At 47.0% G+C, this 136,481-nt stretch overlaps 4 protein-coding genes and 1 long non-coding RNA gene across 8 annotated transcripts; 4 read left to right on the forward strand and 1 right to left on the reverse strand.

The window, feature by feature from the left end:
* The first annotated feature begins 7,679 nt into the window (after positions 1-7,679).
* On the forward strand, positions 7,680-67,668 carry Cand1 (Cullin-associated and neddylation-dissociated 1). Of its 3 annotated transcripts, none has more exons than XM_077662254.1 (29): positions 7,680-7,840; positions 8,587-8,688; positions 8,973-9,040; positions 9,167-9,279; positions 9,872-10,141; positions 10,518-10,644; positions 11,741-11,903; positions 15,133-15,233; positions 22,038-22,192; positions 24,879-25,075; positions 26,526-26,735; positions 29,267-29,360; positions 33,683-33,800; positions 34,723-34,854; positions 35,037-35,170; positions 36,471-36,556; positions 36,923-37,037; positions 37,232-37,317; positions 37,515-37,673; positions 40,060-40,127; positions 40,238-40,332; positions 42,279-42,382; positions 42,855-42,922; positions 46,277-46,506; positions 47,227-47,423; positions 50,047-50,118; positions 50,205-50,376; positions 56,905-57,051; positions 67,059-67,668. In XM_077662254.1, the coding sequence occupies exons 1-29, from the start codon at positions 7,799-7,801 to the stop codon at positions 67,190-67,192; spliced, it is 3,759 nt and encodes a 1,252-aa protein (XP_077518380.1). In that variant the 5' UTR covers positions 7,680-7,798; the 3' UTR covers positions 67,193-67,668. The 3 variants fall into 3 exon arrangements, with proteins under 3 accessions (XP_077518380.1, XP_077518381.1, XP_077518379.1); XM_077662255.1 differs by having other exon boundaries at positions 47,230-47,423; XM_077662253.1 differs by having other exon boundaries at positions 7,681-7,840; positions 47,209-47,423.
* An 11,110-nt stretch (positions 67,669-78,778) lies between these two features.
* Positions 78,779-93,882, forward strand: LOC144130444 (acid-sensing ion channel 4-B-like). Its single transcript, XM_077664362.1, has 11 exons — positions 78,779-79,064; positions 82,896-83,050; positions 83,430-83,539; positions 84,136-84,296; positions 84,590-84,694; positions 86,822-86,948; positions 90,223-90,301; positions 92,591-92,642; positions 92,747-92,778; positions 92,898-92,970; positions 93,425-93,882. The coding sequence occupies exons 1-11, from the start codon at positions 78,831-78,833 to the stop codon at positions 93,572-93,574; spliced, it is 1,278 nt and encodes a 425-aa protein (XP_077520488.1). The 5' UTR covers positions 78,779-78,830; the 3' UTR covers positions 93,575-93,882.
* A 5,010-nt stretch (positions 93,883-98,892) lies between these two features.
* On the forward strand, positions 98,893-110,282 carry LOC144130445 (acid-sensing ion channel 4-B-like). Its single transcript, XM_077664363.1, has 12 exons — positions 98,893-98,964; positions 101,739-101,885; positions 103,176-103,330; positions 104,080-104,186; positions 105,349-105,509; positions 105,589-105,693; positions 105,962-106,085; positions 106,718-106,790; positions 106,994-107,045; positions 107,761-107,810; positions 108,749-108,821; positions 109,521-110,282. The coding sequence occupies exons 1-12, from the start codon at positions 98,893-98,895 to the stop codon at positions 109,776-109,778; spliced, it is 1,377 nt and encodes a 458-aa protein (XP_077520489.1). The 3' UTR covers positions 109,779-110,282.
* A 124-nt stretch (positions 110,283-110,406) lies between these two features.
* On the reverse strand, positions 110,407-119,300 carry LOC144130446 (putative glutamate receptor). Of its 2 annotated transcripts, XM_077664365.1 has the most exons (7): positions 119,210-119,300; positions 118,381-118,539; positions 117,173-117,217; positions 117,070-117,115; positions 115,985-116,202; positions 113,528-113,814; positions 110,407-111,243 (listed from the first exon to the last, which is right to left on the reverse strand). In XM_077664365.1, the coding sequence occupies exons 1-7, from the start codon at positions 119,267-119,269 to the stop codon at positions 110,904-110,906; spliced, it is 1,155 nt and encodes a 384-aa protein (XP_077520491.1). In that variant the 5' UTR covers positions 119,270-119,300; the 3' UTR covers positions 110,407-110,903. The 2 variants fall into 2 exon arrangements, with proteins under 2 accessions (XP_077520491.1, XP_077520490.1); XM_077664364.1 differs by having other exon boundaries at positions 117,070-117,217.
* Positions 119,301-128,606: 9,306 nt separating this feature from the next.
* On the forward strand, positions 128,607-131,350 carry LOC144130448 (uncharacterized). The gene is made up of 3 exons (XR_013314103.1): positions 128,607-128,677; positions 130,223-130,273; positions 131,309-131,350. It is a non-coding gene; the product is annotated as an uncharacterized LOC144130448 (long non-coding RNA).
* The last annotated feature ends 5,131 nt before the right edge of the window (positions 131,351-136,481 follow it).

The following is a 136,481-nucleotide window of genomic DNA, read 5'->3' on the forward strand; positions in this document are numbered from 1 at the left end:
TCTGCTATACCCAGCAGGAACGAAATCTTCTAGAATAATATTGCACAGCAAGCCATTGCTCTTGCAGTTTGAAGAGATGTGCAAGGATTTCAGCCTAGACACATTATTATCAGGCACTGTGCAAAGGTAAGATCCATTACCTTCATGAAAAATTTGTTTTGCAATATGCGATTTCACTCTTACACAGTTCCGCGAAAAACAAACTCCACGACAACATATCATGCTAGAATTTCTTGTACTCCAAGAAAAATAAGGTTGCTTCGGAGATTTTTATAGTGATGGTTCAAAAATGGATGTTTAGTTATGTTGAAAGCATAGCGGTACGTGGGAATTGGGAAGAAATGGTACGACTTCCACAGTGTGCATCCACCTTCAGTGTTGAATGTTACGTCATCTGTGAAGCCGTGGAAAAAAGAGTAAATGAGAATCTCTAGAACAGTATTATTTACACAGACTCGCTAACTGCCCTTACAGCCCTTCAGTCTAGAAATGCCATCACTCTGCTGCATGGTAACGTACACAACATAACAAAGCCACAGCTCAAGGACAAAACTTAAACCCAGCTGCGTTCCGAGTCATGTTCAAATAAAAGGCAACGAGAGAGCAGACTTGAGTGCTGCTAAGCTTGTTGCATGACGGTAAAGAAAAGGAAATATGCCTTTTAAGGACTCCATGACCTTAGTACACCGTAAATTAAGAAAAAATTGGCAGTCCGCTTGGAACGATAAGTAAATAACAAAAAACACTTGCTAAAGACACAACAAAAACATGTCAAGGAAGTGATTTTCTGCTGATTTTATACTGGACACACACACAATTACTAAAAAATTTATACTGACTAAACAAGGCTAATCGCTATATGAATCATGTGGCGATGAGCTAATAGTAAAACGTTTTACATTTTGTTGCAGGAAGGAACACTAAGCAAAAAACACTTTGCAATGTTTAACAATGAACTCACACCATGCCACCCAGCATTGGTCTTAGGTGAAGGCAGTCTTGTTGATTTGTCCTGTATTTTTAGGTTCTTAAAGGAAGCAAATGCTTCAAACAAAATATACATTGGAAAAATTTTTGTTCAATTATATAAACAAACAGACTTCTAGCCTCGTGTTTGGCACATAATAGCCACCGTCACTTATGTGTGGTAAAACCAAACACAACACACAAAGGGCTGTTGGCTAAATATGCATGCACGGCTACTTGAGAACATGAAGCATGTCTTTATGACATGTTTACGACAGGTTGCAGATTCCATTAGGAATGTGGCAAGATGGTCTGATGGGGGCACAATATCTCCCTCAATCAAGCTTTCTATGGCCTGTAGACTTGCGAGGTCACAACTAATAATACGGAAATAAGAAACAGCAAAGAATGCAAAATCAAGCCAGAGTACAAGTTTGTGCCTTGCAAGTTGGAGCGATATATCTTATGCCCTTGAAATGTGGCGAACGTAATGTTCGTCATACATGGCATATTGCTTTAATGTGAAAGTAAGAGAAAATCATAGATCACTGTCAGGTTTCAAGCCATCACTTATGTCAATGTATTGTCAAAATGTGAATTTTCAACTAATTATCTTTGCGGCAAGCATTTCATCCAGACAATCATTAGTGCACCATTGAAATCAAAGCATTCAATTTAGCATGAAAATTTTAGCTCTCAGTCAGCCGTTGATTAAATGGTGCAATTTTAGCTCTCAGTCAGCCGTTGATTAAATGGTGCAACAAACAGCTTGACTACCTTGCATCTACTGCATGTTCAAGGATTTTTTCTCATTTTTTTATAATCTTAACATCTGCAATCTTAATTTTATAAGTGTATTATGTTTTTATTAGCTTCCTTGTATTTCTTGCTTCTTATTGCCTTGCTGCTTTCTTGGGATGTGCAAAACTGTATTTTTCAATAACATAATACATTTGTGAAAAAGCACTTACTTTATCATATTATTTTCATGCTTGTTCCATTACATACTTCCTAAGGATTAACCACAGTCTCGTGAATTCACTTCCCACAAAACAAGGGTCCCATGCAGTACTAAACTACTCTAGCATTTCTAATGGATCAAGAGGTATTTGATTTCAAAGGAAGAGAAGCAAATAATAATTTAATGTGACGAGGCTATTGTTGACATTTCCACAAGCATAATCTCATAGTTCTTTCTACGATAGAGAATAGCTAGGAGTTGTGTTTTGTTTATAGACTATTTAATACAGGTGCACCAATTCTGCAATTTAAACGCAAGGCTAATCTTAACAAAACCACCACTACTGGCACATCTACATGTCGCTGACAAGAAGTGAAATGATCACTTATGTTACTTTCTTAAAAAAGTGGTAGAAATTTTTTTTCCTTCAAAAGAATACATTACTTCAGTTATCAATCACCCTAACAAATAAAATTGTAAGGCTTTTTAGTAATTTCCAGGCAGTGGCCTAGAAATTTGAACATGTGTCTTGCATGCGGACGGTACTGGGTTCAATACCCAGTGCTGCTGGGTAGGCACCAGCTTTCCACAGGCCTTGTTTCAAGCTTTTATGGCACCAAACACTTTGGAAAAGAGTCTTTGACCAGAAATTATCTTCAACAGGCCGGTGATTCATTCCGCTATGCAAAAACTTAAGTCGGCTTTTTGCGATTGTGGCCCTTTTTTTCAATGTTTTCCGACAAGAAAACTACTGTTCTGTTGCCTTGGGAAGCGCTATTCAAGCTGACCTACCCAAAATCAAATGTACATGCTGCAGTAGAAAGCTGTACGTTACATAGCTCATGTTGGTTTACTTTGCACATAGCAGAGCCATCAAATATAAAAAAAACAAATTTTTTCACCGTGACCACATATCTTTCAACTGCTGTCCCTCAAGCCAACCTCAGCATCATAAATAAATTTTGAAAACAAGTATACTGCTACCTTCGCTTCAGCCTTACAGAACTTGGCTGACAAATGATACATTATGCAGCCCCATGATTAACAAAGAAACTGACTTCAACAGGTTTTTCAATACAAAAGTCTAGTCTGTGAACACTATAAGAATATTTTCTGTGTCTTTCTATTTGCCCACTGTTAACATGTGATATTGCATTCTGGTTTCCATGTGTCCTTTGGTAGGGAAACGTGCTATGTGTTTTAGTGAACATCCATGAATGTTAACCATTAGTGGTTGCATCTGACACTTTCGTCTCTCTCTTCTCCTTCGGGCTCTATACGTAATTTTTTTTCCTTTACTACTTGCACTTGCTGTATGGCCTCCCCATATCATTGCGATGTAACTAAATATAACTCGGCTTAACTGTCCTACCATAACGCAACATACCTGATACAGAAGGCTCAGTAGTCTTATAAGCTAATACAGCACATGCTGCCGATACTGGCTTGCATCAGACCCATACAGAGCTCTGGTATGATTCATATGAAATTATAAAGCATTCTGACATGCAGACCAAACGACATAAACTATTCAGAATTGTTTATAAGCATTGCATTCACATTGTGTTTAGAGCACACTCGGAATTGTGCTTGATATATATGTAGTCTTAAAGGGCGACTGCACCACATTTTGAGACTTCCACGCTATTCAAGGATTCAAATCTGTTTTGGCTGTAGGTAATTAGCATGCCAAGAGTTTTGGTGCTAGCATTTAAAATAGTGATATAATCGACGATTAAATTTGACTTCACCTCACTACACCAATGTCAAATTTGGCTAGTTTATGAAACATGTTGTATTTGTGCCATTAAAATGCTGATGGTTGCAATCAACTGCTTCCCAGAGTCTCCCTTGCTAAAGAGCAAAGCTAGCTCAAAGGAGCATGTTTTTTCTAGGCATAGGACTTTCATCCTTGGAAGCATCTGAAGTCATATCATTAGCCGAACTCCATCCATTGCAAGATGACGGCCTCTCCAATAACCCTCCCGTTAACCATGTCCTCTTGCTCTCATTGTGGCCACCCTGCAATCTTCCTGATCTTATCCACCCACCCGACTCTTTATGGATCATCAGTTGTCGGTTTTCTCCACATTACATGGTGACTGTCAAGTGCCTGTGGATGCTGAGGAAAATTAAACATTTTCTCTCAATTTCAGTGTCTTTCTTTTCCCACACCAAACAGGAACGATAACCTAGATGGTCTTCGTTGCAATTCACACGTTAGAAGGTGGAAGTGATCTGGGCTGAACGGTGCTGCTGACGCCCAGAACTGCCAAAATTGCTTCTGTTGACACAACGGGGGCCACAAGGGCGGGTCTATACAGATGTGGGAAGGCAACTTTCTCAAGCAAGAAATTTTACATAGGAAAACCATGCTGAACCGTATTTTTTAGATAAAAAGATCCCAAAAATACGCAGTCCAAATGAGATTCCCACTAAAACCGCCCTTCCAAGGGTGACCCATAAGTCTACCCCTGCTCGCCACATGTCCATGTCTGTAACAACTTGTACCAATGACATGCATAGCTCTTTTCGTGCCATATGTGATTTTTGTTTCAGGAAGAAGCATGGAACAAAATTTAGAAATCACAATTTTATTTTTGTCACACATAACATGATTGTTTGCACAGCAATTACAGAAGGGTATTCGGAACTAACATTTTCTTTTTATAGACATCAACACTTTTTCAGCATAAAGATCTTCTCTGCGTTCAAAGACAAGTGGGATGCAGATGATTCACTGAAGGTATTTAGTTTTTGGAGATTTGGGCCGAGCCTGACAAAAAAAGATTGCTTGTGCAGCTGAATTGTTCCTGCTTTAAATTTGGTGCTGCAGGCATACTTAACTGACTAAAAGAACTGCAAAGTTAGTCGTATGACCAACTGTATTTTAGGGCTCTGGGATACAGCAGAAGTGACTTAGAGCTCAGATGTGCAAGGCATTTCCTTTGGTGTGCTCGATCCTTTAAAAGGATAATAAGGAGGAATTTAATGTGCCCGTGCAATTTTGTGCTCTACCTATGGCACCAGTCGCCTATCATACATAGCAATTAAACGTTTGTAAATGTTTCCCTATTCACCTACGGGAAGAATGAAGGTAAACTTCTTCGCACAAGACTAATTTCAGGTCCCTAGAAATTGTGAAAACATTTTAATTGTAAATTGTGTGGTCTAATTTCCTTAGCGGCACATGAGCTTTGATGAATGTCATAGTGGAGGACACTGGATTAATACTGACTGTCTTGGATTCTTTAGCGTGCACGAGCAACGCACAGAAAATGGGCATTTCTTAATTAATCCCCCACGGAATTCCTGCCGGCATGGTCAGGAGCAGAACGGCAAGGCTGCTAGCGCAACGTGGTGGTTCAAATTAGAAAAGTGGATAGAACAGCAACAGAAAAATAAAATGTTGAGAAAAGGATTCGAAGAAGAGGAAAACTTCCGAAGACACAGATAAGAAAACGTGGTACATAGCCTTTTCTCGTTAATATCCTTGAAAACGTGCTTGAGCATTTCGAAAAGCAGAACCGAAAGCTACATTCACCCTGTCCAAGCATTTCACATCAGTGCATACATTCTTCTATGTGCAACCAAGACATGCATTTGGTGCATTTGGCTCAACGCACCATTTCCAACTGTGGTTGTCACTTTATCAGATAAGAAACAATGATCTAATTGTTGCACAAGTAAACAAATGCAGCTCATAATCGAGAATGTGCAAAGGATTAGTGGGAGGCTGCCTTTGTTTGAGAAATAAGTCGGAGATAGACGAGAGCCTGTGGCTTTTATTGCAGGCCGCACTGCTGGAGAAGTTATTTTCAAAAACATGCGCAGATATGCACGTTGCTTTATGCGACGGTAACCAATGTAAGCCACATAAACGGCCCCGGTTCAGAACAGTTGAGGTCTTTCATATATGTAGGCATCACATAATCTTCATAACCTCTAAGAAAAACGATACGAGAGGCTCGCGCAAGGAACTTTTCATTCTTTTGCAAGCTTGTAGTGTCATAGTGCCATCGAGCACGTGTGCCACCGAAGCCCTGTGTACCGTAAAAAAATCACATTCCATGAAATTGCTAGGTGCGTCCAAATCTTCCGAGATCCTGTGAAAAGAAATTTTTTTCCTGCGTGGTACACTGGAGAGCTGACCCAGCTGAGATAGTCCGCTAGTTCCACTAGCCATGCGCGGCAAAAAAAAATGATGATGATGACTATGGTGTTGCCCTTTGAAAGAGGTGGGTGTTGTCGGTACGGTGCCCAACCACAGTACGCAACATGTACACAACACACACAACTATAATCACTGCGTACACAGAATGCATACACACACATGAAAACATGCACACCAATATGTACAACTGGAACAGAAATGACCGCAGCACATCAAGAGTTCAGTGGCCACTCCAGTGGCTGCTGCCTTCACACCGCCAGCCAGTGTTTTTAGGTGCTCCTAGAATCATCCGCGCATAGCACCCCGCCGCTCAGCAAGGCGATTCTTGATGGCCTCCACTGGGCTGGGATATCATGTTTGCTACTGTGACTGCGATCCAATTTTCCTGGCTGGGTGGGCAATGAAGAAGACTCATGTGACTCTAGAATGTGACATTCATGGTGGACTAGAATTGCCTTGGCAGCAGAGCGCCAAGCGTTCCGTGGTTTCGTCTTTTCCCCCCAGACTTTGAGCATATCGTACTTTACATCCACTGTCTGATGAAATCAGTGCCAGTCCTGTAGGTTCTGCAGAGCCATCCACTCTTGCCTCGAACAGCAGGCTGCTGCAACACTTATCGTAGAGCACTGTAAGCTGGGATGCCTATTTCTGGAGGCTGATCTAGCCTCGTGAATGCTGTACATGGATTTTCAGCAAATATCTCCACTCCCAGCTACCAAAAGTGCACGACGACCGTGTTTTCCTTACACAGGCGTCCAATATTGGACAGCAGTAGATCCGGAAACCTCAGGTACGACGGGTGGTCAAAATTATTCCGGAGCCCTCCACTACGGCACCCCTTTCTTCCTTTCTTCTTTCACTCCCTCCTTCATCCCTTCCCTTACGGCGCGGTTCAGGCGTCCAAAGATATAGGAGACAGATACTGCGCCATTTCCTTTCCCCCAAAACCAATTATTGTTATTATTATTTAACTATCCTCAAACCAATAACCTTCCGTCAGTGCCTTCCATGCCTACGCGTTTCATAAAAAAACCGACTAAATAAAAAATAAAACAGTTTGTTCTATTTTTTACGCAAACTTTGAAGTTATAATTCAATATTTTAAACGTTTAAGTTGATTTTAAGCGTTTAAAGTTATCACTTGGGTGGGACGTATTTTTGTGCGTGTCAGCAGAAACTAGCCCCTTCCCCCGCTCCCCTCCCTTCAACTACCTCGCTGCTTCGCTGTTGACACGCGCGTGTCACCAGGCGGGGAATTAATAATTACTAAGTTGGTACAAAATTGGTAACCTTTGGGTAGAGATGAACGCACAGGTTAGCGTAGCTATTTAGTAAAACGGTAATGGCGTGTGGCTTCGCTTTTTTATATAAAAAAAAAACTTTTATGATTGTGTAGAGTAGTTTTTTTTCTTTTAATTCTCTAAATTCAGCAAGGCGACATCAAGCACTAGCGTTGGTGGATGAATAATAATTATAATAATAATGATTAGTATTCATCCGCCAACGCTAGCGCTTGATGTCGCCCTTTACCACTCTCTTCACACCCCTGTGTTGGCCATCGGTCTTTCTAGTGTCATCTGTGATCTCGCGAACGTTCGAGCCGAGGCAGCGGAGCGCTTTGGCCTCTGCGTCGGATTCCTTACTGCCGGTGACGCCGGTCCATTTAATTTTATTTGGACCCAAGGAATCCAGCGAATATGGCGGGCGTTTCTTATCACATTGCTAATCTGCTGGAAAAGGTAAGTTTGTGTCGCTCACGACGTGATTCAGTCGGCTCATGTTTCACGCTGTCTCTGGTTTCAAGAATGACACCGCTCTTTAAGCCTAATCGGCTTTCTTGTGGTTAAAGTGCGGTGCATTTGATCGTGTTAAACCAAATTACAACACTAATTTCCTATCGTAATGCGTGAGAGGTACTCCGCTGGCAGGTCACAGCGCTAGGAACTGCTTGTCTTGTGATCAGAATTTGACTCGCCGTGCTCTGCGTTCGGTGCCGGCAGGAACGTGTTTGTAAACACCTAGTTGTCTTTGTCACGCCCTCCCTGTTTTATTCACTTGACAACCTGCGATCGTTTATGGTGTATTATTCAGATACATTTGAAGTGCTGCACGGACGGAGTGCAGCGCGAAAGAGAGTTTGTGTTTAATATATCGGTTTCGATTCACAACCACGAGCGTCATCTGGGTAATATGTGCGCATTTGCTTGTTTCTAGCCATTGGGAGAAAAAAACAACAAAGGACGCAGACACAGAGAGGGACACAGGACGACGTTGGTCCAGCGTCGTCCTGTATCCCTCTCTGCGTCTACGACCTTCCGCTGGTTTCTTTCGTTAGAACAATGTACCACCTGGCCCAGTTCTCTACCCTACTGAATCAATGAGTACTGCATGGGAGTACGTGGAATTTTTTACGTGGAAAGAAAGCAGCTTGGAGTCGCCGGACTTGGGCGCTAGCCAATCACTTTATATTTTTGTTTGGTAACAGATGACATCCAGCGACAAGGACTATCGCTTCATGGCCACAAACGATTTGATGCAAGAACTGCAGAAGGACTCGATCAAATTAGATGACGACAGTGAAAGAAAAGTAAGCGTCTGCACTTTGCCATCCACCTGTAACCTAACCGGCAGGAAGAGCAGCTGACTGCTTTCTGGACATGCCATTTCACCTGCCTGCAGTGCACATGAAAACAGTACCTTATTAGTGGCATTTTGCTTTCAACCCTGGGTTTGCTCATCCAGGAGGCCATTTGTTTGCTTTTATGTCATCTTGCATATGTAGCCACTTGCCAATGACGGCTTCTTTTGTAGAAATGCTGACGCGTACAAAGCACATAGTTCTTGTTCCACCAGTATGCAAATGTTTTTCAGGTAGTGAAGATGCTCTTGAAGCTCCTAGAAGACAAGAATGGAGAAGTACAAAACCTTGCTGTCAAATGGTAAGATATTTAAAGTTGATGGTTTATTGATCATACCCTAAAATGTCAAAAACATTGTGAGTTGTGAAAATACTTTCTACTGTGCCCATTAAGTCATATTGCAGCTAATGCTGCATGGCCTTCCAGCCTAGGTCCACTGGTCAACAAAGTGAAGGAGTACCAAGTTGAGACCATTGTAGACAGCCTTTGCAACAATATGGTATCGGACAAGGAGCAGCTACGGGACATCTCCAGCATTGGTAAGCTCTGTCGCTAGTACCCCAGGGGTATCATCTGCACAGGGCACTTTTCAGATATTTACAGTTCGCTGTGTAATGAACTTGTAGTATTATGGTTGGATGGATGTCTGTGGTGCTGTGCAAATGCGTGTTTATGGGGACTTATACTTTTTATTTAACTTTCGTGACTATGCTAATAGAGGGTGGGGCCACATTTTGATTCCTGGTCAGTCTGTCATGTACTCCAGCACTGCTTCCAGAACTAGTCTGTCCATTTACCTTGGCTCTGTTGTTCATACCATCAGAGCAGTCAGGAGGAACTGTGCTGAACCAGACCAAGAAACCAAGCATTAGTTGTGGTGCCATTGTCCATGCGCCGCTGCATGTGGATGTATTTTAATTTTGTTTCATATTGTAATATACTTTTATTGCACTTATTTTCACCCTGAACCAAGGTATTCTGGGTGTAGTAGATATATGAGATGCAACAAAGCGATCCTTTGATATGTATTAAAGTGGAGCGAGATAATGGGAATGTTGTATTGAGGAATTCAAATGTTCCTGCTCAGGCAACCTGCAAGATGGAATGCATGCTTGACGTCTTCCTGCGCAGGCCTGAAGACTGTCATTGCTGAGCTACCAGCACACAGTGGGGGTGGCCTGGTGGCCTCTGTGTGCAAGAAAATGACGGGGCGGCTTGGCCGTGCCATTGGCCGTCAGGAGGATGTGGGCGTTCAGCTTGAGGCCTTGGATATCCTGGGAGACCTGCTGAGCCGCTTTGGAGCCCTCCTCCTTCCTTGTCAGCCAGCCATTCAAGAAGCCTTGCTGCCTCAGTTGGCCTCGCCTCGTCTTGCCGTGCGGAAACGTTCCATCACTGCCATTGGTACGTCTGCTGCGTCACTGTAGTGCCCCTATGTAACACATGCTGCACTTGTACCATTAACTGATATGCAGAAGTAAGATTGTGTGAAGGGTCTTCAAAGGTTCACTCTGAAATTAGGGCTTTTCACTTTGGAATTTGAAACTGTCATAAGAGCCAAGTAGGTATTAAGGCAAGTGCTTGCTGTGTTGTTGCTTCAGAAGTTGTATTACTTCGAGTTCCCTAAGGTTGTGCTTTTCCTCTGACAACAGCCCGGTAAAAAAAAAAATGTGCTTTGCATTTCCTGCTGTGTAACGTTGCTCCATATTGATTTGTCATGGTCCACTGTGTGTACAGAACAGCATTCTGCATTAAATCTACACTTGTGCTCCTTTCTTAGGCTACCTTGTGATGAGCTGTAGTCAAGGCTTGTTTAATAAACTGATGGATACGTTACTGGAGGAACTAGCAAAGAACTCTTCCACATCCACCACAAGAACCTACATCCAGTGCATTGGAACCATAAGGTATGTGCACGTGCTTTGTCATTAAGTTTTTGGTCTTGAGTAAAAAAACAGCATTTAATGGTGACGTTTTTTGCTTTGAGGGAATAAATGCTTCACTTGTGAGTTAACTAACTCTGCCTGGTTTCTCATGCTATAAGCTTGCCACAAATTATTCAGTGCTGGGAAAATAAGAAATTGGAAAATCTTTGAAATTTCCAGATGTTTTTTTTTTTTTTAGGAACATGGCATAATTGTGTAGTAGAAATTCCGTCCCTCCTGGATGATGGGAGTATATTGCCACATATAAGTTGAGCTTTTTTTTTTTTTTCAAAAACAGCCATCTGAAATTGTCGGCTCCCGGCAAGATGCAAGGAGCCGCATGTGTCGAAAAAAAAAAAAGGTTAATTCACATGCAAAGAGGCTTTGCTACAAATATTTGAATTGCGTGCCATTTACCCGGCTCGCTCACGCTGGCAGTTGCTTTCCCTGATGATCGATGAACAGCAGGAAAGAAAACTTCCGGTAACCGCCGGAGCATTTGTCGTACTGGAAAATGTAACTACTCTATTGTTATCAGTTCAGTTTGATGCTAGTCATTCAGCCATATACAAGTATCGAAGGCAGGCTAACGCATCGTTTCATTGCCTTTGATCTCCATTCGCCTCAGACTCGTGTTTTTTTCCAAGCTGTGCATGCCGTGATATCATTCTGTGTGGTGCATGGTGGGTATGTGTATGCTTATATTCGGAGTAAACCTTTTTCTGTTCAGCAAAGGCTGCGAGTTAGGGCATTGACTTATATTCGAAGTTGATTTAATCATGACAGGATACTGTAATAATGCAATCGCTGTAAGTGCCTCGTATAACGTTACAAGAACCTGAGGTACAAGAAATACTAGGAAGTATTTGTAACAGTTGTTGTTACAATATTGGACTGTGTTGCAATGTTGGGACTGCAACATGTGGTTATGCAGAAAAAACAAAACTTTGCTGGATTTGTAAGAATGTGCGAAGAAAATAGTCGTAGCAAATGGTTTTGCAGTAGGGTTGCCCATTGTTGTGCCCTTTTAGCTGCAGCTTTTCATGTGGTGTATGTCTCGATCTGTTCACAAAACCAGCCGCCAGGCTGGCCACCGCATGGGGGACCACCTGGAGCGCCTCATGCCCCTCATGGTGGAGTACTGCCGTGTGGAGGACGATGAGCTGCGAGAGCACTGCCTTCAGGGATTTGAGAGCTTGTTGCGTCGCTGCCCCAAGGAGCTGGCCCCGCATGTGCCCATGGTGAGCACCCAAACTCAATGTAGTTACGCGGCCATATTGTGCACAGTGCGGACCTCCATAACACAGTTGGTTAGGACTCCTCTTGTTATCCTTGCGATGTGTCCTTGCAGTATTCTGCATGGGTCGAGTTTCTTGTGTGCCTAAGTATGGGGCTGTACTATTTGGATGCATACATTATGGGTAGGGTTTGGGCATTTTTATTTTTTGAAACTTTGATAGGTTTTTGTTTGTTTAGATTGCTATTTTAGGGTTGTTTTTTTCTGGGGGAAAACATTCCACATTCCGCACAGAATTGCCCATCTTTTTGGTAATATGTGTGGTATCCCTCTGTGCTCAAAAGTCAATTTAAGGAAGGAGGCTACTGTTGAACATCAACTTTTTTGTTTCTTGAGATATCTGAATGAAATTTTCAGGGTAGGCTCACAGCACAATCATTTTAAAAACATCCAAGTTTCATGGAGCTGTGGGCACTGGTTCTCAAGTTATAGGAGTATATCAAAGTGGTTCACTTAGGTCACTTATTCCAGGCTTGGAGAATTTGAAAATAATGTTGGCACTGTGAAATTCATTATGGTCATTCCTGGATAGGTACCCCAGGACAAGACAGAGCCCTTTTTCTAAATTGCCTTGCTGGAAAAGTTAAGCACAGCACTGAATTTAGTGTCACTAATTAGACCATTATTAGGCAAATTTTAATTGCTTATGACAAATTTCGGAAACAATAACATGAAAAAGCGGGCTTGTCTTGCCCTCAGAAATTTATTCAGATACGGAATAATAAAACAAAAAACCCATGGAAATCCTATAAGTGGTTCCCGAGCAGCAGCCAGAATGAGCGGCCGTGTCAGGCAAAAAATACATTCTGAGGAAACGGCCCTCAAAGGTTGCGAGAACACCAGCTTTCTTGTTTCTTGAGATATCTAAATGAAATTTTCAGGGTAGGCTCAAAACACAAACATTTGAAGAAATGCTAAGTTTCTTGAAGCTGTGCACAATGGTTCTATAGTTACAGGAGCATATCAAAATGGTTCACATAGGTCCCTTACTCCAAGCCTGGAGAATTTGAAAACAGCGCTGTCACTGGGAAATTCCTTATGGCTATTCCTAGATAGGTACCGCAGGGCAAGACCCTTTTGCTGAATTTCCTTGCTGAAAAATTTTAGCACAGCACTGAATTTAGTGTCATTGATTAGACCTCATTAGCCAATAATAATTGCTTATGACAAATTCCAGACACAATAATCTGAATAAACGAGCTTGACTTGCCCTCAGAAATTTATTCAGGTACGGAATAAAAAAAAAAAAATCCCATGAAAATCCGATAAGTGGCTGCCGAGATGCAGCCAGAATCGTGAACTTCTCGCCCTTCAGAAAATGCGTTTCCAAGTGAATGGCGGGCGACACGTTGTCACGCTTCTGAATAGATGCGAGACAGGAGCTGGAGGCCGCAATCGCCGAGGTTGATGCATTCAGTACACAAGGCATGCCCGAAGCAACGCATTCTTGCACCGAAGAAGCTGCTGGTACGTCGCTGGAAGCGGCGACGCAATCGCTGTCTAGTAGTGATGTAGTAGAAGTTACGCGGCTGGAAGCATTGACGGTCCTTTTAGGCAGCACGTTTTGCCGAACGAACAAACTTCATAGCACACTTCCTTGCACCGAACGCGTGTAGCGTCTTTAGCTTTGTTGGATGCATGGTGACAGACCGCGCAACAGTCAACAATATGCAGGAAACTGTTCGGGCGGCACGGCGCGAGTTCGTAATGACGGTGACAATGGCAATCACAACAAGAAAAGGAAAGGGCCAGGACGACGCGCCGGCTTTTGCCGGAGGGGACCACCACGTCAGCGCACACAGCAGCAAATAGCGGCTGCACGATCCCCCCGTGTTCTCGAGGAGCGCGCCCTTCGCCCAATCGCAGCCTCGCATTTCAAACGCGGGAATTTCGAAATGTGCTTTGAGAGCCCCAGTCACAAGTGAGCCACGCTCCCACCATGCCGCCGCCACCGCTGCCGTCGAAGGCGGCAAAAAAAAAAAGAGCAAGCATTCATGAACAGAACAAGACCAAGATGGCGGCCTTGGTTCGCTGGCTGAAGAACAGCGTCCGCGTGAAGTCGGGGTACTTTCGGTGCTTTTTCGCAGCTTAGCGGCCACTGCGGCTTGTTAGATACTTAGTTTGAAGTACTTGCACGACGAATTAGTCGTTCATATTTACAGAAAAGGTAGTTTATGACACATACTGCTGGAATATGCACTTTTCCAAAAATCGACTTTTTCGCGATTTTTCAGTTCTCAAGGGTCGCGTCCCACCTTAAAGTGAGCAGCCGATGTATCAGTAGTTAAAACAAAGGTTCTACTTTTGTTTAGTTGTTTTTCTTAATGCAAGTATATTTTGCTACTTAATTATTTTCTGTAGTTCCTGGTTTTGTGCTTAACGGGCCTATTCTTACCATGATTACGTATGTTTCAGTGTTTCCCAGATATTCATTGTTTACATGGGCAGTTGCTATGCTACTGTTAGTTGAGCAAGAGTACGTGGGAGCCTCTCACATAGTTGTCCCAGTAGGCTTTTGAGAATCTGTGTTTCTTTTTTTTTTTTTTCAAAGGCACACAGTGCACTGCAACTGTAGATATGGCAGACCTCCACGTTGAAGTTTGAATATCTCGAAGTGGAAGGGGGAATGAAGGCTGCTGTCGGTACATCTGAAATCCACAGGAATATCTGATCGTAGTACCAGCCAGCATGAAGAAACAAAAGAAAATAAAAGTGGGCATAGGCAGCTAATATTGTTTAAAAGCATTTTGTGTAGCTTGAAGGCTTTTGTGGTCTCTTTTTTGTCGCATGTTTATTTTTGGCCTTAGTTTGAAGACTCTGTGTGAAAGTTTAGCGGTGGTAACAGGGGCTCTTGGCCGGTACGAACAAGATCAAGTACTGTGGCAGTTGTTCAGAAAGAGTTGTGCTGTATAGGAGCTCCACTCAATGACCTGCTGCAGCCTTGAAAATAGTGAGCAGCAGTGAAGTTTGCCCGTTACACAATTATGCTAAACTGTGAATAGTCGTGTCAATGCTTCTTTCGCTGGCAGATATGTCAGTGGCATTTGGTAAAAGGGTAGGAGGGTCTTTGTTGTCAGGTGCACTGAGGCATTGGTCATAGTTTTTGGCTGGTTGCTTTTTTTTTTTTGCAGGCTTTAGTTTTCATCTCACTGCTAAATTAAATTATTTTACAGATCATGAAAATTTGCCTGGAATACATCTGCTATGATCCCAACTACAACTATGATGATGAGGACGATGAGAACTCTATGGACATGGACAGAGACTCTGGCGGGTGAGCTGGGATTTGAGGCTGCATTCTGGGGCAGTAGCAGTACATCCCTGCACCTGCTGTGCACCTGGAGCGAGAAGCATTTTTTTTCTAACAGTTCGTGCTTCTATCTCTGGGCAAATAACCGCTTGCACTCACCCAAAACAAACAAAATCTGTATGTGGAAGCACTGGAAATGCATTCACGATGGTCTTTTCGCATGCAGCTGACTGGATTTAGGTATTTATGGCCGGGCAGCACCGCTCATTTGTCACGGTGCGTGCCATGTAACCAGCGATCGCAGCGTTGGCGATGTCCGTGCCACACACTGTTGCTTGTTGCTCGCGGTTTGCATGACTGGCGACCACGGCGTTAGAGATATGAAGGCAGTGCTTAGGGCTTTAGGGTGTAGTTGCGCATTGTGTGGTGTAGTTGCGCATTGTGTATTTGCATCATCCGTAATGGCGCAGGAAAGTGTTCGGATCATCTGAAATTCTGTACGTTGTAGACAATGCACTATTGCCAGGCAATTTTACAAATTCATTTCATCCCGAAATTTGTATCAGCCGTGTTTGTATCATCAAGATTCTTCTGTAGCTCTCTTAAGGGGGACACGGCTCTTTGAGACAAAAAAATTGCGAAAAAAAAATCGATTTTTTTTTAAATTTACTTTTTTGAAATCTACCTTAAATCCTTATTGAAATTCTTAAATTCACCAGGTTTCCAGTCCCGTGGTTCAGTATTATTAGCGCACGATAAATTTATAGCATCCCTGTGAGCTGAATCCTACGCAAAAACAACTCTTTTTGTCGCGGCGCATAGCTCATTTTTCATGCGTGCGATCGCAGCCATCTTGGTCCTGTTGGAAAGAGTGGCTTTTCTTCTTCAATTTCCCGCCACAAATGGCTCCGACCGTTCGCTGGTGATGTTGAAATCTGTGCACAAAGTCCCAACGCGCGGCCCTATTTGTCGAGCTAGCGCATGTGACCAAAAAGCGCGCAGTTATTGGCTGCGCGAGGCTCCCATCGTCTGCTCCACTCCACAGGCAATGCGACGACGCGCCTCTTCGTTCTTTGTGACAAGTGTGCAACGATGTCCGATCCAACGGGAAAGTTCGCCATGAGGCACAAGTTTGACAGAAGAAAAAAGCGATCTCTTTATAACTTCCAGAAGCGTGCCATTCCTTCGGAGGACGTCGAGAACAGCCCGCCTCCACCGGCAAGTGATGCCGAAGTCGCGGACAGTGCTGAAGTAGTCCAATTGTTGCGGACAGTGGCCGCATTTGGCATAGCACTGCAGTGTTGCAGTGTGCGGATTTGGTGCAGAGAGAGGTTGAAACGCAAGAAAAACTTGTTCTTGCTTCAACGCTGTCAACGACACGAAAGCTGGATTTTCTCACTCGCCCTGACGACGATGCCGTCGCGCCAGTCAACATCGAGCCGGGCTTTGTTATCATCAACTTGAACTCTGTGAAGTGAACGCGATGATATTGTGCGTAAAGTGCAAAGTGTGCGGTGGTAGCGTCACTAGGCAGAGGCGAACGAGAATATGGCCTCGCCATAAAGATTGTTATCAGGTGTGCTTGCTGCGGTGATGATACGTCGGCGTGGAGTTCGCCCCGGGTGAACGGCAACCAGAAGGCCAACCCTTTCGTTGTGAACATTTTTGCTGTGTGCGCGATGCAAGCCACTGGGAATCGGCAAACGGCGCTAAACGACGTTTTTGCCGCAATGAACATTTCCCACCGCGTCCTTTACACCAAAACATGGCAGAGGTGTGTGAAGGCGAAGTTGGCGTCCGCGGCGGCTCTTGCTGCCGAGAAGCAGACGACTCACTGTGCGCAGGCAGTTCAGGAGCTGTATGACGACTTGAAGCTTGGGAATCCCAGAAACATTGCCGTGTCATACGATGGCTCCTGGATGACGCGCGGCCACTCGTCGCACATTGTCGTCGGCATGGTCATCGAGCTCTTCACGGGACTAGTTCTTGATTTTGTTGTGCTCAGTAACTTCTGTGCTGGCTGTGAGTGTGGGCCAAAGGAACATGATCTGACGTACAAGGCTTGGAAGGAGAGCCACGCCTGCCAGAAAAACACTACTAAAAAGGCCGGTGAAATGGAAGTTGAAGCCGCCCTCATCCTTTTCAGAGGTCACTACGACATAACCTGAGGTACACCACCCTTCTGTCAGATAGTGACAGCCGTGCTTTCCTTGCGCTGCAGGAAGCCAAAGTGTATGGGTACATTTTGGTGGAAAAAGAAGACTGTACCAACTACGTACAGAAAGGGATGGGCACAAGCTTGCGAAACCTCATCACAAAACATAAAGGACCTGGATTAGAGAGCCTTGGCGGTAAAGGCAAACTGACCGCTTACTTAGTTGCAGAGCTAACGCGGTACTATGGCTGGGCCTTGAAGACTCGCAAGGGTGATGTGCAGGGAATGAAGAAAGCAGTGATGGCCACTTATCACGCAACGTCAAATGACCTGGTGTCAGACCACATCCATTGCCCACTAGGGCCGAGCTCATGCTGCCGCCAGAATGCAGCAAGCGCTAAGGGCGAGACATCTCCTAAGCACCACTAAAATCTGCCTCCATACGTCTGTGAGGCCCTGTTGCCCATTTATGAGCGCCTTTCCGATGAGAAACTTTTGAGCGGTGCCAAAGGGGCGGTACTCAGAACAGCAATGAGTCCCTTTACTCCTTGATATGGGCATTGGCTCCGAAGGAAAAGCGTGGCTCACTGTTCACTGTACAAGTTGCGACCACTGCAGAGCAGTGGCATCTGCAAAGAAGCGCAAGACCACTTTGGACATGCAGCATGCTTTCAAAAAGCGCCATTTGGGTGGCCGTGGTCAGACTGACTATATTCCTGGTGGCTTTATGGCACTATTTTTTCTGCATTCTTGATTAAAAGTGAATTTATTACTTTATAATTTTCTCAAAACGCCCATTTTTGACTTCTCTCTAATTTGTGGACACGATATCTCGGCCTTCAAGGCAGGTAGAACCATAATTTTTGTTGTGGAATGTAGCTACGAGTGCAGAGCACACAATGTTAGGAGCAGATTTTGGAATTTTTGTTTTAAAATTTAGCAGTTTTCCTCTATGTCTGACGACAATAGGGTACCCACGTTTTGAACAGTGAACTTTGGATTGCTCTATTGTTGCTAATATTTGTTACATCAAAAAACTACTCCTAACATTGTATTCCCTATGCTTTCTAGTACCTAGCCATATGTTAATATCAATTTCTGTAGTGCAATTATTTTTTCATTGTTTCTGCAAATTATGAACCATTAATTTCATATATCTTCGTAACCTAACCTATTGAAAAACAAGTTTTGAAATCTATTTGAAATCAATGCAAAAAACTGAATAAGATTGGCAAATTTAATCATATTTTGCCAGAAAATAAAAAACAGCTTTAAGAGTTATGTCCATCGCAGTTGTGCAGAAGTCGTTAATGCGAAAGCACTGGATGGCTATCTCCAGAGTTTTTTGTCAGCAAAACTTTATCCGCACGGTTACGTCATTCTGTGAAGATAAATGTGTAAAAGTTTGGTTGTGTTAGTGCGTGATGAGATCTTGCTGTGGGAAAAATTTGGTCGATGTGGTGCAATTAATTAAATGCAAAAATTACACGTCAACGTCGTAATAGCTACGGACGTCGACATAGCTTCTACGCACGATTGTGGCGTTCTGTAAAGATATATGTGCAAAAGTTTGATTTTATTAGGTAGTGCATGATGAGATCTTGCTGTGGGAAAAAATTAGTTGTTGAATTGTAATTAGAGAATTGATTAAACGCGAAAATTACACCTTGACATCACAATAGCCCCGTGTTTCGTGTCCGCAAAACTTTCTCCGTGCGATTACGTCGTTCTCTGAAGATAAATGTGTAGAAGTTTGTGTTAGATAGTGCGTATGAGATATTGGTGTGGGAAACATTTGGTTATTGAATTTTAATTAATCACACTTCGACGACACAATAGCCAGGGACGTTGACACAGCACCTGGACGTGAAAAGTAAAATAACTAAACATAAGAAAACAACAAGTTTGAAATAGTTGAAAATAATAAAAAATTAGAGTGAATGAAGAAGAAATAAATAAAAATAAAAATCGAATAGATCGTGTACGGGCATCGTAAAAAAAACCCACATTCTAGAGAGTTCCATGCTTTCGCATTCCTTCACGTAAGCAGACTTAGCGCCCTAAATAGTATTGTGCTAACTGTCCTGAATCAAGCTATTGGGTAAAAAGGTCTGGCCTGATCCATTTCCCACTTCAGCCATCACAATATATGTGCCACTTGTTGGTCACCAAGCAGTGCACTACCTTCTTCCCCTGGGGAGTTCAAAGTTATTTTGGTTGCATGTTGCAGGGCAGCATGTGCACTTAACTCTGCTTCTGAGCTTGTGGGCTGCTGTTGTGGGCTGCTGATCTTGAGGGCTGCTGTTCCACCGCTTTGAACGAAAAGTGCCTTGTCCTTGCGTGTGCTTGACGAGTGGTGTGGTGCACACCCGGGTTGTGGACAATGTGGCTCCGCTGGTTGCGCCGGGTCCATCATAGAAGCGCGGGAAGTATTCAACTGAACACAGTGACCTTGCTGTCTAGCGTGTACAGTGAAACCACAACTTTGGTGCAAATACAGGCTCAAATAGTCACCAGCAAGAGAAATTTGCCACAGGGTAAAATCAGAGAGTTTTTTAAGGCGATTTCATCTCAATAAAGCGATTTTTTTGTACTTCACGTATTTTTTTTGGACTGTTCTATTATTTGGACCATTTTTCAGGTCCCTTGAGTTTGAAAAATCATGACAAAACCACATTATCTGGGCAAATTAGCCGATGATCGAGTTAAAAATTCCAGGAAAACAATAGAGGTCCTATTCCCTTCTTTCTCCGTCGTTTATCATGCGGACCGATCGCATTCCAATGCCGCTAGGCTTGACCTTGTGCCAAATTCCGCAAGTTGGCTTTCCTACACATCACACGGGCTGCGAACAAGATGGCCGACGGCCTGCTTCGAACAATCACAAGGCGGAATCTCGCTTTTTTTTAAACCTTCCATAATGCGTTAAGTATTTAATGCTCACATCCGAAGAATGTGTCCTGTTGCCTTCATAACTCAGAGTGTGACCTCCTCCATCCCGTTTTGTAAACTAGCTATGCGGGAAAGCCTACTTGCGGAATTTCGTGGGAGCCTCGTGAAGGGGTGCATAGAGTTGTCACAATAGGGCAAGCGATCCTGTAAAAATCCCGCCTGTTGCATGGTACATTGTAACCCGCACACCTCTTTAGTGGGCGTAACGGCAGGCGTGACAACAATCAGAAGGCCCCTGTCGCTAGGTCAAAAAATAGCCTGGCCACTCGGTTTCTGAGCTTCGCCGCTGCCCCACGGGCGACTGCAACTGTCGGCCCATGCATTCGCCGGTAGACCAATCATAGCTCCACACGGCTTTCGGACGCCGAGTGGCGCGTTGCAGGTGATTTCTTTTTTCTTTTTAGAAACAGTCTCGCCGTTCCAATGCCAGTCTGTGTTCTCCGGCCCCTTGCTTGCATTTGTGTTGTTCTTCCAGCACTCCAAAACGGCTGGCTCGTCACGGGCTTACAGGTGTTAGTGCGATGGAGGCACCTCATAAGGCCTTACTGCATCTTCACATTTTCGGCACGTTTTCTTTTTTTCGGGAAAGGGGGGGGGGGGGGTTGCGAAGAATTTTATAAATTGAGGCCTTCAGATGAACTGGGAATTTCTTCTGGTCCCTTGAACTCTGAATGAATGAGGCTTTACTAGTCATCATGTTATTTTTTGCTGCCAGTCTTGTCATTTTATGGATTTCGTTTTGCATGACCTCATTACAGCTCGGATATTGTTATGCTGTCAAATCAAGTAGTATACATTTCTGTGCACATCATGTTTTTTTTATACGGTACTGAGGCAGTCTAGTATTGTTTATTTTAGTTGCAAAGACGAAACACTATTGTGAAAAAAATAAGGACAACATGGGCTTGTTTATCATTTTCTGAAAAAATTTTTTTGTACTGAACAGATATTTGATTCGATATTCGAAGCCATTTTTTTTTCATATTCGTCTTCAATTCTTGTTCGGAAATCTCAATATTCGCACACCCCTAATTATAAATCAAATTGCTTGTGCCTGCTGCCTCATTTTTAGGTGCTAAAAGGGCCCCAGAAAGTGTGTGCAGTGAGGGTAAGAAAAGTGATACACTGATAGATATTTGAATCACCCGTCATCCTCCGAACAAATTTTTGATCTAGTTTTTATGTAGCACCAGCATTATTCCACCAGCTGTCCACATCTTCCCTCTCAACTTGCGCATTGGGGCAAGGTAGAAAAAAATTTTAAAAATTACAGGCTGGGACCACATTCCACCCACGAATGTGTCACCCCCGAGAGGAGAGTGAAAGTGAGCCATGGGGGGCTGCCTTCTCCAGCTGTCCTTGCTCCCTGCCTCCTATGCTTTATTAGTCTATGAATGCCGTCGCAATTTTTGGCAAGCCAGTGGGTGCCTCTCAAGATGTCACGATGCACCGGCACTGGACCACAAGTCGCGCAAATGGAAATTTCTAAAAATTGCTCATAAATTATCGGTTAATTTTTGAGGACTTGTACATGACATGAACGCTTAATGACCTTTGGTCCACGTAATGCATGTATTTTATAGTCGCTTTCAAAACCATTCCATGGGCCCTTCAAGTGTTCCGAGGCAGTGTTTGGAGGGTTTAGAGGGCGGTTGGGAACTGAAGCAACTCTTCCTGCGGAATCAGCTGGTTCTAGCTAAAGGCCTATTTCTCTTATGCAGGGAAAGTGAAGACGAATACAGTGATGACGACGACATGAGCTGGAAAGTGCGCCGAGCAGCGGCAAAGTGTCTGGAGGCAGTCATTGCCACGAGGCATGAAATGCTCACAGAATTCTACCGGGTGGTCTCGCCTGCGCTCATTGCACGTTTCAAAGGTCTGTGTTTCTTCTTTCTCGTCACTACAGAGCGCAAATTTGTGTTGTAGTAGTTCATCCAGATGGGCACTCCGACTGAAATTTGCTTTCACCAAATCTTTTGAGAGAGGTTTCACATTATATCCAGCTTAATATCCTTCTTCAGATCTAGCATTGAGCCCACTGTTAGATCCTATGCAAAACTAAATTTTTGACGCAGTGCGGGGACCAGTGAGAATAATTTTTGTGACAGCTTTTGAGGGTACTTCCCGCGAGATCCATGGCAGCCATAATGCATGTGGCATCATAGAATAACCCGAGAAATAAAGCGGTAACCTTATGAGGTGACATACAATGGTGACGGCTGTTTTGCCTACTGCTGGTACATGGGCACAAAACAGCGAGTCTTGGTGATAGATCAGTATGCTTTCATTCTGGCTTGGTTGCTGCCACTTCAACCTTGTCACTTTGCGCTATCAGGGAAGTATAACCGCACTAATGACCCGTTCTTAAAAAGAGCATAAAGCATGATAAAAGCAGGGATGAAAATTCCTTTAGGTAATGCATTGAGTTTCTAAAACGTGCAGTGCAGCGGCGCCAAACTACATTTAATGAGCTGAGACATGTAAGCAGTGAGACATATGTTACAAACTCTTTTATGTTCCACTTCTACTAAACTGTTTCGATACATGACTTATGAACCTCATGAAAAATCGTGTAAGCAGCTTCTTCACTGCCATTGACTGGAAATGGGCTTTCGATGGGAAAAAGTCACTTTATTCTTGAGTTGTATCAGACTATAGCTAGAGAGGAAGTTACATACCCACCGAGCTTTCTGTCATTGGCTAATCTCACAAGCTGCCAGGGGATTCACACCCCTGCCTGGCAATTGTTGAACACCCCTATCCAAAATTTACTGCGCAGGCTAGAGCTCCGGTGGGTGCCGGCTCACTCTGGGAACCCTGGAGACGAGGCTGCCGATAAATTGGCCCGAGGTTTGATTTGCCGGGCTCAGGACAGTCTCGATCCAGGATTCTCGAGCGAGCGGGCGCACACCGTTGTGGAGCTCGCGCAAATACCCTGTTTGGACCGTCGGACGTACCCCCCTCCCGACTTTTCTCTTACGCACTCCCAACAGGTCCTCCTCAGACGCCTCCAGACCCGCTCTGTCATCCCTTCAGCTGTTATCCCACTGTTGTGGCACATCCCCTGCATGCTCCCTATGCAGCGACCCTCACGCCACTCTCTCCCACATCTTTTTCGGCTGCCCTGCTGACCCTCTCCTGCAGTGGCAGCATGTCATCTTGAGCTGGGAGGACTGGGAGGTCCTGCTCTGCTCACGTCTGCAGACCCGACATTGCAGCTTGCTGCGGTGACTCGGGCTGCCGATGTCATGTCCCGACATGACCTGCATTATGCAGTGTGAGACCGTGCAGTGTCCCAGGGAGCCAGCAGGGTCTAAAACTCACTTGCCAAATTAAGTTTTTCTGTCTGTCTGTCCAAGCAGTGAGTGAAATTTGCTGCAATCCCAGAACCTGGGCGATGTGATGAGCGACAGTTGAGCAGCTAACAGCCCATTGCGCAAAGCCATCGTGCGAAGTGTCGCCACAAATTATCTCGTGGTTATCGTTTAAACAGACACTGGGAGGATGACTGCATGCAATTATTGCCCTCCATAGAAATTGATTCTCAGGCTCTTTCTGGCTATGTTGACGTTTGTCTGGCAGTGAAAGATGCTTTTATTTCACACGGTCCCCTGAAAGTCATATAATTGAGGTTCTGCTGTACATGATTGTTGATGGCTGGTCGGTAACTACTAACAGTAACTACTACTAACAGTACTCTTAGTTTGTTTCTTCTTGAATTTTGTTAATGCCTGTCTTGTACGTTTATTATGCCAGGACCCATGTACTTGGTGCAGCAACTTCAAAAGCTTTTCATATTCTAGTTTGCTAGCGCTTAAATTTCACACGAAGATTGTATCGCCAGCAACCTGGCTCAAGCATCTATCAGTTTCATGGGGTTGACTGCATGACTGTTCTTTTTGCTGCCACTCTTCATTCTCTCTTTATCAGTCATCAGTTGGGTTGGTAAAACTGTAAAAACATGGTAATATGCGAGTTCATCACATATCCTTTTTTGTCATTGCTGAAAAGCCAGGAAGTTCTTGCTACTGAAGGTAAGGTCCAATACTTCATTTTTATTTTTTTCAAGCCTAGAAGATCTCTGAGACAGAGCCATGCTACTATTGGTTGCTTAGTCACAAGGTAGTTCTTGTTCCCTTTTGCCTAGAGCTTCTTGTTAAGAGGCAGCCCAACTCCAGTGGCAATAGCATTGGGTCCTTGCGCTGCAAAGATTACAAATTGGAGGTGAATGTTGTTACGAGCGCATTTTAAGCTTGTGAAAGCACCAAGCACTGTACGTAAGTGATTGCTTTTGCTTTTTTTTTTTTTGGCAGTAGCCGATTTCCGGGTTTCATGAAATAAAGATGTTACACATTCTGAATCTCAAGTGAACAGTCTTTTTGAGCTGGATGTGTAGTCTGACTTAGTGATTTACAATACGAAATTGACGTATATTCGCACTTCTTCATGCACAGCATGCATTGTGGCCTGTAAATATTTTGACAGGAACAGTAAATGCAGATTGCCTTGTACGGTTTGTATAAATGCCAGGACTCGCTCAGCATACCCATGTTCTGTTTCAGAGCGGGAGGAGAATGTGAAGGTGGACATTCTGCAAGCATATGTGGCACTGCTGCGGCAGACGCGGCCACTCATTGCCCCCGTCGGTGGGGGCCCCATTGGCGTAGACGACCCCCGGGCACTAGTTGCTGCCCAGGTGGGGCCGCTTGTCCGAGCCCTCCAGCGGCCCCTGAGGGAGCGAGCCCTAAAAACTCGCCAGGTGAGTCGACTGCAGTGGTCACAGTTTCTTGTTTGCTACTTGAATAAACAGCATGACCTGAGAAGCCAGTGCGTTTTGGCCCTGAGGTCTGGTTCCTTTCACCACTTCTTCCATTGTTAATGTGGAGTATTCACAAGATGTGATCTGCTTTTGTCTTTATGATATGCATGATGTATTTCCTCTGCTTTGCAGTCTTTGTAACGCCAAATGAAGGCTTCAGTGGCCACGTCAAGCTACCCAGAGTAGATTTAGTTCTGAAAACCTGCAGCGTGTTCTGGAAAATAAACACTGAATTGAATTTACGAGTCCTGAACTTGTGGTTTCCCTTGAAACAAAACTAAAGCAGACTGGTGATGGCTCATTCTTGTAGGAATTGTTTTTCAGGTGCTCAGCAAGCAAAAAATGTAAAAGGTTAATTCGCTTGCCATGTTAGCAGTGCATTTTTGAAGTTGCCTGATCCATGCAGTGCTTTTACCTTATGAGAGCCTTTACTTCTGTGATAAAGAAATGGGGCTTCCACGGTAAACGATACATTATATACAATTATAATGTGCAATTAAACCTGGGTGTAACGAAACCGAGAAAAGTTTGAAATTTTTCATTAGATGCAGGTTTTTGTTACTACCACGTTTTGCATGAAAACTTGATGACTAATGCAGAGTGGAAGCCAAAATGAAAAATAGATGAAATCGCCTAGGAAACGCATTCACAGTAAACTGCTGTTACTCGGAAGTCATAAACATTAAGGGACATTTCGCAATTGCATTGACAGTGCGAGTGCGGTAGTAGCTCATTGTCCCAGTTAGTAGATTCAGACTCGGGACGTCCTTACCAAAAAGGACTGGTTGCCACCGTTTTGAAGTAAATGGCTGTGTAGCATGACCTCTATCTGGGCTTCGTGCTTCCCCCAAGTTTTTTCTTTTATGCACGCGTTTTACTCACGAAATCAGCTGCTGATGGCGGCACCTGTATTTCACTGGTTGCTCATTTCTAGCTTATAAAAGTTCTGTTTTCAGTGAGAGTTGCGATTTGAATGAAGTGCACTATCGATACAGCTCAATTTAAATTTATCCTCAGTCTGCCCTCAGGGCTAAGGGCATTCTCTGCACCTGGCTTCCACATGTGGTGCTCCTGTCTTCAATACCATGCTTGCTGAACGCCATCTAGAACATGGAGAAGGCATAAGCATGTCCTGCTCTCCCTGGCACCTATGTCACGGGTGTGAAATGGTTGTCATAGTAGTGCTGAATATGAGAAAGATCTAGCTGGTGTCAGCCTCATCCTGAAAGGCAGGCACGCGGAGGCCATCTCTTTTGTGCCTCTTCTTGCAGTTGTGTGTGATGCAGACATCGCCGTGACCGGGACCTCGCAGTTTGAGTCCCCAGTAGCTGTTGCAGTACATAGTAGAGAGGGAAGAGAGAGTGAAGCAAACACGTGCTTGTGCATGCAGGGATGCTTGGCGCTCTTGACAGAGCTGCTGCAGCTGCTGCCGGGGGCTTTGGCTGATTATCTGCCGGCATTGCTACCTGGCCTGCACTTCTCACTGAGTGATCGTGCGTCAAGTTCCAACATGAAGATTGATACCCTGGCCTTTCTCGGGTGCCTGTTGACACATCACAACCCTCAAGTGTTCCACGCGCATGTAGACACCTTGCTGCCGGTGAGTTGAGATGCTGCATAGCATTGCTTTGTAGGTGAGCCATGATGAATATTTGCGTTTTGCTTGCTTGCTTGATTGTCATAAAAACTCTTCTGTGCTACCAGTGAGATCTAAGAGCACTGCATGCGTTGATGGAGTGTTTCTGTTTTGTGTATACAGTCCAACACGATTAAATCGAACTCGGTTTGTTCGAATTATCCTTTATATAGAATAATTTTTAAGTGCTGTAGAGCTACAATGTGAATGTATAGGCAAATATAGGCTACATCGTACAAAAAATAGCCGTTACATCCGATATATCAAACTTCGGACAACTTAAGAAGCTGGCTTTCCCTCAGCGCGTCTCCAAAGGTTAGCTTTCCTGCATGGACCTGCTGGTGCTATTAGCGCCATGGCGCTATGTAGCACGCGTAGACCAATGATGACATGGATTTTCGATGATGTACCCAGCTAAACAGAATATGCATTTTAGTGCGTTGCACTGGTTGTGCCCACATTGTCATGCAGTTTGCACATACAGTATGTAATGCTGCCATTGGCAATTTGCATGGTTGTTGTCTGTGTGCTTGTAACAGCAGCCACAAAACAGCATAACCTCCCCTTTTCCATGAAACTGGAAATTATCAAGCAAGTTGAACGAGGCAAGAAGAAATCCATACAGTATTTTGAGAAGCACACTGAGCACTGTTTTGAAGAACAAGGCTGACATTCGGGCTGAAGCAGAGAAGAGATCTAGCAGAAAAATGCAGGTTTCTGCGATGCTACTGAAGCGACAGAGATCAACGATTGCAAGCAACAGCCGGGTACAAATCTCAGAGGTCATGCAGCTAGTTGCCGTCATCACTCCACTGCAGAGGGAGTCCTCCCCTCTCGGTTGTTGAACATCGTGATGTGCTGCTTCTGGCTCTGCTAGTATCAAATGCTTTTTTTCGATGCTCCAAATTTGTGGCGCCAGGTTGCCATGCGCTTCCGCATATTCTATAAAAACTGGTGAATTGTAGGCTTTCGTGCATTTTGAGAGGAAAGGGGGAAAGCAGCACAGAACTAAAGCAGCTTTGCAACATCAACAAAAACTCAAAAGGTCGTAGGTATGTCACGCTGCTGATGATGGCGATGGTGTTTAGGCTGTTGACTTAGACCGCCTATTGTTGCAACACTTCTGTGGTCTTTCTGCCAGTTATTGGTACTATATAAGATGAGGGTCAAGTTTTTGCCCTGTTTTTTTTTTAAGGTTGACCTCTATTTCATGTTTTACTGTACATTTCATTAAATGCTGTGATGTAAATTGCTACTGCATTGCTCACTTTTGCATTTCTGTGAGTTCATTACGGGCAATTGATAAACATTTGTAATTCCTTCATTAGCAAACTGTTATCATGACTCATGCGAATGGCCAAAAAATACCAGCATGTAAGCATATTGCATGAAGTAATTAACAAGTTTGCTGTTATTGGAAAAGATTTTCAAAGTGAGAGGAGTTGAAAATGGATTCTTTTGGGATGTTTGACCTTGACCCTGGTTTGCGAAAGTTATTTTGAATATCCTAGTTAGTGGTTACAAGCACATGGTACCGACAGTCGTCAAGCTGGACAATTTCATAACGAAGTGCATTTTGATACTGCTTTCTTGCTGCTTGTGCTTGCTGAACAATAATGAGCTTCATTTATAGTTGCTTTCTTATTGGTTCAGTTTCTTGGAACAATGCTTATTCTGTCCTCACCCAAAAAATTATGGGGACACCTAAGCAATTCTTATGTGTAAATGCACAAGGATTACTTGTCACTGGGTTATTATCAAGGGGCTGCGGGGGGGACATTGTTTCACTGGGCAGCAATTCAACTCCTGATTATTTGAGCACAGTCTGCTTTGTTTTCCAGCTGAGGTGGTATGTATAGCCACTGCAGGGAGGAGAAGGGGCACTTACATACCTGTTTCCACTCACTACCAAAGTCCACTTGCCTTTTTTCATCTACCCCTGCCTGTGTTTTCATTCATGTAAATCAGAGGTAGCTGAAGGCTAACTGAGGTTGGCTGTGGGGACTTTTCCTTTTGTGCAACCTCTAACTGCAGGCTCCTCCTTGCTCCTTCCCTCTCCATGACAGCAAGTTTAAACTTATTGCTCTCCTTTCCCCTAACACCAGCACCTTCCGTTGTGTTTCATTGAGGTGGAGGGGGAGAGTACCATTCCTCAGTGAGAGGAGGAGCACTTCCCCCTCTTGCCTGGGCTGCAGCATTGACAATTGTGATGGCCTATTGCTCCAGGAGAGGTGATGATGCCATTCGCGTGCCATGTTTCTGCCACGTGTGCCTGCCACGGCTTTCTGATGGTGGTGGGGTTTTCGCACAACATGCCAAGTAATGTTCTCGCATTATAACTGCTTGCAGGCCAGAGTGTGGCGACTTTCTGCATTCTTCTAAGCTCATGTGGCATTTGTCTGAGTATGTTGCCCTTTGATTGTGTGATGGCCTTGTATAAGAAATTTTTGAATTCAGCAATGTGTTGCTTGATCCTGTGCACCTTGTGCTTGCAGCCCATAATCACAGCTGTTGGCGACAGCTTCTACAAGATCACATCAGAGGCCTTGCTTGTGCTTCAGCAACTGGTGAAGGTTATCCGGCCATTAGGTGAGCACTTGCTTTTGCATGTGTAGAATGCTGATCGGAAAAAAGAAAATAAAGTTACAGCCTGTCTAGTCAGCTAGAATAATCTGAAACATGGACCTTCTGTGGACCTTGTTGTGGTCAGCACAACAGTATGACTAATGTTATCACCACCACCACCTAAGGGAAGACTGTAGTTTGTCCGTACCGCTACAGCTTTTGTTTGACACTGGTGAGCTCTCTAGCACTGAATAATAGAGGTGCTAGCTGGCATGCTTAGTTACATGCAAACATATTTTAGAAATGTCTCAGAAGCACTCCTAGACAAGCTCATTTAGTTACTCCGGACCAAGCAGGAATTGGCCATTTTGCAAGTTGGGGTGCTTAGAGGAGTCATCTTGTGTGCTAAATCAAAGCCGGTGTGACATAAGCAGATAGACCTTGAGGAAAGTTTTCTCTGATTTCAAAGGAGAAAGCCAGCACTCAAACCTAGAGAGATCTTTGCTTAAGTTCTAGGTTTTACGGGTCGGCAAAAAGCGGTTTTTTGGCTCTTAAGTGAATACCTATAAACACGTGTAAGGGCCACACCCGTCTATGGTCTGCACCCTGTTTTCCAGAAGGAAATATTAGAAAAAGAAGGCCGCCACCATCTGGAAGACTAAGTATCGAGCGTTAGCTGTGTTGTTTACTAGACGAAGAAAGCGAAGAAGAACGCGCCGCTCGTCTCTGGAAACGGAATGTAATACCCTCTGAAACGGGGTGGATTGCCACCATGCTCAGCTACGCGTGCATGCACACCGCCTATCGGAGCGATCGCCACCTAGCGCCATGTATCAGAGAAATTACGATGCACGTCTACCCATTGTCAAGTTACACCTCCTCAAGATATGTCCCAAACGGAATTTGCTTCGTTTGGGGGGTCAAGGTGGGCCTAGAATTCGGCTTGTGTGATATGGTAACGTTTCAATTAGTAATTTTATGTATACAATGTTTACCTATTAATTAATTGGGATTTTATTTCTATACCACAACCCGTACGGTTTTATTTGCCCCCCAAATTCGGTACACAACTGTCCCCGGATGGGTGTTATTGTTGTCTGAGAATATATAGAGGAACGAATGGATACGTACATAGCGGTCCCGGGGCCGTTTTCCTATGGTCATAGGATATTTTTGGGGGGAGGGGGAAAGGGATAGGAGGGCACAACCAATTTTAATGCCGCCATCTTGGATTTGAGAAACCGAAACTATGCCGCCGTTTTGTCCCTTGATGTCATACTCACATCGTTCCACCTCTATCCACCATATTGGACCGTGACACAAACATTGCACACAGCAGGTGGTTGTTTCTACAGTGCTATTGTAGATGGTGCTACACGTCTCAGTGCGAGATCTGCTGTTTTCTAGTTGCTGCCACAGATGGTGCTGTGATGTCAGGGTTGTAGCAGACCCCACGAAAGCTCGAAACGGGATGAGTAAGAGCTAACGCTCTTAAAAAGTTTACACACAACCCACACGGGAATAGCCTTCGAAATGCAAGCTCCGGCTGCGAGCAACGGCTCGCTTGATAGCAGAGGTGACTCTTCCAGGTGCTGCCCACGGATGGCGCCAGAGGCCGCGGCTCATAATCATCATTGTCAACTTTTTCCTCCGCCGCTAGCTCCCGCTATCCATATCGGCATCTGTATCACCAGCTCCAGCTTTCTCTGGCTGTCAAAGGCAAGGGAGTTGGGGTTCACCGTATTTATGGCTTTCGCGTGTTGGCACCGAGCGTTTTAGTTTAGCAGTTTTAGCACGATGGGCAAGCACCTTAATAGCTATACGGCTGGGAGTTTTCTGTCGAGCACGGCAAGCATGTGTGGCCGAGAAGTGCGTCCATGGTCAGACGATGGTGCAACCAAAAGCAGCTTATGTTCCATTGAGGAGCATAAGCTGCAAAAAGTGCGCTTTCCGAGGCAAGCCGTGCAAGTTTCCGGAACTGGAAGAAGAGCTGCTCTCCTAAGTGATGGAAGCACGGAACAACGGTTACGCGTTGACAGCGCAACTGTGCTCCGCGACTTCTTGTGGGATGAGCATGCACCGGAGCACAGCACCAGCTCTGAGTCTGAATACACTGCGAGTGGCGATTGAACGCAGAATAAATGCTGCTGATTGCCTGGTTGGTGTGTTTTTACTTAAAAAAAAGTTTTTTTTTTCGCAAATCGCGTGTATGGGCCACACCCTGAGAATTGGCCCTCATATCTGGAAAAAAAAGTGCGGCCCTTAGATGCGTTTATACGGTAGTAATTTTCTTCAAATAATTTTGATGGGAATATGTCAAATCATCCTGGCACACACAAAAAAAGGTTGAGCGGCACAATAAGTATTTTAAAAATTGTGTATTTTTCTAACACGTACCGTAAAAACTGGAATATAGGTTGAACTTTTTTTCAAAAAACCATGGCGAAAAGTCGACCCCTGTTTTATGTACCGGTCATTGGCAGAAAAACTATGGAAGTCTTGCAACAAATGGCGGCTGAATTCAACAGCCTCCATCACCATCGCCATCAGCAGCAGTGCGGCGTGGCGACGTTGTTGCACCGCCATTCTGCGTTTCCGTCGTTGCAAAGCTATTTTGTTAAAAGGCTGCTTTTTCATGTTTTGTTTCAAAATGAGCGGAAGCTGACTGCAATTCACCGTCGCCTTCAAGAAAAACGCAATTGAGTACGCGGAAGCTTACAGCAACCTGGCACAATTTGGAGTATCCGAAAAGAGCATTCAGTACTGGCGGAGGCAGAAGCTGCGTATTACAACTTGCAGTGACCAGAAGAAAACATTTCGTGGGCAGACCGCAGCATATCCAGAATTGGAAGGAAAGGTTGTGCCTGGCGTGCAAGATCACTGCCTGTGACTGCCGAATGCATCTGCGTGAATGCGGTAGAGATCATGCGTGCCTCTAGACTCACGAGGGCGCAATTCAAGGGCTCGCCATTCTGGGTGCGGCGATTCATGAAGAGGCACGGCTTTACTCTACGGCGCCTTACTTCTATGTGCCAGAAACAAACACGTGGGTTGATGGGCGCACAATACTGTTAACAAATTAGCCGGGTGTACATACAAGCAGCATTTAAATGAAAAGAAATACTGTCACCATTGTGCAACCTGTTGAATCACATTTGTTTCAAGGTAAGGGTGTCTTTCTGTACTTTTTCCATTGAAAAAGATTTTTTTCATTTTTAGAATTGGTCAGTTAGGGGGTCGACCTATATTCCGGTCCGACCTATAGTCCGGTTTTTACGGTAAGTCCATTACATGAAAAAACAAAAAATGCATTGAAGCTTGATCAAAATCACTAAAGCTGTGTCAACTTTCTGCAAAAATGGCCATCACAAATTGGTGGAGTTTACCTACATGCAGAGCCGAAGTATCTCTGGGGTGTGACACCTATCTATAGGATCTCCAATTGCTGCTGTCAGCTGCGACTGCATTGTTGTGCAGCTGTTGGACACCTGCTAGGCGTACATACCATGTGCCCAGCACCCAGCAGCACCCTGCGTCAAGCAATGGAAATGGGCACCCAGTTCCATGTGTCTTGCTAGCTGCTCTTCGTGCTTGCACTATTTCACTTGATTAGTGAATTTCGTAGGGAGAAAAATTGCAGCAGCTGCAGTCAGCCCAGACTCGTCTCACGGAAGTCAAGGGAGCCGCACGTCCTCCGGTTGATGCGCGCCGACGTGCTGGTTCTGGCATGTGCACACCGGGGGTAGTGCGGGCACAGTCACCTGACAAGTACAGATCTGGGTGCTGCACTTGCGCCTGCTTGCATGTGCTGCTGTGCGCATGCGCAAACCAGCTCCAGCATATGTGTGGGCCTGCAGGCACATGCCGGGTGGGCCTAGGAAGTGTCCATGGAGTCTGGGCTTTGGCTTCATGTGTGCTGCTGTGCCTTCCCAGAGAAGGTATGCTGAACAGAAACCACCCGAAACCAGATTTCCAAAGACGTTATCCACTCAACGAATACTCTCACACCCCTATTAAATTTGTATGTAGCGCATTGGAAGTGGGTGATGAATCTCCTTAAAGTGGGGGTGACCATGCTTCACATTGTGTAAACATTGCATGGTAACAGTGATGCCTCCCTTGACTACTGGCTGCCTCTTCGAATGCAGTGTGGCAGAGAGTGCGCCGCTGATTTGTGACGTCATGCACATTCCCACTTCGCCCTGCGTGCTGTGAATCATTAGAGCCTAGTGAAACCGTGCGAAAGATCTTGTGGAAAAATCTCGCCTGGCCTTGTGAACCTTATGCAGTGGCTTTATTTATTCTTATCTGGGCTATCTTTGTGGCTCTTTTGCTGACACCTCTAGACCAGGAGTGCTCATTCAGGTTCGAGCCCTACGTCAAGGACATCTTTGAGTGCACATTGACAAAGCTGAAGGCTTCTGACATTGACCAAGAAGTGAAAGAGAGAGCCATCACTTGCATGTGAGTTTAGCCCCATTTTGCTGCATGCAGACATGTGACTTGCTGTATGCCAATTCCGCACGCATTGTTTTGGGTTTTGAGAAGGCCTGTAATTGAATTGTTTTAAGATGAGTATATATTGTGTATAGGTGTGCACTTGCAAGGGAATGTAATACAGTAGAACCTCAATATTACGAATTTATGATACGAATCCCATGGGGTCATAAAAAAATTCGTGTCGTCCGAAGTTTCATATCATCGAGAAGGAGCAAAATCAATATGAAACAGCATGGGAAATGTACTTACACAGATCTGTTTACGACTGACAGTATTTAAGGCCGCGTTGCACAGCTCACTGCTCCTTGTGTGCATATCGCGACTGGCAATCGTGGAGTCAGAGATGTGCTCGCACGTTCGTCTCTTACGTAGGGACTTGAGAAAGTGTACCAGACATGCGAAACTCTGCACATTGTACGCAGTTTACGCTGTCCAAGGTATTTTAAGGATTCGTATAATCTCGCAATCTGTGTCAACAGAGTTAGTATCATAAAGATCACACAGTAATGCATGCCATGTTCACCTCTCTCCCTCTGATGTAGATACATACATCATAAGGCGGCATTCAACTGTAGCTTTTTGCGTGGCCAAATCTGTTTATCATTTGCCGCAGATTCAGTTCTGGATACTGCCAGCATGTGCGGAAAAAATTTTCTTGAAGTATAACTGAGACAGACGCAGCTTCTCTCTATTATTGGATTGGCTGCATTTCTATTCCTTAACTGATGTAATTTAGATTGACATGAGATTGCCTTCATCATTCATCCTGAATGTTTTCGACTGTCAGTGCATACAGTTTAAAAGTTGTTGAACACTGTTCTCTCTGAGAACTTATACAAGAGGCACATGGGAGATGTTGACATGTCAAGTGCTTTTCTCACTGTAGGGGCTATATCCTGTGCCACTTGGGGGACAGCCTTCAAGCGGAATTGGCAGTGTGCCTGCCCATCTTCCTCGACAGGCTGCGCAATGAGATCACGCGGCTGACCACAGTCAAGGCCCTCACAAAGGTGGCTGGGTAAGACACTTTTTAACATTTTTGGTTTTTCCTTTAAATAAGTTGTACGCTTGAAAAGAAAGTATTGTTAGTTCGAAACTTGTTCGGACTTAAGTTCCATAGCGTGCACCCTTCACCTCATGCATTTCACAACCATGTAGCCAACAGTATGGGACCACTCCTTGGTGTTTTTTCCTGAGCAGGTCGCCACTGCACATAGACCTCAGTCCTGTGCTGTGCGAGTGCGTTCTCGCCCTGGCCACTTTTCTGCGTAAGAACCAGCGAGCACTGAAGCTAGCATCTTTGACCCTGCTGGACACACTTGTTCGAAACTACAGTGAGTGTTCAGCGCTGTTGGCCTTCAATCCCATTTTCATTGTGCACTTTGCTGCCATAAATTATATTAAGGGAGTATGTCTTAATGAGGCTTAACTGTATTTGTTTTAGGAATTGTATGTTAGGAAATTTTCGAAAAATTATCATGGTTTGGTTACTGCCGACTTTCATAAATCTGACCATGGCAAAACCACAATATCTAGGCAGATTATCCGAAGATTTAGTTTGAAATGTCAGAAAAACAGTATAAAATTATCCAGTTCACTTTTTTTTTTGTCATTTGTGATGTGACCGTTATGTGGCGAAGGTCACATTTCGCAGCTTGTGTCTTCGGACGCTGCTGAGCTTGGATCTCTTTCGATAACTCAACCTTTGGATAGTTGGACATTCTTTGTGATCTCTTAAAGTTTGAATTAATGATGTTTTACTTGGCAGTATGGCCGCCCATCATGTTAGTAATTTGTTTTGTTCTAGTTGCCATATGTAGTCGTATCACTTCATTACTTTCATTTTGTTACTCATCCTGTGTGACCACATTACAAGTTCTGCAATGTTACGTTGTCTAGTCGAGCAGTGCACATTATACTGTGTGCTTCATTTTTGTCCATGGTGCTAAATCTAGTTTTGTTTTGTTTAATTTTGATGCAAAGACCATATGCAGTATATGCTAGTTTGAAAGAAAAGAAGACAGCTTTGTCTGTTTTTCTCTTTTGAAATGGTTTTTATACCGAACGGATATATTTTTCGATATTTGAAGCCACCTTTTCTTCCTCTTCAATTCATATATGAAAATTTCAGTATTTGCATTTCCTTAAGTGGGCACAACCACTGCCAGCTCTTTGTTTTACTCTTTTTAATTGATGTCAAGTGTACACATCTCCGCACTGCGATTTTTGATTTGCTTAGTTTTCATCAGCATAGTTATGAGTCATGCTGGCTGTTAATGGGTGATACCTTGGTTTCTGCACCTTCTAGCCTTTCGTGCTCTTCGTGTTGTAAATCCAAAAATGATTTCAAGCTTTAATTGCACTGTGTGGTGGGGCTTAACCCTTAGCTAAAATTTGGTCACTGAATTTTGAGTTACAGCTATGTTTATTGATAAGGAGTGGAGAGCATTTTTCAGGCATTCTTTTCACTAGTGGCTTTGGCTGCAGCATTCAGGAAATAAGGGATGAGCACACGGGCAGTTGAGAAGCATAGCAGTTGCCGTTGTCCGATGTTCCAGTGCACATGTAAGTGTTGTGCTGGTTTGTTAGTTGACAGTTGCTGTGGATGTGACCAACTGTGTTTCCTTTGTGTAGGTGCATGCCTGTCCCAGGACATGGTAGCTACTGTTATGCAGGAGTTGCCGGCACTCATCAACGAAACAGACCTGCACATTTCTCAGGTGAGTTGAGACTGCCATCAGCATTTTGTTTGGGTTGTAGGAGAGATGTTATGCATTCAAGCTATTGCTGCCTATTAGTTCTTTAGCTGAGCTCAACCAGTTCCCAAAACTTGGGTGGACTGCCAGCGACACACACATGCCATGTGTGAGCATTCCATGCAGGTTAGCTGCGTTACTGCCAGTTTGGTTGTAAGGATGCTCAACTGCAGTGCGCTTCACAAATTTGTCCTCAAGCTTTGCTGCTGAGGCTTCATTTCGTCGAATTCCGTTTTATTCCTGCAAAGAACTGTACAAAGCCATTAGGCTAGTTGGGTGCTTGCAGCTACAAAGCCTTTGACATTTTCGTGGATATCCATGCATTTGCAGCTGACTCTCAACCTGCTGACGTCCATCTCCAAGGTGCACCAGCAATCACTCTCGCTGGTGCCCCGTGCCATCCTGCCTGAGATTCTAGTCTTGGTGCGGTCACCCCTCCTTCAAGGTGATGCACTCTTCCTCCTCTTCACCTCTTATTCAGTCTGTGAGGACAGCACATTCACATTGTTTAGTAACATGACTCTGTGGTCATGCTCACTTGTAAAGTGTGGTCTTTCAGCTTACAGAAGAGGAGTTCAAAACATTGTATGACTGCTGAACGTGCTAGTGCCTAGTAATACTGTTGGCTTTATATTCCAGGTGGTGCTCTGAATGCGATGCTGGAATTCCTTCAGGCACTTGTGTCCCTGAACCTGCCCGGTCTTGGCTTCAAAGAGCTGCTCCATGTGAGTAGAGGCGCTTGCACTGATGTGTCACTGGACTCATGAAAGGAGCTGTAGAAAAGGTTACAATTCTCTGAAGGTTTCTTCTGAGAGTGGTCAGTGCATGAGACCAGCCTCTTTGCTGCAGTTGTGACTTCTGAAGAAAGGGAAGGAAGGACTGGGAAGAAGCTGGATGAAAATGCTTCTTATGTTGCTGGCAGGAGGTGAGCGGCCCGGTGTACCAGGCAGGAGGTGCAGGTGCTGCCACCACCATCCACCGGCAGGCCTACCATTCCATGGCCAAGGCAGTGGCCGCGCTTACTCTGCAGTGTCCCCAGGAGGCACTGCCTGTGGTGCAGAGATTTCTGCACGACATCCAGGTGAGGGTTCTTGAGCATTCCTTGCTCCCTGCCGTTAATGGGCATTTTGCAAATTGCAAAGGTTCAAGATACATGTGATGCCATGCTGCTAATGAAAAAAAAGTAAAATCTAATTGATTCGACCCCCGTTAGCTTGTAAATCTAGATAATTCGGACTGCATGCATGGTCCAGGCCAAAGCCCATGCAAGTCTGTGGTGTTGGATGCTCATTAATTCGGACGCAGCTTGGTTCGCACCATTTAATTTGGGTGCTGCGTCGTGATATGACAGGCACAGCAAGTGATCGACCGAATATCCCTCTTCCAAGAACTGCATAGTGCACAATGTTGTCCACACCGCCTTGACATGCATGCAACACCAGGTGTGACGATTCTTCGAGGGTCCTGTTGCCTAAAAATAGTACCGCTGCATAATTTTGGTTTGTTTCGCTCCACACCCGAGGTGATGGCGACCTGGGTGTGCATCAGCCAACCAGTTGTGTACAGTTTTGCACGGTTTTGCAGTTTGGGCAGTTCTGGTCTTTTCATTTGCTCACCAGAAGTGGCTTCTTTGTTCTTTCGCTGATGCGTTTTTTCCTCACTTTTGACCCTCTGGCTGTGTTCACTGGTCACGTGCTGTTCGTAGGCTTTGTGGTGGCGCCTCTTCACAAGTGACAACGCCTCTTGTGAGGAGGCTTCACTTCTTCCGTGTTGCACCATAAAGGAGGCCTTGGCAGCTTTTACCATCTTGGAGCTGTTCTGCTTTGACATTTCAAAACTCCCTGCAAAAATTCTTTTACCATGGCGACGTGGACTGTCCTATGAGGAGAAGTTGGGTGCAGCACTGAAGACTTCTATTCTGTGCCTTATACTGTGCACGCACTGATGAGCAGTGCTTTGACACAGCTGCTGTTCACCGTTCCTTTGTGACTGCAGTGGGGAGGGTAAATAAATTGTACCTGCAAAGCAATGGCTTGGGAGCTTAATCCCTTTACCGCGACTGCAACAAAGGTAGAAGCATGCAGGAAAGGGGTGCGGCATTAATCTGACAATAGATTTCTCCAGCGCTGCATCCTATTTCTGCCCCCAAAACTGGTTTGGCCGCCATGGTGAAGTGGTTTGCGCTATGCATAGAACCTGATTTCCAGAGTTTTGCAAAGGGTCAATAATCACACCGTCTTAATGCTTACATGACAAAGCTTAATAAATGCTGTTGTGGAGCGTTGTGTGGTGTCCAGAGTTGGCTGTCAATTATTGGAAGGGCAAGGTGCAGGGCAATCCTGGCAGAAAGCAACAAGACGGCTCGTGATACGGACACAAGAGCAGCAACCTGAATTGGAAATGTGAACAGGTCCATGCTTTCCACGCTCCTTCGCTACGTCTCAAGACAGAGTGCTGGTTGTGGATTGCCGCCCCAAATGCAGCATTCATGACAACACGTAGCTCGCTTTGCCTTCGCTGGCATATTGGTTTCACCAGACTGCAAGCCCCATAATGGGCCTAAATGTTATCACGAACTGTGTATGTGAACTGGCTTTGAGGCTGATGTTTCTGTCGTATGCCTTTTTCTTGTCCTCTGCAGTCTGGATAGTTTGTAGATTCTGAATAAAATTCAGAACGATGAAAGTGATTGTCGCAAAACACCCACAGCAGTACACGCAGGCTGCAGATTCGCCCGTTCCACTATCCTCCACTGGCCGGCTGCTTGCATGCACACAGCATATATTATCATAGTGATTCAAAATGAGAGGATCACTACCTGTCAGATTCACAGTCAGTTGTCGACTGCATTGTGACGCTATGCAATCGTGTGCTGTATGGTGCAGCACTTCGTTTTCCAATCCATGAGCGTGCAGCGGTGGCTCTTGATGGCCGTCAGTGCATTGATTTTATCCAAGGCCTAGCCTTACTGCACGCGATCTTTTGCCGCATGCTGGCAGCCGATTCTGTGACTAAAGAGCAAGTTGGCTCCTGTAGCAAAAGACACTGGCATTGGGAAATCTCGCGGTGATTCACCATGAGTCGAGATGGACAGGAAATTCGTAATTTCTAATTGTTGTGGAGGGTTGAATAGTTCGGATAGTGAAAGTGCAGTGTGAATTAAACAGAATAGTAATTACCTTTTGAAAACTATTCGAACTATTCGAAGTTTCATTCTTTCGCACACCACTGGTGTCTTTAACTTTTCTGTTTGTTGCAGCTAATGTTATGGCCATGCAATGACATCTTGAGCCTGCGGATATGAACAGCTGAAATGGGTGGTGATAGTATGCCATTATGCTTTTTTGTAATTTCTTCCTGTGTGAGTTTTTTTTTCGAATGCATATGAGAAGTAATACTCTCCAAGTATTGCGTAGCTGGTATGATGAAACAAGGTTCTTAGCATGCCGTGCTGTTTTCTTGTGCAGGCAAATCGCAGTGTGGATTCAATTCAACTCTTTGCACTGCTTGCTATCGGAGAAATTGGCAGGCATATGTGAGTGTTTGCTAATTTCTTTCTTTCTTTTTGGTGGGGATCCTTTAGAGAAATCTGCGTTCATTGTTTATGCATGTACTATGCATTGAACTCTGTCTCTCTGTTTGCAGAGACTTGAGTGGAGTTCCGGACCTCAACTCTGTGGTTTTAGAAGCATTCTCATCACAGAGTGAAGAAGTGAAGACTGCAGCATCATTTGCATTAGGTTCGTTGAAAAGTTAACATGTTGCCTTCCTTGAGAATGTGAACACATGGTTTGAATGCAAATATTTTTAGGCTAGAAAGTGACCTTAATAAAGCATGTGCATTGCATACAACATTTAAACCATGCAGCCAACATCACGGTTTTCTGCAGCAACACGAAGTAGGAGACGTTCACTTCCGTAGTTATGTTTATGAATAGCTTAGAGAACGTTTTTTTTGCATGCTATAAGCTTGGTTAAACCTGTCATCATCTGTGGAGGTTCAGATATACTCCTAAATAATAAATGATTCTGAATTATCTGGGAAATGGAGTACAGTCGAACCCACTTATAACGATACAGGTTTTAACAATATATCGGTTAAAACAATGAAAAGCCGCTGCACTGTCCAATTTTGCATGTTTTCAATGGTAAAATAGCCCACTTACTACAATGCCCCCATGCCGCATTATCGGTTACAACAATGGGGTCTGGCTCCTGAGTGCTCGTGCCAAAAGGTAGTGGAATGCAAAATCCTTGAAAAGAAAAAAAAAAGAAATGAAATTCCAGCCGCTGCACCCTCCCTGCTGCGCTGGCTCTTTAGTGCTCGTGCCAAAAGGTAGTGGAATGCGAAATCCTTGAAAAGAAAAAAAAAAAGAAATGAAATTTCAGCCGCTGCACCCTCCCCGCGGCGCGCTCATACAATAGAACCTGTTTTCTGGCCTTCTGTTTTCTGGCCTCACACCCACTGCCTTTCCACTCCTCCGAACACAAATGTGCTGCGCCCATAGCTCTACGCCGCGCCACCCTCCGAAACACCGAATGGGCCTCGCCAACACGCCGACAGCGCTGATCTGCTCGCTCGCCCCTCATTATGCGCAGTTCTGCCAACAGATTTGGTTGTTTGTGTTAATTGATTGCGTCGAAGTCGTTCCTGGCCACGTGGCTTCTCCGTCTCGCTTGAATCGCCGCCGAAACGGAAGTTGGCTGATCCGCCTGCTGATTATCGGACAACGTTGCCGGTGAAGAGAAAGCGCACGGCTATCGATTTGGAGACTAAGTGCAGTATCATGAAGGACTACAAAGACAGTAAGAAAGTGTGGGTCTTGATTAAGAAGTACGCACTATCGCAATCGACGGTGTCGACGATCATCCGCTCTGCTGAGAAGTTCGACAAAGAAAAGTGCTCGCTTGACAGTGGGCGCAAACGCGTTCGACAAGGTGCCTATAAGCAGGTGGAGGAGGCCCTCTACAAGCGAGTGGTTTCTTGGTGCCCATGCCCAGAACTTGCCTATCACTGGGCCGATTCTGGCTACAAAGGCGAAGCAGTTTGCCCTGTTGATTAACAGTGTGGACTTCCAGCCAAGTGGCGGCTGGATACAGCGCTTCAAAGAGAGGCCATGGAGAAGGGTGTCGGCATGCTTCGCGTGAGGCAAGCAAGGCTTGCAGACATGGGGTTTTCTTGTGCAAGCCAGTGAGAAGTACGTTGCGAGATGCTTGTGGAGATTTCACCCCAGCATTTCTTCGGGATTTCTCAAGCTGAGAGGCAGCCACGGCAACCTTGTATTTTTTTACAAGGCCCCTTTCGGGGCCACCAAAATGGTGCCTCGGCGGAGCTCGCATGTCACTTGCCGTCCGTGACCCCTCTTCGCAGTTGTTACGCTTTTTTTCGTGCAACCCGTTTATAACAATTATCAGTTATAACAATTGAATTTTCGTGGCACTTGAGTATTGTTATAAGAGGACTCGACTGTACCAACAAAGAATCGTATCAAAAGCATTTCGAATGGTGCTTACAGCTATTGCATTAGTGGCACTTTTTCTCTTCCCATTTACAGAAGAAAAGGCGTGCATTTAAATTAAGGGCACGTGGAGACTATCGGGAGACTATTGGGAGGGGCCAGAGCATCCGTGATGACTTGATTAATTTTGTAAAGCTCCTCCTCACAGTGGAATCTGATCTCTGCAGGTAGTGTGAGCGTGGGCAATTTGACCGAGTACCTGCCTTTTGTGCTGAAGGAAATTGGCGAGCAGCCCAGGCGACAGTACCTTCTCCTGCACTCACTCAAGGAGGTAAGTGTGCTTTCATATGCTGCTTTGCCACTTTGTGTGATAGCCAGCTGTTGTGGAATTTGCTGGATAGCTTCATTTCACATCTTTAGTAGGAATTGTTGCAACAATACTATCAGCCATACCCTCTGGAATGTAAGTTCAACTTTTTGTGTGTATGTTTCTTTTAGTGCGGTAGCACTACTAGGCACATTTTCCAATTTCGAGCATACGTATGTGCCTGAAGCCTGCTTTGTGGCTTGTGACCCACTTTTCCACCGGGTTGAGGGCAGCCTGTCAGGTGTTTAAACCTGGCAGGCTTGGGTGAAGGATACACCTAAGTGAAGGCCTTCCAGGTAAATATCTTCTGGGTAAAGGCCTGTAGGTCAAATGCCTTGCACAAAAGGACCTGGAGTGCCCAGTGTAACTAGTGCTACTGCACGATATTCCGTGTTTAGCCATGCTAAACAGATTTTTTTTCCTCGTTTTGTTGCAGATCATCAGCTGTCAGTCATCAAGCCCGGAGAGCATTCAGGCGCTTGACCCTTTCATTGAGTCAATCTGGTTAGTATGCTGTGGAAGAGTGAATTGCAGTGTTTTCTATGTGTAAAGAATACGTGTGTGCCTTGCGTACACCAGTCTCAGCTGAGTAGAAATGGTCTCTTGCCTTTTTTAAGGGTCTTTGAACAAAATTTGTATTAATGAAGTCACAATTATGCAATCTTCAGAGAACATGTATTTTTGTGTGCTGATTTCAAATATTTTAACTTCATGTAAAACTAGTTCCTTGTGCACCTATGCAATATGTTATGCAAGTATTTGTAAAGAAATTTTACCTAAAGGAACTCTCTTAAATGCATGGCATAACTTGTTTGTGATATCAGGGAACGCAATAAAGGTAAAATTATCATTATTCCTGTCATAGAACTTGAGTCATAGGGTTTTTAAAAAGTTGCCATTCTAAAAGCAGGGATACAAACTTTTCTTACTTCTGAACTGGCGACTTCAGAACCCCATAACTTAATCTTTCTTGGTACCTTTCTGGTTTTGTACTTATTTAGGTGCAGGTGTGCACCTAAGTACGAGTACAAAATGAGGGATTTCCTGCATAAATTCCGATCTTTAGTGATGTCCTGAGATCTCGGCCTGAAAAGCAAACTACCGCCGTATTTACACGATTGTAAGTCGACTCAAATGTAGGTGACCCCCCCCCCCCCTTCCCCCGCATCACATTTCTGAAAAAAAAAAAAAAAAACGAAACTTGGAGGTCGTTTATTCTTGGCCTTTAATAATAGAACGCGATAGCACTATTCTGCGGCCTCCACTTATCACCAGCCGCAATTGGCTGCCGCGCATAGGCGCGCCTGTGGGCACATTCCAAAACGAGAATGTACACAATTGCGCCATCGTCCTCACTAGCGCTGCTGTCGTGATCACTGCTGCGGTCCCACAGCTCGTCGTTCTACAGTAAAAGCTCGTTAATTCGACACTGACGGGACCGTGAAAAATTGTCGAATTATCCGAATGTCGAAATATCGAATGAACAACAGAAAACATGACATTTGCCCCAGCATGACATACCTTTATTTGGCAAAGAAGTTTGTTATTGTCGTCTGCTTTTTGGGTGAATTTGAGCGGCTACAATAGCTCTGACAGCTGCCAGATGCTCTGCGGCACACGAACCATCAGGAATTTGTTCTCGGACCGCAGCGGTGGCTGAGTGGTTGAGCATCCGCCTCGCATGCGGGAGGTGCGGGGTTCGATCCCCAGTGCTGCTGGGTACCCACCGGTGATACAATAGTTACAAGCTTTCCCCTGGTATGGTGCTCGGATTATTTAGGGTGAAATGCTTGGAAAATGGGTCTTTGACCCCACCTTGAGAAATCGAAAATACTTTGTGCCATGACGCTCTTTGGCCTCAGATGCTCTTGCGCCATAAAAATTCATCATCATCAGGAATTTGATCACAGAAGTCCTCCAGCTGGACAAGGCTTCTGCGGCTTCTTTCACCATGCGCTTCGGCGTTTGGGGCAGGTGCTCACAATCGTCATCTTCCGACGAATCGTCGTCGGCGCCTGTCACTTCTTGAATGATTTCGTCTTCGGTCAGCTGACCGGCAATGGCGACACCATCATCGATGGACACGTAATCGGCAAGCCGCACGGCAGAAGGCTTTTGGCACTGTAGGCTTCTAACGCCTCCATAATGCTGTTTTCATTCTTTTGTATTGCCAAGGTTTTTCTTTTGTAAGGCCAAGGTTTTTCTTTTAACATCATACTTGTCCATCACGTCAGAGTGTGCAACACCGTCCTTCAGCGCCTTCAATATTTCCACTTTCGTGGCTAGGTCCTTTGCCGGGTAGTACTTTGGCTGCTTTGCCGGTGTCGCCATCGGAGCAGGACGCGATGCCGAGGCGCGCAGGCACAGCGCGTTACGCACTCAAAAGCAGCACAGTAAACACCCTGGCAAAGCACGCAATAACCAGGAAAAATGCCTTAGGGTTAAACAACCGCGATCGATCGTAGCAGCAAGAAATACATGGCAACAACGACACGCCAAAACAAGACTTGCTGAAGATAGAGTCAACACAGCAAAGCACAAAGAGACACCGGGTGCTTCTGCCACTACTAACCTTGCTTCCCTCACCCTCTCTCGCACTGCTGATGACGATGACCTTACGGATGGCCTACGCTGCATACTTTTTTTTTTTTCAGCTTTACAGTAGTGCCGCTCTTGGCGGGCCTTGGAGCTAGGTCGAATTAACCGATGCGCGGTAAAATTTGGCCGTATCAACGAGAGTTTTGCCCCATAGACTCCTGTATATATAATTGTATTGACCACGCGTGCATGTCGAATTAACGATTTTTCAAATTAATGGGGGTCAAATTAATTAGCTTTTGCTGTAACATAGTTGTGCAGCGAAATCCTGCACTTCGGAAACAGCCACATCACGACATCGCGTGGAACAGCTGAAAATTTTGCCTCGTTGCAGCTGCCACACCTGTATCACCCGTTGCAAACGTCGAAGTTGCGGCCTGGCGCACAGTTGTTTGTTTCTTCGGCGTAAAGAATGACAGCCATCTTGAATGTAAACGTGAACGAGCGCCGCTTGCTTACTGGACTCGGAACACAAATGGCGAATGACGAAGCACTATATTAAATACTTGTGAAACGCGGCCGGTTGTAGTCAAATGCGTCAGAGCCAAAGAGAAACTACGCGTGAGCGGTGTCGGCTCTTCCGTTTGCTACCGACACTTTCCGGCATCGCTGCGGTTCTGAGTGGCGGCGCCGCCACGATTGGAACAGCAGCCCTCCCATAAACTATTGACACCCCCTTGAGTGCCGAGTGTGCGGTTGAAAGTAAAAAAAACAAAAAAACTTAGACGCCTATTGAGAATGGAAGGCGAAAGCGTTATCGGGCCACCTCTGCTTATCAGCAGCCGCTATGCCGCGGCCAAGTGGGGGGAGTGGGCTGGTGCCGGCGGTTTGCTGCTTATTGACACTGACCATCAGCTGCTGTGCACGAAGTGGGGATGCTGGTTCTGCACGTTGACATAGCAGCTGCTCAAGGCCAGCACCAAGAGCTATGCGACGGAGCTGCACAGCAAAAATGCAACCACACTGCAGCATGCCTGATATCTCGTTTTTCTCGCCTTTATTTATGGTGCAATGCTCTGATTCAAATTATAAGTCGACCCCCCCCCCCCCCCTTTGGATTTTCAAATTTTGAAAATATAGGTCGACCTACAATCATGTAAATGCAGTATGTGGCCTAATGGCTTTTGCCCAAAGCTTTACATGGGCCTAGTTAGGTCTGCTCTTGGGCAATGGCCTCTCCAAGTGCTGTATAACTACCCCACTCTGCTCTGCACCAAACTGCATTTGCTCTGTGCCTGGGTGCCACCTGGCTATGTGCAGGTCACTCCTTGTGCAGCATTGGGAGTGTCCTGAGGAGGGGGCACGCAATGTGGTTGCAGAGTGCCTGGGCAGGCTGGCGCTTGTGCGCCCTGCACTGCTTGTACCCCGCCTGGAGGAGTGTCTGGACAACCCGTCACCACTGGCCCGTGCCACCGTGGTGGCTGCCGCCAAGTGGGCTTTGGCTGAACGTTCACCCAGCACCACGCACACGGGCTCTGCTGCATCTTCAGGTGGGTGCTTTCCTTTCCTTGCTCTCTCCCCTTTTCCTTTTCTGGCTTTTTTTTTCTAGTTAAGGCATTAGAAGGTGTCCATTAGTGCACTGGTGAAAAAGGTGAGGAAGGCACAGTATTCACTGGGTGATGCTCGTTTCATTTTGCTATGCTAGCTATGCCCACAGGTGCAGAATGGAAGCTCGTAAGGTGCAGTGGTGGTTCCAGCAGAGGGTACCTCGGAACTTAAGTCCGCATGAGAGCAGGATACTGCAAATAGATGCGCATTCTTGCTCTCGTTGACACCACGTTCAGCTCATTTTGTTGGGCGTGGCAGCACCTTCTTAACAGGGACAGTGCCACCCAAACTGGTGGGAAGCAGTGGAGAGAGGTGCTTGAGCCTAGGGTAGAATTTTTTTTTTTTTTTTGTGGAGAACTTAACGAAACGCATAACCGGACAGTTGCAGAGCATGCTGTGAAAGAGGAAACAGCTCGGCTCCTTGTGTCCTCGGAGGTGTAAAGGCAGGAAATAAGGGAGAGCATACAGCGCTCTCCTGATGAACTGAAGTGAAAAAGAGCCAGCACGTTGAGCTCTGACACCCCAGCCTCTGTACAGTGGGCAGGAGAATGCGCAAGTGTAGTGTTTGGGTACTGCGGTTTTGTTCAAGGCTTGAGCCGCTTGGTGTCTGCCTCTTTCTCCTTCTCCTGCGTGGACCCATGCAGTATATGGTGTCATCACAGCAGGGACTCCCTCGGAAGCATCAGCTGTGCTGCGGCCACGGCTGGCCAAATTCCTGGGCGCTCTGGGAGACCCAGATCTTGGAGTGCGCCGGGTGGCACTGCTGGCACTCAATTCTGCTGCTCACAACCGTCCCCAGATGGTGCGCGACCTGCTTGATTCGTTGCTTCCACAATTATACCAGGAGACCAAAGTGCGGGTGAGTGTTACATGACGTCCTGAATCCTGAGGCAGAGACATGTGACAGTGGAAGTTCGCATGTCTGGTGCGGTGTGATAGTGTCACAGATTTTGTGGTGATTAGGGTTGTGCGAATATCTGAACATTTTGGATATCGAAGTAAATAATGCGATATTTGATTCGGGCTTCGAAATGAATAGCATTATTTGGAAACTTCGAGTATTTTCGAAGTATTCGAAGTTCAAGAATTCAAGAAAACAAGCTGTTGTATGAGACAGTTGTTATACTCTAGGATACCTGCGGGCAGTCGCATTGTTCTGATCGTGTGCACATGCCGCACATACGACGCGGCAGCCGCGTCTGAGCTCTGCCTTTGATGGCTGCATGATTCGGCAAGTCGCTGACTAGTGCACGTGGTAGGACAAAGCCCAGACAGCTCAGATGCAAAAGTGAACGGGACGCAGTGGGTACTGCGCCGCGCCTGCTGCACGGGAGGCTTGAAATACTAAGGGGCCAAAAAAATATGAATGCAGAAATATCAATATGACCGAGGCGAGTGCTCTGTTGACATTGGCTTTTGTCTTAGCAGTGTTGCTTGAAATGAACTTAGAAACAGGCGATACCTTCCTGTTTATTCCCTTTGACAGTTGAAATTAGATGAGAAGTGAAACATCAAAGTATTTTAGGTACCATGAAAGTGTTTTATCAGTCTTCGCTTGATCAGTCATCACTAATTTCTTGCATGGTCACGATTCTGGTGTAAGGGTGCACGTGTCCCGTGTTTCTCTGCCACCTTTTCATGTTGTTTAATTGAGAGTACTTGCGTGACAAAGAGTTTCATTTAAACCTTCTCGCCAATGATACCAATGATAGGTGTACCCTGTGCCTTCACACAGCGGTGCACCTTGTGGTGCAAGAGGGCGTGCTCGCATCTCCTCGTGCCTCGTGCTGGCCCACGCAGATGATGCGCCTCCATCCTGAACAGCACAATGTGCAGCATTGATTTACAGAAGGACTCATCACGGAAATCGCGGTTGCTGCATCCCCCGATTGTTATACGGTGGCATGCCACATGTCGTTCCTGGCACATGCGTAGTGCCTTCGCTGACATCTTTTTACATTCGTGTGACGGACACGGCTCTGGCCATAGCCTCCTCTGGCACTGGCATAAGCGCGTGATCTTGTGTGCGTGGTGTGGTCATGTGACAGTATGCCGTGCGAACGAGATAGGAGAAATTGTGGCATTGGATGCAGCGTATCTGAAATTTCAGCATCTGAAGAATCTGTTAGCGACTTATGTGTTTAAAATGAACATCATGTAAAGATTGCACGTTAAGACCCTGAGACTATTTGTGTTTAGTGCACTTTGTCTTGCTGCTGTTTGAACATTGCCTGACACAAGTTTAAAAGCATTTTTTTTTTGTCTTAGTGAATGAATTCTGCTAACCACGTCTTTTTGCATGTGCTATTGAGGTCTAATGGATTTCCTCTTTTTTTTTTACTACTAACTTTCAAGTCTCAAACTATTTGCTGCGCTTCAAAGCTATTTGAACAAAATAACTATTCCATTCAAACTGAAAATTCACTATTCATGCATGCCTAGTGAAGATACTAAGATGTCATCTAGTGGCCAAAATATGCATCAGTCGTGCCACTTTTGTTGGCGGCTAGAAAGCTTCAGTTACATGCCATCAGTGTCTTCCCAACACAATGTGTGCTTCCTGGTGCTTATTTTTTTTTTCTCCTGGTGCCTTTTTTTTTGTCGCATTACTTCATATAAAATTGTGTTCACGCAATCAAAAAGTCGTCTCTGCCACACTGCCAGGTACGTAGTGTATACCCCCTACACCTATCCTTTCTTAATATCGCTCCCTCTTTTTTTCCCTCTCCCTGTCCCTTCATTCCCGCTAGTTGCAGCTCAGGTGCTTCAGGTTTCGATGGCAGATGCCACGGCTAGCAACATCTTTTTCTTCCATTGTTATTTCATTACTAAATAGCCACTAACAACACACTGCCATATTACCCATGACAAGAGCACTGTGACAGTTGTGGTTGGGCATGCTGTGTGCTGCTGTGTTTCTTTGCACTGACATGTTTACATGAGTAAGCTTTTGATGGCTGTCACGAGACACAATGACAAAACCTCGTCTTGAACCCCCTGGTGGAGGATGCCATTCAATACTCCTCCTAGTGGTTGGAGCTTTTGTGCCACTAGAAACCCAGGCAAGCTGCTGGCACACTGTGTGAGGATTTCTTTGGCCAGAGGTGTTGCAGGGCGACTTTTTTAATATCTGTGTAGCAGACCTTGCTTATCTTGCACTGCTGTAATGAAATTTATTCCGTCCATGTGCTTGAGCAAGCGTTATCAGAGAGTGATTGTTTTAGCCCACCAGAACTGCATGTGAGGTCCCAGAGACTGTGGGCCAGAACAGGAATTCCTGTGTTTATGGCTCTGTGTGGTAGGCGGTGTCATGCTTAGTGTGCAATGTCTTCCTGACGTGGGCTCATGGATAGGTGTGGCTTATCTGCTTGCAGCCTCTCAGCAATGAATTGTGTTAAGTATAGACTGCAGCTTTTTATGTGGGGACCACGAGAGTGCTTTATTTTTATTTTTGCATTGATACTTCACCGTTTTCCTTCCAGAACGAACTGATTCGTGAGGTTGAGATGGGACCATTCAAACACACTGTCGACGATGGGCTGGACATTCGCAAGGTGATGTACACAAGTTGAGCTCTGCTGTAGTCTGGGTTGCAACTCACAGCTGGTACGTAACCCTGTCGTGTCTTGTATTTTTGCAGGCAGCATTTGAGTGCATGTACACGCTGCTGGACACTTGCCTGGAACAGTTAGATGTCTTTGAGTTCCTGAACCACGTGGAGGAAGGCCTCAAGGACCACTATGACATCAAGATGCTCACCTATTTGATGCTGGTCCGTCTGGCAACCCTGTGCCCAGCTGCCATTCTGCAGAGTTAGTGTTACATTCTTTTCTCTTGTTTATCAACTCTATTGTTTTTGTATTGACTGATTGATTTCATTTCACTGAATCAGTAGTAGTGGTTTAATTGAGAGTGAATTTGAGGGACATTAGAGCCTATGCTCCCACAGCACAATTCAGTGCAGGCATCGCTTTCTAGGCTGCTGTGTACAGTGGACACATTGCCTATAGCTGTCTCCTACAGAAAAAGCCACTGAGCATGATAGCCAGTATAGGCGTGCACTTACAAGGGGGGGGGGGGGGGGGGGGGTAGGGGTGCCATGTCTGCTCAGCACCTTTGCTGTGTCAGACTTGTCCTGTCATTGTTTATGGATAGGTGTTATGGCATGCAGGTTTTTTGACAGTACTGGTAGCTGGATACCCGTTCCAAGAACTGCTTACTTGCTGGGTCACTTTGAGGCAGTCTTTTCAGGCTCTTTTTTGCAGTTAATAAAAGACAAATGATTCGTATATTTTCTGTGGTTTAGAGAAAATGGAAATTCATTTGGAAGCGTGCTGTTACATTTATGCCTCAGTGGCGCAGGGACTGCCTTCCACTGCTGATGTTACACATGAAAGTAAAAACTACTGCTCAATAATATTTCCTATATTTTTGGAATTCCATCACATTGAGTAAATATTGTCACCAACAAACGTAGGGCGAGACAAAAGTGGCTTTTAATCGGATGGCCAAGAAGACCAGCAGCGCGTCCGAGCGGGAACGTCGTCTTCCTCGCTCCCACATGCCGCTCGGCCGCATGGCGGCGCTCGCAGATAGTGAGCAGTGTGGCATTGCCCCCTCCTTTCAAGAGGCATCGCCTCGATGCCTCCAGCAAGGGGGAAAAACAGTATGGAGGCGCCGAAAGTGCGAAGGCGCTTGTGGCGTTGGCACTGAATCTGAACCCCGACAGCGGCCAACGGGCGTAATACGGTTTCATGCAAGTCAAGTGGACGACTTCAGACTTGGGCGGTCGAGAAGAGCGGACAGCTCCTTGCAGGAACACTTCATAGTTCACATTGCTGAGTTGACGTAGCACCTTGTAGGGGCTGAAGTAGCGGCGCAGAAGCTTTTCAGAGCGCCCGCGCAAACGTATAGGGCTCCATACTCAGACGTGCTCGTCGGGTTTGTAAATCGCCTCCCTGTGGCGGAGGTTGTAACGCCGGGCGTCAGTTGTCTGCTGGTGGTGAATCCGTTGTCTAGCAAGGTGGCGAGCAGCTTCTGCGTCATGAACGAATTGGTCAGGGCTTGTGACAGACGAGGGGGCACAATCCAGGAGCAGCATGGCGTTCAGCATCGTCGGGGCGTCTTGGCCATACACCAAATGGAAGGGAGTGAAGCGCGTCGTTTCTTGGAAGGCGGTGTTATACGCAAACGTGGTGTAAGGGAGTATTTTGTCCCAATTGCGATGGTCAGCGTCGACATAAATAGACATCATATTTGCAATGGTCTTGTTCAGCCTCTCAGTCAGCCCATTCGTTTGAGGATGGTAAGCAGTCGTTTTTCTATGACTGGAGACACTGAGACGCAGGACCTCATGTGTAAGGGCCTACATAAACGCGGTTCCCCGGTCAGATAATACAACCACGGGGGCGCCGTGGCGAAGCACAATGTGGTGAACAAAGAACTGTGCTATTTCAGCCGTGGTGCCACGGGGAAGAGCCTTGGTTTCACAGTGGCGGCTGAGGTAGTCCGTGGCAACAACAATATAACAGTTACCCTTGGAGGACACTGGGAATGGGCCCAGTAAGTTCATTCCGACTTGCTGAAATGGGATTCGCGGTGGATCAATTGTCTTCAAAAGGCCGGCCGGTTTTGTTGGCTGTATCTTCCGTCGTTGACACTCACGACAGGTTCTAACGTAGCAATGGACGACCGCAGCAAGCCGAGGCCAGTATTACTTGTGGCGGAGGCGTCCCAATGTTCTGGAAAAACCGAGGTGGCCAGAAGAAAGGTAGTCGTGACATGCCGCAAGGACGAAGCGCGGTTGGGATAACGAGGAGATACGCAATTTCACTCAGGCCGTAGTTTTCCTTGTAGAGGACTCCATCTATTAAGCAAAACGACGAAAGTTTGTGCAAGAAGAGTCTGGGCGGAGATGGAGCGCTTAGTTCGAGGTACTCGATTAGTGGCAGCAGTTCGCAGTCGGCCCTCTGGTGGTGGGCAAGGTCGGACGTGGTGACAGCGCCAAGGAAAGCAGAATCGTCGTCGGCCTCACCTGGTGGGCACGGAAAAGGAGCTCAGGAGAGACAGTCTGCATCGCTATGTTGCTGACCCGACTTATACACGATGGTGACGTCGAACTCTTGCAATCGAAGGCTCCACTGTGCAAGTCGCCCCGATGGATCTTTCAGGTTCGCAAGCCAACACAAGGAGTGATGATCGCTGACGACTCGAAACGGGCGGCCGTACAGGTACGGACGGAATTTCGTGATTGCCCACACAACAGCGAGACACTCCTTTTCCGTGATGGAATAATTGACTTCGCAACGGGACAAAGTGTGACTTGTGTATGTGATCACGCGTTCCACACCATCTTGCCACTACACAATCACCGCACCGAGACCAACATTGCTGGCATCTGTGTGCAGTTCCGTGTCGGCTTCCTTGTCGAAGTGGCCAAGGATAGGCGTAGATTGGAGGCGGGCCTTAAGTTCTGTGAAAGCTTTTTCCTGATCTTGGCTCCAGAAGGGTTCGGAGTCTTTTGTCAGGCGAGTCAGCGGCTCTGCGAGCCTGGAGAAGTTTTGAACGAACTTCCGATAATAGGCGGAAAGCCCCAGAAAACTCCGCAAGCTTCGTTTATCTGTTGGCTGTGGAAATGCAGCAACGGCAGCCGTCTGTTCTGGGTCGGGGCGAACGCCTTGAGCGCTCACAATATGGCCAAGAAACTTGGAGCTCCCTAAATGCGAAGTGGTACTTTTCAGGCTTGAGAGACAGACCCGCGGAATGAATTGCCTCAAGAACAGCACGCAAATGTTTCAGGTGCTCCTCGAACATGTCGGAGAAAATCACGTTGTCGAGATACATCAGGCAGGACTGCCACTTCAGGTCAGTTAGTACGGTGTCCATCATGCGTTGGAAGTTGTGCAGGAACTGAACACAAGCCGAAAGGAAGCATCTTAAATTCGTACACTCCGTCGGGAATAACAAAGGTGGTCTTTTCTCGGTCACGTTCGTCGACCTCGATTTGCCTACAACCGCTACGCAGGTCGACTGACGAAAAGTAGGTAGCATGGTGGAGGCGGCCTAATGAGTCATCAATGCACGGCAGTGGATATACATCCTTTTTGTTAACGTTGTTGAGACGTCTATAATTTATGCAGAACCGTAGGCTGCCGTCTTTCTTTGCGACGAGAACAACAGGTGACGCCCAGGGGCTCGTCCATGGTTGTATGACGTCGTTGCGAAGCGTTTCGGCAACTTGGTAGCGGATGGCATCTCGTTGCTTCGATGAAACACGATAAGGACACTTACATAGCGGTGTCTGGTCACTATCGACGATAATGCGGTGCTTAGTTATTGCCGTCTGACGTACCTTGGAGGTTGACGCAAAACAGTCGCGGAAAGAGTCAATAAGGCTTTCCACGCGGCGTTTCTGATTGGTCAGAACGTCAGGGTTCACGTCGGTCTTGATGGCGGTTGCCGTGTCCTGTTCCGCTGTTCCTGGGTCCGTTCTGGATAAGGCACGTTGGCCGGCATGCTCGCCAAGTTCTTCAAAATGGGCAATCACTGCGTTTTTGTCAAACGTTGGGGTTCGCAACTAAAGTTAGTCACTAAGAGCTCTGTACGCGCGCCAACAAGGTCCACAAGGGCGCGAGCAACGCAAACTTGCCGAGACAGTAGCAGCGTCATGTTCGCTTCGGCAATGCCCCGAGTAACGAAGCTGGTATCACACTGGACTGTGACAAACTTGCTTGCTCTCGGCGGTATCGTTGTGTGGTCGTCAGAGATGCGTAGTGCTGCCTTGTGCGGCTCGGGGTTGGTATCAACGGCCCGCTGTGTCGAAAACGATACGAATTGCTCATGCTGGTTGATGACTGCCCCATACTCTTTAAGGAAGTCCATGCCGAGAATTGGTTCTTTGGAGCACTCTCGTAGCACGGCGAAGGAGCCAATGAAAGTTGCACCGAAGATCTTTATAAGGCAGGTGCAGATGCCAACCGGCGTTACCACATGGCAACCAGCTATGCGTATCTGCGGCCCATGCCAAGGTGTTAGAACCTTTCTGAGGGTCGCGGCTAAGTGGCTACTCATGACAGAAAAGTCTGCTCTGTATCCACAGGTGCTGACACGTCATAGCCATCGGCGGCAACAAGAATTTCGGCGGCGGAAACAATTCTTTGACAACTCGTCGATGAGGTCTTTGGTGCCGTCGTCGATGGGGCCGTCTCTGAGGTCATCAGTGAGGTCGCCGGTGTGGTCGTCGACGCGGTCGTCGGTGGGGTTGCCAGTGGGAACGTCTTTGAGGTTGGCGGGTGGGGTTGTTGGCGTTCGGGTCGTCGCATAAAGTCGTTGGATGGAGGCTGTTCACTCTTTGTGGCAGCGGCGGTCCTATCCCCGGAGGACGCCATCTTCAGTTTTCCCGGTGGGGGGACGTGCCTCTGAATTGGCCAAAGGATGATGCGTGACTGGGTGAAGGAACCCGTCTTGGAGACGGCGACCTAGACTGACGTCGTGGAGGCGTTGAGGGCAGCACATGATCGGCCAGGTACTGTTCAATGTCTTGCAATCTCTCACCATAGCGCGGTCAAGGTGCGCTCGGTGGAAATCCTCTTAATCCTATCCGCCAGTACGGGCAGTTGCGGAGGACATTACCAATGACCAGACTCCCTGCAGTGGTAGCTAGTGGCCGGTTGTTGGGTGTGCGCCACACGTCCGCTTTCCGAACAGGGCGCGGGTCACGCAGCTCGTCGGAGGGGGGAAGGTACCCCTGTGTTGGTTTGGCAGCAGGGCAGAATGCATGTGGCACCGGCGCAGGTCTCCGCAGGGCTTCACTGTAGCTCATGATGTACGGCTCTGGCTGCGGTTTCAGTAGGGCTTCGCTGTAGCTCACGATGGACGGCTCCGGCTGTGGTGCCGGTGGTGGCTGGACCGCTCGCTGAATTCCGTCACGGACGGCATCGGTTACAGCTGCAACACTGGCAGGTGGAGCATCTAAGCGGAGGTTGCGCAGTTCTTCGCGAACCACACTCCGTACAAGCTCCCGAAGCGCCTCGTCTCCGGCGGCTGGCAGGGCCGCACAATAGTTGGTGGCCGCAACACTTTTCTGACGACTGTACTGCGCACCGAGTTCCTGCAAGGAACGTTCCATGCCCGTGGCTTCTTTGGCAAAGTCAGCGACGGTTCTTGGAGGGTCCCGTATGAGGCCAGCGAAGAGCTGCTCTTTCACTCCACGCATGAGGTGGCGCACCTTCGTAGCCTCGGGCATTGCAGGGTCAGCCCCGTTGAAGAGGCAGGTCATGTCCTCTATAGACATGGCGACGCTCTTGTTGGACTGCTGTGACCTGGAGCGAAGGGCAATTTCGGCATTTTCTTTTCGCTTGCTCGAACTGAATGTTGCGAGCAACTCATGGCAAAAAGCTGCCCAGTTGGAGAACGACGCCTCGTGGTTCTCGAACCACATTTTTGCTGAGTCCTGCAGTGCGAAATATACAGTCATCAGCTTCCGTACATCTTCCTATTGATTGAATGCGGCTACACGGTCAAAACTGGCCAACCAATCTTCTACATCCTCGAACCGGTCGCCGTAGAAGGATGGTGGCGACCGAGGTGCGAGAAGGATGACCGGCGGGGCACTGCCAGAGCATTGGCCTGTCTGGCTGCCAGTAGTGGAGGTTATAGCTTGCACAGGCCTTGTTAGTGGCTCAGACTCGGGCTGCAGGCCTCGCAGGCGACGGCTCGCTTTGTGGACAGCTGTGGCATCCGCACGTCGGTAAGAAGCGTGAAGGATATCGTCGGGGTCAGCGTACATGGGAAGATACCCAGCACGGCTCTACCAAAATGTCACGGACAAACGTAGGGCGACACAAAAGGGGCTTTTAATCGGATGGCTAAGAAGACCAGCAGCGCGCGTCCGAGCGGGAGCGTCATCTTCCTCACTCCCACACGAGCCCAAACATGCCGCTCGGCTGCATGGCGGTGCTCGCATGCAGAATGTGAGCAGTGTGGCAATATTATATAAGCATTCGTCACCTTTGGTCTTCATTTTGACTGTAGGGGCCTCGGTGGGTGGAGGGCGGGCCGGGAGGGGTGGGGGGTGGAGTTGCGCTTACACTTGTGGATTTTGCTCCACAATATTCAAATTTGATGGCGGCAGTGAAATAAACTTTAGCTTGGCCTGTGGTAGTCAGTGCATTGGTTTCAGGACCCAAGCGTTTAGTATTTTCATGCAATAGAAGTGACATTATTTTGCCAAAATGTTAGTGTATGGATTGCGCTATTTTAAGTGAGCACTGGTGGAATGGTGATGTAGTGCTGCGTAGGTTTGTGTAACTGAAAGAGTGCTTCCCACCTTTGTACACCAGGGCTGGAGCGCCTCGTGGAGCCGCTGAAGGCCACCTGTGCGAGCAAGATCAAAGCCAACTCGGTGAAGCAGGAGTTTGAGAAACAGGATGAGCTGAAGCGCTCCGCGATGCGGGCATTCACTGCACTTTTGGCCATCCCAGATGCAGGTGAGCTGGTCTGCATTATTACTGTTGTATTGCTCTTTCAATATATTGCGCACAGTAAAACCTTGTTAATTCGGTCCCCACAAATTTGGATAATTCGGGCCACCGCTGGAGCCCTGCCAAATGCTCATGAAAGTTTATGGCGTTTCTTCGGGTGCTTTGCTGGAATCTTTGGTAAACTCAGACAGGCTCCCAAAGTGGCAGCATGTCGAAGTATAACTGCTGGACAAGTGAGCACCCAGATATTCGTTCTTGGGCCTGAGCTGCATATTCCATTATTTTTCACACCCCTCTTATGTGTGTTAACGGCAAATCTGTTGAAGATCGGCAGGTCCCTGTTGATAACCGAGAGGGAGTCTGTCACGTATAATAGGGAGTCTGAAATAAAAGCATGAATGAAAAAGGTTTGAAGAAGACGACGAGGATGGCGATAAGGATGACGTGGATTAACCAAAGAATAAAGAAGATGAAGAAGTACTCAGTGAGGTGGGAAGAGATGATTGGTGGAGAAGAGAAGAAGAGGACGTTGACAAGGATTACGTGGACTAACGCCAAGGCTATAAAAGCGTGAGGGAGAGCGAGGCACGGGGGGAAGAACAGAGAAGCGGAGGTTCAGGCGGGCCAGGGACGCTTCGGCTGGAAGAGAGCAATGCTGGCTACTGCTCCGGTGAGCTCGAGTCCTACGGCTTCGCACCGTGGACTTCAGTCGTTCCTGAGCCCGTTCCGGGGGTCAACGGAGGACGCTACCACCTGCTACGGCCAAGGTTGTCTCCAGCGCTGTTGCCACCCATCCGGGTGGTGCCTCGAACGCCAACGTCACCGGCATCACCTCCACGGGCGCTTGGACCGGGAGCTTGTACGACGCAGCCAACAATGCCGCCAGTGATGCCAGTCCGAGCATGTCGAACGCCACCTCGAACGCCGTCTACTGGACGCATGCAACGCCGCATCCGCACCGAACCAACCGTGAACACGAACGCCGACTGCTAACAGTAGGACGCTAGTAGTAGACGCTAATAACAGTGTTCCCGGGTCGTGTGTATTTCTAGTCTTTATGTTTTGTGTTAGTTTCGTTAGTTTTGTGTGCCAATGTTTGTGTCACGTAGGGTGTATTAAATGTGCGTCTGTGGGTACACCTGTCGCCTAATCCATTCTTTCGGTCCGAGTGTTCTCCGGGGAGATCCATGACAAAGATAAGTGGCGAGCCTGTGCCAGGATTCATTTCCTTTTTGTTTTCTCTGATTTTTGCGATTTCTCAACGGCAGAAAGTATGGATTTGGCAAAAACGTTAGAACTGGCTCTCAAGCTAGGGTTAAGCAAGGAAGAGGCGATGCGTCTCTGTGACGAGGAGAAAGAAAAGGCAAAAAGGCAGAGAGAGGAAAAGGGTGCAAGCATGCACAGACGCTCGCGAGATAGAGCTCGCGAAGCAGAAGAGCGGGAAGATAAAAGAGCTCGCGAAGCAGATGAAAGAGCTCGCAAGGCAGAAGAGCGGGAGGCTAGAAGGGCTCGCGAGGGAGAAGAACAGGAGAAAAGAAGGATAGAAAGGGAGAAGGAGTTCCTTTTGTAGCAACAGGCACACGTGCGGGAGGATATGAGATCACTAACAGTGATCAGCGTTCCTTAGCGGGTGTTGAATCTCCTAGACCGGCCAGAGTTTCCCCAAGAAAGCTGATGGCTCCTTTTGATGACAGAAGAGATGATTTGGACGCTTATCTGCAACGATTCGAGTGGATAGCTTTGGGGCAAGGCTGGGAGCGCGGTGAATGGGCCACGGCATTGAGCATGTGTTTAGTCGGGGAGGTGCTGAATGTGTTTAAGAGAATGCCTGCTGCAGATTCCATGGACTACGAGAAAGTCAAGAAAGCATTCCTCCAATCCTTCAAAGATTCAGGCTTACGGCAGAGGGTTTTCATGAGAGATTTCGCACCGCGAATTGTGAGGATTCTGAAATGGCTAAGCAGTTCTCCTGCAGGCTGACCAACTATTTTGACAGGTGGCTTGATACAGTGAAAGCTCGTTAATTCACAACTCGTTAATTCAAAATTTTGGATAATTTGAAATAGTCATCGTGGTCCGGTCCGTAGTGCATAGAAGTCTATGCGCGTAACAGCTCGTTAATTCACTCAGAAATTGGCGCCGCCACCCATAATTCGAACTGCGCGCTGCCAAGCGCCGCTGTTGAAAACCATCGTTGGAAGCTTTCACGGCAGAACGATAGATGGCACAACCATCGGGGCGCCGCTAGGGTGCTGGAACAAGTACTAACCAGTCTTTCCTGCCGCGACTGCTTCGAGGAACGACGTTTTAGTGTTTTAGCCCTCGTTTTGCACGCCGCTTGCTGTGAGCTTGTCCACGAGATGTGTTCGCGTGGGAAATACTGCACCAAGACGGTGAAGGAGAAAGTGGTGATTTTACGCGAGGTGGACGAACGGAAGGCCAGCAAAGTGGAAATCGCGAAAAAGCACGGAAAACCAGAAGACCAGCACCATCACATTGCTCACAGCAATGCACATGTTGGTGCGTGCATGGGAGCAGGTCACGCCGTCCACAATTGCAAACTGCTTCCACCACTGTGGCTTTGCTGCCGGAAGTATGGAAGAAAGTGGCGACGATGGGAGTCCAGAGCCTGCGGCTGTGCGTGCTGTGCTGCAGGACGCTAGTTTTGATGATTACGTTGAAGTAGACAGCGATGCAGCAGTGTGCTGTGCCCGAAGTGATGAGGACATAGTCGCTGAAATTAATGGGGAGCAATCTGTCCCAGAAGAGGCAGAAGACGAGGACGACGACGAGGAGCAAGAGCCCGTGCGTTCGTCCGCGGCAGAAGTTATGGGAGCGCTGAATGTCGCGCGCCTTTTCTTCAGCTTTGAAGAGGGGGAAGAAGACTCCCTGCTTCGCATTCGCGCGCTAGAAGACCGAGTGACTACTGTAGCCCTCAGAGAGAAGAAGCAGAAGATGATAACATATTGTTTTGCTAAATAAATGTTTTTCGTGCCCTCCGGGCATCAAACGCGTCCATTTTTTCTCACTTTCATTAGTTCGAATTTTGGGTAATTCGAACTGGCCTGGCGGCCCCGTTGAATTCGAATTAACGAGCTTTTACTGTATGTCAGATAAGAAAAAAGAAATAAGAAAAAACGGGTGCGTGACAAGCTGGTGACAAAGCAGTTTTTAGCATGTTGCAGTCCAAAGCTAGCGCTATTCCTGAAAGAAAGGAGGTTGTGTTCGCTGGGAGAGTTGGCCGACACTGCAGACCAATTCTTCGAGGCTTAAGGGCTGAGAAATATGAGTAAGGCAAAGGAGGAAACCCAAAAGGTCCTAGAGACAGATGCGACAATATCAAGATCCTATGGCGGTGCATCTAAGGTGCCAGTGAGGTGTTTCCTCTGCGGCAAGGTGGGACACCGTGCAGTTGACTGTCGGACCAGTACCGTTGCCCAAAAGACACAGGTTGTGTGTCAGGGTTGTAAGAGGAGAGGACACACTGTGGATGAGTGCCGATATAGAGCACAGGACAGAGCTGCATGCGTTGTCGACTCTCGAGCAGAACTTGTCACACCATCTGAAGTTTCACAGTTGAAAGGAGAAAAAACTCCGCTGGAAAATGAGGCGGTGAGTGGAACACCCAAGTCGAAAACAGCAATGCCGGTGGTGGTTGGGTAAATAGGGGACCGACCTACCTATATTCGGGTTTAGAGAAAGCGAAGCCAACACAGTTTTGGTTCGGAGAAACCTGGTGAGGGACGAGGATCTTACAGGAGAAGCGTCAGCCGTCAGTCTTGTAGATAGCACAGTAAGGTACCTTCCTGAAGCCAGGATTCTAGTGTCCACGCCATATTATACTGGACAGGTAGTGGCAAAATGCGTAGAGCAACCCATCTGCGATCTCATCTTGGGAAACATTACGGGTGCAAGAAGTGTCGAGGACTCCGATCCCGAGTGGAGGGTGCTCGACGTTGGAAGAGCATCCAAAGGGGGAAAGGCCCACGACGGCTCAGATGGGATGGTGCAGTCAGTTTCTCGTCGGCAGTGGAGACAAGAGCTCAAGTGAGAGCCCGAGCAACGCAGCATCCACTCTCTACTCCTGTTACGATGTGTCTGAGCGCAACACCGGGCGAAATTGCAATTAGTCATAGAGAAGACCCGAGCTTGAAAGCCCACATCGAAAGAGTTGGGGAAAAGGTGATAAGAAAGAGGAGTCGTACGTCATTCGAATATCAATTTGCAAACGGTCTTCTACACAGGGAATGCATACTTAGCTCAGGAAGGCGGGTCCAACAGCTGGTGTTACCGAAAGATATGAGAGAGACAGTGTTGCACTTAGGACATGACGCCATTATGGACGGACACCAGGGTGTTCAAAAAACGGTGTCTGGGATCACCGAGGAGTTCTTCTGGCCAGGCGTCCAGGGTGACATTAAACGCTTTGTTCACTCATGTGACGTGTGCCAACGCACAGTTGCGAAGGGAAGAGTTGGTCCCGTACCTGTGGGCAAGATGCCAGCCATCGACCTACTGTTTCAAAGAGTAGCTATTGACATTGCGGGACCAATCTTTCCAGTTTCTGCCAGAGGCGATAGATATGTGCTTACTCTGGTTGACGTGGCCACTCGTTATCCTGACGCAATTCCATTGAAAACTATTGACGGTATCGAAGTGGCGGACGGCCTTGTGGAGATGTTCTCGCGTTATGGGTTCCCGAGGGAAATTTTGAGTGACTGGGGCTTGAACTTCACGTCGGAATTAATGAAGGAGGTTAACCGCCTTTTGTCACTAAGGCAGTTACTAACAACGCCATACCATCCCATGTGTAATGGGCTTGTAGAGCGTTTCAACGGCACCCTCAGAAATATGATCAGGAAAATGTGCCAGGAGAGACCTACGGATTGGGATAGATATCTCCCAGCTCTTTTGTTTGCTTACCGCGAAATACCGCAAATGAGTCATGGTTTCTCGCCCTTCGAGATGTTGTGTGGGAGAACCGTTAGAGGTCCACTTACAATACCCAAGGAGCTGTGGGCCAATGAAGAGATCGTGTGAGATCTCAAGACAACATACACATACATTCTTGAGTTGCGGGACAAGTTGGAGGGAACATGCAGGCTTGCACATCAGGGCCTGGAAAGGGCGTGCGAACGCTACAAGGGCTACTCTGACATGAAAGCCAGTCACAGAAATCGTAATCCGGGCGACAGGGTTCTCATCCTGCTACCCAAGGATCATAATAAGTTACTGATGCAATGGAAAGGCCCATACCTTGTGACATGGAAGAAAAATGACATGGATTATGTATTACTGACAAACAACACTAAATTTTTTCCATGTAAATATGTTGAAAAAATACGAACAGGTCCCATACGGTACGCCCCCAAGGTAGCATGCTCGGCAGTGGCCGAGGAGACAGATGATGTTGCCGAGGTACCCACGTGCAGTGGGAAGGAAAATGCAGGATGGGGTGAGGTGTACTAATAAACCCCAATTTGAATGAAGACAGCAGAGGGTCACAGCTCTACTCCAAATTAAGGGGGAGGTGTTTTCAGATGTGTTAGGCAAAACGAAGGTCATATTTTGCAAATTAGACCTCTCTACAGATAGAGCCAACTAAACAACTTTAGCTATCTTTGGGATGTATCTTTTTGCTGCTGTTGTTGTTTGCTTATACAATGGAGTGTGTTGTGGACATTAACATGTTTATTAAGGACACCTTACGGATAACTGCAGGTGGTATGTTAGTGTTCCGAAAACGCAATTTGATGTGCTGTGTTAGTGGTGTGCTTTCGGTGTGTGCTGGACATCTGCGGTGTGTTGTGTGCTCGGTCCAGAATCTCCACAGAAGAGAGTCGGTTGGCTGGAAGGCTTGAAGATGAGGATGATGTAAGCAGTTTTTCATGGAAAAACTCTTGAGAGAGGGGGCCCTTGTGACGTATAATAGGGAATCTGAAATAAAAGTATGAACGAAACAGGTTTGAAGAAGACGATGAGGATGGTGATAAGGATGACGTGGATAAGCCGAAGAATAAAGAAGATGAAGTATTCAGTGAGATGGGAAGAGATGATTGGAGGAGAAGAGAAGAGGACGACGACAAGGATTACGTGGACTAACGCCGAGCGCGAGGGAGAGCGAGGCACGAGGGGAAGAACAGCGAACCGGAGGTTCCGGCGGTTCAGGGACACTTCGGCTGGAAGAGAGCAATGCCGGCTACTGCTCCGGTGAGCTTGAGTTCTACGGCTTCGCACCGTGAACTTCCTGTCGTTCCTGAGCCCGTTTCAGGGAGTCAACGGACGACGCTACCACCTGCTACGACCAGGGTTGTCTCCAGTGTTGTTGCCACCCATCCGGGTGGTGTCCCCAACACCGACGTCACCGGCATCACCTTCACTGGCACTTGGACCGGGAGCTTGTACGACGCAGCCAATTACGCCGCCAGCGACGCCAGTCCGAGCATGTCGAACGCCATCTCGACGCCGTCTACTGGACGCATGCAACGCCGCATCCGCACCGAACCAACCGGGAGCACGAACGCCTACCGCTAACAGCAGAACGATAGTAGTAGACTCTAATAGCAGTGTTCCCGGGTCGTGTGTATTTATAGTCTGTGTTTTTTTGTGTTTTGTTTAGTTTTGTGTGCTAATGTTTGTGTCACGTAGGGTGTATTAAATGTGCGTCTGTGTAGGTACACCTGTTGCCTAGTCCATTCTTTCAGTCCGAGTGTTCTCCGGGGAGATCCGTGACAGAGTCCTGCCGTCTAGTTTCATTTTAGGTGCTTCACCGCCAGCCAGCACAATCATTGTTCTAAATGGACGAGTTACGTGCACAGAGGGTTTGCTTTGCCTGCAAGCTTTTCAGAAGCGCATGTATATTTTGGCGCGATGTAGGCAAAATATTTTGGGCCACAGGACTGACGGTAACTGAGTTTTCAAAATCCTAAATACTGGTATGGATAATACATTGGGCTACACGGTTCTCAATACAGTAAAATCTCGGTTTATCCGGGTCTGATTAATTCGGAAATTCGTTTAACTCGGACTCGCTGCGCGATCCCGGCAAGACTGTGTATAGTTCAATGGCACCAAATGTTCATTATCTCGGGAGACATTTACCTGCACATCGGTTAACTCAGAGAACTCCGATGAGGGCTACTGGCCTTCCAGTGTTACCATGCAATACAGCACGGTTGTGCATCCAAAGCGGGCGGACAACGGGAACCTACGCGGGGCGAGTTGGTCTGTGCGCTGCTTGGCAAAAACGAAAAACAGCGACAGTTTTTAGACTGAACAGCGACTGTTCGACTGTGTTTGGAGCCTGTTGCCGTTGCCGTTGCGCTCCACATTGATGGCGACCGCCGCTCCAGTGAAGCAACCACAGCAGCCAGCAAAAGATCTAGAAGCAAAGGTGAAAATACTAAAGGAGCTGAATGAAGGTGTTTCTTGACAGGAAATCATGAAAAAGTATGGCATCAAGAGGAGTACGTTAGAGAATCGAGCACGAATCTTCGACACGTTTGACAGTGGCAAATTCACCAGAAGAAGAGCGCCTGAGGACGGCAGTGAACCTGAAGCTGGAAGAGGCTCTGTTACGGTGGATAGCAGATATGCGCACCTTTGAGCAGGCTGCTTATCTGTTAGCAAGCGGAAAGACATGCAGAAAAAATGCAGATCGACTCGTTCAGTGCATCTGAAGGATGGTTCGCTGGCTTCAAGGAAAGGCACGGATTGGTTTTTTCGGAGCATGTGCAGCGAGAAAGCAGCGGTGGACAAAGTCTCATTGCTGACTGGAAGGAAACCGAGCTTCCCCAGTACCTGGCTTTTTATGAACCTGCTGATGTGTTCAATGCGGACGAGACTGCACTTTTTTTTCAAAGCTTTGGCGGACAAAATCATTACATTTAAGGGTGACCCGTGCATTGGAGGCAAGCAAGGAGCGTGTGACCGTGCTTCTCGCATCAAACATGTTGGGTAGGAGTGCCTGCCGCTCCTTGTCATCGGGAAGGCAAGCAACCCAAGATGTTTTAAGAACATTCACCGGTTGCCTGTGGCATACAGAGCTAATGGAAGGCCTGGATGACCTTCGACATGTTCCAAACTTGGCTGTGGCAGCTTGACCGCGGTTTTTTCACTAAAAAGCGGAAGGTTTTGCTTGTAGTTGACAACTGCAGCGCGGACACTTGCATGACGGGCTTGGAGTGCATTGAGCTAGTGTTTCTTCCTCCAATCACGCCGGTGGCTCTGCAATCGCTGGATCAAGGAATAATCCAGCACATTAAAAGATGCCGAAAGCATGTGCTGGAGCGGATGCTGCTGTGCAAGGAGGCAGGTCGAGATTATGACCTAAACCTCCTCGGTGCTATTCATTTTTAGCACACGTCTGGAGTGACACGCTGGCAGATGTGATGGCGAATTCTTTCAGGCACAGTAGATTCGTCTGCCCCAACGACTGTGGTCAACCGACGAAGCCGTTCCTGAAGACACCACAGAGCCCAATGAAATGATGGATGATGAAGAGGTTAGACGGTTGGAGTTTCTCCTCCCTACTGGCGTGCATTTTCTTGACTACATCGCAATAGACGACTATGTTGCCGTCACTGGCATGCTGACCGATAACGACATCATATCGGAAATTGTTCCAACGGTGAAAGTCATGAGCAGCCGCTGCCACGATGTCACACTGTGCAAGAGTCCGCCGAGGCTCTCGCTGTACTGGAGAAATTTTGCGTTGGATCACGCGACAGTGAACGTGCACACCGTCACTTGATGGGACTGAAAAAAATTGTTGCGCAAATTCCGACGAAGAAGCAAACAAAAATATCGAAGTTTTTATGAAATATTGGTACGTGCATGCCCAGTACGTTTTTTTTTTTCTTGGTAAATTCGATAATCAGGAATTTGGTTGACTCGGACATTTTTGCCGGTTTCTTGCAGTCCAGAATAACGAGGTTTTACTGTAAATAGACTAACGATAATGGTTAAACACCCAGTACTATGGCCCTCTTGCGTAGTTTATTGAACATTTCATTATTTTATACCATAGCATTTCTTACCACTGCTAAATTTATAGACTTCTGATTTGTATTTCAACTGTTTTTATTTCTATATTACTTAACAGCCTTTTGTACTAACTAAACAATTATGTCCATTACCTGATAGTACGTCCTTGACACTTTAGGACATTCTTCTGTAATGGCCGCGCCGCAGTGGCCGAGTGGTCATGGCGCTCGGCTGCTGTCCCGAAAAACATGGGTTCGATCCCGGCCGCAGCGGTCGAATTGGGGCCCATGTACTCTGTAATATCAGTGCACGTTAAGGAACCCCAGGTGGTTGAAATTTTCTTAGCCCTTCACTACGGTGTCCCTCATAGACCGAGTCACTTTGGGGCGTGAAACCCCCGTAAACCATTCTTCTGTAACACTCATGGTTTTGTGTATTGCATTTAATTCATTAAGTAACGAAGCAACTTCTAGCCATCCTCCTGTCAACATCCTGAAAGCTTTATTTTGGATTGAAATTACACACAGGAATGCTGGTGTTGCTGCCGCATTGTTGCTCTTGAGTGTATGTGGTTTTTGACATTGCTTTGTAAGCTTTGAGGGACAAACTGAACCACTGGCCTCCTCTTTTTACTTGTGCTCTTGCTATGCTAACCTGACATGAACTTGCTTGAGGTTGGCAGTAGTAAAATTTCGATGCTTCCAACTTGCCATTGCTAGAATCTTTTTATACCTACCCAGCATAGGCATGGATCAACCTTCTTAGGAGACAGGAACTGAAAATTTGGAATCGGTTGGTTTCATGTTCTTGTTTCATCATTTAGCAGCTGTAGTTAAGCGTAATTTCTTCTATTATTCATATTGTACATCGCTATTGTGTGGCCAACTTTTGTCTCATGCCAGTCAGCGCAATCCAGGAAAAAGGGGCTCTGTTCATGCAATTTCAAGACATTTATTATTCGTGCTGTTTTTGTGTTTTTTTGCATAAAAAAAAAACTAGTGCGGAACTGATTTCTACTTCCATTTCAGACAAAAACCCATTGATGAACGAGTTCCTGTCTCACATAAAGTCTACACCAGACCTGCAGGCGCTGTACGAAGGCATCCAGAAAGACACCAGTGCCAACGTAGCAGACTCTGCAAATGTGATGGACATCAGCTGAAAACTGGATTCTACCTGGAAAGGCCCAGCATTGTGCTGCAGGACTGTCGGCACAATGCTGTTGATTGTGTGTGTTCTCATTGGCCACTTGAGAGTTGCAGCAGACTGGGAGTGCGTTGTCCTAGTGCGGTGCATGGCAAGAGTGTAGTACAACAGCGGAGGCGGTTGCGCGCACTCTTGTGGCACTGTGTTCATGCTGTGCATTGTACAAGGACCATGCTGTCAGTCTGCTATTACTCTCAGCTTAAAAAGGGGGTGAGGCTGTCGGAGTAAACGGGGCAGCTACTTTTGCCAGAAGGCTTGACTGTTCTATGCTGCCAAAAAGAACACTCGGGAAGATAGGTCATCGCCTTGTTGGTTGTTGAGACTGCTGTGTGCCCCTCCTGCCAGATTACTGACCCTGGACAGTGCTGTTTAATTTTTTTTAAATATATATCTGTAATAGGGCTTCTGGTGTGAATCATGCCATTTGTCTGATCCTGGATGTGTTTGTGGTTCTTCTGGGGAGCTGCCTGATTTTGGCCAAAGAGCAAACATATGGAGGCGAAACCCTAAGGACTGTGCTGTGTGATGTCAGTGCCGGTTAAAGATGACTACCTGGTTAAAGATCCCCAGGTGGTTGAAATTATTTCGGAGCCCTCCACTTTTGGCACCTCTTTCTTCCTCTTCTCTCAGTCCCTCCTTTATCCCTTCCCTTGTGGGCAGTTCAGGTGTGGGTGGATATGACAGATACTGGGCCATTTCCTTTCCCCAAAAAACCAATTTTCAGCAAATGTGCCTTTCTTTTGGCAGCCACTTCACTGCCAGATAAAATGTGTTGCTTGCAAAGAAGAAGCTGCGTCAGCAGCAGGATTGAAAACTTCAAAGGCACATCTGTAATGTTGTGACCCAGAAAGCAAAATCCATGTATGTAACATTCTGAATATGAGTAATTTGTTTGCATATGCCCTTTAAGATCAGGGATGTTTGTCGTTATGCAGCTAGCAGACTGTTGATAAGCGGTCATGCTAGGGAGTTCCCATGCAAACTTCCTTCATGACAGTGTCACATTTTCAGTTACATAAAAACACTTCTTGACAAGGCAAAGTCATGCATTTAACACAAGAGCATTCATCATTTAGCTCATAGGGAGGGCATGGCTTTCGGCACAAATTATTTTATTTCCATATTTAAATGAAATCTTTTGAGCCTATTAGAAATTTTATGACTACTGTCACAAAATTTCACTGTTGTACATTAGAAACACAATTTTCTGATTGGTAGATTTTTTTCTTTGAATGTTTTGAAAATTCTGCAGAGTTAAGAAAATGTGGCAAAAGGCTGGTTGAACATTCATTGCACTCTTACTGGCATGATACAGGTCAAGAAATTCTTGGAATTTTTTTTGCAAAGCACAAATTTTGGTTATTAAATTTTTGCCATGACATATACAGATTAAGAAGGAAATTTCAGAAAACTTTTAAAATTTTAAAAACAAATGTCTTGGCCTGTACTAGGCATGCAACAGAACAAGCAAAGTCAAAATAGAGAAAACTGCAGTGAAGAAATCTGCTCCGGAAGGTAAGTACCTAAGCAGAGTACTGTCACTGAGAAAAACTCCTATTGTTTGAGTGTTTTCCCCGAATGCATGGCCACCACGTTTCACGAAACAATTTTTTTCAGCACTTCCTGGTCGTTCTAAGCAACGAAAGTTCGGGGCACCTTAAGAAATCAAGCGAGAAGCGGACACAACAATTATCAAAAAATCATTTGTTTCGGACATTTTGGGATTTCAAAGTCGCATTTTCTCTTAAAGCAATAATCAGTCCTACCACCCATTTGCTTTGCTGTTTTCGAATTCTGCTTCGTTTCGCATGTACATTTTTCGTGCTCAGTTTCTGTGCTCAAGTGATAGCATGTGTCCAAGCCCTTGGATGCTGTTCTCTAAAGGCAAACTTTTAACAAATACAGTACCACAAATCTGTTTGCACCAGCAGCTATGGTGTTCTGATGTTCAAGACATCACAGGTACAGACCAGTCAGTAACTATGTGTAGGGGTGTGGGATGTCTCTTGTGTCAGTGCCATTACTACCGCTTTAGCTCCATGCATAAGCTCTAATGATTGCCTTTTTTCTGAGCATGTTGGCATGGCCAGCTGCGAGATAGGGTTAAGGTAGGAGTGACACATGGTCTCGGCTCTCTGCTTGTCGCACTGGGCTCCACCAATCACCAGTGCGTGTGTGGATGGTGCAGATGCCTTGGTTTTGCCGAATGAGCCCTATACAGTTCTCGCTGTAAGTCACTCGAAGTTTATCGTCAATCCACTGTGGAGTGCCTTGTAACCCCAGTGTGGCTTTGGCACTTGAATTCTCAACACACTCACTTTGCTACAAACCACGGGACAGCTTTAACAACACCTAAAATATGCCGAAATTCTTGTGCACGCATCGAACAAGGGAAGCTGTGGATTACGTCGCCGCGTTCACTCTGAACGAGATTTGGTGGATGAGGCAAGCGAGGCCCACCTCCCGCACCCTCTCCGCTTGGCGTGTCGTCACGCGAAGCAGCCAGCTATGCAAGCCATCTCCTGCCTCTGCGGTGGCGCGGCGCGCCCACGGAAGCTCTACTCGGGGTACAACTTCCAATTTCGATGTGGATGAGACAATGACCTTCAGTGCTCATAAGGTCAAACCGGGCTTAACTGCGTGGTGGATGGCCCAATCTGTGGCAGTATGACCTTGTGATCATATGACTGACCATAGGGTACCTGAAATTTGATTTGAGACATTGCAGGCCATGCTTAACAGCTCTCGCTCGTATAACTATGTTGAAGCCACGATGAACCCCAGCCATTCTTTTCCCGTGGCATGTGCGCATCACTGTCGTATGCTGCACCTCTTCTGCCGCGTGTAGAGGAGGCCAAGGATATAGACGCGTCGCCGAACGCCGCGCAGTGAGCGTAAATTAGCGAAAAACATCGTTACAATTTTCGTACATGTACGAACAGCATATCGACTAGACAAGCCGCTAGCGACCTGTTTGAGGCAGTCGTCGCTGTCCGGACGTGACATCGTGTGGCTGAAGTCTCCAGCCAAACCGCGCCGCGGTGAGAAATGATTCCGCGACGCGTGATGTTTATGTCCGGATTATGCGACATTCAAGTCGCGGCGCTCGGCAACCGCGCTCCCGGCCTGGGCGGCCGTTTTCAAGCCGGCACGCTTCGTTCGCACGTGCGTCTTGTGCTATATATGCAGTACGCAGTTCATTTTTGGAGCGAAAGCTTCACTACGCTAGGTAAAGCCGTGCGCTGTAGGTTGACCTTCGAGTGAGCCAGAGGTCAAGTGTGGCTATAGGCCTTACCGTACGTGGTCCACCACTTGACCATTGACCTTTCTATTCACCGGTATAGAACGATAGAATAGTTCATTGGGTGACCAAGCTCTCGCGATCAACCATTAATTGAACTGTTAGGGTGCAGGGCGGGCGCATTGCCTATCCAGTGAGCGGAATGCACTCAGCGTTACGGACGCGAAGCCGCGTCCACTTGCCCGATGCATCACAGCTTTTGCTCTCTAACCAGGTTCAGCAGTAGTTAAACCACAGCTGATTTTTTCACGACTGGTTTCGCTCGCTGTCCGTCGTTCGGTCATGCGTCTATCGGTCTGTTTCTGTACGCTGTAGTAGTGGTGCAGCATGTTGCATGGAACTGCGCACCCGTCATGGGAGCCAGAAGATGCGAAGTGTCTTTTAGTAGCATCATTCCGATGGTGCGCGCGCCGCTGAACAGTAGACGGCTTGCGTGGCTGCAACTCGAGAACGAAGAGGCAAATGCTCCTGAAAGGCATCCTTCTAGCCGGTAGCGTTGACTGATTTTCATGACATCGCGGTTAATCCGTGTTTCAGCCCATGTAACGCTAGCTGGAGGGCCTCCTTTGAGAGGAATCTGCCACTTCCGCCGGCTCCAATTCTTTGCTGCAGCGCAGGTTTATTTGCTTGCAGAGGCGCGATACAGATGAGCATGATCACTACATCTTCGCAGTGTCGTGAACGTCCATGGCTGAATTGGTTGTCAGATAAAGGAATGGCGCTGTGTCTGTCCTCGGTGGACACCTCAATCGCGCCATGAGGGAAGAGATGAAGGTAGGAGTAAAACAGAGAAATAGGTGCCGTAGTGGAGGCTCCAGAATGATGTCTTCCATACGGGGATACTTCACGTGCACTGACGTCGCTCAGCACGTGGGCCCTTTTGAGTTTCGCACCATCGAAACGCGGGATTGAACGCGAGTCCGGCTCAGTACTACGACTCGGCCGCGCGGAAGAGCGTGGCCAAGGGGAGAGTGCGATAGCAACACCTCACCTGCTGTATCTCGTTGGGAGGGGGAGGCTTCGAGTAACGAATTGCACTCGCCTTTGTGAGCACTTGTTGCCGCTTGCTGCCCGTCTTGAGTCGACCAGAAAATTACCGGGGGCAACTTCCGTGCGAGTAACAGGAAATCCTTCCAATTCTTTTCTATTTTTATTCCATTCCTTTGTAGTTGGTGCAGTTAAGCACTGACTACTACCGGTTAACATTTCGTACTTCCCGCTTTGATGACGTCACATCGTTTTGACCGATCGCGAGTTTTGTGACGCCAATATTTGGGCGTCACCAGGCTTTCGTGTCGATGAGCCATCTAATGCTTTCGCATTAATGAGACCAGAGCTGGTCGACGAGCCTCCGCGGTGGTGGTGAAAAGCATTTATTTAGCGATATATACAGAGGTGCTCGAGGAGAGGCCCCTAGTGGGTCTCGCCCCTTACAAGGCTGAGTCCTTTATTCCGGGACCCCGTTTGTCTTGACCGCTGCGCAGATCCGCCGAACCAAGGCCTGTTGGGCCGATAGTTCCTGGCAGCCGAGTAGAGCCACCCCCCGGGCCCCAGTCCTCTTGGGTAGGGGAAGAGGTATTAGGGGGTTGGGGGGAGAGGATTTTGCCAGCTGCATGCCCAAACCATGTGAAAGGTGTCGGCCACCTCCCCACAGAATGAGCAGCGGCCGTCAAAAGAAGGATCAAAGTGCTTGAGAACCGCCGGACACAGCAGGGTGTTTGTAAAGAGCCTAAGGAGAGTTCGTTCGCCAGCTTTACCCAGTCCCTTCATAGTAACCTGCTAGCGCCGGTGTTCGGCACGATAGTGCTCAGTAATATCTTTAAAAGAAAGAAGAAGGGTGTGATCTGGGTTTACGTCCTCCCAAGGAACGCCTGGTGCCCGGTGAGTGCGCGGGCTGCCTCATGGGCGGCTTCGTTACGGGACATGCCTTGGTGGCCGGGGACCCATATGATTGAACGATGAGTTGGATCGCAGTCGCGAATACTGTGGCGAAGAATTTGATGAGCAAGTGGAGTGATCCAACCCAATTCAAGGTTACGACAGGCTCCGCGAGAGTCTGTGAGGATGAGTTTAGAGTCAGGATGGGAGGCTGCGAGGGCGATCGCTACCTCCTCCGCTTGAGTTGAGCTAGGTGCTCTGAACGAGAGGCCGTCCACCTGTTTTCCCTCGTGTATGACTGCAGCCGTGTACCATTCCCCCCTGGAGTGGTAGGGGCCTGCAATGTCGACGTAGAAGACGTGTTTCTTTGAGCCATAGTGGCGGTGCCGGGCATCCACCCGCGCGTGGCGCCGGCCATTATGGTCCTCCTTGTTCATTCTAGTCGGAAGTGGTCGAACGTAGAGGTCGCGTCTTCACAGTTCGGGCACTCGAACCCGTTCCATCGTATGGTGGTCATGTTTGATATGTAGCCGGTCCAAGAGGCGGCGGCCGGACACGGTCTGGGCGTGACGTGTATATTAGTTAACGAGATGGGCATCGCGAAGTTCCCGATAGGTGTTCACCGCCCCCAACGTGAGTAGTCGCGCGTTGGAAGTGGAGGTCGAGGGCTCTCTTGAAAATTTTGCGGAGTACAACCTCCAAGCAATCTTCGTCATGTTTGCATAAGCGGAGGTAAGGAATTGAGTACAGTACTCGACGAAGCATGAGCGAGCCGCACCGCATCCCTACTTCACAACCCTCCTCGCTTGTTTGAAACGCGGCGAACCATTCGGCCCACCTGGTCGCCGACTTTGCGGAGTTTGGCAAGGGTTGTGTCTGCCTTGCGATGCTGATGAACGAAGAGACCGAGTATTCGGAGCTCCTGCGCTTCACGGATGGGGCCGCTGGCGAGAGAAAGCTGAACGGAGATTTCGCATTTCGGAGAAGGTCGAATATGCATAAATTCAGACTTGGACGGGGAGCACTGGAGGTCGCAGTACGTAGCATAATGGTCTACTATGCTCGCCGCTGCGTGCAGGCATTCCCTATCTCTCCGATGTTTCCCGTAGTAGCACAGATGGTGATGTCATCGGCGTACAGTGCATGGTGAACACCGCCGACACTCGCCAGCTGTGCCGGGAGGTGCATCATGGCAATATTAAAGAGAAGCAGGGACAACACAGAACCTTGTGGTGTGCCCCGCGTTCCCATCTGAAGCGGGCCGTACTCGGTCTCTTGTATGCGTATATAGGCCAAGCGGTCTGTTAAGAAATGTTTGATGTAGTTGAATGTACGAGGACCGCAGTTGGTCTCGCTAAGATGTTTTAATATGACGCCGTGCGGCACGCCAGCGTGAGCGATGGCCTCGGAGGAAGGCTGTGTGCGAGATACGGCGCCCGCGTAACAACTTTCTAGAACTGCAGCAGGGGATACGCAGGAAATAATAATTATAATTGGTTTTTTGGGGAAAGGAAATGGCGCAGTAGGGAAGCAGACATTCCGGAGCCCTCCACTACGGCACCTGTTTCTTGAAAAAAAACCAGTCACAAAAGACAATGGACAAGAGAAGGAGTGTACACGCCACAACGACTGGACTGTCAACTGAGATTTGTTAGACAAAAACAGTCCCAGCAAGGCCAGCAAGTTACTATGAACCAACTGGCCCGCATTTCAACCCTTCCGCATACCTGTTTCTTCCTTTCTTCTTTCACTCCCTCCTTTATCTCTTCCCTTACGGCGCGGTTCAGGTGTCCGCCGATACGTGAGACAGATACAGCGCCATTTCCTTTCCCCCAAAACCAATTTTCAATTGTTCCCCTTTATCCCCGTGCCATGGGGAGTGGGCTGCCTCAGCTCTGTAGCGACCCCGCACCCTCTCTCCAGCTTCACCCCTCCACACATGGATCCGCACCCCAAGCCTGAACTACGAACAAGGCCCGTCTCCTAAATTCCTTTCCTGCCTAGTCTCTACTGCACTTCCACAGAAAGTACAGAACAACGCTAGTCCGGACATGACCGAGGGGACCGTTAGAGAACAGAAACCGCACGATGAGTGTCTTTATGGGTCCCGCTCGAACGACCGCGCGTTGTGCGCCCGCCGAAACTTCCGCCAAACTGGGTCAATGGAAACTCGATGGCGTGGTCTACGTGGAACGCGAAATCCGAGTAAAGGGCAGGGCTCACAGAAGACTGGCGGACGACTTCACGGGGGTCAGGCCGCCGGGATTTCCTCTCCATGTTCAACTGGTTATTCAAAGGGGCCTTCGTTTTCTGGCAAAAACCCAGTTTTACAGGAGTCTTGCATCCCGAACAGATTTCTTAACTGTCGGGTTATACCTGATTTCTGCCTGAAAATTTTTGATTTAGAAAGCGTCGTTTTGCAGTGCGCAAACACGAAAATTAGCGGCTATCTTGCGCTTATACTGAAGGTTGTTTTCAGTTAACTGCCGATATAAAACCAATTTAGACCTTGTCGCTCATGACCCAGCTTAATTTTGCGGATAACTTCGAAACGTACGTTTTACAAGCGAGAGGCCAGAACACTGGAACTGGTCAGATTTTTTACTGGCTTGACTATTAAGCGCTAACCACCTTAACGACGTCCTGCTCGAAGACGCTTGTGCGTCTAAAACTGTCGCTGTGAAGCTGAATGAGTGTTTTCGCATCAGCACAAGCAGGCAGCTGTTGCAGTGACACGAAAGTACTAGGAAATGGTGATGCGCTCGACAAATTATTTGAAATCAGTGAATCCTGGGAGGCTTTGCTCTGCAGCCCACGTTCAGCAGGACATCATCAGTCAAGCCCTTGCTGCTGCTGTGTCCCGAGGGACTCCGGCCGACGGCTAAGGGAGACAGGGGAGATGGACTTCTCTCCTGGCGTTCATTGACTAGTGTTCCGTTAAAGTTATTCTCTCTCTCTCTCAGTGAGTAAGAAAAAACCTGATTCTGTCAACAGTTTTTAGTGCACGTTCCGTTTCCAAAGTGTTTGTGAAATTATACTGAGCTTTAATTCGGAGATTTCCACTGCGGCGTGCCTCGTATATGGCCCGTAGTCGAGAGGCTTGTAACGCTGTAAAAATCGTCAATACCGTCATTTTAGGACTCCGTATTGTACGTCAGTAACGAATTGCCCTGGGTGCTCGCGGCGTAGCATCACTGTAGTGCGCGCTTATCTCTGAACAGGATCAAGGTACTGAGGGGTGGAAATCTTGAAACTGACATAAAAATATGGCTTCAAATAATCTGCTGCCTATCTAGCTTATGTTTCAACGTTTCCATCATAACTGAGTTCTGGCACTGGCTTCCTGAATAGGTTCCCGCAGGTATTTTCGGAACATCGAGGCCATGAAAATTGTCTCGGCAGTCAAAGTTAACGGCTGCATATATGTCTCATTGTGAAGCCGCGCGTCGAAAAAGCAAAAAACTTCGGCTTTTTCTTGTCTTGCGTGTTCCGAAAACATCTGCATGCAGGCACTTGTATTACGCAGCGCGTGGTCAAGAAGCGCCGTCTCGCGTGACTCTCAGTCCAGCACTCGCTGCATGCATGAACTATATGACGCCACTTCATTATTCACAATGAGTGGGGCCGACTGCGTGTGTTTGCGCGCCCTCGGGGGAAAAATGGGAGTCTACTTGTCGAATTGCGTGCACTCGGTTTCCAGGGAATGGGAATGTTTTCGGGAGAAGTAGGTAGAGGCGTCGTAGGGGCAGCGGACGTGGGCCAAAACTCCTTACGGCCATTCGTCGAGTTGGCTGGTTGATTTGCTCGGACGCAGTAGCACCAGCAACATGCCGTCTTTGCTGCTGTTGCTAAGGTAAGAAGCGATGCTTCGACTCTTGGAGAGTCAAGTCGAGTTGCAGAAGCTATTTTGTTTGCAGGCCGTATAACTGGCTTCGTGAGTTTGCGCCCTGCGGTAACACAATTGTCGCATAAAAAAAAAGAAAAACCTAGAAATGTGTGGCAACTCGACCACATATACAGGCCAGGGGGTAAAGCGTCCTTTCTCAGTCTTCGTGTGGCAATTACTGTCGAATGGGAAACCGAAATGCAGACCACACACGTTGATAGTATATTCTAATGCAGTTTCTGTGAGGAATCCTGATGGTGTACGTTAACCTAGTTAGACGCTTGATTCCTCTCGTGTACTGCAAATGTCGCATTAGAGAGCCGATGATTATCGCTCCAGGAAAAGCTTACAGGTCTTGTCGGGCCACCGCGAAAGCGGTCGCCATCGTATTCTGAATGTGCTCTGCAGCATGAGTCTGGATCACCCGCAGTGCACAGGAGTGCGCCCACTATTGCATACATCATTGAGAGAAACGTTCGAAATGTCCGAGGACATGCAAGTGAGAAATGGCGGTGTGTTGAAAGGCAGTTAATTTTGGCCCGCATATTTCCAACGTTGAGCAATGATCTGTGAAGAGGCAGCGATTCCTTTCCGTCTGCACAGATGTCTGCAGATGCATGGTATTCCAGCGCAACGGCACATAGCCAAAGAAAGGAAGACGGAAAAGAAGAAGGACGAACGCAGCGCTGTGTTCGTCCTTCTTCTTTTCCGTCTTCCTTTCTTTGGCTATGTGCCGTTGCGCTGGAATACTATGAACGTGAATCAAGAATACCAACTAGCCCAAGAACTGACTCTACTGAAGTATATGTCTGCAGATCTTCACGGTGTTAAAAACTTCGAGATTTTCATGGCGGCGCTTCAGACGGCGGCAAATTCCCAAATTCTCAATGGAAATTAGTTGAGCTCAGTGGCTCAGTCGTTAAGGCGCTCGTTTACTGAGCCGGAGTACCCGTGTTCGAACCCGACCGCGGCTGCCGCGTTTCGATGAAGGCGAAACGCAAATGGCGCCCTTGTGCTGTGCGAAGTCAGTGCACGTTAAGATGCGTTAATGCAAGCAGTTGGACTAGTTGGTACGTATTCATGGTTAACGAGCGCAAAAAAGACGTAGAGAAGACTACGGCAACACGACACAAGCGCTCACTTGAGCGCTTGTGTGGGCGCTTGTGTCGTGTTGTCGTATTCTTCTCTTCGTCTTCGTCTTTTTTGCGCTCGTTAACCATAAGCAAGTTAAGATCCCCAGGTGGTCGAAATTAATACCGGAGACCTGCACTACGGCACCTCTTTCTTCCTTTATTCTTTCACTCCCTCGTTTATCCCTTCCCTTACGGCGCGGTTCGGGTGTCAGGAAACGAGAATGCGGACGAATATGCCCGAGGGCTAACCATCCAACCTTGCCGTCTGCACGAATGAGCCGCCGGCGGAGCCACCCACCACATACAACGAGGTTACAAACATATACAGTGAAAACAGACTCCTTTACGCACGCCCACACCCAGAACTTACCACGGCACAAGCCACGGCTCTTCGAAGAGCTCAGACAAAAAGTCTTATGAGCCCATATCGGTTGGCCTTAATTACAAAAGGTGAAGTTAATCCTATTTGCCAAATCTGTGACAAAAACCTTAACGCAGGTGATGACCATCTTTTCTGGGGATGCGAAGGAAATCCATCCCCCAGAAAGCTCCTGCCATATCCCTCCTGTTCCCAGCTATCAGCTGAAGCTGATAGCTGATAGCTGGGAACAGATATCATACGCCAACATCGCAGATTGGATCCCTTAGGTCGCCTCTTCATGGAGGCTACCTGGGGCGAACGTGGGCTAACGACTACAGAAAAGCCTAATAAAGTTTATTCCTCCTCCGAAATATGTGAGACAGTTACTGCGTCATTTCCTTTCCTCAGAACCAATTTTCAGTTTTTTTACAACTTTATGGGCCTGTTAACGACCTTCAGAGCAGGTATTTTTTGGACTGCGGGGAGTGCTTAACAACTCTAGTTTCGTGTGCCGACCATTTATATTGCTGCGATCAGGTGTTTCCCCCAGCCCAGTTGTCTGGTATGCTAGCCGCCTCCGACCTATTTGTGGAAATGTGTCTAAGCCTTTCCAGCGTGTACAAAAAGGTGTCAAAACACCTGCTCTCTGGACTACCGTTAGCAGGTACAGACACCCCCCCCCCCCCCCCACCACAGACACACACACTTCAGTTCCACCGTGCACGCATCAGTACAACGAAGAACATGGCGACGCCCATGCAGCGCTCCTGGTCGATCTGTTGTGCGCACCTGGTGCAAGCACAGCAGAAGTGGTGGCTAGAGCTCTCTGCACCCGCTCTTAGCAGTCAAAAGAGCAGGTGTTTCAAATTCAGTGTGTACACGGTGGAAATATCTACATCGTATGCGACTAATGCTCTCAGGGCGGCGCTGCAGCGAAGCGCCTTGCCCGGGCTGCGTCGCGCGGCGAGCCCGGCGCCCATGTGCCGACTGCGGCGCCTCTGCTGGCTGCTGGTGTGGTCGGCGCTGGCGACACTCATGGTGCACGACCTGGGGGCCGTGGTGGCCGACTACCTGCGCTTCGAGGACATTGTGACGCTGTCCGTGTACGAGCCGGCGTGGGCCACCTTCCCCGCCGTCACCGTGTGCAACCTGAACCGCGTGCGCAAGTCGGCCCTGTGCAATCGGGACCTGCCTCCCACGAAGGGCCCCAACGCGGCCATCTTCCGCTGGAGGCGCATCCTCTGCAACACTACCGACAGGGACGTCGCGGTGAGAGAGCGAACACTCTTCTTGTGAGGAAAGGCGGAGATGTCGGCTCGATGAGCACGTGACGTGGTTAACTTCGTCACAATGTCATATACTATGGGATACGAGACTTCTAATTGGGAATGAGGAACAAGGGACTCATTGATTCATAGAATGAACGGTTGACATCCCTTATACAAAGCCACGTTTGGCGAAATCATGTCAGTGAGCGTGTACGTAACGCCCCTACTACCTACGACTGCTTGCACTACACCCATCTACTCCAACACTGTCAACGTCGCGCACCCACATCCCACCCTCCTTCTCTGCGGCTGTCGCGCCGTACGCACCATGGATGGATAAACGGCCGTGCGTGGCGCACGCGCTACGCCCCTACCACTACACCCCTGCCCAGATAAACTAAACACTGCGACTGGCATCAGCATTACGCTTCGCTCTAGCTCTCGTTGAAATTTGCATTAACATAAAAATAAACATCCTAGAAATTTTTTCTTCAAGAGAAGAACTAACGTGTTTAGAATAATGTTTAATTTATTAATAGCGTTTAATAATCACCTTGAACGCGGAACATCTACTGATAAAACTCAGTACCGTGCTGAGGGTCATCCTACTGTATTGTTTCCACCTAATTAACTTTAGCACATGCCATTTTTTTAGCTGAAAAAAAAAAACGCGTGAGTTTTTAGAAATTTCATCGGACGAAGCATTTGCGCGCAATAAGTTTAATGCGTTAATGCTCACAACTCTCACAATACAATAGCATTACACGATGCTTGGCTTCAAATTAGCAGTATAAGCTCACGTTGAAAACGAAACGATTAAAATGTTTCATGAAAATTACTTGAGTAACAGGGTGAAAACAGAAATTACTGTAAAGTGATTATCAGCGTGGATGTTTAATACGGTCCTACGGATGGCGCTTCCGCAGGTGTTGCAGCTGTTTTTCACGAAATTCCTTTTGAACTAATTCGCGAAGAAACGGTATTTGTATTAAACGCACTCAACACTGGATTTTTTCGTTGGGCATTGTAACACCAGCCTTTTATGGTTTATGGTTTATGGGGGTTTAACGTCCCAAAGCGACTCAGTCTTTGAGGGACGCCGTAGGGAAGGGCTCTGGGTAATTTCGACCTCCTGGGGTTCTTTAACTTGCACTGGCATCGCACAGTACACGGACCTCTAGAATTTCGCCTCCATCTAAATTCGACCGCCGCGGCCGGGATCGAACCCGCTTCTTTCGGGCCAGCAGCCGAGCGCCGTAACCACTCTGCCACCGCGGCGGCACCAGCCTTTTCTGTAAGATTAGATCATTAAAGTATAATTACGCCAATTATAGCTAATGAAGTATATAACATTGTATCTTACCGGTACTCACCTATGGGGCAGAAACGTGGTGGCTAACGAAAAGGGTTCAACTTATATTGAGGACAACGCGGCGAGATATGGAAAGGAAAATTAAGGGAGACGAAGGGGGCAGAGTGGGTCGGATAACAAACGCGGGTTAATGACATTCTAGCCTAAATCAAAGAGAAGAAGTGGTCTTGGGCAGGGCATGTAATGCGAAGTCACCGACGTTCGTTATGAGTAACGGACTGCATATGAGCATATTATGGATACCAAGAGAAGGCAAGCGTAGCAGGGGGCGGCAGAAAGTTAGGTGGGCGGATGAGATTAAAAAGTTTGCGGGTATAAGGTGGACGCAGCTGGCACAGGACAAGGTTAATTGGAAAGGAATGGGAGATGCCTTCGCCCTGCTGTGGACGTAGTCAGGCTGGTGATGATGATGATGACGACGCCAAAAACCACCTCTCAAAATTTGCTTTGACTTCCCACGCTCTTTACTTGCTATTAGTAGGACAACCTCCCTAGCTATCGTAGTGAAACCAACTGCATCGACATGTTCGTGATGGTTATAAGTATCCATCGCTAGGCACGTTCCGCAAACGTATAGGCGAAGTATATTACACATTCTTTGAAAATAATCAGAAAAATCCATTCGATCGAAACTCAATGAAACAAAGCACGACTCGCGGGGAACTTCATGCCCTGTAAAGCGTGATTTGTCTATTAGACAACACGCAGTGCAAAAAAGCCAACATAAAAAAAAGAATTGCCCTCTGAGAGTCGCTGTTCTTGGCCGCGACTCCTAGCTGCGTGTGCAGTTCGAATACCTCGAGAGTTCAGCTGCGCCTATAGTGAAGTTTTACGCATGGAGTGCGTTGTGTTGTGTATTATCACTGCATCGTGCGGATAGAAGAGAGCTGAAAGAATCAAGAGGAGAGAAAGAACAGACGCGCGCCGCAGCCATCTGCGCCAAAGTGACGCCGATGGCTGCGGGCAAGCCAGATCACAGCCGGTCTCGAGGGGAGCGCCCGTTTTTCTTTTACGGCCTTCGCAATGGGGTCTGTTCCCGCCTCCCGCCGCACCTCGGTGGTGTCGCCACTGCCCCACCGCTCATAACCGCTGCGACCGCCGTTCACTCCGAAGGAAAACGCGTGCTCGCTCCCAGTTCGGCCCGCGTCAGTGGTAACCGTCAAGCCCCTTTGCCATATGGGATAAATCTCAAACAACGGATTAACGTTTGCGCGCTCTCTCCTTCAGCCCGACTGTGTATGGTCGAACGTATGCTTCGATACTAAATGAAGGCACAGCGCACGAAAGGCGGGACTGAGAAAGAGACAAACACAGCGCTGTGTTTGTCTCTTTCTCAGTCCCGCCTTTCGTGCGCTGTGCCTTCATTTAGTACCATGTACCGACTAGCCCAGACAAACACCTTATTGCAGTATGCTTCGAGCACATACGTCAACACGTTCTACCCTTATATTTGGCTAAAAAGCAAGGCTTTCAGCTTCTATAGTTTGTCTTCCGGCAGGTTCTTTATGAGTGTGTAGAATGATATGCGGCATGTAATACTTGGATGGCAAGTTTTAAACAGTAAAGGATTCTGCACAGCAAATATAGCTACTGAAATTTCAAGCACAGCTGCTTTAAGTTTGCACAACAGCGGTGTTAGCAAGAATTCATGGTGCTACCCAGGAAAACACGTCATGTCATTCGCGAAAGGAATGGTTATAGACGGAACCCAACCCTGGCTGCAGGAGCAGATCACGTTGCAAGCACGCGACCTCCAGGATTTCCTTTTGGAAAGGCATTTTGAAGTTTGGCGGCGATTCACGAGCGCCCGTCCCACCCCATGACAACGCGAAAATTAATCACATGTTTACAGTAACTGCAAGCATGAACTAACTGCCAGCAGAAGAAAATTAGGAACTGCGCTTTGTCTTAATAAAATTGGCCTTTACGAGCGAGCAGACGTATCTAAGCGGCGATGACTACCAGCTTTGCATTATTCTCCTGCATATCTGTAGCCTCGTCATCGCTTTCGATAAACCTCCCTTGAGCATGAACTTTCCTCACGTCATTCAGGAAGCAAAGTAGCACCACAAAAAGAAGTTTTCCGCAATTTAACGGAGCTCCACTAAACCTCACAGCAATGCGCGTTATACCAGCTGGCTTAGCTTCAATGTAAGGAACTAAAAATGAACATATGTGTTTTTTTTTTACCTAGAGTTATGGACCACCCAGCCCAACAGCGAGCTTTATGCGCGCACACACGTATGATGAGTGTTGAAGAAAACATTCGCGCTACCTCCGAAGAGAGAGAAGCGCCTTCGTTTTTAACATGGCTTTTAGCCGGTTTCAGCGCAAACCTTGTTTCAATCGCGACCTCCGTTTGCCGCTTCACTTCGTTCTGTTGTGTGATTGAAGGCTGTCACTTGAGGAGCGGCGTCAGCCACGACTCTTGTTTCTCTCTCTTTATGCGCTCCGCGCCAGATCAGAAAAGAGGACCTGAATCTGCAGCGTGAGCTGACTGACTGGATCCGAGTCGTGTTCCGCGACGCACGCTACGCGGAGTATGAGTTGGGCCACCAGATGGACGACATGGTGCAGCGCTGTGTCATCAATGGCCAGGACTGCAGAGATAAAAAGTACGCCTCGTGTACAGTACTGGTTCATTTGCTGCGCTTGTTCAGAGATGCAAAACAAACTATGCGAGCCATTTGTTTTGTATACCATGATCTAAGGAAAAAGTGCCGCTGTTTGCAGCGGCGCAGTTGGTAATACGAGCAGCAACGTGGTTCTTGGGTGGATACGAACAAAAGGTGTAAACTAAACATAGTGGACTTTTACACAAAAAAATATCCGTAATCATCCAGCAACGATTAAAAATGTAGCTTCTTCTCAACGCAGTATAAGAGCTGTCTTGCAACGAGATATCTATGTCTATCTAATAGATGTTATCCAGTTGTCTGTCGTACTTTTAATTTCAGTGAATGTTCTAAGCTGAACTCTTTGCCTCTCTTTCAGTGTTCTCGGCGTGAAGCTCGTGCCTGCTTACGGTGACTGCGTCTGCGTGGGTTGTTATCCAAACGACGGCAAAGGCGACGTAGAGGAGACAACGGCCGGGTGTAAACACGGTAAACCTGGTTGGTGATACAGTCGAACCTGGTTATATAGAAATAATGGATATAACGAAGGAATGACGATTCTGATTGGAAGCTCGGTCAACTCGGGCTGCAACGAAGCTACGGCTGTAACGAAATGACCCCGCCCCCTTCAACTTCGTTATAAAGAGGTTCAACTTTATGACATAACAGAAATGTTGGTGCAAGCGCTAACTCCTTTTTTTTCCCTGTCTCACTCAGTTATATTGCACTGTAGCCGACCAGGAGAGGGCGACGCGGGTGGGACGTGGCTCCTAGAGTAAGAGTTCTCCTTGTATCACTAGCTAGGGTATACGTTCAACAATTTTTAATATCTGGGTTGTACCCTGCAGCTGCTGCACTTATTTGTCTCGCTTGTTTTCCTCCGGTTCGAAGCGAAGGCGCTGATGCTTGCTCTGTTTCGGGCTCACCTTAACCGTAAGCCGCATCCTGTGAATCGAAGACAGGGCAGACTTACATTCTGTAACCTATAATAATTAGCGGCCAGCTGTTGCCGCTGTCCTCTTCTGGGAGTAAGCCTCCGATTTGCCTGGATATTTTTTTTCCTTTTCTCTCGTCAATTCTTCCAGAGCTGAACCTGATCCTGAACGTGGAGCTGGACGAGTATTTGCCCCTGAGCGTCGAGGCTGGCTTCGCCGTCATGGTGCACAACCCGCGGAGCGAGATCAACGTCGCCCTGGACACGTCATACGTGGCTGCCGGGTTTTCCACCCACATTGCCGTCTCCCGCGTGAGGCCCGGCGTGCACAGAATAGCTCCGTGCATGTTTTCGTTGTTTACCCACCTTCACCTGCTTCTTAGAAATAATGCTGCATGCTCAGGAAAGCTTGAGTCACACGGCATATGCTGAACGGGGAAGGGGGCGCTCCCGGCAGTGTGCCACTTGTGGTGACGTGATCTCGGTTAACTATACGCTTTTAAGTACAAAACTCTTAGCATTAAAGTCGCGCACGCAGGCTCGTTGTGCGCTTGCATGCTGCCCGTGCCAAGTGCCTGTGCAATGTTTTCGTTCCCATAATGCAGTCGGAGTTCCGGAGACTAGGTCCTCCGTTCCAGAACCCGTGTCGCAGTCAGTGGCCTCCCGAAATCAGCAGTTACGTCGACAGCGAGAAGCACTACAACGCATATGTGGGTGCTGGTATAACTAAAACGTGTTCTCACGCATGTTTGGGCCAATTATTACAGTATATCGAATACAGGCGTGGTGGTAAGGACACACTACTACAAACAACTGCATCAGTAGGAGGTACCGCACTTACTCTCATAACGCACGCACGTTTTTTCCTATAAAAATTTTTAAAACTTGGGTGCTGCGTTCATTATGCGGGGTAAAATTTTAATAGAAACCACGCCTGGTGACAAAGGGTTTCTCTGTCCGATCGGTTATTAAGAATTGTAACAGCTTCTTGCGGCTAGGCTCGTTCTGAATGCTGCGAGTTGTGCTAGAACGAAATTTATTTGTGCTCTCTTTGGACAGATTTTTGGGCAGCAACGCTATAGTTAAACGTTTGGGGTTAAGAAATATTTTCAATTCAAGTCGTACCGGCTGAAGTATTTATTTTACCAGTCTGCTTTTCTCCCTCTTTTGTACCACTTCAAATTTCTTCTGTAAGTCACGAGAAAGAACATGGTGTAGGCGTTGGCTAACAGTTGAGTGTATTCCGGAAGAAGCGGTTTATATATACTGGGCGTTTTTTTTTGTCGTTTACAGATTTTTATTTTAAAAACTGTGAGAATACATTGGTGCGGTCTGTGTACGTAAGACAGACATTATTTACGCGACTGAGCTCAATAATTAAACGATTAAGTCTCTAGAATCGACTAACCAACATCTAAGCATACCGGCCCACACCCTGGGGTCAGCTCTGCGTTCACACAAATGCCGCTATTTTTGTTCGTGCCGGCTTTGAAAGCGTCTAAAACAATACTTCTTCAAGGCCGGTTTCCCAGGGCTTTAATAACGTGATTGGGCAATTGATTGACCGCATCACCTTGGCTACCGTTTTGTCGAGCATCGCGATAAAGCAGCTCGCAAACGCGTTTTGTTTGTTTAAGCGTAAACTATATACTGTTGATAATATACTTTACTTTACAATCTTTATTATTTAATTACGACTGAAAGCCTTATGTTTCATGCTTTCCTGTTTATAGCGAAGTGAACTGCGCCCTATAACTGTCTTTCTGGGACTGGGATTTAGCGGAACGGACTGCTTGGGCTGTGTAAGGCGCTTCGCGTGGGTCGAATCATAGAGGCGCGGCCAGGAAGGAAGGTTGCTGTGTTTAAAAAAGTGTTCATGTGCGAGCGATAATAACGCTCTATTGAAGCGAACGCTGTACTGGCCGCGAACTTGCGATTTCGCCGTGGCGGTGCTCCGAGGAGGCGCATGACGCCACAACGCGCGCCTCACCGCGGATATTTCTCTCTCTCTCGCTCCCTAGTCTCTACTGCGCATGCGCCACTAGTAGCACCGAGCCACAGGTGTTCCGCCGTTGCGCAGCGCCGCGCCCTTCCCAATAATGATAATAATACATAATTGGTTTTTGGGGAAAGGAACTGTATCACATACCGTTGGACACCTGAACCGCGCCGTAAGGGAAGGGATAAAGGAGGGAGTGAAAGAATAAAGGATGAAAGAGGTGCCGTAGTGGAGGGCTCCGGAATAATTTCGACTACATGGGGATCTTTAACGTGCACTGACATCGCACAGCACACAGGCGCCTTAGCGTTTTGCCTCCATAAAAACACAGCCGCCGCGGTCGGGTTCCAACCCGGGAACTCCGGAGACCTCAATCTCACTTTCATGTACGTAGCGTTCCGCTTTGATTGCGTTCCGCACACTGCATAGGCAGCACGCCCTCCCTGCCACCCTGGGAGGTGGCATGCAGTTAATGGTTGATCGCGAGATCGATCACCAAATGAACGCTGCGGCCTAGCTATTGCTGCAGTACCGCATGTCAGCCACAACGCTGTCAGTGCTAATGCATTCAGGCCACATCTCTCTCACCACCGCCACATGTATCAAAGCACGAATAAGGCTTCTGCATATCCAGGGAGTCAGTTATGCGCCCTTACTTTGCTCAAAGCCATCGCCGCCTAGAACATTGTCATCGCCAACGCCAATGAACACAGTGAACGCCTAGGTCTTTCGCTTTGTATATCCTGGATTATCTGTAGCTGAGCTAATCCACATTAATTTTTTTTTACTTTAATTTGACTCGCGCGGGGGGGGGGGGGGGGGGGGGTGATGCTGACAGGAGTGCCGCGACTACTGCTACCAGGCTCGGCTCTTCGAGGCCTGCGGTTGCGTATCATCGCAGTACATGCGCCCCAATTGGGGCGTCATCAACGCTGCGCCGATCTGCCCAAGCGGAGGTTCTGCAGGTAAGCGCGCATGGCCGGTGGCGCGTCACGGCTCTCGGAGCACCTAAATAAAAAAACAACAGAAGGCAATTCCACCGCTTGAATTTAACCGTGCCAGCGGTGAAATTGTCTTTTGCGTTGCGTTGGATATATTTTGAGTGATTTGCAGTTACGATCGTTTGTACTGAGACTTATACTAGATCTTTGGTGCTATAGAGGGCACTGGATGTGGTGGTGGTTTTGTAAGGTAACAGCTTAACCACCTTAGGACAGGTTTCCCTGGGTGCATTAAGGAAAGCGCGACGGCTTGAGTGCACCGTGATACGTGCGCATTCCACGTAACAGAACTGTCGTATGGTCATAACTTTTATAGACCGCAGCGTGTGATATATATATATATATATATATATATATATATATATATATATATATATATATATATATATATATATATATATATATATATATATATATATATATATATATATATTCCACGTAACAGAACTGTCGTATGGTCATAACTTTTATAGACCGCAGCGTGTGATATATATATATATATATAGAACTGTCGTATGGTCATAACTTTTATAGACCGCAGCGTGTGATATATATATATATATATATATATATATATATATATAACGTGTGATATATATATATATATATATATATATATATATATATATATATATATATATATATATATATATATATATATATATATATATATCACACGCTGCGGTCTATAAAAGTTATGACCATACGACAGTTCTGTTACGTGGAATGCGCACGTATCACGGTGCACTCAAGCCGTCGCGCTTTCCTTAATGCACCCAGGGAAACCTGTCCTAAGGTGGTTAAGCTGTTACCTTACAAAACCACCACCACCATACGTGCGCATTCCACGTAACAGAACTGTCGTATGGTCATAACTTTTATAGACCGCAGCGTGATATATATATATATATATATATATATATATATATATATATATATATATATATATATATATATATATATATATATATATATATATATATATATATATATATATATATATATATATATATATAGCTCCTTGTACAATTCACGCAGCTTAATTATGTTTTCTTGGAAGTAATCTCGGACAGACCGGGCATCTTCATCGCAGTGTTGTGCAGCCATTCTGCCTCGCCACATGCTGTGTAGGCCAGGAAGGAAAATTACATCGTATTTATAAAGATCCTGAGTCACTGAGCCACCGCGGCGGATCGCAGAAAAAAAAAATATATATATATATATATATATATATATATATATATATATATATATATATATATATATATATATATATATATATATATATATATATATATATATATATATATATATATATATATATATATATATATATATATATATATATATATATATATATATAGGAGGTATTCACATGACGTCATTCGCAAGGGGCGCTAGCGGCCGGCGCGGCATTCGCCATGTTGGTGGTCGTGCGCGCGGCAGCCGCAGCATTTACCTCGCTTGTTATGTGTGAAATGTGAGTGTATTTAGCGTCTCGCCGCAGATCATTTCTGTCCGACCCGTAACACCGTGTGACTGAGTGGATACGCCGTGAACTGCGCGAAGCAGAAAAGAGCGGGCACGCTGAAAATGTTACACTTTGTGGAAACGTCGACCCGTAGGAATGTGCAGGTGCCAACGTGGTGTGCGACGTACTACAAGACGGCTGCCGTGCGTTGAATTCACCGATATTGAGGTTTGCCTTGTGCACTGCGTAAGTTTGCCGACAGGCCAAGGAATTGAAGCATGCAAATCTATGAGAGGGTGCAATTGCTTGACAAGCGGTCGTGTGTTGACGGTGCCGACGGCCGAAGTGCCGTTTTTCACCTAGGTGAGTAGTTAAACGTGTCTGTTCGTTTAGCTAGCTTAACTTGTCATCTCTGTATGCTGAAAGTGACGTGTTACTACTGAATGTAGCGGAATCGCTGCACATCGCGTTGCTGCGAACCGGCCTACAGATTCCAGGTCTTGTGCGCTGGAAGCAACGCTACGTTTCTACAATCAAACCTGCAAAACATTCTTGCAATGTCTGCCATTCGTGCTGCGAGTGCATGACAATATTTGCTCGACCATTTTGTCGCGTAAATAAAGCAGCTATGACGCAATATGCCTCTTTGCTGAAACAATGAGGCTTCGGCAGTTCGCGGACTATACAGCCGCTGGAAATATGAGTTTCTTCAGCGTCAGTTTAGGAATATGGGTAATTAATCATGTGCTGTGTTATCCACGATGTGTCCTGCATGAGTAGCTGACAGCTATGAACTGATTTTAAAAGCTGCAAGTCGTGTACATTCTTGCGTGCAATGCAGCCGGCCTGTTTTGCTGCCGAGTTGCGGCACGCAGCTCGGTTAAATTACGGCAGAGAATTCTGCTGCAAACTCTATGCACAATAAGCGTTCCACAAAGAAAAGTGGACGTTGACGCATTTAACAACGTGCAAAGATGTTACGGATCACTAACAATACAGGCCGGATACCTCACGGCGTACCGTGACACTGCGCGAGCTGGCGTGAAACGACCGCAAACATGGCGCGTTTGCCGCGGCGGCGCGTTTGCCGCGGCGGCGCTCGCGCTGTCTGGTAGCGCGGCCTCAGTGAATACCTCCTATAGTAAGCTGGGGAAGTCACATTGAAAAACGTAACGAATTTATTCAACGTTTCGACCAGAGACTGGTCTTTGTCAAGACAAAGACCAGTCTGTGTAAGCCAAGAAGGAAAATTACATCGTATTTATAAAGATCCTGAGTCACTGAGCCACCGCGGCGGGTCGCAGAAAGATGATTATTCTGGATTTTGCAGAATCGCTCTAGTAGTTCTTGCTCTCCAGGACTCCACACGCTTTTACTATGACTGTGCCTATTGATCAACTAAATGTGTATTCTCTATTATAACCTTGATTTAGCTGATTTCCGTACTCACTGCAACGAAGGCATCTGCACTTTGCATGAAGGCTTCCTAGGAGTTGCTGTCAGAACATAGAACTATAGTCAAGCTAAGAAGTCCATTTTTTTGTGGCGCCTAAAAATGTTCTAGTATTACACGAGCGATAATCAGAGATGCTTGTTGTATAGCTTCCAAGTGTGATTAACACTTGCAGTGAATGATTTTTGATGCAGCTGTCCCAAAATACTGCGCTGTATTTTATTATGCATGCTGATGTCAGCGCAACTTTTGTGACTGAACGTCTCGGAATACAAGTGATGCCAGCTTGAATGATAATCCCTATTTGATTTCAGGCCCCGCTTTGTGCGCGAAGGCGATGGAGGTGAAAATTGGCCGTGGAGGCGTCAGCTGCGACTGCTCCCAGCCCTGCTTGTAAGGGAGACTGAAAGACACTGTTATAGTGTCTGGAGAGGCTTGCCTGGTTATGTGTGCATGCCTGGCAGTGACATGCTATGTAATGCTATGTGGCACGCTCGGACGCACAAGGTTATTACATCGAAAGCTTTACTAGGCTATGTCGGTGGTTTCGCGTCATCAAAACGTGTCCGCAGCCATTGTGGGCAACTAGAAAGAGAGAACGTCTAAAACGTGGTTATAATCAAAAGAGGATGATGTGAGGATGCGGCGCAAAAAATATGGTGACGATCGGATGAATAGTTAATTAGAGCCAAAAATGTGCAAAAGGTTTCCTTGACCAAAACAAAAGTGGCGCCAAATTTAAAACGCCGGAAGTGTAGTGCCACGTGACCGGAAATGTGGGCGGAGCCAACGCGCGGTGTCAAATTTGAAAGCTTAGAAAGAAGCGTGGTGGGAATTAGACGAATTGTGCAAATTCTCAGGCAAATAGGGGCAATAGAGGAAAAGAGGAGCAAATAGAGTGAAAGAGAGGCGAAAAAAATAGAGGCGACAAGTGCCGAGGAGGCGTCAATGCTTTCGCATTGCTCCAATGCGGGTTACCGCGGCGATCTCGAATTTTTTTGAGGGTGTGAATGAGTCCTGCATCTCAGAAAAACGAATCTTTTGTCGCGTGTAATCCAAAGGCGGGGCTCAACCAAAGCTCTAGAATAACAGTCAAACTGAAGTGCGAGTCTGTGCAAGACCATTGCGGTACTGAACAGAGAACGACCTCAAGTACATATGGGCTAATAGCGTTCCAAGCCCTCACGGACATTGCGCAAAACTCAGTCCTAGACCGCTGGATATCAGGTTAAAAGTTGCTTGCGTGTGTAACGTTTAAATACGTGGTATGAAGGCAAATGCGTTCGCGTCTAAGGTCACGTGGCATGTTAAAGTCACAGTTTTAATCTAAAGGGAGAAGGATACCTCACTGTAGCTCCGAATCCAGCAACTTTAACTTTCCACCAAGTAATAATATTTACACTCAACTGTTGGTGCAATTTGCAGGAGCTAAGATTTGGAATGATTTATCATCAGGGATAAAACAGTCCCATGAAACTTGTATAGCTTTGAAATGCGTACCTCAAGAACATTATTTGACCAAGGTGACGGTCGTTTTCGGTTTGTCTGTTGTGCTGTGTTGCTTTGGTTAGATTTGATTGACTGTACTGTAACATGAATTCTGTAATTCCTCAACGTTTTGTTTTGATCTTTCGCCGGTATTGTACTTTTCTATTCAGACGAGAGCTGTGTCTCTGCTTACATGTATTTTTGTTTCTGAGCCCCACTCTAGCCTATGGCTATGGGTTCAGACAGTGTTTCGTAAATTGTATGACAGAAGTAGAAATAAAATGAAATTAAAAGCCGCACTACAGGGCACGCTGTGAGCGCCACGCGAAAGCAGACAAGTGTCGCCGCGTCGTTGCGTGGCTAGGGTCGGACGAGCTACCTTGCGCCGTCAGCTTGAAAATCGCCCCCTATAGACCTCTATAACGGTAAACGTTGCCGCTTAACGCTGTGGCGCATCCAAACGTCTCGGTCTGGAGGCTGTTCATGTTGGCAACCAGCAGTTGCCGCGCGCATGGCGAGAGAGGCTTCGCTGCCACCTGTGCGTTGTAGAAAAAAACAGATGAACGAATGTTCGTCGCAGAACGCACACTAATGCTCCACGCGCACGTTAATGTAAGAACTGCGGTCATTCATTCATTCATTCATTCATTCATTCATTCATTCATTCATTCATTCATTCATTCATTCAATGAGTGAGTTAGAGTGAGTGAGTGAGTGAGTGAGTGAGTGAGTGAGTGAGTGAGTGAGTGAGTGAGTGAGTGAGTGAGTGAGTGAGTGAGTGGTTTTACATTCTCCTTTCGTGAGTCTGTGGTACTAGAGTGGATTAGAAATTCAGGATGTGAGACTGAGAAACCTGCGGAGCGATTGCGTTCATAAGTGCGGTGTATGCACAAACACTTGAGGACACGGCCATCGATAACAGCAGACTGTGCTAAGTTATTCGCGTATGGTATCGTGCCAGTTCAAACGGCTCCCGCGTGTGGTCCTCTCAGGAACGATCGAGTGTTAGGACTTTTTTCATTTGGAAGGACTTGAAGCGTTAAGATTTGTGCAGAGCAGAGCACCTGCGTATTCTTACGCGCCAAAGGTGTGAGCCTACTTTCCACCTGTCTGCCGTCGTGTGGAAGCTACTCGCTGTACTAGTACTGCTCTTCTGCTTCCCTTCCCCACCCCCCTTTTTTAAATTTTTGACAGAGATATTGCCTTCGAGACGACACAAAGTGCTTTGGCTTTGCGTGGAAACACGGTAAGTCGAGGTTGCTTCTCTGTGTGGTGCACACTAATGTGAAACGAGCTGCAAGTTCCGTGCTAGTGTATCACTTGCACTTTGTCCTTTTGGACCGAACGCAGATGACGAATTCCTCGAGATACACTACGAACCGGTGAGCGAAACAACTTGAGCATGCCTTGTTCTCAACTCTTCAAGCCTCCTTGCCGCTTGCAGAAGTGAGTTTGAACACTTCGAATCGCTTGTCTGTCCCGCTGTGTTCATTTTCGGCAGTCTCCAAGCGGAGGTCACCGTTTACCAGGTGTCTCCTCAGACGCGTGTGCAAGCCAGGATTCCTAGAGTCAAGGTAAGGCTGCCATGCAGCACTTACTTCGCCGGTTGTGGTCACTTCGTACGATAGGACAGCAAGCACTTGTGATGGTATGTTCATAAACGTTGTTTCGCTTGTTTTTCTACACTAACTTCTTCTTGTGCATTTTTTTACGGGAGGTAAGCTTCCTTCCGCCAGCGTTTTCATTCCTTGTCATCCTTCACTATCATTGTCAGATACGGTGTCAGCGCTGTACCGCCATCGTGACGGTTGAAACATCAGCGCTCAACACTGGCTTGGTTCCACACAGTAAGATGACCAGACGAGGTTTCTAGCAGTATGATGTTCTCATTTTTTTAATCTGTTGGTCGAAAATATCGTCTGTGTGGCTCCATAAAATAGAACTTTCCAAATAAATAAAAATACCTATCAATGGCGGCTACATGCGGCTGCCTTTATTTACTGCTTGCCTCCGACGGTATACACGCAGTTTGCCACTGTGTTGAGCCGTGCCGGAGGACTGATGGGCATGTACCTTGGCGCCTCTATGGTCGTGCTGCTCAGCTTGGCCGACGCCCTGACGTCTGCGCTTCTCCAGTGGGCCTCTGCAAATGGCTTCAACATTGGCCACCGACGATAGGGAAGCTATTGCCACGGGAAATTATTTTGCGAGAAACGCTTCCACGTACCACGCACTCTACAGCCCAATGCCACCAGGGAGCTGAGCTTTCTCAGACCTGACAAGTAGCCTGGCACTTTATAACACTTCCCTCACACTATACGTTTACTATTAATTTGTCGTAGGGGTTAGTGTGACATATCTACAAAGCCGCTGTGTAAGTATATTCAATTGCATTATTAAACTCACGAATGCTGTCCGCATTTTGTAACAGTACGCGTCCTTTACTGAATTGTACATTCCTCAAGCTGCTTGCATGCAGCTTTTACCTCGGCTTCGTCCATCCGTGAGAATGGGAATGAATGAATGAATGAATGAATGAATGAATGAATGAATGAATGAATGAATGAATGAATGAATGAATGAATGAATGAATGAATGAATGATGTCTACGTGCCAGTGACGTCCCCGGACTTCGATTTCATTTCTGTGGTTTGGGTGGTCGATTAACAGTTTCGATGACTGACCTTTTTCTTTTTTTTTTACGAACCAACGTTGTATTGCTCTTTTATTCCTTGGATTTGATGTTTCTCGCTTCACAGCCGGAATAAAAGTGTGCCAAGGTATACGGAAGCCAATGATTGCTGTGGTGCGCTCTCAGTAGATGTTCTCGGAAATGCCTACAGGACTTTCAAGAGCTATGTTATTATACAGAGATACTGAAACGCTTTCGTAAGATCAAAACTGAAACTAGGGCAACCTTTTAGGTATTTCCTGTTTACGTTGAGCGTTTCCCGCGCACACATCATACAGTCATGGCACACCTCGTGGTATTCCAGGTAATGTACAGCCCTTCACTGAACACCGCTGCTGCAACCGTTTCCGACGAGCCGTTTCGTTCGACATGGCGACGAAGCGAAACATGCACTACCTCACCGGCTACCAAATGCAGTTTTCGTGCATCGTAAACCCCAAAAGTTTAATGGGGCACAGTCATGCAGCACCGTTCTCCGGATGGCTGCAGGGGCCGCAGCATGACCCTTACCAGCGCTCTTCGAATGTCGCGTTTAACGCGTTTATTATGGTCTTCGATGCAAGGACATAGCTGTGGCGCCTTGCAAGTAACGTTTCTACCTCTCTTCGCCAACATTCTCTGAATGAATCCAAGCACTGTATGAGCGAAGCGAATGAATGGCGCTGATGAACAACACAGGAAGAAATTTGAATGCGCAGAACAACGAAAAATATGACACCGTGGCGCATTTGCGCCATGCTGTCATATATTTCTTTATTCTGAGCATTCAAGAACGAATAAAAACCGCTGTCAAAAAGGAATACAAAGTTATAAACCGCTGCCTTTTCTTTTCCCATTTTTTTTTCTTAGAAAATAACACCTGCTGTTAGATGCTTAAGTTTCTTGAAGCATGTCCGTTGTCCGCCATTGCTTTCTTAGATGCGCCAGAAAAGGCTTTGGTGTACAGTCGATGGGAGAGGGAGGTGGCGGGAAACATCGGACACAGGTTAGGAGCCGGAAGTATTGCATTACCTTTCGAAGAAGATGTGGAAGGATTTATGCGTGCTGTTGCTTCGCAGTTTTCGGCACCTTGGCCCAACCCTAGTCACGTGCATATTCTGCCTTGTTTTCCATTCAGTGACACTTAGCTGCTGATTAGCTTCGTGGTGCCTCCCGCTCTTTAATCGATTCCCCATACGGACACCTTTGAAGTCTGGGCTACAACAACATCTCGCGTAGTGCAGAGTCGGCGGCAAGGCGAAGCAGGTGTAAATCAACTTGTCTCCTTGAATGCCATTTCTTCCTTAATGCCCATTCCAATCTTTCCCCCAGGTGCAGTTGCCTGAGGTCGTGTAGCTGTTAAACATTTAGAACGCTTTTAGAATCTGCTCTACGACACACGTCAATGTAAAAAAAAAAAAACCAGAAGCTCACTGAAAGTAGCCCAGATATCGACGCATTTTCCTGAAGTATCAATAGCTGACCGCCATGTTCTCGTGGTAGGCGTTCTAAAGGGCGTGTCTTGTGCAGAGGTCAATTTCGCCGAATGAAGTCTGTCCCATAGCTTGAATAAAAACTGGGCATCGATCTCGCCTGGTTTCTCTGCTGCCTTTAACGGTGCAAGTCACCTTTCAGGAATGGCGAATGCATTAGTCACCTCTCGCCTCTTTTCTTGTTTTATTTTTCTATCCCGTTTTCAAACCGAGATGTCAGTGTTGCCAGGGCTCCTGTAAACGCGCAAAGAAACGCGATTTAAATTCCTGCCGTCGGCTTCTAGCCACAGAGTTTCCTACGTGCTGGCGTCTTGTCCTTCTTTGGTGCCCGAGTAAAAGCTGCTTTCCATGAATCGTCACGTTCACGTAGCCACCCACGGAGTCCCCTTGGAGGAACAGAGGGGCGTACTGCCGAAAGGTAGGATTGATTCTGTGTGTCTTTCACAGCTGAGAAAAAGTGGGATCGCAAACTTATTGTACCAGTTTGTCGACGTCTGGAGATGACACTCGTTTTATGAAACGGTATCTTGTATTCATTGACGGCCTGAATCGCAGATCACGAGGACGAACCGCTTCACGGATTCAGGCCGACCAGTTCATGTCTTCGGACTACGGGGTTAGAAAAAAGAGGACGCTTTTTCGCTTTGGGGCCATTCCTTTTCATCCGTCGTGTGAATGCTTTCAGCACACGGACGGTCCCCTGGCTTTACGTGACGTCACGGAATCGTACACGACAGCATCCGTCGCGTGAATCCATCTTTAATCTTGTAGTTTTTAGTCCTGGTCTTTGCTCGTATACGGCTTCTTCGCACTGGGCATATCCTAGGTTCCTCTTTCTAGTTTTTAACTTCCATATCTTATCTGTTAGCTCATATGGATATCTTTTTTTACATTTCTATCCTTCTGTCGTCTCTTCAGCACGAGTTTTCATTCATTGTTTACATTAATTTTAAAACGCACTTCGTTGACAGGTCCTCTAAGGTTGAACTTTTCCTTCTTTTCATTGTAAATGTCTCTTCCGTTCGTTTGCTGTCGGATTACTGCCGGTTTCCCCAAACGACCCATCTTAGTTGCTACAACACTGACATGAGCACCGACGAGGGCTATCATATATGTATATGATGTGTGTGTGAGCGGGGGGGGGGGGGGGGGGGGCGGAAGCGCCCTTCAATTCTTGCCTGCTTAGTTATGAATGGAACAGCTCAGAAGCTGGAGAGGTAACCCCCTGGGCTTGTGAACTGACGGATAAATCACAGTCGCCAAGGTTGTAGCCCGAAAACTTGCTCCCGGATGCCAAGTTTTACGTTAGGGATTTGCTGAAAAGTCTGCGTACAGCATGTTTCTGCTTCACGCAACGATGACACGTGCACTAGCGCACACGTCTCTGCGTGAACTAACACATATTTCGTAAACATAGGCTCTTTGTTTTCTGGCAAAACCCGATTTTCCTCAATTTTTGCGCTCCGAACAGATTTCATGCACATCAGATTAGTCCTGACGAAAAGCCGCCTCACTGAGAATGTAGCTTGCCTGCGCACACTGCTGCCACATGGAAACTGGCTAATGTCTTGGATTTATTCTTGCGATGATTCTGTCGGCAAATGCTCCACCGGAGCGACACTTAGATGTTAATTAAGCTCGAGAATTTGAGGCACAGATCTGTGACCTGGCAGATCTACATTAATTTCGGTGTTGGCCCTACGTCAAAATGTTGGTGACTAAAAGTGTACGTTGCCACGTGAAAACTTGCTAATATTTTAGAACAAATTCGGTGCCGTCCCTGCATCTAACTGATGATGATTAAAAGCCTCTTTTAACTCTCGTAACTCACGGCGTGGCACAACTTTTAGATGATTTCGCACGGCCTACCTTTTAAAAGCAAGCGCCGAGAACTTAGGCACTGACTTACCCTCCCACTGGTATCGCTGCGTCAACCGCTGTCCCGCATATACGCTATCCAGCTCTGGTGCCGTTTCACTTTAAAAATGGCTGCTCTGACGTCGTGAGGAATATTTTATTAGCGAAACTACTGAGCCTAGCAGGTTTTCTACGAACGTGATATTGCTGCAGATGCTGATGGCAATGTACGCGATAAAATACAGTGATCAATAAGAAAGAGAACAACAAAACGGTAATTGGAAAAAATTGCAATTTTTTATTTGATTAGAAAAATAAACTATAAGTGAACTGTTTTGTTCCTGATCAAAACGAGCGCTCAGGATTAATTTTGTTATTTAGTAGAAATATCTGAAAAGAACCCCGTCGTGGAGGGGTTCGTTAAAAAACCGGGTTTTCAACTTGATTGATATAGCACCAGGTTTTACTACTCAAATTTTGAAACAAAAAAAAACCAAAAGGCCATATATATACGCAATGTGCGGTAAAGTGGTGTCACGCAGTTAAATAATGCCACTTGGCGTTGTTCGTTCGACGCTACCACTTCTCGCTGTCCTCTAGGCCGCGGTGGCATTATTTCGATGGAGACCACAAGACGAACCTCGAAGAACCAAACGTGAATGAAAGTAATCGAAAGTAATGGCTTTCTTCATAGCCAGCATGTGCGAATTTGAGGTGTTCCATAAAAACTTCTACATTTATAAATTGCGGCAATCCCTTCGATTGCACCAAAGCGACACGGCCTTGGTATGTGGGGAATGGTAAAACCAATTAACAAGTCGTAACTCGAGGTAGTCGCTGACAATTTCCAGTAAATTTTCTGTGCATTCCCTCGTCTAGTGTTGCGTATTTTTATCTTATTTTTCCTTTTAAATACGTGTCGAACCAAGTGATCATGATGATGTGGAATTTTAAATGGCTCAAGGGCAGCTTTGGCCAAAGAGCGCGTGCCATGGCACAAGGTATTTTTCTTCTTACGCAAGGTGCGGTCGGCGGCCCATTTCCCAGTAATTTCACCCCAAATAAACCGAGCACCAGGACAGGAGAAAGCTTGCACCCGTTGTATCACCGGTGGATACCCGGCGGTGTTGGGGATCGAACCCCGCACCTCCCGCAAGCAAGGCGGATGCTCAGACCACTAGGCTGTGGTGGTTCATTCATTCATTCATTCATTCATTCATTCATTCATTCATTCATTCATTCGCATCGACGCAGCAGGCTGGCCCGGGAGGAGCACTGGGCGGCCCCGGGCCCCTCCTCGCACCAACAACGGCCGGCTGACGGGCGCCTGGGCGCAGCTGCAAGACGCGATCACCACGTACCGGCTGCTGTTCGACGAGTCCGGGCTGCCGGGGCTGCGCTTCGTGCTGGGCTTCCGGCACCCACTGCGGCGGCTCGCCTGGCTGGCCGTGTACGCCGTGCTCTTCGTGCTCACCATGCGAGACACGCACGAGCTGCTCACCGAGTACTACGCGTACGACGACCGCGTCAACCAGGAGATACTCGAGGCACGCGGACAGAGCTGCGCTTTGCGCGCCATCACGGTGGCACTATGGTTTCACTAGCGCCTCCCGTTTTTCGAGCGGGTTTAGCAGTGAGTCTGGTGACGGTGCCTTTGGAATGAGCGATGGTTGATCAGTCACTAGGAGCTGGACTGTTCATTTTATGAATTGCAGAATAGATAATAAAGGTTGATTAGAAAGCTGTTCAGACCGCGATCGAAAATCAATGATAAATAAGCTAGAGCAAGCTTTATACTGGATTTGTCTGGTCAGAAAGCCCAACCTCAGATTCGGTGCCATGTAGCTATTACAGCGGTTCAATGAAAAAAAGAAAAAAAAAACTTGTATATGCTAAAATGAAACGTCATGTATAAAATAAAGCACTAGTTTTAGCTGACGCCATTTCTTGTGGTAGGATAGCTAAGGCCACCGTTTTGTCGTGTCAGAGGCGGCAGAATGACAGCTGGTCTCCATTACAGGGCAGTATGTTTTCTAGCAGCCTGGCCGGTTGAAGCGATTGGAACTGTGTTCAGAATTTACCTCCTTTATGTAAGAAAAAAAAACGGGGGGGGGGGGGGGTCACGTGATGTCATCAGAACGGTTGACCGGCTGACCCTCTTCTGCCAGCTCAGCATCTTGCTCCAGATTATTCCAGGTGTGTCGGAAAGGTGATCACTAATTTTTAAAAATATGGTTTTTGAGGTAGACAAGCTTTTTTCGGCATACTAATACCAGTGTTGGCGGACGTCGAAAAACAGGCGAATCATGTTAACTAGTAAAATGGTAAACTAAACTCTAATAGTTAAATTTTTAACTATTACTGATAGGCACCCCATAGGCACCTGATTGCACTTTGTAGCCGGCCGTTATTAATAGGCATATCAGTTTTTAGAATTTCTAAAACGCGGTTAGCCTCGCCGTTGTAACTCGAATTTGGCTACATCGTGCCAAAATACTTGCGCTTTTAAAAAACTTGTGGCAAAGAAACCACTCCAGTGTACATAACTAGTCGAAGTAGCCAAATTTTGTCGAGCCACAGCTCCGAGGGTAGTGGCGCTTCCGAAATTCTAAAAACTGATATGGATATACCTAACGGCCCGCTACAAATATGTAATTACAATCAGGCGCCTATCGGTAATAGTTAAAAAGTTAACTTTTAGAATTTAGTTAATCATTTTACTAGTTAACGTGACTCCCCTGTTTTTCGACGTCCGACAACATTGGTATTACTATGCTGCAAAAAGCTTCTCTTTACCTAAAAAACCCTATTTTAAAAAGTTCCTGATCACCTGCCCTGAGACACCTGGTATGTTTTTCGGCTATATATATCTAGATACATTAGGAGGGGATTTCCCACTGGAGGTCACCTTAGCCTGCTGTAATAACTGCTGTTTGTTTCACAGCTTCATCTGTTAAAGGCCCGTTCCCTGGGTTTAGCGCAGTAGCAGTAGTAGTAGTAGTAGTAGTAGTAGTAGTAGTAGTAGTAGTAGTAGTAGTAGTAGTAGTAGTAGTAGTAGTAGTAGTAGTAGTAGTCAGCTCAACCGGGGAGTGGTTGCCACGGGAACCATACCCGCGGGTGCTTTCCGTGGGAAGGAGGAGGGCGGGTGTGGCGAGAGCGAGGGAATGTGGCACGCCCCATCTGCGGCGGCTGCTGTGAAACGCTGAACCCGAGTAGAGGCTGAGCGTCGGTGGAGCCGCGAGCTTGGAACGGTGGACTGGAGAGGAGTGCTAGCCGAAGGACGGGTATGTCTGAGAAATGAAAAAAAGAATGGTCTCTTACTGGTACATAAGCACGCGTGTCACACTCACGTTCATTACCTGAATATAACGCGACATGAAAATTCCTCAGCAGGCGTCGCTGAATGTCGCGCTATATAATGGTAACCATCCTGTGAGCTTTTCGAAGCGAAAAGCTTCACTACGCTAGGTAAAGCAGTCGTCGCGTAGGCCGGAGAATGACCTTGAACGACTTTCAGCCCAACCATGTTAGCCCTGTGGGAGCATATGTGGTACAGTTAAGGTGTCGAACCCTTGGCCCCATGACCTTGACCCGTAACCTTTAGTTGACCTTTGACATTGGGTAGCCTTTGGGTTGACCTTTGACCTTAAGAACATTCGATGGGGTGACGTGAAGCCACATGATGACGTCCGATGAGAGTGTCGTAAGACCATGTGATACCACGTCATAGCCACGCGGTCATGTTGGTATACATAGAACGGCTGTCGCGAGCGTGTAGCGCAACTGACATGGACGAGCCTCAGGCGCTTAGCAAGCGTGCTTGCTTTTCACTGAATTCCAGGGTTGGCCAAGTTAAGCCACTGCCATTTTTTTTCTTTTGCGTGTGTGTCCTTTTTAGAGCATGTCCTGCTTTTCCTTGTCCTCATTCTCTCTGTTCTCGTTGTTTTTTTTTTACATATGATTTTTCGCTTCCGGCGCACACTCTACTTTTTCTTGTCTCCCCGTATTTTTTCTAACTGCCTTGTGAGTAGTAAAATGTCTCGACATTCACAGGAATCAGATGCACGATGCTGGATGCAGCAACTCATGCAGTTTATGCGCAAACCTTCCGTAATCAAAACAAACAAACAAACAAACAAACAAACAAACAAACAAACAAACACCTTGGTTTTGTGCTGTTCCTGTTGGTTTTAGGAGTAGTATATCTAGCTATGCCATAACGTACCCTACTCCTCTTGCTGTGTAGCAGCTAGACAATAATTTACCAGCTTAACCAGTCCTCCGAGCTTTTGTAATAGTTCCCCTGTCTTTCGCGACGCAGCAAAAGCAAGTCCAGTTCCCAGCGATCACTGTGTGCAACATGAACCCGTGGAGAAAATCTCAGCTGTGTGGAGAAGAGAGCTTTCAAGGGAAGATGGAGAAATCGTTGCAGGCAAAGCTATGCACAACGCGCAACAGGAACGTCACGGTAAAGACCGGTCTTTGCCTTTTTAATGAACGGCATTGCATGACCGTTATATCGGGCGGTGGTGCCTGGTAGAAGGTGCCGGACACTATATTTCGTTGTATATGCAGTCGGTGGAGGTGTCATGAACTGATGTAATTGATGAAAAATCACTTAACGCATCATTAAAAACAACGCACCTATTGTCAGGCGGAAAAAGAATAGCAACCTAGCGAACAGTCAAAATAGTAAGCAGGAATAATATAAAGAAAACATGGACAGTATTTATAAGGAGCTGTGGGCGCTTAAGGAGTTTTAACAGGTGAGCGCTGTCGTCAGCCGTTCAAGTCTATGGGCTCTATATGAGTGCCTCCCTTGCGATACTTCGTCTTTGTTCAACTGGTTCCTCCATCAAACAGGTACAAACTAGCTCTGCTTTCAATTGCTCTATAATATTGAGTACGTCCAGGTAACTCAACCGAGGGTCGCTATAGTGCTGGTGTTGACATCTGAATAATGTTCTCACATCCGGATCAGTGACCTGAAGGTATACTGTGATTGTGTGCTACAATTGCTAACCAAAAGGCAGGCAGACGTATAGGTTATATTTTCTCGCGGAAATGTGACATAAATGTCGTTAATTCCTGTTTTACTTAAGTTTTTCAAGATCATGGGCACTTGATGACATGAAGAATAAGTTACACGACTGCCGTTGACGTGTGCAAAAATTTGGAGAATGCAGGTTAACAAGTTGAATCAAGAACAAATAAAACAGAAATATATTCTGAATAAACCGTCTTTGTTTTTTTAGTTATGTATGGTTCGTGTTGAAGTAAATATTAATACGCCATTTGCGCCACACATAGTGCGCCGGTAAGAATATTTTGCTTATTTTTTTTTGTGGTCCTAGTGCACGAGAGCTGAGACCGCAATCATAGAAACGGTTAAAAAGATCCCGGCTTATGCGGCTCGGGGTTAAGTATACTACTATCCATGTAGTTTAATTTCACAAAGGAACGGAACGTGCGTCATTTCGTTTCGAGACATTTTTTCCTATACTTGGTGAACTGTAAATAAGGGGAGACATCTTCGGAAAACCGACTCACTTCAAGGTAATCTCCTCCGAGGTTGATTTCTTGACCTCTCTCGTGAAATGCTGGAAGAGAAGGAATGGGGAGTGGATTACGAGGGTGACGTAAAGATTGGTTGATTTGAATTGGACGAGCGCATTGGACGAGCGAAGTTACAGTTTAGTCTTCCATTCTCCTTCGCTCCTTGTGACCTTGACGTTGTGCCTTGTCCGGTAACGAAAAGCTGACCGACGAAGACATCGCCCTGTCCAACCGGCTCAAGCAGTGGATCTCGGAGGAGCAGAGGCGAAACCTGAGCCGTGCCGAGAAACTGGGCCACCAGCTCGAGGACATGATCCAGGAGTGCCGCGTCCACGAAGGCGACTGCCTCAGCACTCAGTGAGATTAAGATTCTCTGTCCTGGCTGTGCACGGGGCATTTCCGTAATTTTAAAAAAATAGGCTTTTTGATTTATAACTGTGCTTTCTTCGGCATAGCATTGCCAGTGCTGTAGTACATCAGAATACAGCTAAGACGTGCTAACTAGCAGGCTGACTAATATTGAATAGTTTACTTTTTAACTATTACTGTTTGTCTCTTTAATTATTGAAAGGCCTGCAGCTGACAGTAAGTGATATCCATATCAGTGTCTAGAATTTCGAAAATCCGCGGTTACCACCGGCGCTGTAGCCCAACAAATTTAGGCTATTTTTACGAGTTACGTGCATTAGAGAGGTTGCCTTGCCTGCAAGCTTCTCGAAAGCGTGTGTATTTTGGCGGTATGTAGCCAAAATTTGTCAGGCCACAGCGCCGCGAGGGTAATCACGTGTTCGAAATTGTAAAAACTGATACGGATATAACTTACGATGGACTATCAGTAATTAAGGACCTTAACAGTAATAGTTAAAAAGTTAACTATTCAATATTAGTTGATCATTTTTATAGTTAGCGCGTCTTAGCTGTATTTTGATGTACTGAACCGCTGACAGTAGTATGCAAAAAAAAAAAGGCGCTCTTCTAAGTCAAAAAGCCTATGTTTGTGAAACACCCTATACGCATATGCTGGCATTGCTGCAGCAGCACGTATACCTTGGGCGTTTCTTGTTCGTGACCGGTCCGACGTGCGCTCCGTCTCCCTTTTACTCTAGGATCCTGGAGATCCGGATGGTGCCACGTTACGGCAACTGCTACTGCCTCGGCTGCAATAGCAGCCGCTTCAGCTGGCAGGCAATGCAGATGTCGGATCCCGAAAACGGCGAGTGTCTGCTACTTCCACCTCACGTGTTATGTTAATCTGCGTGTCAAACCTTTTGTACGGATGGTTTTGCTGTGTGCTGTCGGCGTCGAACTGGTGTGGAACGCTTGCGCAGTGTGCAGTAGCCTATAAAGGGCTAAGTATTAACTAATAATGATTTTCAGCTGATATACCTTCGCGCAAACGTTGCCTGTAAAATCTAGCAGGCTCGCTGGGGGAAAGAGCGAGAAGGAGAAATAACCTTACTGCGATGAAGCACCAAGCGATATCCTGCAACAATGTCGCGAAGGCTAGCTGCTTTGTCAGCTATAGTCCGAGACTTGTCATGCGCACCACGTTGTGGGAAAATGCCCCCTATTCTAAATATGGTACATTCCTTTTTTTTCCGGCCTCATTGTTTGCCGGACACTGCGCCGCTGGCGCGCTCTTCATAGGTTTGATTCCAGCTGTATGCCACCTTTATATTTGATTTATGATTTAGCCTGTTACGCCTATGGCGGCCAGGGCGGGGCACTTATTTTAGTGCGCTAGCACTTGTAGTGGCCATTCTCCGCATTTGGGCGCTGTGTGTTTGTCTGAAGACGGTTTTGTGGCAGGCTGCTCACCTGCCCACTGGGTGGTGGGCAGCCTGCCTACCGTGTCAGGGCATTTAATTGTGAGAGGTTGCTAGGGAAGAGCAACCTGGGTCGCAACCCAACCGAAGCAGCCCAAGTCCCGCCGATTGCATCACCTTCCATTGCACCTGCCTTGTGCCACTGTGCCACTGGTCACCTGCCCACCGGCTACACCTTGGCAAGTAAGCCACCCGGTGGGCAATTAAGCCACTGCCCACCTGCCCACCGGGTGGCTTTTGCCAAGGTGTAGCCGGTGGGAAGGTGAGCAGGGGCGCAGTGGCATAAGGCAGGCGCTATGGCCTGTGTTGTCATGTCCTCCTTTCACTTTTCCATGAAAGAACACACACACACCAACAACCACCTTAACCTAGCAGAGCAGCGCTGCACCGAAACACATCATGATAGAGCACATTACGCATTTGGCCTAAATATCCAAATCGACAGACATATTTTTTACTCCTTTTTTTACGATTCCTACCTAATTTATGTGTACTGGACTTGCTCGTCTTCTCCCTGAAACGCGTTTGGTCGCACTCGTCTTATGGAAGGTTTGCGGATGTCTCTGAACATGGAGCCGGAGGAGTTCCTGCCCTTGACGGTGGACGCCGGCTTCTACATCATGGTGCACCAGGCTGGTGCCCAGGAGGAAGTGTTTGACAACGCCGTCTACGCCCCTCCTGGTGCCACCACTTACATCGGCGTCGCCAAGGTGTGCTCTTACCCTGCAGTCATTTAAGCCCGTCGCACATTTCTCGCCAGCGATATTCACGAAACGCCATTTCTTTCAGACCATCTCCAAGAATCTCAAGGAGCCGTACAAGAATCCCTGCCAGGATCACTGGCCACCAGAATTGGAGAAATACGTAGTCAAAGGCATAGTGTACACAAAGCGGGTACGTATATATACGCCAACTTATATGTCAGGTGAATGGAACGGCGTACTGTGCATACGAGGGCGACAAGTATACATGATTAATTGTGCTGCATAAAATTCGGAAGCATGATGAGAAAAATGCATGAAAGTTGAAGTCTTCTTGGTCATATACATCATTACGAAGTAGTTTTAATGAAACAGTTTTCTTGTATCTGCGATCACTAATCAAGTCGATTGCTTCAGACGGGTTCCTTATGAATGTGTACGCAACATCCGCGTCATTCAAGGCCTGCGACGAGTACTGCTACCAGGTGCACATCTTCGAGAAGTGTGGATGCCGATCTTTCAACCACATTCGGGTATTCGCGCCTCAACTGATGGAGTCGCCCGTCTGCGTGGATGTTCTTCGAGGTACGTAAGCTATACTAGAGCGCCTTTTTCGCGGGCCACATGTGCCGCTTAGCTCGCTGTCGGCAGTTCAGACAATTTAGAGGATGCACACTTTTCTTTGCCAACTATGAAACTTTTATGAAAGACCGCGTACGCTGGGAAACATTCCGCAACTCACTGAATTTCGGTGCCTTCGCAGTTGTGTTTGTAGATTAGCTATTATCCGCTGTTCTGGATTAGAGATGAACCTCGTCACTGACAACGGGTGTACACGGCCGGGTTTCGCGTATTCTGCTCTCGCTCGCTGGACCCATACGTCAACGTGCCATCATAAAACATCTACGAAGTGTTCTTCACGTCTACATTCTGTGACTGCCGTGCATGCTCTTGCCATCTGTTTGAATCGCGGCGGCCATAGTAATGTCTAGTGGGAAAGCTTCGCCGTTCGTGTTAGAAAGCAAGTGTACTGTTGTCTTGCTGGCAAATCCCAATTTACTGCATTCTTTGGGTATGCAAGGTGTTTCGCACGCAGTGCGTGCACCCGGACACATTGAAAATGACACAAACTCCCGTTACGCCGGTGGCAAACTGAGCGATAAAAGAAAGCAAAGTGATGTTTTGTCAGTAATTTCGTGTTTTGTCTCTGCACTTAGGCGATTGCGAAAGATCCGTGGAGGCCAAGATTGATCGCAAAATAATCACGTGCAAATGCCTGACCGCTTGCGAGTAAGTCACTCGTCCATGTTTTTAAATAGAAGTCGTCAGACGCCAAAAGCGTCTAGTAGTACAGACACTATTAACTCGCGTCAGAAGATAGGAGCACTGAAGATGCCAGAGGCGCGTTCCTATGCTAGAGATGCATGTCGGATTTAGCGCGTAAAGAAAACGTCACATGCCGATGTCGCTGACGGCGTCATTTTATCCCGCAGGGTTCAGTACTACCAAACGACGTCCAGCTCACTGACGTGGACAAGTCGGATCGTAAGAGCACCTCACCGCTTAGTTTTTTTTTGCGCAGTGATTACTTCAAAACGGTGATCACGGAGTCATTTTTGGTGTAGACGTTACGAGCTTGAATCCAGGAGGGGGGGGGGGGGGGGGGATCTCTTAAAGCGCAATCTTCTAAGGAATAAATTCCTCTTTTGTTGCCGGACAAACGTCAACATCCCCGTGAAGAGCCACATGATCAATTTTTACAGAGAAAGAAAATCAGATGAAGTTGTTTTCAGTGTTCCTTCAATATCCACCCACCTCACTAGTATTGCTCTGAGCAGAGTACAAGCATAGCGTGGTGCAGCTTTATTTCAGAGCCTGCATGCACAGTTTCACTGCTTTGCCACTTTTCTCTTCATGACCATAAAGAGGCATTGTGTGCAGGTGACCTTGGGCAGAGATTATCCTCGATCTAGTGCCGACGCATTGGCATCCCAGTGTACTCATCTTCCATAGCTTACGCAAGCTCCTCCGTCTAATCCTCAGTGTTATAGAGAAGGTGCCATATAAAGGCGGTACTTACATTGCAGGTACTGTTCCAGCGAATAGGTATCTATGTAGGCTAAGTTCTCCGTATCTAGATTTACATCGCTGCATGTGAGTAAAGTAACTTAGGTTGGTCACAATGTCGCGAATGCGAAGCTAGGTCTTCGACCCAGGTGGTGGCAGAATGTCGCCTATAGTTAATTTTCTTATCTTCCAGATGAATAGCGATGACGTTGAACTGTCTCGGTCGCCAAGAGAGGGCAAAAGGTGAGGCCATTGTATACATGTCAGCGAACAATGACCCAGACCGGAGCAGCAGCCAGTAGCAGGCGTACCCTGCTACTCGCTTATCTCTACGTTGTCAACTATAGACATGCAAAGAACGTCCTCCTCAGCCCGCGCCCGACCCAGTATTCCCGCTTTTAATCTCGGATTTAATTCATTATATCGTGCGAAGCATTACAATTTCACGGGCGTTTGTACCTGAAACGCGGAAGGTGAGTGCAACAAAGGGACTTTGCGTCACTGTCGCCATTTTGTTGTCGAGCGCGTAGCTTCAGCAGTGCATGCCGTGGCAGGAGGCGATGGCGGCGAAATGGCGGCCGCTGTGACGTCGGTTAATACTCCCTATAGTGCAGTGGTTAGCTTTAACCGTTGGTTTCATCCCGCTACGCACGTAATTTCAGCACCTGTGGAAGGCTTACTCACCGTGATGCGTAAAAAATGTTCACAGTCTGGTTCTGCATGTTTCGCATGACCACCATTTGGCTAGTTAAGCAAGCATAAGCTGTATTATGCTGCATATCATTACCGCGACTAGCCTACATTGCTCCCGCTGGCTTTGCAGAAGGACACGTTCTTGGGCATGTTGGTGCATAGCCTGAGTAGATGAAACGTACAAAAGACAGCACGCAGACAAAGAATAACACGAGACAGATGCTATGTTATTCTTTGTCTGTGTTATTCTATGTGTTATTCTTTGTCTGTGTGCTGTGTTTTGTGCGCTTCATCTACTCAGGCTTTACAGACTAGCGTGTGATCGGTGGATGGCGCACGCGTCTGCCAGTCTTAGTTCACGGGGCAATTTCGTGCAATGGGCTTCAGGTAGCATTATTTTCATGCTGTGCGTGTTACGCCACCCGTGTATAATTAGCTGTTTTATTCAGACTATTCCTACGTGCATTGGATGGTTCGGTTCTTCGCAGGATCCACGTTCGGGTGGTAGTTTTCATGAGAAGCACCAAGGTCCTATATAAGAGCAAAGAGCCGAAGCTAACGGTAAGAACCGATCAGAACATGCTTTTAGCTGTAGCACTTTTGCATCGCCTCCAGTGCTTCCTTTTTCATATCTTGTGTCGTTCTTCTTCAAACACGCAGATTTAAAGCCTTGTTATCCTTTAAAAATACCTGTTTCACCACTACGGCAAATTCACATATCTTTCTTTGAGTGTTCCGCATGCACGTGAAGGAAAAAGAGGTGCTCGTTACGGCATACATGACGGAAGCCAAAAGCCACCAAAACCAAGGAGCATAGAGGATGTATTTTTTTTAATTTGCAGTTTTTCATCAGTTGGAAAGTAATAAAATCAGAAGAGAAAAACAATCACATGCCGCCGGTGGGATCCGAACCCACGACCATCGCACAGTGTTGCCCTTATTAGGAGCCCTATTTGAACTTCATTCCGGAAATTGGGAAACTACGGAGAAAGGTTCAGGTCAGGATAGGTCGCGCTTCTAAAATTGAGGGAGGGGTCAAGCTTACTTCTTCCTCCTTCTTTTCCCTCTCATCGTGAAAGCCATTTTTCCAAGTTGTATACAGTAACGGAGATGCCTTAATGTGCATGCAACAAAGTAAGAAAGTTTTTTTTTCTTCAGCCCTTTTACAATCGCACGCGCAAGTGATAGTTGCGCAGTTGATGCCAGGCGACAGGCCCGGGCCTTTTCCTCGCCACTCACTACAACTTACGATTACCGCAGCTGTCGAGCCTGTTCCGCAACATCGGTGGCCTGATGGGCGTCTACCTGGGCTACTCGTCGCTCCAGATCTTCCACGTGCTCGACGTACTCGTCGACGGCGCCTACTCGACGCTGTCGGGCATCTGGGGCCGCTACATGAGGAACCGCCGACGCCGCCGCGGCCAGGGCCCGCGCCGCCTACGCGCCACCATACCGCCGCTGCCCGAGGAAGTCATGCAGCGCTACCCCGTTACCACCCAACCCATATACGGGCTTTAATGAACGGGTAATCTGCTTCGCAGACATGCAGCTTCTCATCACTACCTCTTTCTCGTTGGCTTAGACACAAAGTTGCGAGGACGAGCGTTGATGTCACTGTTTAATTCCTGTACTTGCTGCCACGTTGGCGTGGCACCCTGTTGAGGTGGCTTCATCATCGACCCTCCTCGCATTGCACCCACTTCACGCAGTCTCCTCAACTACACCACCTGTGACCACTGCGGCGACCACGCATCCCAGCAGGCATGTTCTGTATTACTGTCCCCACCCTCATACACCTCTGCATAGATCGCTACAATCCGGCTCCCCTCCATTTCTTATGTTCTTCTTTCTAGGGGGAGTAGCTGACTGACCATTTGCCATTTCATTCGTATGCTAGGATTCTGGTTTGTCAAACTCGGGACGCCGATCGTATTGGCAGGTATGAACACAAAAAGAAACTGAAGAACAGAACTGGAGCATGCAGCGGACAAAGGGCATGCATAATAAATGTTTATCTTTCTGCTTCTGTCTTGACTCTCTTGTTCAAGCCACAACTGTGGTCAGTCTAATCGGTAGAAACCATTCTTCATACTTATTCGTTATAGGTCTCTACCGCAGCGGGTTGAGTTATTACAGTTGTTAATAATCACTGAAAATCTGCCGAAAAATCTGCTGGGGGGGGGGACAATACTGTGTTAGATCCCCTGTGGCAGTGACAGGTGGGCAATGGGTCCATGGAGCTGGTGGCCGCCACGATAAGCAGCGCATCGCTAGTGGGAGCTCTAAATGTTTTGTACTTTCTCCTCCACTGTACACCTGTTCCTGCCTTATAGCGGCGCTGCCTGTCCCTGGGACGTAGGGTGCCTCGAGCCAACGAGCGATGGAAGCATAGACAGGAGGACGCGGCCAATTATCCTGCGCCAGACGATGTGAGCACACTTAACTATCGACCACGCACGAGGAAAACGTTGCTGTGCGGGAAACCACTTAGGAACTTTCGAAAAGATCGCCGAAGTTTAAACTTCTTCATGGGATTATCCAAACTATAGCGACCGCGTCTCGTCAACACGCCCCACGTTGGGCTGCAGCTGTAGTCTCCGATTGCGGTACCTCGCGCGACCCTCCGGGTCTCTCTAAACCGCGTTACTCCGTTGAGAGTTCGCTAAACGTCACTGCCTTTGCGGGAAGGCGGCGGCGTGCTCGTGGAACGCGCGACTGCCCAACCTGTACCCGGGCAATTATGTCTCGCGGAGGCGTATCGGACTGCGGGTGGGTGGCCCGCGGCCGGTGCAGCATCTCGACGATGAAGACCGCCACGGCCGCCGACATGACGAGCGCCCAGAGCACGAAGCTGGCAAGCGTGTCGTTGACGGTGAGGTTTTCCGCCGCGTGGCCTCCGACTTGGTGCACGCAGCGTTGCCAGTCGCCCAGGCTGTCCGCCATCCACTTGCTCACCAGGCCGCTCTCGTACATCCACATGATCCTGCGAGCATGGTGGTGCATGGCTGTAGCAGTATGTCACCGGCGCCTCAAGAGTGAAATGTTTCCTGTGTGTTCTAATAGTGGCAGCAGTATACGCAGGAGTAGCCCAACTTCCTCCTCTCCTCTGCTGAAAGTCTGCCTCCACTAAGGCCCTCTTTCTTTCGCTTCCACCTTCCTACCTTCCCTTAAGGCATGGCTGAGGTGTTCACCGAGAAGTGAGACAGTTACTGCGCGATTTCCTTCCCTTAAAACCATTTTTTGAAGCGAAAGCTTCACTTCACTATGCTAGCTCGTAACGATTTCGCGGTGCTTGCGGTTTTGACCTTAAATTGAGCCAGAAGCCAAACTCCTTACAGCGCGGTTCGGGTGTCCACCGATATATGTGAGACAGTTACTGCGCCATTTCCTTTCCTCAAAAACCAATTTTCGAAACCATAATAATAATAATTGGTTTTTGTAGAAAGGAAATGACGCAGTATCTGTCTCATATATCGTTGGACACCTGTGCCACGCCGTAAGGGAAGGGATAAAGGAGGGAGTGAAAGAAGAAAGGAAGAAGAGGTGCCGTAGTGGAGGGCTCCGGAATAATTTCGACCACCTGGGGATCTTTACCGTGCACTGACATCGCACAGCACACGGGCGCCTTAGCGGTTTTCCTCCATAAAAACGCAGCCGCCGCAGTCGGGTTCGAAACCGGGAACTCCGGATCAGCAGCCGAGCGCCCTACCCACTGAGCCACCGCGGCGGGTAATTTTAAAGCGAAAGCTTTATTGGCCGCAAACTCGCGATTTCGTCGTGGCGGTACTCCATCGAGGCACGTGACGTCACAACGCGCGCCTCGCCGCCGCCGCCGCCGTTTGGTAGGACGTGACACCGTGTTCCTCGTCGTTGCGCTCGCCTCCGCTCGCTTCGACAGCTGCGTCGCATGCGCGACAAGATGTCACAGGATTGAAAAGGAGAGTTGGCGTGCGTCGCAACCACGATTGAGGCGACAGTATGGACGGCGGCAATTCTGATAAGCTGGGGGAGGCCTGGAATCGACAGCGGAACGAGATGAAGAGGAAATGAATCGGCCAGGAAACAGACGAACAGCGCTCCTAACGACTGTCTAAACGCCGCCGTGAATATGCCGCCTCGAGACAGGCACGTTTAACGTCCGGTGTCTCGACCGCTAGCAGCAGCGACAGCAGCCGGAGGAGAGTCCTGAGTCCTGCTTCACTGAAGACGGCTCGTGATGAACGATGGAATGCGACCAAGAGACTTCAGCGGCGGGCTCAAGAAACCGAAGAACAACGTGCCGTTAGAATACGTTGTGGAATATGTGAACAAGGCCACCTGGGAAGTTCCACACTTGCTTTCGCTACATACATCCTGGCATAGCCGAGCTAATTCACTGCCATTTTTCGAAACCAATCTTCAATTTTCTTCGAAAGCAATGGAAAAGCCTATAACTGCCCCCTAGGACGGTGGGGACCTCAGTCGCGCTTAAAGCTACGTGGTGGTTGTGACAGATGTGCGCTGCATGCATGCGTTGGCATTGACAAAGTTGTGGCAGAAACGCGACACTGAAGCTATAGGCCGTCGGCTTTCATTGTGTTCTTTGGCGTTGGCGTTGACAACATTCTAGACTCCGATGATTTTGGGGAAAGGAAGGACGCATAACTGGATCCCTGGGTCAGTGAACGCCTCAAGTGCGTTTTGAGGTACGTGGGGTGGTGAGAGAGAGATGTGGGCTGCATGCATTAACGCTGGCAACGTTGTGGCAGACATGTGGCACTGCAGCGGTACAGGCCGCGGCGTTCATTGTGTGACCAACCTCTCGTGATCGACCATTAACTGCCACCTGCCAGGGTGGCATGGTGAGCGCGTTGCCTATCCAGTGTGCGGAACGCACTCAACGTTGCAGACGCCAAGCCGTGTCTAGTTGCCCGATACACCACAGCTTTCGTTCTGTAACCTGGTTCACGAGTAGTTAAACTGCGGCTAATTTTTTCCATATATCTATAGGAATAAGGCACACAATTGAAGGCTTATACGTCGCCGGTTCGAATCCCTGTAGCAAGCTAGCCTCCAACTTGAGTAGCACATGTAAACTGTATGTAACGTGCCATAACGCTACAGTAGCCGGTGTTCTGAAATCCCACTCCTGTCCGAGAGCAATCCAATGGCTCTCGACCAATTCCCAATTCCAATATTAAATACCCCAACCCTGTCCCACACCGTAGGCAATGAACCCGTGGTAGCGAACAAACTCATTCCGGTCGTGCTTCAGTCGATGTGCGTACCTGGCGTAGATGCGCCGGTGCAGGTCCCTGCGCATGGTGCGCGACATGAGGAAGGAAAGCGGGTTCTCGTCGACGTGCTCGCGCGCGAAGTGGAAGCTGGGCACCAGCGTCCGTCGGCAGTAGGCGGCCGTGCGCCACTGCAGCGAGATGTGGTCCACCATGAGCACGGCGCGCCGCTCCACCACCTGGTGCATGTGCTCGTCGAGGAACATGTCTCGACCCCGCTGCGAGCCGTTGGTTCGTGCCACCATACGCCACAGCGTGCGCAGCACCGGCGAACGGGACGTCTATGGGAACGACACATGATTATAACCATAAGAAGTTTCTCAACGCTCTTGACCTTATATTGCGACTCTATATACCTTTAGACGCAATGTATTACTTCAAAACGCTTCTGGATGCCCTTCGTGCAAGGTGATTATACAACAATTATTAGTATGCTGACGGGCACCTAGACAAAACGCTTCACCGAGAGCATTCGCGCCGACATTCTAGATTGACAAAGCTTCAGAAACTCTATAGGTGGGTATCAGCGTACGCGCACGAACGATACGAAAGCGAACACTTGACTCGCAATCAAGAACAAAGTTTATTCTTACTGCGTCGAATTTACAAGGGTATTAAAGGGATCATGCGTCTTTGAGGAAAAATAATTAAAAAAACAGCTAGCTCCCACTTGTCCTTGGGTAATAGCTGTGGACGTTGATTGTACGATGATTAGTGTTCCTATTGATTAGATGTGTAGATAAGAAAAGGCACACGAAAGTCTCTAATTTAATGCATCCACGGCCGACAGCACAGTGCTATATAAAACAGACTCCATAAACGACGATCAGTTGGCGGCTAACAAGCCGCCGAGTGACATGCCAACACACTTTCATGAAAAGACCTCATTATTCACATTCTTTTTCGACGAAGTTCAATGAAAGCAGTATCATCGACTAGAGGACACGAGGAATAGCTGCAGCGGACGATAACATGTTGTACTTATCACTCTCTCAGAATTTGTCCGGTTGACTAGATTAAGTGGGCGCTGGTGGACCACTGCGAGAACCACGAAGAAACTATTGACGCCTACAAAAGGCCAACAATATTTCTTCGTGGTTCTCGCAACTGTCCACCAGCGCTCACTTATCTATACGAAGAAACATCATTGGCGCCTAAGAAAAGGGCGCCCGGCGCCCGTGTGCTGTGCGGTGTTAGTGCACGTTAAAGATCCCCAGGTGGTCGAAATTATTGTGGAGCACTCCACTACGGCACCTCTTTCTTCTTTCACTCCCTTCTTTATCCCTTCCTTAAGGCGCGGTTCGGGTGTCCAACGATATATGTGAGACAGTTACTGCACCTTTCTCTCCATTTCCTTTCTTCAAAACAATTTTTAATTTTTTTTTCATATCCTAAAAAGGGATTGTCGTCATGTAGGCTGCCCCGCCGCGGTGGCTCAGTGGTTAGGGCGCTCGACTACTGATCCGGAGTTCCCGGGTTCGAACCCGACCGCGGCGGCTGCGTTTTTATGGAGGAAAAACGCTAAGGCGCCCGTGTGCTGTGCGATGTCAGTGCACGTTAAAGATCCCCAGGTGGTCGAAATTATGCCGGAGCCCTCCACTACGGCACCTATTTCTCTTTCTTCTTTCACTCCCTCCTTCATCCCTTCCCTTACGGCGCGGTTCAGGTGTCCAACGATATATTAGATACTGCGCCATTTCCTATCCCCCAAAAAAACCAATTATTCATGTAGGCTGATTCGCAGTAGTCCAAGTTTCAGGCATGTCTTCGGGCTGGCTTGTAAAATCACCACTGAAGCTCGAGTTCACCCGCCGCGGTGGCTCAGTGGTTAGTGCGCTCTGGTACTGATCCGGAGTTCCCGGGTTCGAACCCGACCACAGCGGCTGAGTTTTTATGGAGGCAAAACGCCGTGTGCTGTGCGATGTCAGTGCACGTTAAAGATCCCCAGGTGGTCGAAATTATTCCGGAGCCTTCCACTACGGCACCTCTTTCTTCCATTCATCTTTCACTCCTTCCTTTATCCCTTCCCTTACGGCGCGGTTCAGGTGTCCGCCGATATGTGTGACAGATACTGTGTCATTTCCTTTAACAATAATAATAATTGGTTTTTGGGGGAAGGAAATGGCGTAGTATCTGTCTCATATATCGTTGGACACCCGAACCGCGCTATAAGGGAAGGGATAAAGGAGGAAGTGAAAGAAGAAAGGAAGAGGAGGTGCCGTAGTGGAGGGCTCCGGAATAATTTCGACCACCTGGGAATCTTTAACGTGCACGGACACCGCACAGCACATGGGCTCCTTAGCGTTTTTCCTCCATAAAAACGCAGCCGCCGCGGTCGGGTTCGAACCCGGGAACCATTTCCTTTCCCCAAAAAACAATTTCCACTTTCAAGCTGGAGTTCCTGCCATAACGCTTCTGCATAACCGTCTAATCATGCTGCGGATGGCCGACCGAAAGGAATGCCTCGTAGTGCGATCCCTTCCAGACGATGGGCCTCAGTCCCCGCCGGGCGACCACGTCGCGGACGCTGTCCACCTGCATGGGCTCGTTCTTGATGGCCATGCTGGACTTGAGGTGGCCCGCGAACGAGTTGGCGATCACCAGCACCGCCAGTAGCCACGCCGTCAGCACGGTGCGCGCGGAGGTCTGCGACGGACAGCGCGGGGAACCTGCGTGCAGCGGAAACAGGTGGTTCACTGCGCAGACTGCGGCTCAAGCATCCGGTTCGCTGCTCTCATTTTCGACGGATTGAAAAACTACGGCTATCTTGTCGCGTCGATTGTGAAACGGACAGGAACTGCAGCGAAAGAAAGCGCTCGCTATTATTTCACAGGTGTCAAGTGCATGTGCCCGCATTGGGCCTGGGCTGGCCGAGAATCGGTGGCATTTGGTGGCTAATCAGCGAGTAAAGGCTGAGTAAATACGAGTAAATAAGGTAGTGCACGCGCGTTTAAGCAGCATGAGGTGATAAACGAATTACCGGTTTATCGCCGCATCACCATGGTTTGAGCCTTTTTTGGCAATGCACACGAACTATGGCAGGTTCGTTCATACACGCCAGACTTCGGGTTTGAGGAGTCCGTCCACTTTCTGTGCGCTAATAATCGTGCAGTGAGCGCTGGCCGTATACTGCTTTGTTACGGAGAGAGGATCCGTAATTTTCCGCGCAAGCTAACGTGTATAGACCAGATATTTCTGTCCAAAAATTAATCGGGGGCTCGTTTTGGAGTATCTACGCGACAAAATGCCGGTTGCGGGCATCGACGCACCTAACAGTGGCAGTTTCGTCATCTCGACCGCGTGAAGTACAAGCTGACAGCAGCTTGCGGTCGACATCATCAGCGTATAGATCGGTTGAATGCGAGTAATGGACGATTTATTAATTCAACCATTAGCAACATGACCGGAACTCTCAATGCGTCGACGTTTGTGCCCCATAGACGCACAATATGCACGACAGTTCGGTGAGTGATGACCGTGCGTTTTGCCTACGGAAGTGCTGTAGCAAAATAGTAAGGCCTCCAGCTTGGACTCACTTTCGTAGAGGAGATTCCTGAAGAGCTCCCAGCCCCATTCATGCACCTGAGATGGTATCCACCTCCATGAGGTCTTGTAAGTAATGAATTCCGACAGGCTTACCAGCAGAGCCAGCACGGGGATGGCGCTGAGGAGCAGAGCCCACACCTGCATGTGCACCGTGCGCTGATGAGACGGAGGCGCATTTTTTTCGAAAGGTCCTTATCAGTTTAAATTCAACTAGAGCGTCCATTTGTGAGACTTGGGTTGCACTGTAAGCAGACTGCACGTATTGAGAACCTTAGCAAACACGCACACAAAAAGTGACAACTGGAGAAAGCTAAAGAAGACTTAAGTATTTGAGTGTAAAATGTAGATGTTAAGCAGGGCTTGTGGCACCACTCTGACTGCCGAAATATTTTGCCAATGCGAAAATGAATGGTGCCATTTGCATTCCATTCTCTAGTGCCACCCTTCTTCATTTGCGAGAATTTGGCATTTTATAAATGCCTGTTTTTATCTGCGTTTCATTTTCGCATTTCTTGTTTTTCGTACCGTTTCACTATTAGGCACAAATAAGCGGTCGGAAGATTATTCAGAGCCTGTCTTTTGACTTCTGATTTCTTTCTTTCTGTCTTCTTTCTTTCTCCCTTCCCTCTCTACTGAGAGCACGCAGCATAAGACCTCAGACATTCAGCATTAATATTTGTGCATTAATCGATCCGTAGCGTTGACATTTATTTATCATGGCAGCAATAGGCAACATATGCAGACATCGAAACACGCGATTAATGACTGCATGCTTACTTTGATCTGATCAGCCGTAGGCTAAATGGCATATGATGTCCATAGAGGCACGATGTCTGTTCCTAGTAAGCGCTATCCTCATGGCCTGAAAACATGATGTGAATGGCCTGGTTGTTTTGCGCACCTATCAGTACTTATATGGTCATTGTCCCTGGCTTTATTATGGCAGTTTATTACGGGTCGTCCATTAACCTTAATTGTTTATTCTGCTGAGTGTATACAACTGCCTATTGTGACAGTTCTAGTTGAGCAGGCAAACGCCTGTATCGTTTCCCCCCTCCTGGAGAAATGGAAATGGAAGACTTTTGTTGTTACTGTTGCTATTTTGTATCTGCTCAAGTTCCTTTGTGTGTGTTTGTCTTCTCTGTGTGGCCCTGTTGGCATGCAGAAGATCAAGTGAACACACGAAAAAAAATCCGTAGGATACTCAGTGGTGTATTCGTGTCTTTGTGTTCCTTTGTCCCTGCCAACCTTGCCTTACTTCGGGCTTGTCACAAATCACTTCGCGTCTCATTCGGGCTCACCTTCCAGTCGAAGGTCAGTATGTACCCGAAGACATTGGAGGTGCTGACTCCGCTGCCCGAGAGTATGCCGAACTGCACGTACATGATGGGTGGGCCGTACTCGCCCACTGTCATGCGGCTATGGGACTGGATCATGGGCACGATGGTCATGTCAACTTCCTGCGCCCAGAACCAGCGCGGGTATTACAAAAGATTTCCCACTTTTGGATCCTACAAAAATAGCGCATGCTCATCGTGTAAGTGCAGCTTGCATGCTTGAGCCACGAGGCGGGCTGCACGCCATGCCATCCACACGACACATTATCTTTTAAGCTTAAAGCAGCACAGGCAGCTCCTGTAGAGGTCGCTGTGTCCGCACACAGTGTTTCATGCTATGATGCGTCGCTGCTGATCGAACAGGGCACAGCGAAAGGTGCCACTTAGTCAAGTGGCTTAGGGGACGCCACAAGGCAAACTACGCATATTTTTCGAGCTTTCACTGGGAAGTTTTATATTGCAAGCTTTGTAAAAGAATAGTTACTCCTCGTTATCCACTCAAGCGCAGCCATACGGCTACAGAGGAAAGCTAACCGTACGGCTGCGCTTGGGTGGATACTGGTGAGCAATTACTCTCTTACTCCAAATCTGTTTCACCTTGAGGGATTTCGTTTAACAAATTGGACCATTTTTGTAAAACATTTGCCCTGCGTAGTCGAGGAAAAATTATCCCAAAGAACCAAGGTGTGCGTGCACGTGCGAGTCTCATGAGAAGTGGAGCCGGCCGGTCAGGGTGCGCTCTAAAGGGTGCAGCGATGTGCTATCACATAGTGGTCAAGTGTCTTACTCGTACCCTTCTTTGGACATTGCCGACAGCTCCCGTCCAAGAACCATTAGGCAGCCGGATTCCCATCTGACCGTCCGACGGAAGGATCGCTTCAAACCTGTTCCGAGTAAAAAGACGACCGTTTGGAGGAGAAATACGTTGCTTTAGTTCTTATTTTGCTCTTTCAGTAAAAGTGGAGGACGGAAAACGCGAGGAAAGAGCGATAGGTGCCTCGCTATCTCATGATTGTCGTTCCTTCAACTATCTTTCTTTCCGGAGCGGCACCTCTGTGTACACAGTATATCTGGTGCTGTTGTAACACAGCTATAAAATACACAGTTTCCGTCCCCACAATTGCGGAGATAGCGAGTGAGGTGATATGTTGCAGCATATTGAGGACGTTACCTCTTCTGCTTGCTAGACGTTTCTGGCTAGCGAGCGATGCACAGAACCACGCTCGAACAGATATCGTTAGATGCTGTTGTTCCTTTTTTTTTCTGTTTCACAGTTCCAGGCAATGTGTACTCCTTTTTGACTTCACGCCCTTTGAATTCTCTCTGTGTCGGCATTAAAAAGATGCTGAAAGCTATTCACTTGCCACTGACAAGGGACGCAAGCGAGCTGGCGTAAGCGACTCGCTACGCGAGCAGACGAGCAGTTATGTCACCTCATAGCGAATTTCCACACCACATCAGGTTGCCTTCAACGCGGCTGGGCGCGTTTGCTCTGCAGAGGCTTCAAACGCCTTTTCCGCGCTCCCCGTTATCGGGCGATAAAGGACTCATAGAAAATGTGCTTACAGCGCACAAGGGAAGCACGCGAACGACCCAGGAGAGGAGCGATAAGCCTCGTACTGGAAATCGCCCACTCAGCGGTCTCCGCTCCTGCTATAGACACCGCACCGATAAAACCGGACCTATATAGCGACACACAAGCAGCGATACCCACTCTATGTGTACTGTTACGTGCCCGATGAGAGGTCCCATGGACCGCATAGGCGGTTTTTACCCGTGGGTCGATCGCCGGTTCACTAAACGGCACAGGATGCTGTCGAGCCGCGGGCCGGTTCATTAAATGACACTCGGTTCGCGGGAAAAGACCTCATTATACTTCGTCCTGTAGTTTGACTTCTTCATTTCGCATGCTAGTCCGCCACGCAGCGTTCAATTAAAGCGGGCCTTGACGGCACCATTTTTGCGACGGCTCTTTGAAAGGAGCAGCAGCGCACTTTTGGAAGCGTGCACTCTAAACACAAATATGCCTATATGGGAGTTAAAAGGGAGTAAGCTGTCCTCTAGCGGACTCCCTTTCATTAAAGGGAGTGCGCTAGACGACTGCCTTTTACTTCCTTACTTTTGTTTTACTTCTTTCTGTTTAGAATGTGTACTAGAGGACAGCTGACTCCCTTTTTTACTCCTTCCTGTTTAAAGTGTGCACTAGAGGACAGTTTACTCCTTTTTTACTCCTTTCTGTTTAGAGTGTGTGCTAGAGGACAGCTGACTCCCTTTTTACTCCTTCCTGTTTAAAGTGTGCACTAGAGGACAGTTTACTCCTTTTTTACTCCTTTCTGTTTAGAGTGTGTGCTAGAGGACAGCTGACTCCCTTTTTACTCCTTCCTGTTTAAAGTGTGCACTAGAGGACAGTTTACTCCTTTTTTACTCCTTTCTGTTTAGAGTGTGTGCTAGAGGACAGCTGACTCCCTTTTTACTCCTTCCTGTTTAAAGTGTGCACTAGAGGACAGTTTACTCCTTTTTTACTCCTTTCTGTTTAGAGTGTGTGCTAGAGGACAGCTGACTCCCTTTTTACTCCTTCCTGTTTAAAGTGTGCACTAGAGGACAGTTTACTCCTTTTTTACTCCTTTCTGTTTAGAGTGTGTACTAGAGGACAGCTGACTCCCTTTTTACTCCTTCCTGTTTAAAGTGTGCACTAGAGGACAGTTTACTCCTTTTTTACTCCTTTCTGTTTAGAGTGTGTGCTAGAGGACAGCTGACTCCCTTTTTACTCCTTCCTGTTTAAAGTGTGCACTAGAGGACAGTTTACTCCTTTTTTACTCCTTTCTGTTTAGAGTGTGTGCTAGAGGACAGCTGACTCCCTTTTTACTCCTTCCTGTTTAAAGTGTGCACTAGAGGACAGTTTACTCCTTTTTTACTCCTTTCTGTTTAGAGTGTGTACTAGAGGACAGCTGACTCCCTTTTTACTCCTTCCTGTTTAAAGTGTGCACTAGAGGACAGTTTACTCCTTTTTTTACTCCTTTCTGTTTAGAGTGTGCGCGAGGGTATATGTCCAGTAGGCTTTTCCTCTTTGACTCCGGCTTTATGTTAGACGATAGAATTGAGAGATGCTACATGCAAATGAAACTTTTTAATGCCCTCTTTCCCAAGAGACCATCACTTTTCGGCGTATGCCTACAAGCCCTTCATTTTCGGGCATTGTTTCTTCCGGAAGTCGGAAGTAAAAGTCGGGTTATAATTATTAAGCTCGAATTGAGCACAGAACCCGATTATAAAGACAAATTTGATAATTTCGTTTTTTTTTTCTGGCCATTCTTTTTCTATCCAAGATTGTTTTTGTTCGAGAAGCAAAATACTGTATTTTTATCATTATTTCCACAAAGGCTGTGGAAATGAAAGGTACATTGAAAAGAAAGTGTTCACCAAATGAGATATTGTTTTTCTTATTTATTCCAGGTATTTTGTGCGCACATGACCTACTCCTGTGAATAACTTCCGTGTCCGTGGAAGACCTTCCTGCGTTTGTTTGCACACTGCAAAAAAATTCATTAAATATCACAGAGACTATTTTAAACGCCCAAGAGGCTTGGAGCAGGATGTCGTTATCTTATACGTATAGCGCTAGCTGCAATGATGCCAATAAGACGACTGTCAGTACTATTTGTTTAGTCTCTCACTTATAAAACTTACTTTTCGAATTTTTCCTCAAATGAATCCGTGTCTTGAATAACAACCGTAAAAAAAAAGTGTAGAATCATCAGTAAATTAAGAGCGCCCCCAGGAATAAGCACTTGTTATCTATTGTTCTTCGTGCGATGTCTTCATCTTTTTGCATAGGTGAACTTGTTCTCTGGAAGGTGCATCTTCGGGTAGAAATGGGGTTTAACCAGAGTTTTAAGAAAATTTGTTAGGGGTGCAAAAATCGGGTAAGACCGGCCTTTCTCCGAAAACGAAGAGTTATATAAGTATGCCCGTCAGCGGCAATGGACTTCAGCCACAGATGCACCAGTCTGTGCGCACGCCGCCGTAGAAGGATTGTGTGCTGCAGTGTTCCATTCTTACGGGTAGAAGGGCGATCACGTGATCCGAAAGCTTTCAGTTGCGACAGAAATGCTTTAAACTAGCCCGAGATATCTGGAAGGCCTACTTTATATCATTATAACTGTGAAATAGAAAATACTTACTGACGCGTTGCGCTGGGTGGCACAGCCCTTTGAAACTTCGGAAGCTTTTCGGTAATAAGATCCACAGGATTCGCTATCGCTGTGTACTACCTTTTTTTGCATGCATCTCCAATTAAATCAGCTGAGATTAAGACCGCATAGAGAATGACAGGTTATCGGTCAACGAGACTGCTTTTTACACATGCATTTTGCTTATAAGATTTCGAAAGAAAACGAGGGGGCTTACGTCATGCTCAGGCTGGTGGTGAGGGCGTCGAGAACCTGACCCATGGGCCCGCCTACTGCCAACTTGTCGCCTCGCTGAGCGACGGTCAAGTACGGGGGCCACTGCGAACACGCCAGCGCTTACGTTATAGCGTCAGCACAGCGTGTCAAGATTGAGCGATCACAAAGTTCCTTGGGTAAGTACACTCAGTCGAGCAGATCAAGTAAAAGGTCCCAATTAAAGTGCCCGCCGCGGCAGCAAAGTAGTTAAGACGCTGGGCGGCTAAGCCGAAGGTTCAGGCATCGAATCCCTGCCACGGCGGCCGTATTTCGACGGATGCAAAATGAAATCACGCTAGTGTGTTGTGTGATGTTAGTGTATGTTGAAGAACCAACTGCGGTCGAAGTTATAATTCTGGGCCCTCTACTGAATGGACAAAAGCAGAACGTCAGACTTCACATACACAAAATCCAATAAAATCGAAGTCCTGAGACTGCGGGTGAGCCGGAAGCTGTTGTGTTTAGGCGGAAGTGGAAGAAGACATTGAGATCCTTAAATGGCGTTGGATATACTTCGTTTCTCGTGAAGTGGCAACGAACAGCACTAAATGAACAATAAGCGTGACACAAAGGGAGATGAAAATCTTGCACATCTCCAATGAAGTAACTATACGCGCAGTGAGAACGGGCGATAGCAACATTCAAGATGTAACACTGAACGCGAACCAAAGTTTAATAATAGTGCTGTACTATTTTTTTAAAGAAAGCTCCAGTAATATTTTTCGTGGTCGCCAAGTTCTTTGTGCGCCTTAGTTAGTTATGAGCAATTAGTTTCATGATTTAAAAGTGAGTGCTTCTATTGCTCTAACTATAAAAATTAATTATGCGATTGTTTTACAGACTTGAGCAGACTTGTCTAGAGTGTTAGAGCATGTGCTCTGCGGAGCAAGAAAATGCGGAATTTTAAAGCACGTAGTAGTTTTCACAGACAGTGAAAGCGCTCAAACACTGCCGCATATCTGTATGAACGACAAAGTCAAGAAGCGCCAGGTTTCCAACAAAGCAGTTGCGCTAAAATTTCACTTTATCTCTCAACACACGGTTCCAGCGCCGTAGACAAATCTGCTCACTTCTGTATACGTAAGTACAGTCGCGAGTAAAAAAGATTAGCACTAATGACGTGCCTCGCTCGGCTCTGCGGTTGCGAACACGCCGGTAACAAAAGTGCCAGGTGTGTTCGCAAAGCACGGTGCCGCGTCATCTGCACGGTGCAATTTTCTCCGCTACAGTGACGTCATTGTGCTAATCTTTTTTTACTTTCGACTGTACATGCACTGGAGTATCGCCAACAAACGATCTGTTAAAAGTTGCCTGCACTGCAGTGAAGCTTGTTGTGCATGCACGCTTCTGCAGTCGCATCTTTCTTTCCGACAAAACGTCAAATCGTGCTGGTCCGTCACGTTTTATAATTATATTTGCTTAGATGCATATATCCGCCCTACTCCATGTTTTGGAAAACTTGGAAAAGGGGAAGAAGAATGAACGAGCAAAGCACCATAGATACAGTGGTGGTGGTGGCGCTGTTATAGTGTTCAGACGCAAGTGGTATCATAACCTTAAAATAATTATGTCGACAACTGCTGCGTCTTTGTTCATACTGCGTTGCAGCCCCGAAGTCCTTGCAAGGTAGTACACGGGAAATAAATCGCGGAGCCGGCCGTTACCAGCCTCAGAACCACTACCGTTATGTCAGTCGTCAACCCATTGTTGAATCAAGCACAGAAGACCTTTGCTCAAGCGCGCCAAGTTACGTTGTTGACTAATACTTTAATCACCGCCACTACATGGAATCTGAAAAGGCCTGGGACTCTGGCAAGCTAACCACCGTTGAAGGGTACGGCCAGTGAGGGGAAAAACTTTGGCAAACCCCAAAGCCATTCTAAATGCTCACAATTCCTCCATGATCCACCCTAAGTAAAACCATAAAATGGTCAGTAAAGTACAAAAGACAAGCATTGCATACGGAAGGACTTGTGCTTGAGATGGAATGGAGGATCCCACGCACAGAAGTTCTTGTACTCTCCCGAGGTCATTTTCCTCTTTAAATCTTCTACCACGTCCATGCGGACAGCATTAGCGAAAAATTAGCGAGGATTGGTTTTAAACAATAATTATTTTTCATTTTGACTTAGGTGACGCGTTGCTTTTTCTTCTTCACTGTCACGGATAGCTTTCCTGGACATCACGTTAAATTGTGAGGCAAATGTGGAATATAGTTTAATATACTGTTAAAAATATATACAAGGGAAATGGTCTAATCTTCCGTTTCATAGCAATACCTTGCTTTCAGAGTTCGTCCTGCGCTCGCAGCGAGTAGCTAAGTCTGCGATAGAAACAGATTGCGGTGCGTTTTTGACGATAAATAGCAGAAAACTACAATCATCCTGAGGGGGATCCGCAGATATACTGACTGTTGTGGTGCAACCTTACAATATACGAAAAAATGCGTTCACAAACAACTTCCGTTTGAAGAATGCGCTTGCCCAGAACTTCTAGGCATGGCCTGGCACTACAGTTGTTTTCTTACACATTCGTAATCAATATGTGATCGCGATTCTTAACGTTTTAGGTAAAATTTACAACAGCGCCTGTCACGATCACAGCTGGGTCCACTGGCGGTCAAATAGCGTTTTCTTTCGGTCTGTTCGACGGATAGAGGGTGCATTTTCACAATCACAGTTGTGCTCGAAACTCTTGGCGTATTATGTTGTTAAGACATGCAAACACGTTCTTGGAAAACAAATTGGGAAGAATGTTTACTTACAGGTATGAACGAAACTTTCAGCACTTCTTGCTTGGAGGCATTCATCTGCAAAAATGCGCCAACAGATTGTGAACAGAAGAAATAGCATTTTATTATTGCTGTCGGTTATAACGTACTTGCAAGCTTGCTTACGAAGGCAAGTTTTTACTGAATAGGCTAGCCCCATCCAAACCAAAACAGACAATATTATTATGCTGGAATAACCCGGAGTACATCCCTGCAGAGTTAGTTCCGATTATCCGATATCACTGCGTGCCAATTTATGCTGTGCTGCTCGAAATATGACTGAAAAGGTTGGCGCGTCACAAACAGAACACAACAATAATCAGCTATTAAACAAAAGAAGTGTCTGGCAAAACTGTGGAACAACCAAGTGGAAGATGAGAACTATATACGACCGATGTTTTTGATTTGACTATATCATGGCACCAGATAAGAAAGGAAAAATAAAAAAAATGCGGGGAACATACCCACACGCACGCGCACTATGAAAGTAAAAGATAGCAATAATATGGTTGCTTCAGTACAGCTTTCGCTTTGGTTTACAAAGTTAAGGATGGCATGAAAAACCATTACTTTTTTGTTGCAGCGTGCTTAGTGCATGAATCTCTGAAAAAATTCTCTGTAATCTGCAATTAATCTTATATAAAGTGTCGCGATACTTTATGAAAGAAACATCCGCTTGAATTCTTAAAAAAAAAAAAGAGGGCCGTTACCGCAGCAGCGACGGAAAAAAACCCGGTGCGTTCACGTCCCAGCCGAGCTGTGTCGCGACTGAGTGGGTATTTGTGCTGCTCTCTGCAAGACTTCGATCATGTGACGCAGGAGTGGCTAAGCGGCTTTTGCTGTTCCAAGCAAGACACACATCCTTGGGGTTCATTCAAATGACGGCACGTTTTGCCTAATGGCAGCGTCTCGGCGTTCCCATTGTGTTCGAATAGGAAAGTCAGACCTGACCGAAAAAGCTTCCTCCTAGTGCTCGCTGCAGACCTCAGAGAAATAAACCCGCCCTTAAATAGCTGGAAACACTGTCCCTTCATCCACAGCGTGCTTTTTGTCTCCTTTCTTAATTCTATATAGCTGGGAAGAAAGATGGCAACGCTATCGACTGGGCGAGGGTCGACCATTGTTTGCTATAGACACGTGCAGTGTGCAGGTTTCGTCCCACTTCCGTCGCATGCGGATTCCAAATCCTTTTATAGCGTCTTATCGCGACTTTAACGTAACGCGGTTACGCGGGTGGTGGTGGCTGATTACTGTAGCTAGTATGAGTAGGTAATATATTACAACCAATCAGAAGACAAGTGGCGTAACAGTTACGAAATCGTTCGTCCATTCAGCCCGCCCCTATATCGGGGTGGCACATCTTGGAATCAATGCACGACACCGAGGCAACATCTCGTGACGTTGCAGCATCGGGTGGTTAGGGAATGAGTGTCCATCAAGCGCTATAACGAAGAGGTTTCCTCACTCTCACCAATCCTGGAGGCGGACACATAAAACTGTGTTCGCTGCCCCCACTGTTTCCCTGCGCATGCCTTTTCCGGAACGACGACTGATGCAATGTGTGTCTTCGTTAGAGAATAACTTCGTCCTTAATTAAAAATTACCAAATATTTATGCGCTAAAATAAAATGGTGCAGCCCAGGGTACAGTTTAGTCTGTTTCTGGCAGATGATGTACCGGCAAGGCAGGAAAAGGCCGAGGAGAATTTCGCAGTTAACTTTGGAACCCTGGGGTCAAAAGGCCTGGCGAGTTTCAGCTGGGCATCCAACACTAGTCTGTAATGCTGCAGGGGCCTAAAGCGAAGAACGATCTTGTTGTTATTGCTTATGTTTCATTTCTTTAATCCGGAAACACGGGCGGATATATATATATATATATATATATATATATATATATATATATATATATATATATATATATATATATATATATATATATATATATATATATATATAATATCTCGCTTAATAAATCTCGCTTAAAAAATATGCATTTGCCCATCGTAATCATCATCAACGTCACCACCATCACCATCAGCCGGACAGCGTTCATTATAGGACAAAGGCATCTCCTCGTGCTCTCTAAACAGCCCTGTGCAGCGCCATCTCAGCCACTCTTATCCCTGCTATCTTCCTAATCTTATTTCCTCACATTGATTTCGGCCTTTTCTGGATACGTTTTCCTCCCCTTGATATCTACTGTGCTCAACATATACAATCGGTTGTCAGCTGCCCGCTTCTTAAATCCCGCCCAAGTACATTTTCCCCACTTAATTTCCGCTAGTATTTAACTGACTCGATTCTTTCTCCAATTCACTCTTCTCTCTTTCGGTCACCAAATGTTACTCGCCGAACCATTCGACTTTCCGTAGCTTACATCAGTTTTTAAGTTTTTTCTTTGGCATCATAGTTTCAGTCCCATTGGTGACTAATGAAATAATGTAACTAGTAATATTGGTAAGATGCTGTTCTTAACTTGATAAAGCTGTGCAACTGCACTGCAATCTATCACTATTTTGCTCATTTCTTTCTCGTGGGATATCTGCGGTCACTTTTTAGCCTGTATAGAAGTACCTCTTATTCTTCCAACGCCTCGCCATCGTAAGCCATTGCTAGGCCCGCAAATTGTTGAACATTAGTGTTCTTAAATTTTTGATCCTATCATTGCTATTTGTTTGCTGAAATCCTCAAGCTTGCGGTCCACAAATATTTCAGTTGGGCAATATCATCAGCAAATTGAAAGTTACTTAGGTCTTTTCCGTTATTTACTGTACCAAGTGCACCCCAATCCAACATTCTCACTCCCTCCCGACTGACTGTGTCTTCCTCCGTGACACATTTTCTCACTGAAATTACGTCGCTCCAGCAGTCGTACTTAAATCACTCACAGTGCTAGGAAAATTTGTCTGCGCCGTCACGTGACATACATAAGCACATAGAAAAAGAAGAGGACTGCTTTGTGCCCGGCACGTTGCAGATCATCAGCTGTATACGAAGAGAGAGAAGAAGGAAGAGAACCTAAGCATGCACCATGGAAGGCACCTCAGGTATGTTACTTTCGCTAAACTGGGACCTCTTTCCCTTTATCTAATGGTGTGCAGTTGTCGCTGAACGTCTCCTACCTCCTGGAGTGTATTTACAGTCTGATTTCGCACATAACGTGCGGTGTATTGCTGCCCTAGAACTCTATACCTTCATAACGTTTGTTGTTAGGGATAGAGCCCTGCATAAAACACCCTCTTTCCGTTGCCCCCACTTTTTTTTTCATTGATGCCGCACGTTTTATCGCTTGCGAGTGATTAGTAAAGCTACCATGACGATATGGAATTGCAGAAATAAACATATACTCGTCAAAATTTCTGAAGAAAGGAAACACGCCGTTTCGGGGCCCGTACGGGTCCCTTGATCTTTTAGAGCGCCGCATGGAACGACGGCGGCTTAAGTATACGGTTAAAATCGCGTAGTGTCCGACTGTAGATCTCTGGAAGATTTCCACGTGTCCTGTTAAGAGTATGTTTCGTGTTTTGCATATGAAAAGATTCTAAAAGAAGGCGCGATGATAAGTTTTTCTCTGTAGCAATGACTGATGCTTCGTCCCAATCGATGATGTGTCCCGTTGATACGCTGTGTCCCGCCAAAGCATTAGATGTGGAGCGGGCGTTCGTGCCGTCATTCTGATGCTCTTTGAGCCTGCGTCTGAAGTTTACGGTTTTGCAGATGTAAGCAGCGTCACAGCCTTGACATGGTATCTTGTACACCACGCCCAGGTACCTTGAGAGATCTAGATAATCTTTTACCCAGACCAGCTGCTACTTCAGCTTCCTGGCAGGCACATGAGAAATGTGCACGTCATAACTTTTGAAAATGCATGAAAGTGCTTCGCTTACTCCGGAAGCATACGCAATGCTCGCTGGCATGGCTTCTGCGTTTTTCTGTTCTTGGCAAGCTTGTCGGGAGGCGTGAGCGGAGTGCTCTTGGCTTCTCATTAGCTGTTGACGATATCCATTGTTTTTCAAGTCTTGCTTCACTTCGTCGATTTCGCAGCAGAGTTTTTTCCTGGCTCTAGAATAGGGTGAAAGCGCGATTAAATAGCGTTTTGGCGACTGACCGCTTCTGTCCAATTGGATGGGCGGAATGAAAGTCAAGGTATTTCCCGGTTCGCGTCGGTTTTCGATATACTGAGGTTTCAAGCAATGTTGTTTTTCTCTGTACGAGGACATCAAGAAAAGGGATTTTTCCGTTGGCTTCTTCTTCCTCGGTAAATTTTACTGATGGCTGAATTGAATTTAAATGAAGTAGGAAAGGTTGCACATCTTCGTGATGCATAATGCTGAAACAATCGTCCACATAGCGTGGGAATAACTTCGGTGCCGGTTGGAACGTGGAAATGACTGCTCTCTCAATGGTTTCTGATACAGCCCCAAGCCCTTGCTCTCCAATATTCGCATTCTGTTGTTCTTCGAAAGAGGGGTAGTCGTACATGCTTAAAACTCAATAACTCCGCTTATAATTTCGAATATTGTTTACTGTCAGCAGGCCACCCTGAAGGTTGCTCCTGATGCCTTTAATGCTACTTAATTTTCTTCATTCAGCCTTCGCGTCAGAAGAGGAGCCGCTCCAAACTGATGAACCAACGTACACGGGTGAGTGCGCGGCAGTTGGGCTGCCCGTATGGTTTTCTGAGTTCATCCCTAAAAGCCTGGGAGCAAAATAAGCGAATCAAATGGCGAGAGAAATCTGGCCACCATTAGAAGGTTGAATTAATAATAATAATAATAATTGGTTTTTGGGGCGGAAAGGAAATGGCGCAGTATCTGTCTCATATATCGTTGGACACCTGAACCGCGCCGTAAGGGAAGGGATAAAGGAGGGAGTGAAAGAAGAAAGGAAGAAGAGGTCCCGTAGTGGAGGGCTCCGGAATAATTTCGACCACCTGGGGATCTTTAACGTGCACTGACATCGCACAGCACACGGGCGCCTTAGCGTTTTTCCTCCATAAAAACGCAGCCGCCGCGGTCGGGTTCGAACCCGGGAACTCCGGATCAGTAGTCGAGCGCCCTAACCACTGGGCCACCGCGGCGGGTAGAAGGTTGAATTGCAGAGGCAGAAATGGAGACAGCCGATGGCCCTGCGAGCTTCTATTAAACAGATTGACAGCCAGACAGTGTTCAGATAATGTTCTTATTTTGCATCCTCCGCTGAGGCTCACTGGCTCTGACGTTAGACTGGCAAAGCCAAGTTCTCGGGTTTGATTCTGTCCACGGCAGCTACTGTTCCTTGACGTTTGTGTACTGATATTTTAGTGCCCGTTGTCGAAAATACGGGGCCTGCCACTATGGCACGCCTCACAGGGGTGCTTTGATACACAAAATAAATAAATAACTAAAATCGATCAATTGATCCGATCCTCATCACAGTCTTCCGCGATGGCGCGTTGCTGTGAAGCCTGCGTGGGACAGTCCGATCGATCGATCGATCAATCAATCAATCAATCAATCAATCAATCAATAAATCAATCAATAAATCAATCAATCAATCAATCAATCAATTTTTTCAACCTCCTTCTGCTCCTCCTCGCCAGGAAAAAATCTGTGTGCAGATCGTTGTCGCAGACCCAAATGCCACTTGTAAGCAAATAAACGCAGTACATTCAGGATAAAAAATATTTCGTGTTTCAGAGACATTTCAACCGACCACTGAAAACCGTATGTATATGCCAGCAATGATCGGTGCAAAACATCTTTACAAGTGTTTTAACATATTGAATGCAACGGGTTTTCTTTTTTCAGCCCAAACGTAAGGCCAAAATATATATATGCGCTTACAGTTGGAACCCACTATCGGCTGCGAACACATTTAAATTATTTTTCAGGGAAATAAATTACGCAGCTTGCAGCCAGAACACGTACGTGTGCCAACGATGCTGCCTTTCTTTTAACACTGTTTTGCAGCACGGTGAAGACAAGCTCTGTGATGGTGCTTGGAACATCGGCTGTCGTCATTGCCCTCTACGTGGCAGTGATAATCGGAATAGCTACCTGTGAGTTTATCGCCCAGTACACGTAAACATGTTGCGTTATTGTAAAGCCTAGCTGCCTTATGACGAACGTATAGATGCAGTGGAACGTCATGGCACAAAAGACGCGGTTCTTATGACTGAAGTGCTCTTTTGGTTTGGGGCGACAGGCTTCCAAACATGACTTGTAAGAAGGTCAGTTCTTTTTATTTATCTATTATTTAGATGTTTGCAATCGTTCGTCGAACTCGGGCTTGTCTGTGCAGCTTTTCTGTTATGAGTTAAAATTTAATGTTCGGCCCAAATTCATTCTGGGAAGACAGTGGGTGCACTGGAAGTAGCACGGAATCTGACGGTGTGAAATTTAAGAAGTGTTTTGTAAACAAAACAAGTAGCAAACAGCAAAACAACGCTGGAAATGTATTTGCCGTCATCATCATCATCACCATCCCAGTAGTTCTGCAGGGCAAAAAGGCCTTCTCGTTGACCTTACATCTATCCCTGTCCGGCGCCATCCGCGTCCACTCTACCCGAGCAAATTTTTCATTCTTATCTTTCCACGTGACACACCGCCGCTGATGATTGCTGCATTTCACTTGGTGCTGCCCTTGGTGCAGCCCTTGGTGCCCTTGGGAATTGGTGCCCACTTAGTTGCCCTGAAAGACTATCATCAGTTATCTGTCTTTCGCACCACACGCCCTGCCTATGTCCGTTTTCGTCTCCCGGTTCCAGCTATCTGTTGCCTTACCATGTTCTAATCTGTAGCTCGCCACGTAGCTCTCTGATTAAAAGCTTTCTTCTGCTAGCCTCCATGTTTCGGTCGGTGTAATTTCTCGTCGTACGGATCTGCTGTGAGCTCATAAACTATAGGTACATGCGCTCCATCACTGCCTATAGTACAGTTTTGTTCCTTGGACAGACTGTGAAAGGTTGCTTTTAATCTTGATAATCTCTAGGCCTGCCGATGCACTGGGTCCTCAGCCGTGCGCAGCGATTCATCGAATTGGTTACTTAACAGGAAAAACACATACCATCAGGATATGGGAGGCTTGTGGACGTGTTCTCAGTCGGCTCCTTTACTACCTCTTATTTTAACCATCTCTTGCAAACAGGGAATCAATGATGCAGTTAGATTGTGTCTTAATGTGTCTTTCTGATATTTCTTTTGTAATTCCTTCTATTTAAGCCTATGGTCGCTCAGAAGTCGTTATAGAAAGTCCTACCATAATTCCGCAGCCTTCTCCCATGCCGTGGTTTTATAATGCCTTCCTGACTGCGGATGTTTGCACTGAATTAGATGTTTTTTTCTCATTCATGAGGATAACATAGAGTAACCCGTTATTTACTTTAGGTCAATCCATTAAGGGTTATATTTGATAATTATGCGCGGTGGTCTACCGCGGTGGGCTACTATAGCGCCTCCGCAGCAACCGTAACCGTCAGAGCTGTGACCCCCAACCTTTAATGCGATTGAGACGCCGCCACGGCGGGTTCGGACCAGAAGCGCTTATCGCCTTAGAGTATGTGGCGCTCCTCACGTGTGCGATTTCGTGAAACCTAAAAGAAGAAAAAGGTGTGCGTGCGTGGTGGGAGAGGTAGGGTCACCTCGCGCGGCTCCGCGATTCATGGCTCAACGCGGTAGGTCGCTCACGATTGTGTGGCGATGGGGAGATGTGGTGTACGTTAGTCCGCAGAAGTGAGATGCTTCAAGCTCCTTGCCGAAAGACAAAGTAGCCTTGAGAAAAGCGCCCTCTTCATGTGCTGTGAACGAGGGAAGATCTCCTCGGGTGCGTCGAAACAGCGAGACGAGGGATACGTGTGTATCCCCGCAATCGGTACACAATTTTTCAGGTGTCTACAGATCTATGCAGCGTAAAAGGCACAAGAACGATGAGTATCTGCTATGATCTTCAGCCCTAGGAGAAGCTTAACGTTCGAAAAAATGTGTTCTTTCCGCTTATTTTCTTTCAGTGTTTGCTGTCCAATTAGAAAGCTCGCGGAAGTGATGGGAACTGATATACTTCTGTGCTGTACAATCTTTGGGGCAACACGCGTATATCTCAAACCTGCAGATGTGGTTCACCATGTCGATGAAGGCTAAAACACGCAGCTGCAGACTTTGTAGGCATGATGTTGACATCTGGACGTTCCTAGATTATAACTGAAGGGTTCGTCTTTCTCTTTCTTCTTCCATTTTAACCAGGGTCTGACAACCACGCTGACACCGGAATACTTGCAGACGAAGCCGACTCTTCAAACGCGGCTGAAAGTGCTGCTGCCAGTTCTCAGGGTTTGGGCCAAGCTTCTCTCCCGCCCAAGTCGCCAGCCTTGGCCGCGGACGGCCAGGGGGACAAGCCCCGCTCCTTGTTCACTGTCCGCACCACCAAGCGGAGGGCCCACGAATTAGTTGACGACACGTCTCCCCCGTCTTTGATGGATGCCGCCGATACCACGAGTGTCGAAAGCACCGAAGAGCCGAGGAAGCCGAGAATGCCGAGACGGAGGCTACCTGCAGGACCTCCGCCTCCGATGACATCAGTTGCTGACGACCTGGCCGTGATGCCCACAGACGCGGACAGCTTTGAGCGCAAGAGATACGTTTCGAGGGGAAGGCGGCCTAGCACTTCCACTCGCACGACTAGTGACTATGACTGGGAGACGTCGTCTACGGTGGAAGATGTCATCGCCCATCTGACCTCTACGGAAGAAAAAGTCTTCGTACGCGCTTCGTCCACGGGTCAAGACGCCGGCACCACTGCTGATTGGTTGACGGCGGAGGAGACGGCGGAGGCCATGCCAGAAAATGCTGTGAGCATAGCGACCGAAGAGACGGTGTCTGCGAATGCTATGCGCATAGCCACGGCACACAAGGAGCGAACGCATCCGCATACGACCGCTGAAACCGCGACGACGACCCGACACTACCGCAGTGGTCACCATCATCATCTATGGGGAAGCATCACGAACGAAATGGAGACGCTGCCACCAGCGACGAAACGTGAACCGTCAAACTCTACAGTATCGATAGGCCACGTTACTACAGCCTCCGCGCGCCAAATGAAAAAGATAATCGCAGCAGTGACAGCAAAAAGAAACTTCACGACGGTTCGAACTACTCCGTCTGTTGGAGGCAAGCACCGACCAGAAAAAAAGACGGATAGGACCATGAAGGCCTCGTCAGTGAGACCAGAAAAAGAGACCAAGGCCAAGGCTAGGACTCTGGTAACTACAGGCCGTACAGTGAAAGGGCACAAAATAGTTACGGTCCGTACTATAAAAGGACACAAAATAGTCGGCGGCAGCAAAACACGAAACTCGCAGACCGTGGAGGCAAGGACAGTTAAAGCTTTTAGCATTAAGCTTAAGACGACTGGTGAACAGGTTTCGTAAAGCACGCGTCGACCAGTAATTATTTTTGTGGCTTTGTATGCGAGAACAAAAAAATGATTCCGTCTTCTCATTTTGGTGGTGGGCCGTTCTCGTCCTGAAAGCCGAATAAAAAAACAACTTTATGAAGGCGCTCGCTCTAGAATATAGCATATAATGGGTGAATTAGCGTCTAATTTAGTCCGGAGAATCTAGGACCATAGATTCAGCGGTATATACCGCACCTTGCACGGTAGCCAACCGGAACCTCTTTCTGGTTAACATCCCTGCCTTTCCCTCCTCTATCTATCTACCGCACCTATCAATCTCAGTTTTTAGACAATCCATTTAAGCAGTGTGCATTAAACACGATGTATGCAGTAAAATCTCATATGACTAACGTGAGAAATCATTCTGAACAAAATGAGCTATTTTGATGCGATTAACAATGTCTATCGGTGTTTCAATGAAATGATTACGTGCCACGATTTTGTAACGGCGCCTATAACTGTTGCACGCAGTACAGCGTACTTATAGAAGGACCACTGCGTGTCCCTTTTCTAACCAGAAAATGCACCTCTAACTTAATGCCTAGTCCCGATGCACATTTTCTATTGGGACATGACATGGATGTGCCATCATGAGAAATCCCGCATAGAATGTCGGTGCGATATCTTCCCCGGCTCTGTTTTTGCCTTGTATGTTGAATACTGCAGCAGCGTTGTCCGCTGAAGCTAACTCCACTCTGGCAAAGTTAAAAAGCCCGCTATCCCAATGGAAAAGAAATTGCAAGTGCAGTTGTAACCACCAGTATACGCGTATACTTTCAGTTAAGCGTTAAACAAGCATGGAGCGGCCGCAACATACCGCTGCACCGTCTGCCTGCTTGGCCCAAGTAAACGTAACTAACCACAAGGATCCAAGCCAAATTGCTCACGCAACATGCGTCCGCTATATGTGGACTAACATGCTCGGTCTAACAAAGGTCATTCGAAGTGTCATTCGCAAAATATACTCGTACTTACCTTCTTGCCGTCTAGACATGCATGACAGTAATTAAATTACTTTAATGCGATTACACTAACTTAATACTTCTCGCTGTAATTTGTAATGTAATACGTTGCTGTGACCCGCCGCGGTGGCTCAGTGGTTAGAGCGCTCGGCTACTGATCGGGAGCACCCGAGTTCGAACCCGACCGCGGCGGCCGCGTTTTGATGGAGGCGAAACGCTAAGCGCCCGTGTGCTGTGCGATGTCAGTGCACGTTAAAGATTCTCAGGCGGTCGAAATTATTCGGGAGCCCTCCACTACGGCACCTCTTTCTTCCTTTCTTCTCTTAGTCCCTCCTTTATCCCTTCCCTTATAGCGCGGTTCAGGTGTCCGCCAACATGCCACGTAGATGTGGCATATGGGCCTGTGCCACTTCGATGCGCGGCCGCGTCGGACGCACTGGCGTTCCGCTCTTTACCC

This window comes from Amblyomma americanum, chromosome 4 (genome assembly GCF_052857255.1).
Source record: "Amblyomma americanum isolate KBUSLIRL-KWMA chromosome 4, ASM5285725v1, whole genome shotgun sequence".
Classification (NCBI taxonomy): Eukaryota; Metazoa; Arthropoda; class Arachnida; order Ixodida; family Ixodidae; genus Amblyomma; species Amblyomma americanum.

What these genes read in the sequence shown, in the direction of transcription:
- Cand1 (XM_077662253.1), top strand. Translation starts at nt 7,799, where the DNA reads ATGGCGGGCGTTTCTTATCACATTGCTAATCTGCTGGAAAAG. An exon ending in ATGGGCTGGACATTCGCAAG is followed by an intron (nt 50,119 to 50,204) that starts GTGATGTACACA and finishes GTATTTTTGCAG; the next exon opens with GCAGCATTTGAGTGCATGTA. An exon ending in CCCAGCTGCCATTCTGCAGA is followed by an intron (nt 50,377 to 56,904) that starts GTTAGTGTTACA and finishes TTTGTACACCAG; the next exon opens with GGCTGGAGCGCCTCGTGGAG.
- LOC144130444 (XM_077664362.1), top strand. Translation starts at nt 78,831, where the DNA reads ATGGTGCACGACCTGGGGGCCGTGGTGGCCGACTACCTGCGCTTCGAG. An exon ending in CAGGACTGCAGAGATAAAAA is followed by an intron (nt 83,051 to 83,429) that starts GTACGCCTCGTG and finishes CCTCTCTTTCAG; the next exon opens with TGTTCTCGGCGTGAAGCTCG. An exon ending in CCAGGATTCCTAGAGTCAAG is followed by an intron (nt 92,971 to 93,424) that starts GTAAGGCTGCCA and finishes GTATACACGCAG; the next exon opens with TTTGCCACTGTGTTGAGCCG.
- LOC144130445 (XM_077664363.1), top strand. Translation starts at nt 98,893, where the DNA reads ATGCGAGACACGCACGAGCTGCTCACCGAGTACTACGCGTACGACGAC. An exon ending in TCAACCAGGAGATACTCGAG is followed by an intron (nt 98,965 to 101,738) that starts GCACGCGGACAG and finishes TTCGCGACGCAG; the next exon opens with CAAAAGCAAGTCCAGTTCCC. An exon ending in CTGCGTGGATGTTCTTCGAG is followed by an intron (nt 106,086 to 106,717) that starts GTACGTAAGCTA and finishes CTCTGCACTTAG; the next exon opens with GCGATTGCGAAAGATCCGTG.
- LOC144130446 (XM_077664364.1), bottom strand. Translation starts at nt 119,269, where the DNA reads ATGGGAATCCGGCTGCCTAATGGTTCTTGGACGGGAGCTGTCGGCAAT. An exon ending in ACTACGAGGCATTCCTTTCG is followed by an intron (nt 113,815 to 115,984) that starts GTCGGCCATCCG and finishes TCGTTCCCATAG; the next exon opens with ACGTCCCGTTCGCCGGTGCT. An exon ending in CACCGGCGCATCTACGCCAG is followed by an intron (nt 111,244 to 113,527) that starts GTACGCACATCG and finishes CCATGCTCGCAG; the next exon opens with GATCATGTGGATGTACGAGA.